Raw genomic sequence first — 144,179 nt, forward strand, 5'->3', positions numbered from 1 at the left:
GAGTAAGTCACTGCTTGGGGAGTACAGCACTATTAGCCGTACCACACTTACCGCTGCCTTTTGCATGGTTTCCCCTAAAGGCACCCTAGGATAGCCACTGGAAACTTGCAGTTGTTGATGCTGTGTTTAGTATGACAACGAGGCTTCTGTAGAGGTAGTCTTTACGCTGCAATGAAATTGTGAGTGACAAAAAGTTGCTGTATATGAGTTCCAAGAGGTGTTCCCCATGAAAGGCATGTTGATCAGATGTTGCTGGACTTCTGGCTTAAACCCAGAGGCACAGAGCCAAGCATGCCTGTGGATTAAGACACTGGAATTTAAGCCCCTGTCGGCAGTGTCTACTGCATCAAGAGCACACCTGATGGTGATGTAGGGAGATTGTTTGCGCTTCAGCTACAATCTCCTGTGCCCTTTGCTAGTATTGGTCGGGGAGATATTGGATTAGGTTGCACATTTTATCCCACTGGGCACATTCATATCTTGCAAAAAAACCTATGGAGTTGACGATACACCAGAGAGGCGCTGATTGTGACGCAACCCCTTTGCCCGCCGCATCAATCCTATTACACTTTTTTCCAGGAGACAGGGCATTTCTTATACTTTGCACATTTACCAGTTTATGGGAGGTGTGCACCACCAAAGAGTCTCATTGTGGCTGGCCTCTAATATAGGGAGAGTCAGAGGATTAGGGAAAGTACTTTTTGTCACCCCTCAAGGTGATAACTCTGGCCTTAATAGGATCTTTACAGACCTGTTGCGTAGGCATAAGCATTCCATTAAGCATAGTCCAATTATGTGGTACGCTGGGTGTGGGAGAAAATTTCCACTAGGAAGTCGTCCTCTTCTGTAATAGTGTACACGTCCACCTTGTGGAATAGTGTGTAGGTGGTACCGTCAGGAGAGGGAGGTTCGGCATAGTAGAGGTTGGGCAGTTGTCTCCTGGAGGGACAACTCTATAATCATCCCATGGGTCATTACACGACTCATGGTTATGGTGGAGGCTTTGCAGTAATTTTCCCCATCGGGGGGTGAATAAACATTCTTCGTTGTTGAGTACGGCTCCTCCTGAAGGTGTTGAAGGATGGACAGCTGGCTGGGTGCCAAAGCTTGTTTCAGCCTCAAGGCTGTTTTCGGTGTTGAGCATTGTCGCAGTTCCGAGGTGTCTAGCAGAGTTGACATAGAACACCCAGAGGTAGTCAATGGAGCAGTCGGCTCCAAAGCCTTATATTGGTACTGGCCATGGCTAGGAGATAGTGCCTGCCTGGAAGGCAGTGTGCTAGATTGTGGGCTGGGCACCCAGCCGCAGAGGGGCGACGAGTGGATTGATGTGAACTTCTACTCAGAACTCTACATCTGGTGCTGCCCGGCATGATCTTGGATCTCAGAGTCTGAGGCCAAATCGGGTTCAGATCTATTAGACATCTCCCTCTCCTTCTGAGTCTTCCTCGTCTGCATCATCCTGAAGATACGGATCAGATGGAGGGAGCCTGAAAGAATGTAACAAAGGCTGGCATACCGAAGGATTGTTCGAAAGCAACAGGGAGTATGGACCTGCAGAGGCCCTGACAAAGAGCACCACGTGACATTGACACAGACCAGACAAAGCACCTCCGATCCAGATGGCGGAAGAACACAATCTAACTATGGAGCAGATGCCCATGCGTATCTCCAGTCATCTGAGCAGTCGGCATTCCTTTTGGTTCAAAAGACTTCTTCCAAGAAAAACATGATGTACACGTCCAAACCCAACACTAGATGGAGGGAGTATGCAGAGCATGTGTATCTACACATGCCACGAACATATATACATACACACACACACACGGACACACATTTTTATTACAAAGGTCTTGTTGAGCAAAGAATTTATACAAAACATTTCAAAAATAGTTCATCCACTTTGAGTCCTCCATGGCAGGTTTCAAGCAGATCCGTCAAGTGGCGGTCAAGAACAAGGAGAAGAGGTCTCAAAAGTGCTGTTTCCCATTTTAATACACAAGGAAGTTTTGCTCTTCAATAAAGAAAAACATCTGGAATGGAAATGCACCAAATTTGGCACAAAGTAGCAACTTTACTCATGGAAGTCCCTTTTTTGGTCTGGTGTAAATCCGTTCAGTAACTTGAGAAACTAATTTAAAGTGGGTCTTGAGCGGGGCATGAAGTGGTCATATTTTAACAAAAAGCTGTGGCTATCTGCACCATCAAGAACCACAGAACCAAAGTAAAAAAAAAAATATTAAAATACTATTGACTATTTCGGATACGAAAGGAGATGATTGGCTGTCCTCAATGAGAGAAACTGTTTATGGTGGCAGGTTCCAAAGTCCATTAAAATGTGTGAAAGTGCACATAAGGAGGAAGGGTGAACTCACCCTGACCCCAGGCCCATGTAGGCCCAAAGGGACACTTCTGAATGTAAACACCAAGTGTGGCCCTACAGTGTGGATTTAAGGATACGAAAAGTAGAAGGGTCTGGCTGCAGACCAGACCCTGCGGCATGGATAATGTTACATACCCAGTAAGCATCTGTTCTTGGCATGTAGAGCTGTAGATTCACATGCTTTGCATACTCCTGCTATCTAGTGCTAGGTCCGGATGTTTGCAAATTGTTTTTCTTCAAAGAAGTCTTTCCAGTCACAATGTAGGTGACTCCTCCTTTCGGTTATACTAAGCATGGGCATCGACTCGATTGTTTTCCAGCAGAGGGTGAGAATGGAGTTAGTAAAGGTAGAATAGATATGACCATGCGTATGTATGTAAAGTAAGAAAACTGCAATAGGTATAGGTACCTGGGGAGGGAGGTGGGTGGGTGCATGTGAATCTACATCTCTTTATGCCAAGAGCAGATGCTTACTGGGTAAGTAACATCCGTTCAAGGCATGTGAACTGTAGATTACATGCTTTGCATAGACTATACAGCAGTAAACTCCCAAAGTGGTGGCTAACCTGTAGCTGTTGCAGTTGTTTGAAAAAGTGTTTTAAGTACTGCCTGGCCTACATTAGCTTGCTGCCTTGATAACACATCTACACAATAGTGTTTGGTGAATGTGTGCGGTGTAGACCATGTTGCTACCAAACAGATGCCCAAGTGCGCTGGATATGCACAGATGTGGGTCCCAGGCACACTGTGCCACTAGATTCAAGCTATCCTGGCTGATGAGGGGTGAAACCCCTAAACCGGTCCTAGGATGCTCGTTTCCGGTCTAGGGAGGACCTGGCATGGCTGTTCGGGCTGGACTGTTCCCATGAGGCACAGGGTCAAGACTGATTTGCATATGGCCAGGTCTAAACTGGAGTGGCATGGTGAGCAAAAGAATGATGGATTTAACCCAGATCTCTTGACTGGGGGTGAATGTTTTGATTTGATCTGCATTCCGTCCATCAATTGTGCCTTTTGCCTTACAGATGTCAGCAAGGGGAAAATTCCCTAATAAGGCCATAGTATCACCTATTTTGCAGGTGGAATGCGCTCTAGGGGGTATTGTCAAGGTTCTTCTCGCTTTCACATAACATGCTTGGATACATTTCATGATCCATCTTGCAAGGCCCGATTTAGACATGGGATTGCCTTTGTGTGATGGCAAAAAAGCAACCAAGAGCTGTTATGTCTTATGAAAATCTTTTGTTCTTTCCACATAATATAGTAGAGCTCTTCTAACATCTAGTGTGTGTAGAGCTCTTTCTGCTACAGAATCAGGTTGAGGAAAGAACACAGATAACTCAACTGATTGATGTGAAATGCAGAAACCACTTTAGGAAGAAATTTGGGATTGGTTCAAAGAACCACTTTGTCTTTCTGAAGTTGAAAGAAAGGCTCTTTTATAGCTAGTGCCAGGATTTTACCAACTCTCTAAGGAAGTGATTGCAATAAGAAAAGCAACCTTCCACAAGAGAAATTGTAGTTGACACTTGTGTATAGGTTCAAAAGGTGGACCCATTAGCCTCATAAGGACTATGTCCAAGTTCCATACTGGTGCAGATGGAGCTTTTGGTGGTATTACTCTTTTGAATCCTTCCATAAAAGCTTTAACCCCTTGCATGCTCATGGGAAGGCCCATGCTCCCACACCACCTGTCACCATTACAGCCTTGCTGCCCCACTAATCTGCCCCCATATGGGGGGGGGGGGCAAAAAGCCCACTAGACACCAGGGATTTTTTTTTAGAAATTAAAAATAAGGGTGGGGGCTGCCCAAAACTGGCATGCCCATGCCCCCACCCCCGCAATTATTACAGTCTTTCTGCCCCCCCCCCCTTGGGGGTAGATGGGGCAGTAGCCCCCAATCTGCCCACCCCAGGGGGCAGAAAACCTACTAAATGCCAGGGATTTTATTTTGCACAATTTCTTTTTAGGGTGGGGGCTGCCCAAAATGGGCACGCCAATGCCCCCACCACCATTACAGCCTTTCTGCCCCCCCCCCGGGCGCAGATGGGGGCAGTAGTCCCCAATCTGACCCCCCAGAGGGGCAGAATGCCCACTATCCACCAGTGATTTTTTTTTTGCACAATTGTTTTTAGGGTGTGGGCTGCCATGACATGTCACCTCAATACGTTTTGGGCCCTTGCCTGTCGCGGGTACTTGTGCCTCCCACACGTGAGAGGCATCGTTTTTATTGGGCGACCCGGGGGAACACTGGGTGGTAGGAAATTTGTGTCAGCCCGGTGATGCCACATCTTTCCCACCCAAAAATGTGTGGAAAAAGTGATTTTTACAGCTAAAATTGAGGTTTGCAGGGGATTCTGGGTAAGTAAACGTTGGGGGATCCACGCAAGCCATACCTCCCTAGATTCCCCTGGGTGTCTAGTTTTCATATATGTGTGGATTTGGTAGGTTTCCCAAGGTGCCGGCAGAGCTAGGGTACAAAAACTACAGGTACGCACTTTGCCACAAAAGGGTCATTTTTCACTGTGAAATTGAGCTGTGTCCACGTTGTGTTTTGTGCCGTTTCCTGTCGCGGGCAAAAGGCCGACCCACACAAGTGAGGTACCATTTTTCTCGGAAGACTTTGGGGAACGTGGGGTGGTTGGAAATTTGTGGATCCATGCAGATTCCAGAACTTTCCACCACAGAAATGTGGGGAAAATGTGGGTTTTCTTAACAATTTTTTAGGTTTGCAAGGGATTCTGGGTAACATTACCTGGTGGGAGGCAGTCAAGTCCCCCCATCCTGGATTCCCCGGGGTGTCTAGTTTTCAAAAATGTATAGGTTTGCTAGTTTTCCCTAGGCGCCGGCAGAGCTATGGTTCAAAACCTACAGCTAGACACTTTGCCAAAAAAGGGTAATTTTTTACTGCGAAATTGAGGTGTGTCCGCGTAGCGTTTTGAGCCGTTTCCTGTCGTGGGTACTAGGCCGACCCACACAAGTCCTCGGAAGACTTTGGGGAACGCGGGGTGGGTGGAAATCTGTGGATCCACGCGGATTCCAGAACTTTCCACCACAGAAATGTGGGGAAAATGTGTTTTGTCAATTGTTTGCAAGGGATTCTGGGTAACAGAACCTGGTGGGAGGCAGTCAAGTCACCACATTCTGGATTACCCTTGGCGTCTAGTTTTAAAAAATGCATAGGTTTGTTAGGTTTCCCTAGGTGCCGGCAGATCTATGGTTCAAAAACTACAGCTAGGCGCTTTGCCAAAAATGGGTCATTTTTCACTGCGAAATTAGAGGTGTGACACGTTGCATTTTGCGCCGTTTCCTGTTGCGGGCACTAGGCCGACCCACACAAGTGTGGGATCATTTTTATCAGGAGACTAGGCCAATTCAAATTTGTAATTTAACTATCATTACCTATTGACTTTCGATGCATTTCTGCCTTCCAAATGTAAGACATTGTGTAAAAAATAAGTCATTTTGAAAAATGACCGATAATTCTCATGCTAGTATGAGTATTACCAATTTCGAAAATGTGCAAATATCTACTGTTTCTAAACTCTATAATTTGTTCCCATTTTAGAAATACATAGGTGTCTTTCATACCGATTTTTCCATGTATACATTTTCCCCCAATAATTGATATATACCCGGTACATAATAAAAAGCCATTGCAAATTGCTGCTCAGTTTTTGACTCTGGGTTCGTCGGGTTCTTGGTGAACCTACAAGTCCTATATATCCCCACAACCAGAAAGGTCCAGCAGATGTAACAGTATATTGTTTTCAAAGAGCTGTCATAATTAGAAATTACAAGTGAAAACGCTGACACAAAAGGCTGTTTTTTTCAACTAATTTTCAATTTTTCCTATATTTAACTGTTAGTTTCTATAAACAAACATTGATGGATGACCCCTTGCTGAATTCAGAATTTTGTCTACTTTTCTAAAATGTATAGCTTTCCAGGATCCATTATTGCTTTCATACCCATTTCTCCCATTAACTGGAAGGAGGTTGAAAGCACAAAAATAGCAAAAATAGGCTGTCCCAGAAAAATGCCATAACTGTGTAAAAAGGTTTTCTGACAAAAGTCTGTCATTCCCTAAAAGCTGGGAAAATGGTGATTTCAGCCCCACAAACCCTTTTTTGATACCATTTGCAGGGAAAAACCGAGACGCTTTCATTTGCAGCCCTTTTTTCCAATTTTTCCCCAAAAATACTAATTTTAGCAGTATTTTGGCTAATTTCTGGGACCCCTCCAGGGGAATCCACAAACTCTGGGTACCATTACAATCCCCATGATGTTGGGAGAAAAGGACGCAAATTTGGCTATGTGGTCAAAACGTTACAGGGGCCTAAGCGCACACTACTCCAAATAGCCAAAAAAAGGCTCAGCACAGGGGGGGGAAAAGGCCTAGCAGCGAAGGGGTTAATCACTGGCACTCTGACTTGAGAGAAGTTATGTCTGTTTTGTAAGTAAAAAAACAATACTAAACCTTGAGGATTTATTCAACTTATATTAAATATTTAAATAGTCACCTTAGTGAACTTCATTTTAGGGAACTCAGAAAAGGAAGAAAGTTTCAAAATGACCACAATTGATTTTTCATATTGATATTATCCAAAATATATATTGTTTAACTGTTTGATAAATTTCAATAATTTCATACAAAAAAAGTAAAGGAACAATCAGTTTAACATTTCATGACTGGCAACGCAAAACTACTGTCTCACTTAAGATCACGTAAGCAGTAGTCAACGACACTTTTTTTATCCACAAATATGAACCATATACAATTGGTCATATATCGAAATCAATTGATCCAGACAGTTGTAATTTTTTGATAGCGTCAAACGGTAATTATTTGCATCAAAGAAGTGTCGTAGCGTCGACGTTTCGGTCTCTTAATTGAAGCATTAATCACCGAGACCATCCTCAGGACCAAAGTTGCACCATGAATTCCTTCTTTAATACGAAACCATTCAGTCTGATTTATCAACTTTATAGCGTTCTTCTACGAAGGAAGCAAAAAAAGCAGCAACTCTTGTCTGCGTCTCTTTATTCTCTTTCTTCTTACTCTAACACCTTGACTTCCACGTGCCAAACTCGCCAAAAAATCCGAGCAGCTTTGTAAGTATGCAGCTACTGCTGCTAAATGCAAATCAATGGATGTGTAGGCTAATCCAGATTGCTGTAAGTGTAAGAGATAACAGTTGAGGTTTTGCACTGAAGCATCAAGTGGATTGATAGTTATTGTTACAGTATATAACAAATCGTTTCCACTTTGCTGCATAACATGCCCTAGTAGTAGGTTTCCTAGCCTCCATTAGGACATTCAAACAGTCTGGTGGAAATTGTAAATAACCAAACTCTGACTTCAGGAGCCAAATCGCTAGGTTGAGTTCCTTGGGATTTGGATGCCTGGTTTCTCAATGGCTCTGAGTGAGGAGACTGGAGTTAAAATGCAGCTTTTGGTGTGGAACTACTGAGAGCTCTAGCAGGGTGGTGACCCAAGGTTGACGTGCCCATGTGGGAGCTATAAGAATGAGTTTGAGAGACGATTGTCTGAGCTTCTGAACTACCAATGGAATGAGTGGGAGAGGCGGAAAAGCGTAGGCAAATATCCCTGACCAGTTCATCCATAGGGCATTGCCTTTGGAGAGCGGGTGTAGAAACCTGGAGGCGAAGCTTGGGCATTTTGCGTTTTGAGCTGTGGTGAACAGGTCTGTGAGAGGAAATCCCCATTCCTGAAAGTTGGGAAGAAGAATCTGGGGATAAAGTTTCCACTCGTGGATTCGCTGTCTCTGTCAGCCATTTGATGGTTTACTCCTGGAAGATGTTCGGCTAGATCAAGTTTGTCATGTTTGGCTTGTGCTAGGTGTGACAGTTGAGTGCCCCCCCCCTGTTTTTGTATATAGTACATAGCTGTCATGTTGTCTGCGGGGACTAAGACCGTTTTGCCTATTAGGTGAGTTTGAAAGGCTTTGAGAGCTAGAAACACTGCTAGTAGCTCTATGTGATTTATATGGAGGCTCTTGTACATTAGACTCCATAATCCTAGAATTGTGTGACTTTGTAGGTAAGCACCCCAACCAGTGAGCGACGCGTTTGCTGTTAGCACGGTCTGTGGAACAGGGTCAAGAATGGGGCGCCCTTTGGATACATTTTGTGGATTCCACCACTGCAGAGAGAAATGAGTGCCGCCATCTACCAACACTAGATCGGTCAACTGGCCCTGTGACTGGTTCAACTGACTTGCTAAGCATTCTTGAAGGGGGTGCATGTGAAGTCTTGCGTGGGGAACAATTATAATGCAAGACGCAATCATCCCTAGCAGTTGCATGAATACTTTGGCTAGTAATGATTGGTTGGGCTGACATTGAGTGAGAAAGGACTGAATACTGTGAATCCTGGCTGTATTGGGAGAGGCTAGAGCTTTCTGAGCGTCTATCGTGGCTTCCAGATAAGTTTGTGTGTTGGAAGTCTGTAGATGAGACTTCAATGCATTTACTGTAAACCCTAGTAGGTAAGGTAAGTGAATAGTGGTTTGAGTGTGCTGGAGACACATTTAGTAAGTGCTGGCTTTGATGAGCCAGTTGTCCAGGTATGGGAAGACATGGGATGTGTTGTCTTCTCAGATGTGCTGCGACAACTGCCAGACATTTGGTAAATACCCTGGGAGCAGTGGTGACTCCAAACGGTAGTACTTTGAATTGGTAATGATGACCCGCTATCATGAATCTGAGGTATTTGCGATGAGCGGGATTAATTGGAATGTGGAAATATGCATATTTTAAGTGCAGAGTAGACAAAAAAGGGCCCTGCTGTAGAAGTGGGAGCACTTGTTGAAGTGTCACCATGTGGAAATGCTCTGAAAGTATGTAGAGGTTTAGTTCTGAGGTCTAGAATAGGTCTCAAGGAGCCATCCTTTTTGGGGATGAGAAAGTACAGGGAGTACACACCTGTCCCTTAGTTGTAACTGCACAGGTTCTATGGCTACTTTGGACAGGAGAGACTGGATTTCTTGCTGAAGTAGATGTAAATGTTCTGGTGACATTTTGTGAGTACATAGTGGAATGTTTGGAGGATTGTTGGTAAGCTCCAGGCAATAACCATGTTGGATAATTCCCAACACCCCATTTCTCTGTGGTGATAGATTGCCAGATGGGGAGGAATTGTAGAAGACGCCCTCCGACAGGTGTTAAATGATGGGGGGGGGGGGGGGGGGGGGGAAGTGTAGGCAAGTCACTGCTCGTTGAGCAGGGGGAATTACATAGGAGCTTCCCTTCCTGGACTAAATCCTGGGCTTTTGCTTTGTGCTCATCTGGGAGGTGTTGTAGCAATTGCTGCATTTCGTCCCAGTCTGCCCCATCATATCTGGCTAGCAGGGCCTGGGTGTTGGCAATGCACCAATGATTTGCTGCATGGGCAGCTACTCATTTACTGGAGGCATCTAATAGTTTTGACTCTGTTGGGAGGGGGGAGCATCCCCTGTAGTCAGTGAATTAGCCAGTTTACCGGCATTAGAGACCACCAAGTAGTCTAGTGGTAACTGTCTTTTAATAAAAATTGGATCTGAGGGAGCACGCTTATGTTTATCAGTTCTGGGGGTGAGAATGCGAGCACGCACTGGATCTTTAAAATATCATCGGCATGTCTCATCATACCTTTAAGCATAGGTAGAGTGTGGCTAGCCCTTTGTGTGCTACTGAGCGTTTCATATAGAAAACCTTCCTCAGAGATTCCTTGTGCAACTGTACCCCATGATATTCTGCAGTTCTAGCAAGTAATTCCAGATATCTTATATTGTAGTCATGAGGGGTAAGCTTTGCAGGGTAAAGATCTGGGTTGTTATCTGTAGGTGAATCCTTGTTATAATCCTTCTATAGGTCTATTAGTAAAATATTGTCCCCCCTGCCCCATCTCCATCATTATCATCATCAGTTGTGATGGAGTTAGTTGGTGTGATCAGTAAATGCTGTAAAAGTGGAGAAGTTGGTGTAGGGAAACGCGGTGGAGGAGGGGAGGGATTAGTACCTACATTCTTCCTCTTCAAAGGATATGGTAAAGGGTGTCCTCTGACTCAGGTTTGTGTTTCGGAGATGATTTAGTAAGAAAACGTCCTGTATCTAGATTTATATAAAGTTCCTTTTATTTTGGGTCTGATTTGGGTGTTGAGGTGTCAAAAATCGGATCCTGAAGCTTTGGAGGAACAGTTATAGGTTTCGGCCTGGAGGATTTCAGTGCTGGGGTAAAATAACTTTTTGGTGCGGAAGGAGGCTTCATTTTTGGGGTCAATGATTTTGGCTCCGGAGCGGTTTTCCGCTTCGAGCCTGAAGGTTTCGGCTGGGTGCCAGACTTTGGCAGACTCGATCAGAAGGCTTAGCGACGTGTTTCCGTGCCGAGCCGGAGGGCGGGGCGTCAAAAATCTTGACGTGCCGACTGTGGCCCGGAGGCGGGGGTGGCACTAAAGCCTTTGGTTTCAGCTGAGTTGGAGTTTGGGTCAAGGGGCATTCGGTACTCTTAGGATGTTGACCTTGTGGCAAGTCTTCTTCCATCTGAGTCAGATTCTGGAATGGAGGAAATTTCTTCTTGTTCTTCCGTGGCGCCTTGTGCGTCGAATTCGTGCTCGGATCATTCACCGAAGATGTCCGGCATGTATTCGATGTTTTGACTCTGCATTTCGCAACTTCGAACCCGACGATCACAAAGAGTTTGCTTTGATCGGAATGACCGGCATGCGTCGCAGTTCTGTTCGGTGTGCTCTGGAGACATTCAAAAGTTGCACAATTCATGCGAGTCGGGAGTGCGGATACTTGGTGTGGCACCGAGAGCAGAATTTAAATGGAGTCTGTTCCATTGACTGCGAAGTGGACTGATGCGGTTCGGCCGGACGGCCTTCCCGAAGATCTTCGATAGAAATAGAGGTTTTCCCCGACGGATACGATACCCGAAGTGGAATACGCGTTTGAGACAATATCAACGCCGGTACAGTGGATTGCGCACCGAGGGTAACCAGAAGAAATGGTTTCGAAGCAGAGGGCAGCAATACATGCCCGAACCCAATGGCTGAACAAACAATATAACAATGGAGTCGATGCCCATGCGCACTATCACCGAAGAAAAAGAAGAAGAAAAACAACTTGCAAACATCCGGACCCAACCCTAGATGGCAGGAGTATGCAAAGCATGTGATCTACAGGTCACATGCCTCGAACATTCTGTTACTCCTGCTTTGCTTAGCTGGGGCTGGCTGCACACAAAGGGATGGATGCTGGGCCTAGCCAGAGGCCATGCACAAGCAGGGGTTCCACACCTGTGGAGGAGTGGGTACAGGGTACCAGGCCCTGTGCCAAATTCTACTGCATGAATGTAGATAAACAAAGCTTCAAAAACACTATATAGAAATAAAAGCCACTCAAATCTGCATTTACTTGGCAGCTTTACTTGTGGTGCACTCTGAATGAGACATTTCTGAAGCAGCTCTGTTAACTTTCAAACCAAACTTTTCTGGAATGTTTTTATATTTAACTGTACGAAGTTTCTTTAAAATCAAGCAATTATGTAAAACAGATTAAATTAACCTACCAACAATCTAGAGAATGTTCAAATGCGGCACTAATCAAAAATCTGCATCACTTGATCCAGGTGCTATACAGGTCATAGATGGATTTTTAAAGTCAAGGCGCTGAGTGATTCAGGACACGCAAAATTAGAGCCTTATGGTCTGCTATGACATCTCATGTAAGCGATAAATACATGCTTCAGCAGTATTGGCCTGAGCAGAAGGCATGCTACACAGGGATTAGAAAAGTTCGCCTATGAGAGCTGAATGGGTTAATCGAAAATAAGATGGTTCCTGGAAATCTTACAGGAATCAAGTTGATGCCACCTGTACAAGGCACTCGTGTGGCTCTAGGAATCCGATCCCTTGTTTAACTGACAGACGTACAGTCACTGAATATCACGTGGCCTTCTGTAATGTCGGTTTTAACAGACATTCAGTCACATTAGTAGCTGCGGGAGGATGGAGAAACTGCCACACCCTTATTAAGGTCACAGCCCTCTGCCTTACTTTGCTCCGCTACTAACTCTCCAGAGGATGGAGGACGAGCTGGAGCAGTTTCACTGCGTAGAGGGTGAGGCAGGGAATGTTAGAGAGCCGAGGAAGGTAAACAGTCTTCTCCTTTACCCCCATTCCAAAATAGGCCCTGCCTCTCCCTCTGCACTGGATACTCCACAGCTTCAGTAGAGTAGTCAAGACACTGGCACACTGATTACAGCATGCCAGTCACAACACCAACACATATAGATTTTAAAATGATGTATGGCAGTTTTTGCTCACTTCACAGTACTAAATAGAGCAAAGTGTATGGGTAGTGAAGGCTTGGATGTTAGTCCAACTAGTGACATGATGTATGGCAGTTTTTGCTCACTTCACAGTACTAAATAGAGCAAAGTGTTTGGGTAGCGAAGGCTGGGATGTTAGTCCAACTAGTGACAGAGTAAATCCCCACCCAGTGTCTTTAAATCATTGTCGCTTTTCATGGTGGCCAATTATTGATAACCCTACCTCTCTATACAATTACTGTTCATATCCTTCAAGGATTCTGCTGCATGTAGCTAGTAGTAGGACATGTACAAAACTGTTAACATGGACACTGCGATTTCCCGAATGACCCGCCTGAGCCCAAAGGCCGCAACTATGTGTTGGGCTTCACAACTCACCTGGGGACAGTTCTGTGTGATGGCCTTAGCTTCAAGATTGCCACATGGTCTGGAATATCAGTGCCAGAACTGGATGTGTTATGGTACAATGGTAAAACCAAAATCTAGCAAAATCCCAACACAAATGTATGTCCGCTTCTTCATAATAGCAGAGTGACATGTCACGTTCAACACACTGTCAGTCCTGTGTTTTTTTAGCCAGCAGCACTTTGCATACTGGAATTCTGCAAGTCTCATAATACAAAGTGCTTTAGGACAGCTTTTTAAAATGTATATGACCATGTTCCATTTGGATTATATACATTCCAATAAAAGCGTTGAGAACAAAAAAAACAACAAAAAATTGCACAAACAAAATCAAAGGTTAACTGTTTTGTAGTTCTTTAATATCATCAATACATTGTTGCACAAATCAAAACCAATGACATCACATAATGCACAGAAGCACAAACAATGAGGATACAAATCTGTGGAATGCTTCCTTCCCCAGCCCAATACGTGTGCAGGAAGGAGTATGCCGGGAAAGAACATCCAATCATAAACAATGATCTACTCCACGTTCACCATGAGCTTTGGTCCACCCTCCAAAAAAACGGAACATTTGAACATAATTCCTTTACAGACAACATGGCTTCTCATAGTAGGTTTAAAATATTGCAAGTTTAGTGATTTGATGTGCATTTATTTCAGTGGACGAGGGGTGCCTGCTTGAGCGAGATGAGGACCGAGCGCATTCGGGATACATCCTTGGACTGCTTACTAGATTTGGGGTTAAAGTCACAGAGCCGAGCAACGCGTTCCCACTCAGTACCTGGAGTGGTTTCTTCAACTTCGCTCACAAAAGCTTCTTCGGCCGCCCTAAAAACCAACACATCACAAAGTTGATGTTATTTTTTTTCTTCATACAGATGAAATGCATACAAATTTAGTTATTAACTGGGAAAGAACAAGACCACATGCATGCAACTTATTGTTCAAAAGTCATAATTTAAAGTGTTTTATTGCAAGAAAAGACCATTGGACCAAGGTACACTTAAGTCTATACAGATCAAATTCCTTCTTGTGAATCGAGAGTCTGACGAAAGCTAAATAATGTAAAAAGCAAAGTAGGTTGTCCTTAAAAAGTTTGTTGCCTTAAGTAGCAGCTCCTCAGCTTAGCACCGATTTCACACAGACCAAGAAGAAAAAGTTCGAACTTTTCTATTACTCTTACATTTGAAGCACATTTCACACATCATACAAGATCTGAAGAGCACTCCAGGAAATTTAGCATAGTCTTAAATTTCCCGGGAACATTCCACTGTGCAGCATTTATGGAAGTAGATTTCTCACCAGGTCCCTACAACACTGGCAATTTCCAAATTTGTAAGTGCACCTTGTGAAAGCATACATACTCAGATTCTATCAACGAGCGAAAGGATTTTTCATTTTCAAATGGCATTTATTTTGCACACAAGTTCAGATACAGCAGTGGGAAATGCAGCCAGAGACCCATCTAGCAACAGCTGCCTTAGCCGCTGCTTGACCAACAGATCACTCCATCCAAAATTAACAGTTAACATGAAGAATGCAGAACCCTACTTCTATACAAATACATTTTTTTACATATGCCAGACATCTCATAAGCCAATAATGTGTGCAGGATTGGAAAGCACATTGAAAGGAAGATCTCATTTAAACGGAACTCGATCAAAACCTTGGAAATAAAAGTGGCATGAGCCCTCAGAATGGTTATGCGTTCATGGGACACGGTGGATGGCAGAGACAAACATACAGCCTTAAGTTCAATCATGTGCTCAGTCAAGATTACGACAACAAAGAAGGTCAAGGTCATTTTTATGAGAGAGAAGCTTAAAATTGCAGGTGGCCTTGCGTTAAAAAGGTTTACCCATCAATCTTGCCAGGACCAGGGTAAGAGCCCAGGGGACCACAGGCTGCCTAACTATGGGAAGTAGGTAGATCAAGGCCGCAGAGGTCTTGTGACCTCATCAGTACCCAAGAAATATTACCTATATCCTGTTTTGGTAATGTACAAGGGGTGCTTAATCCGCTATGTAGTTATCCATTTGCACGCCAGATTCAGCTGGCTGTTGGGAAAAGGACATGAGATCGTTCACCAAGCAAATAAGTGGGTTAAAATTCTTTGGCAATCGCCAAAAAGAGGTATTTTAGCCACTTGCTACTCTACTGTACTCTTGTCGTGTACTTCATGGCAGCTGCCAGGACATCCAGGTTCTCCAAGTAGGAGCAAAGAGAAAAAAGAACAGTTCAAGGACCAGACATTCTAGATCAGCAGTGCATGGGAGAAATGAACAACAATCTCCCTCTACATGGACAGGAGTGAGAGAATATTCTGAAAACAGATCAAGAATCATATTTAGCAGCCAAGCTGGTACAACCAAAATGAAAGAGCACCTGGTGCCATGCCTGAATTTCATCAGTACTAGCAGAATTAGAGTAGAAAGATGAAAGAAGTTTATTCTTTAATGAAACATGAGGCCAACAGGGGACCAATACCTATTTTTGATGTGTACAGGTAATAATGACTGAGCAGACCTTAAAGACAGAATTGAGAACTTCATGCGGAACGTGGGGGCACCAGCTGAGGCAGTCTGCTTTCTGGTTTTCGAGCCCAGTGATGAGGGAAAGCAAAATGAAATATACCCTGAAGATGGCCCATTCCAGAGTACAAGCACAGCCATTGTTATTTTAGCATTTAGAAGACAGTGGTAATTCCAGTCCAGGTCATCACAACTCAGAAAAAAATTGCCTACTATAGGTCTAGCACATTTATGTGAAAGGACAAATCCAGTCTCTCCACAAGGTACTGATTGACGGATATACTCAATGGAGCCCCGCCATTAGAATGCAAGTAGGGACTCACCACCTCAGAGTTGGAAAAAAAGGATGGTTCAACTGGGACTGGCTTTCAGGCAACTGATCGCAGTGTTGTGCCAGTTTGAGTTTCAGAGAATGTGTGCGGAGCTTGGTATGTGGTAACAATCCATAACTGTTGCCTAGGAAAGGTCCATGGTCTAACTGATGATCAATAACCTTTCTGGAGAATAAAGGCCCTTGCAAGCCCCAAGTAAAGGGTCCACATGAACTGAATCCCCTGAGGGTGTCAGTGAGCCTTTTTTGAAGTTCACATAGAACTAAAGATCGAAAAAAGGGCCCGGGCCAGGCAGGAATTCTGACAACCCCACAGATAATGCTCTGATAAGGGAATAGTTCAGGTAGGGGCAGCAACGGACTTTCTGAAGCTGCTGAAAGGTATTAACTCTCACCAGGATATTGGTAAAGAACCAGGAAATCATGTTCTATCCAGCACCTAGAAGTGCTGGTTTGAAACTCTGAAGCAGAGGTACTTTTCTTTGTTCATGCACAAAGGGTATGTTGAATGAAGCACCATGCCTGATCACAAAAGACAGCAGGTTATTGTTCTGGGTACCTGCCAGCAGCAACTGTATTCATTCTGTGGTGAACTGCAACTTTGCCTTTTGGCTTTTCTCCCACAGTTGAGAAAGCAGGTGTTATTCCTACTAGCTCTATCCTGTCCCGGCAACATATCAGATGCCCCCTGATGACTAGAGTTTGGTAAGTCATTTACCATTAATTCACAATATAAAACATCAAGGTAGAAAAAGATCTCATTAATTAAATGTAACTCCAAAAGTAGTTTGGAAGAGAGGGTGGGAGTTCCAAACACCACATGGTCCTGTAAAATGTAGTGTCTTACACCCCGAGGGTGTGTAACTGACCAGCTATTTATATTGAGATAAACAAATAAGTCACCTTTAGGGTCCCAGTTCAATCTTGTTGACAAACTTGGGTTTGAATGAGGTTTAACCAACAAGCTAGGACAACCTTTAAAACATACTGTTGCTGGGTCACCTCATGTGGGAGGTATAATTCAATTAGAATGGCATTTTATTGCTTAACTGGATAACAAAAACAAGTGTATCAATATCAAATTTAATGCCCATATGTATGGACTAGTTCTTAAGCTTCCAGTTTACAATTTGTGTTCTACACACAGTGGTATTCTACTGTGCAGCCTGTGTGGAATGCAGGACAGTTGAAGGCTGATAGGTGGATATGTGGGCAGGCCAGGTTCCTTCAATAAACGTTTAGTATTACTTGTCGATTAAGATAAAAAAACAACACTACAGATTAATGAAAAGTTGCTTTGTGATGTGGTTTCGAAGTATGAAGCCAGTGTACAATTGCAAACTTGAAATCAGAAAGAAACTAGGTATCTGAACTAAAGGAGTGGGATTATTTACAGTGACCATCTGAAATTAATTTAAGAATGAGCTCAGGTTACGGGATTTTTGGCAGTAGAATACTACGCATGTTGCCTGTTGTGCTCGAGCCATCACACACCACTGTGCATAAAGTGCGAGTCAGCAAAGAGCCTGGAGTGTGTCAGTCGCCAAGTGAACAGCAGTTAGCGAGGACAGAACACACAGACAAAATACACTCTGGGCCAAGTGATCAAGGGTGAAGGATGAGACCAGGCGTAGTCGCCATTTTGTAATGGTGGTCAAGCTATCATCTGTGTTCAGAAGCAATAGGTCCACTGTGTTCAATTCGACACTTTGAGGCTAGTGTAAATAGGGTTACAAATTGGATTATTGCGCTCACCAGCCGTGGGAATGAGGTGGATTTGAAGATGAAAGTTCTGCTGCTCATACTGTTTTTTCAGTGTGGTGAAGAACAGATTATAGACTAGTCCAGACTGGTCTGGTGAAGAGTGGGCTCAGAGCTATTTGTTATATTAAAGAGTGAACAAAGCATCATCCTTAACCATCCCCAAGTATTCTTAACAAAACCCGGAGAACCATCCATGAGGTAGCCAGAGTGGATAAATACATTTTGATTTACATTCAAACAGATGAGAACAACTTGCTCTCAGTAAAGAGGAAACATTGTTTTGCCTTGGTAGGCCGATAAGTAGGAGAACTACAAGCAGTTTCCTAAGAAGAGTAGAGCTAGAGATAAAAAATATGTTCTACAGTGCTATTACAGACGTGGACAACAACCTTGCAACAAAAGTGTGCAAAGGATTAACTAGTTTTTCCACAGGGAACAGAAAAGGAATCATCTTTTTGATGACAAAGTTTCCACTTAAAAAAAATTAGCTGCTCTTTGTAAATGTGCTACATTGCACAAGTTCATAAGAGATCAAGTGGTAATGCATGCATATAATAAAGTCATAGAATAAAGACTATAGATAAACGAGGACTTAAAATGTGGCTACTTTTCACAAGCCAGAAAAGTTGGGGAGTTGTGCTAACATGATTAAATAAGAAATCAGTGAGTTGGATAGTGAAGTGGTAGGGAAAGGATATTTTAAAAACAAGGAAAATAGCACTTAGTGAAAGTGTTGGGTGGCAAAAGAAGGTAACCGTGGTAAGGATCCCCGATGTCATATGTGGGACAATAACCATTGGGCCTAGAGTAATCATGTCCAGCATCGAAACTAAGGTGGGAGAATTGTGTTGTAATAGGCCATTTTCTAAAGCATGCAAAAGGAAGGAATCTACCATTAAGCATATAGACGCATAAGTGAAACCAACTTCTAGTGATGAAGAGCCTACTAAAAGTAACGTTTTAACGTTAAAGGACAATATTAGTCTGCATAGTCACAAGCAGTGTAGGGAAAAAAACAAAAACCTTTTGCTATACAAAAATCGGGGGTGTAGGCTTCCAAGTAGCAGCAGATTCTACTTCACCATACATCACTGTGGTGAGGGAGGCTTGAAAAAGGGAAAGTGTAGGGAAAATGGGTGGTAAAGTCTTTGAGTACGACAACCCGGAAGGGAACAGCGCTACCTAATAAAATGTTAAAATATAGGAACCTAGTGCTCAGATTCAACAATATAAAACAGTAGGCAAACTGTTTGCCGCTAAGACCATCTGTGTTGGGTTGTTTCGAAAAGCGGACTCTACATATAGTTTTAGAACCAAAGAATACTGAGCAGGTTATTATAGTCGATGAGGGGGAGACAATATGTAGTAGCATGTTGAAGAAAGTTTTGATGAAGTTTAAAGGTAACAATGGTCAATTAAATTGTTTGGGGTACAGAATTATACTAAATGATAATGCTTGCTTTGAAATTCACAAGGTATTCAAATTTTACGGTAGGAAGAAGCACAAAAAGAGCTGGAAAAAACGGTCTTTATTTCAATAAACATGCAATGGCATCAGATTGTTTATCCCATTTGGTAACTGCACCGTGGGCCAATAGGATAATAAGGTTGTTAGGATTTCTGCAATCCTAATATTATGGGGGATAGGTTTTCTTTTCTGAATATTGGGGAAATGATGGCCATTGTTAAGAGGGCAAGTTGGTTTTCACAGTGGAACTATCGACCACCACATTCCGTTAGAGAAAGAAAGACAAATACGCAAAGCCTTCATCACTGCAGATGAGCATTTCCAATTTAAGTGAATGCTATTTGGGTTGACATCCATGGTGCCTATAAAGTTTAAGTGTTCAATAGTTTGAGAAGAGAAAAGAGAATAAAAAAAAAATCAGTATCATATTATTTAAAGGAAAGAGAGAGGGCCCAATTGGGGGTTGGAAAAGGTTTAGGTAATTGTAGAAAAGCATGGATTAGTACCTGACTGTGCTGAAGATAAATTTTGTAAAAATAAGTTATTTATTTGGGGCATGAAATAATTCGTAAAAGGGTAAAACCAAAAATCCAGTAAGGTCGTTGTACTTAAATTTTCCAGCACCTCGAAGTATAGTTAGGTAATTCTGTGTGTTAACCAAATTTTTATGCAAAATATCAATCTACATTTGGCAACAAAACATTTCACCTGAGGCAGACATTGAAAATTAAGGTTAAATTAAAATGGTCAGAGCAATACCAGAGTGCTCATATTAAATAGATGATTGTGGGAGGAGGGGGGAGAGGGGGGGATGGGGCGAGGGTAAAACAATTTACCTTTTAATGCAACCACAAAACACTGACTTAACTTTTGACCACATAGGATATGCTAATGGCAATCCTAGAATTGGAAGGCTGCATCTGCATGTCCAAAATTATGCGTACAAAGTTATTTGTCTGGAGAAAGAACAATGTGATAGCCGATTTCTTATCGGGGTTAGAAACATCAATGGATGAAAGTAGGATTGCCTCTTGGAATTACTGTCTTGTAGTGATAGCGGGTTACCAGCTATTAAGAAGCAGAAATGGTTATGTGAATTGGTGCTCGAGGGTGATAGATTACATGGTTCAGGGTTGGCATAAAAAGGAAGCGGTAGAGGTTGAGTTAATTCTGTTCTGAGAGGTCTGAGCTAGCAGTGCATGACAAGATTATGAAAAGGGGATAAAAAATTAATACCCCTAGCATTCTACAAGAGAAATTTATTTTACAGTTCCACAACGGCCACTTAGGTATTGTTAAAACTAAACAAGGTGAGATAGACATTTACTTATGGATCGAATGTGTATTACAATAATTTATTGTGCTGGAGTGTATCACATGCATGGTTGCCGATAGAATTCTAAAAAACTTAACTAAATGTAGCTGCCTCTAATGTGTGAATATGAGAGGTGAGATGACTGGAATAGTGTCGAACAAGTTACTTACCTTCGGTAACGCCTTATTTGGTATAGACTATCTAGCGGCAGATTGCTTACCTTGGAATTCTCTCCCAGCGTCAGCCTGGATCCGGAATTATTTTAGTGAGCAGTACCTCTGTGTGCCAGTAGGTGGCGTGGTCTTTTTGCAACTTTCCACGCAAGGAGCGCAGACCCACAAAGAACACTGACCATTGGCGAGGAAAACTAGGACACTGAAAGGATGATAGCCCTGTCCCTACAAATCCGTTCGCAGAGCAGGGAGGAATGGTGGGTAGGTAAAGCATCTGCAGCTAGATAGTGTCTACCAGATAAGTTGTTACCGAAGGTAAGTAATTTGTTCATCTGAAAGAGACTTCTAGCCATAGATCCCTTACCTTAGAAAAGATACCCAAGGAATACCATCCCAGGAGGAGGGTCTGCTGACAAATTTCATGCGAGGAAGTCCTGCAGGACCGAACGGGCAAAATGCTCATCTCCAAGGACCGGACAGTCCAGACAGTAGCTTTGTGAACGTGTGCAAGGAGGCAGATGTCCAGTACTAGAAATGCGTGTGCTAATGCAGTGGACGCAGCCTTTGTGGATCTGCATGTTCACTCCCCTAGAGCAAAGGTTGCTTCTTAGCCAATGCGTAAAACATCTTGATACAAGCACAATCCATCTAGAGATGGTTCGCTTCTGCACAGCCTGTCCTTTCTTCACTTCAACATACCCCACGAAGAGTGGGTCATTCACCACGAACTCATGTACAGTCAAGGTAGAACGACCGTCGCTCTTTTTGGGTCCAGCTGGTGATGTCGCTCCTCTTCCTTGGAGGCATGTGGAGGGCCTAAAACGTAGGAGTGATGGATTGGCCTATGTGAAATGGAGTGAACACTTTAAGTACAAAGGAAGCTCTCGTACAAAGCACCAGTTTGTCTGGGTAGACGAAGTAGGGTGGTTTGGATGATAAAGCCTGAAGCTCACTGACCCTCCGAGCAGATATAGCCATGGGAAAGGCCATGTTGATAGTAAGTGGGCAATTGTGCAACGGCTCACAAAGAGCGCACATAAGAAAATTGAGGACAAGCTTAAGGTCCCACTGAGCCATAATCAAAGGGGAAGGTGGAAAGAAATATTGCAAACCTTTCAAGAACCTATTAACAATATGGGATTAGAAGAGGATTGGCTGGTCAGGCAACCGAAAAGGCAGAAATAGCAGAAAGATAGCCCTTTAGAGTGCCCAGAGCAGAGCAATGCTGGGCAAGATAAAGGATAAAAACAAGAACCTGAGAAAGGGGGGCAGAAAGGGTATCGATCTGTCCTTCTGTACACCATGCCGCAAATTTTCTATGATGGCAGGCATAGCCAGTCTTGGTGAAAGGACGCCTGGCTGCCAAGATAATGTTACAGACTTCAGGAGGAAGGTAGAAAGCTGGCAACTGTCAGCACTTAATCGACGCAAGAAGGCGAAGAGTTGACAGGTTTGGGTGGAGGACCCTCCCCTGCTGCTACAACAGAAGATCCTCTCGAAGGGGCAGCCTGATGGAAGGACCGATGACCATGCTCAACAGCTCAGGATAGCAAACTCTTTGTGCCCAGTCCAGAGCCACAAGGATGACTTGAGCCTGGTCATTCCTGATCTTCTTGGGAACTCTGAGCAAGAGTGGCATGTGTGGAAAGGCGTACAGGAGGCTTGAGCTTCACTAAAAACAAAAAGTATCTCTAATCAAGAGCCACCTTGGAAACTCCAGCAAGCAGAACTGCTGACAATACACGTTCTTGGCAGTGGCGAACAGATTTAACCAAGGTTCTCTCTCACTGCTGAAAGAGACCTTGCACCACCTCTGGAAGGAGACACCGTCCGTCATCCGCGAGGCCTCTTCGGCTGAGTTTGTCATCCTTTTTTGTGCTTGGACATTTCTGTATCTGAGAGAAGGTTGCACCCATGAGGCTTGCTATTTTTGTGAGTGACGTTATACTACTTCTATTGTCAACAACATACCTCTGAACAGTAACCCACGCAGGTAGAGAAGTTTAAAAAGCAGTTGGGTTTCTGGAGGCTCTGCACTCCGAGAGCCCACCAAATGCTGAACCCCCAGAGAGATGTCCGGACGTTCCAGCCAGGTCCAGAGATGAAGAGCTTCGGGACAAAGGATCCACAACCCCACCCGAACTATCTGTTGCAGTACCACATGGTGGTGGTGGTGTCTGAACACCTGCACTAGCCTTCTATTGCTTTCAATGCCAATCGGATCGCTTAGAGCTCCAACAGGCTGAAGTGGAGCCAATATTCTGCCTGCAGCCAGAGTCTTCTGATCTCCACCTCTCCCAGATGGCCGACCCATTCCAGGAACAGCTCATCTGTCACTACTGTCAGATCTGGTTGGGGAAGGGAGATGTGTCTGCTGCTAACCCAATCACGGTCCATAAGCCACCACTACAGGTCTTTCCCAGTTCGCTCCGATATCCGGACCATGTCGGAGAGATTCCCCTGATGCTGCGCCCACTGGAACTTCAGGTCCCATTGCAGAGCCTGCATATGCCAGCGGGCATGTTTTACCAGCAGGATGCTGGAGGCTATGAGGTCAGCAGCCTCAGAGTCAGTCTCACCACAATCCAGGATAGAGGCTGAAACATCAGTATCATAGTCGGAATATCCTGGACTCACCGTTCGGGAGGATAAGCTCTGATGAAAGACTATCTCAGAGGGAGTCGGGTGTTACTTCGGCATGTTGATAGTGAACCCCAGGAAGTGCAGCAGGCAGTCCGTAGTCTGGAGGTGGGAGATGACAGTCTAGAGCGAGCCCACCTTCAAAAAGTGGGTTTTTAGATAGGGGAAGACTGGCACCCTTGATCTCTGCAGAGGAGTATGGCAAACTAAAAAGCACGTGACCCGTACAGTATTACCAGTGGACATGCAGAACAAGGATATTACAGTATGCGTCCTGCAAGTCTAACGCTATCATCCAGTCTACCGGATCAAAGGCAGGCAGTACCTGAACTAGTGTGGGCATTTTGAACTGAACCTTCTTGAGCAAGAAATTGAGAGGGCGCGGGGTTAGGATAGGAAGAAAGCATCCGTTCTTCTCGGCCACCGGAAAATAGCTTGAATAACAACCACTACCTAGTTCTGGGGGGCACTCTCTTTATGGGTCCCTTGGCGAAGAGAGCCGTCACTTCCTGGCAGAGAAGAGATGGGTCCTCCTTTGTCAGCCTGTCACAAATTGGTGGCATGGGGATCAGGGTAGTCAAGAAGCGGAGGGAGTTGCCTCTTTGGATGATCTGCAAAACCCACCAGTACAATGTTATGGACCGCCAGTGGGACTGGTGATGGCAAATCCTGCAGCACACAGGGTATCAAGATGGCAGATTAGGAGGAATTAGAGGCTGTACTGAACTGACTGCTGGTTGCCTGTCGGTACCACGCTCTCAGCCACAGAGTCTGAGAAGAGTGCAGTGGCTTGGGTGGGGTGGGGGGGGGGGGGGGGGGGGGGGGATTATAGACTAAGCTGGAAACCGGTTTCGTAGCCATTAGAGGCAGATTGGGAGAGGTGTGGGGCCATGGAAAGGCCCAAGGAACCACCCATTGCCCTGCTCTCCTTACAGCGCTCCAGTGCTGAATCCGCCTCGTCTCCGAAGAGGGCATGTTCATAAGCAATGCTTGAACATCCCCAAAAAAGTCAGTCGTCCTCAACCAGGGATAGTGTTATAAAGCCACTGTCAATTAAACTACTCTGCCCAGTGAGCAGGTTGTGTCTTGTCCACATCATATTATGAACTTAGCTGAGTCCCTCCCGTCGCCAACAGCCTGGGAGAGTAAGGCCTGGACCTCGTTCAGGGCTGTTGGCAGAACCTGGGCAACTGTATCACACCGAGCATGTGATTCGCAGCTCAAATCCACGCTGTCTTTATGGACTGCAGTGCCAGGCTTGTGGAAGAAAACATCTTCTGTAGGGTATCTTAGCCTCTTGAATTCCCGACCTGGTGGTGAGGTTCGGATAATGCCAGGATTTAAGTGGGGAACGGAGACTTGCAACACCAAGCTTTCTGAGGTGGGGTATTGTGTGAGGAAGTGTGGGTCCCTAGGAGCAGGGTGGTGACCCTGGTCAATCGCCCTGTTCACAGGAGCCGCTGAGCTGTGCTTAAACCAAGTACAAGCAGGGCGTCAGTAAGAGTCTCATTGAAAGGGAGAAGCCGTTCTGATGGGGACTGTCCTGGCTAAAGCACTTCTGTCAAGACATTTGTCTTGACTCCCACCAAGGGCAAGCTGAGGTCCAGGACCTCAGCCGCCCTTGTCACCACCATTGTGAAGGGCACTCACTCCTATTTAGCCACTGTAGGGGTTGAAGGCATGCCAGTATCTGAAGGGTCCAGCCCACTGGCTTCACCTATATCCTCACACCAGTCCAAGGTGTCATAAGGCTGGCATTCCTCAAGGTCCAGTGGGATCGCCCATTCCTCCCAGAGTCCTAGCTCATAAGAATAGGGCTCAGGATCTGGCCTGAAAGACATGGCTCCAAATGGCGCTGGAGTCAGACGATGCCCCTCCGGTTCAGGTATTAAAATGGAGACTATGTCACTGGTGGCACTGCCCATGAAAGGTGGAGGTGGCACAACTAGCACTGGTCCAGATCCAGGAAAGGATCCTAGGAGCCTGGTCGGAGCTACCGGGCCTGATATAGAAGGGGCCCCTGACAAACCCCCGGGGTCTGAAGGCGCACTAGAGGTAACGGGTCACCTAAATATGAGGTGCATGACCTCACAGTATTCTCTTAGCTAATCATGGGTCGCTTCAGCTCCCGGATACTCAGGGAGGCTCGTAGACGGCTCAGGCGCTGGCTCAACCACAGAGCCAGGCCTTGAATGTGGACGCTCCCTCGTCTCGTCGCCAATGGACGTGGAGAAGTCGAAGATCTCTTCGACGACTACTTCTTATGCTGGTGTGACTTACTTGAGTGGCCCAACGACTTTGAATGCTAAGAGGATCCTGGGCTCCTTAACTGCTCCCAGGACCTTCCTCTTGACCGGGACCACTATTACCGTAGCGTCACACGTCGAACCACCAAGAGCTCGAGGGATCTCTTCCTCGAGGCCTTCAGTTTCATGGTTCGGCAATCAGCGCAGGCCTTAGGGTCATGGTCAAGGCACTCGGGGAATACAAAGTGAAATCCGTCACCTATCTCTGACAGGCGCTGCAGGGCTTTTAGGCAGCCTTCCTTGATGACATCCTGCCACACCAGGAGGAAAACCCTCAAAAAGACTTTGAAAAAAGTTTCATTAAAAAAGGACTAATTTTCTCTGGATCTGCACTGACCGGCATGGAAAGAAAAGAACCAACATCAGCGCGTTTGGGTGGTGCCTATATAGGCACCCTGTGCACGTCACTTTTGGTGTGGACACCGCCATGAGGAGCGGTACGATGCCACCTACTGGCATGCAGGGGTACTGCCCACAAAAACATTTACGGACCCAGTTTGATGCCTGGGGATAAACCTACGGTAAGGATCTGTGGCTAGAAATCTATCAGATGCTATTGACATTATGAGTAGACCGGGGCATAATTTCAATTACAATAGAGTAATCGGGAGTAAATTCGGTAATTCCACATTAGTCTTTGACACAGTATTACTGATTGCGCGATTATCCCTGCTTGTGTAATTAAAAGTAATTAGGGACACAATCCTACCTCAAGAGTACATTTAGCAAGCACCAGGAGCCACCCGAACTTGCTTTTTGTGTTCTGCTGCATTTTGCACAATTCTTTACTGCTAAGTCTATCCTCGTGTCCATGTTGAACTGAAGGGTGCATTTTGAATTAAGAAAATTGTGCTAAAATGGAGTAAGTTGGGGGAAAATCCTACCTTTAGAGCACATTTAGCGGGTGCGAGCAGATATTTTAGCTCGCAATTCATTCGCTGCTGCATTTAGCACAATTTATCTCCATTTTGGACACAGGAGGTATTTGTGTGCTAGGAAATAGCGTTAAACGCAGAATTACTCTAGCAGAATTTCATGGAATCTTGCGAATTCTTATCTAATTCCGCACGATACACCCATCTCCAATTATGCCCCTACATGGCCAGTGGTGCAAATAGTAAACAAAGCTCATACAGATGTTCTTTTGAATTTTTGGGACAATTTCTTTCTGAGTGAAGGAGTACCTACACTTGTACCCCGTGACAATGAAGTATAGTTCCCATCCCATAAGGACAAGATGATTTTGGACAGAGTTGGGATTAAACACTGGATTACATCATTGTACAATCCCAGTGGGAACTAAAAGGTTGAAAGACTCAGCAGAGGTGTGAAAGGTGCCATCCAGGTAGCAATTGCTGGAAACACTAATTGGGAGTTAAACGTTATGGTCATTTCGTACAACTACCAATAATACCACAACACTCACTGCTTTTGAAATCCTAAAAGGGAGGAGTCCGTGGTCAATGTGTAATCCAGTGTGCTTAGTAAAGTCCGTAGGAAAGCAGTGATCTCCAGAGATGCAGAATATTATTAAGAAGATCCTGGTTGGGTACAAAGAAGATCTTAATTTCTTGAAAGGTACAAGAAAGGTAGCGTTACATGAGGGAAAATAGGTAAAAGTGAGGAGGACAGACAAGGTACCTAAAGGTGAAAATAGGTTTTATGAATCTCAAGAGTTATATATAACTCAGTAAAGTGGAGCCAAGGGAATATGTGGCATTTAAGTCGAGTTACCTTTCTTAGCAAACCAGGTGTATTTAAGGAGAATACAGGTAGAATGTTTGATTATGAGAAAGATGTAAGGGACAAGTGAGTAAACCAAGATGGGAGTGGTGTTTGTGGTGAAGCATGTGCAGATCAGGTTTTGAAAGACTGATATACCATTAATTTAAGAGAGGAGGTGGTATGTTGAGGAAGTAGATTAAATATGTTATGAGATCAAAAAGCAATATCTAGAGAAATTTGCAAAGAATGGCTGGTGGTTTTAGATGAAGCATATTTATAAAGGTTTTGGGTCAATGAAGGAGGCTAGAGTTGGTAGAAGAGTCAGACTTCCAAACTGGTTGGAAGACTATCAATGTGAGTTCTAGTGTCATTGAACTCTGTGGATATTATCATGCTGAATTTGGTGAGATATCCTGCAAGCGGGAAGTTTCATTTTCATTTTTAGATTGAATTGATTGCTAATTGTATTTGCTAGTATGTGATTTAATTGCTATTGTCAGTTTATTTTTACAGTAATAATATCACTTTAATAGTTTTTGTGCATTTTAAGTCCACCATTATCCTTTATGTCTCTCATTATTCCACAGAATAGATTTCAGAGTATATTTTGTGAAATTGTTTGTAGTTATTGTTTATTCTTTGGGTCTGAAGATCTTTAAGGTTGTATTCTTGGGCTATTCTACCTTAAACCTTCACCACTAATGTTACTGTTCCACACATGCAGCAGGATCCTATTATGCACACTGTGTGGAATGTGGGATATTTGTAGGCAGGCAAGCGTCTGCAGGGGTAGCCATGGCTGCTTTAACTAAACTGAGTATTACCGGAGGTCTGATGATTTTTGAAGTACCAACGTGTTGATAGAAAGAGCAACACTGCACCATGACTTGAAGATACTAGATTAAGAGCATATCAAAATTAGTACAATACTGTTCTACTACATTGGGCAATAAATTAATTCTTTGACTGGCATCTAAAGTCCCAGTTTCTAGTTACCTATAACATCCTCTTGAGGTATGCATTTCAGGCAACTAACACAAAAAAATGAAATCTACAGCTTTTACTTGTGGAGGGTTCTTCCCGCTGAAATTTGATGTAGGTCCCTCTACATGGAATGGAATAGCATTTATAGAGCGCATGGCTACCCGGAGGCATCCCAGCGCTAGCACCAACAGTAGAGGGGAGGGGGGGAAACAGAAACTAAGGAAAGAGATAAGTTTTTATTTGTTTCCGAAAGGACATATGATATGGGGTGGTACGCAGATAGAAAGGCAGAGCATTACAGAGTTTAGAGGCATTGTAAGAAAAGAGCCTACCACCACTTCTGGATCTCTTAATCATAGGGACCTCAATCAGATACAAGCCATCTGACCTGAGTTTACGCTTGGCTTTGTATGGGCAAATCATAGTGGAAATTGATGACTGACCAAGTCCCTGCATTATTTTGTGCACTAAACATAGGGACTTGAATTTAATTTGTTCCTGAACAGGAAGCCAGTGGAGGGCTCGAAGGGCCGGTTCTGCTGACAGTATTAGGAACTCCGAATAGGAGTCTCGCTGCACTATTCTGTACAGATTGTAGTTTGATTTCTGAGAGGAGGCGCCCAAATACAGGGCGTTCCCATAATCTAACCTAGAAAGAATTAATGACTGAATCATTACTTCCTTAGCTATGGATGGGAGAAGAGGTAAGACCTTTTGGGCCATTCTAAGTAGGCCATAGCAGAGGGCTGCTGTTTTCCTAGCTTGCATTCTGAGGCTAAGGTCCTGGTCCAGTCATACCCCCAGACTCTTTATTTCTGATTTAGGAATAGGGGCTGGGCCCATACATGATGGCCATAGCTGGCTGGGATTGTAGTGAAGGGAGTTACCCAAAATCATAATCTCGTTTTTTTCTCCGTTGAGCCTAAGTTGGGAGTCATCCATCCAGTTTGAGATATTTTCAAGCAGGAGTGGATGGTGTGGAATTCTTGATTAGTTTGGGTAAGTCCGACCACTAGCTGGGTATCATCAGCATAAGTAATAATTCGGATTCTGTAGGGTTCTATTTTGGCTGCCAAGGGAGACATATACACGTTAAATAACGTCGGGCTAAGTGAGGAACCCTGAGGCACCCCGTTCGGCAGATGTATGGATTTGGAAACCATGTTATCATTGAAAACTTGGAAAGTCCTATCCTCCAAAAAGGAGGATAACCACTGAAGTGCTGTGCCTCTGATATCAATATTCCTGAGTCGCCAGATCAAAGTCAGGTGGTTCACCGTATCAAAGGTGGCGCTCAGGTCAAGGAGTACAATGGCTGCTGATCCTCCAGAGTCCAGGATACATGGCAAATTACAAATTAAACCAGATATTCCACCTGAATAACACTATTATTCTGCATGGCTGCTTTTTCACTGGTAAAGAAGCAGGGACAACGCAAGGGCCCCAACATAGCCCCTAGGAGGCTAAATCAAATTATTATATCTTAAGGCGAAGATACATCATAAATATGTGGGATTGTGTTCTGAGCTCAAGCCCTTTTAGAATCTCATTCTCTAATGCCACCAAAGCTAGAAAAAATGGTCAATCTCAGGAAATCCATAAGGTGAAATTTTGTACTACTGAACGTCATGGACCAATATGTAACATCCAAAGTACAGAACATTTCTAAACTTTTTAAACAGGTAAGGATACACAAGAGCTCAAGATGTTGAGAGTCATTCAACAGTCTCAGAACAGTGATATTAATCCTCATTCTTAATTTCAGAAGGTGAATTGCAGGAAAAGCCCTTTCATCTCAGGGGGTCTATATTTAGTTCATAATACCTGGGGTGAACACATATCCTTTTGAAGATTGTGATTAAACTGAGGTGGGTTAAGAATCGCACCGCAAGGCAGGGAAATGGAAAAGCACTTCCCAACCAATTATTCATCAGTTCCGTCTATGAAGGAGGTATTTAAACAGTATGGGGATAGCCAAGCAATTTCGACTTGGTGAATGATGACCACATTGAAATAAAATAGTGTGGAATTCAAAATAAAATTATTTAAATGGAAGAAGGATGTTCAGGTGAAAGGGTACAATGTGCTATTACACCAAATATTGCTAATACCAATGTTTACAAGACCAGTGGGTTTGGAGGAGACATTTTAACCCGTAGAGGACAGGAGATCCATGTGCTATTACGTATGCACCGTTATGTAATAGCTCTGGAACAGTCTCCTTTACTGACAAAAAGGTCTGAGACGAATTTATGGATAGAAATGGAATCTAGGAAGTTGATGTTTGACAGCTACTAATGATAATAAACTTAAAATGAATTACAAAATTGAAACCCAAACACTTTTTATGTAAATTAAGGGGCCTACACTGCACAAGTTATTGTAAGGCATTTCCCTACCCCGGTCTTCTCAAAAACCATAAATTAATTTATTCACAACTTGGAATTTGATCTTGGAAACAAAAACCAATTAACTGTGACCACCAGATAATCATAAACCTGAAATTCCAATCCTCATTCATATTTCATGCTACAATGAGATACTATAGTCCCTAGGTTAGTCCTGCACTCACACAATGTGCACCTATACAACATTGGTAAAAAGACACAAAAATAAAGCACCCTGCCTTTGTGCTTCGCACAACAGGTGAAAGCTAGAAATGCAAAACAATAGAGGTAAACTACTAGTGAATAATAGGCAAAAGGCTCTAATTTGGTATCTCAAAATATCTACTGCTGCACTATAGTTGCTAAACTGGTGATGAAATTGCTGTAGCTAGTACTACTGTGCGCTGTGAATGCTTACTGTTCTAAAGCTTCCTTCAAAAAACTGGACAAGAAGCCATGCATAAAGTTCAAAATGTTTATGCTGCAGTGCAGCATCCTAGCTGGCCAGGAAGGGCATTGAGAAGGCCAGTAAGAATTTGCCAAAAGACATGCACACCATTTCCTTCATACTAGATAATTTGATCAAGAACTTTATTACACATGTTTAAGCAGCAGTTAGCCACAGTTACTGAATCCAGAAGGTGGATAAACATATTGGTTGAAGCAGGTTAATCTAAAATTAAGCTCCAGTGGCAACAGCTACTGGAAAAATTTACAGCTATAGCAAATTTGGTACTTTTGAATAAAGTGTTGGTTCTCAATAAGACTGTCTTTATGAGCTGCCAAATACAGTTCTTTGTAAGAAAAAGCTTGAATTAGTACCCCAAATCATCTTGCTGTGGACACAGTGACAAAAAGCATTTCCCATGCCAAGAGGCCAAGGATGCAAGATGCCATAATCAATAATAGTCTTGCAGATTAATGCGGCAAGGACTGCAATAGAATACCTCTAGAGATCAGGATATATGGGTGAAAACAGAGCCTTTTCCAGCCTCTTAAGATAGGCAGTAATAGCTGAAAAATAATATTTGCAGCAGTCTGCAAGATTCCAGAGCTCTCTAGAAGCCATAAACGAAGCAAAAAGGCAAAAGCAATGTCATTTGCTCTTACAAAGTAGTGTAGTGGAAGTACTCCTAGTTGCACACAAAACTTCTAGTTCTGGCAAGTTTATTTTCTCCTAAACAAGGCTATCCAGGTCCCCGTCTGCAGGGAGACATGGAGAAACTAGTCCCAAATAGAACATGGCCACAGTTTTGTCCATCAGAATGTTGAGACAATGCCGTGTGAAAAGGAACAATTACTTTAATCACACAAATACTACTTTCAAATCCAGATATATCCACAGTGGTGGATACCGAAAGCAAGCGTTGCCTGCCATTGAGCTTTCATCATGATCTGGGTGGCTGAAAGAATTGACCTTTGGGAAGGTTGGATTGTTTAAGCTACCAGTGAAGGGAACTCACACTATTTGCTATGTACTTTGACTGTAGCTTCTGTATTTGGCCCCCAACATAGAGCTAAATGGTAAATCCTCAACCAGGAGTGAGTTATTGTTTCTCTCTCTATTTTATCTACTCTCTTGAGGAAGGGTAGGACATTCCAAGACATGTCAACTAGATCTCTATTAAAATGCAGTCTTTTGGCAAGGAACAAAATGGCTCTTCTTGAAGTTTATGACTAAGGCTTTCACAGGGTGTGGCGTATGAAGCATAGACTTTAGGAAGCTTCCTTCATTGTTCTTAGTGGCCCCCTGTCAAAGAAAGGTTGTAAGTACACATCCCACAGATGTACATAGGAACCCAGTACAGAAAACACCTCCATGAATACCCTTGTTCTTGTTACAGAGTTGAATCTGAATGTGCTGCAATGGTAGAGTTGCTCTATGCCTGACCACAGGTATTAATGATGCTGCGTTTTGATGGGCCTTTAAGCATCTTGAAGTTAGTCAGTGCTAGTCAGTCCCATTATTGGGGCTGTTGAATCAACCAAATAACTGGCCATGAAGTTAGAAGAGTTCAGTTACATTAGCCACTGAGTGGCATTATGGAAGCTCTGTTTCGCGGATAGACCCATGCTTTATAGAAGTGCTTTATAATTTATAAAGCACTTCTATATAATGATATTTTTTGCTGGTTCACTAAAATGTTTGCTTCTTTAGAAATCAATGACAAAAGCAAAGTAGTCAAATCTTTACCCTTGTCTAATGCTAATATGACGCTGAGGCACTGCAGTATGGTTTCTGATCATCACAAGTTGTTTATCTTTCTTTGGAAAAGTGTAGTGTCAAGAGCTCTGAATTATTTCTGGTTCAGACTGTTGTTGGCTCCATACTGTAATTCACTGGTTCCTAACAACCTGCTCTGAAACTAACTGGTCCACAGCATTAGCGCTTGCACATAGCTGACGGACCAGCTCAGAAAATAAGCCTGGGCTGTGCAGCTAAAAGGAAAAATTAAATCTAGAGGCTGCACTATTCTTTCACCGATTTAGGCAGTACCATACAGGAAGGTTTTCAGAATTAGATTTGGCACCGACTACAGGCAAAGGTATTAATATTAAGAGACCAACTACCCTGCTATGGAGAGCTGGAAATGACAACTCTCTCTCTCCTGCAAGATCACTTCACTGCCCATGCTCTGCAGTGGACATTCTACTTTATAAGCGATATAACATGACTAGTGTCCAATCAAATGCTAGTAAAGGAGATCAGCATAAGGGGAGGGGCCAAAGACATTCTTCTCTATACCGCTTTTTTAATGCCTTCATTTGTAATTGCATGGGATTAAGCATCGGCTAAAGCAGTCTCTAGGTCGACTTAAAAAGGTGATTTCTTTGAAGGCCCTGTTCTGGGATCTGCTTCTTAACTGAGAACATATGGAAATGCGCAGGGAGCTTGAGATGCATGAGCTGGATGTGGTGTGTGGGTGCATGAAGTTGTGAAGTTTGCACCGGACACCCACAGAAATGGTTTATAAAGTGATCACGTAATTTTTAATACTCAAGAACTGAATCCACCCAAGCTGGGCCAGTAATTAACTCACTGGAGAGTAGGGGATTAAGATGACCAGAAATAACTTGAATGAGATTTGCTTCAGTAAAAAGGATGTTGCTACTCTGCACTACATATTTTGCAATGGCCTTTCAGTTTCTTAGTATCTTCTTTTCCTAAAAAGTCACGTTCACACTTTGCATTTAACACATTTGCCATAAAGTGGGTTTATTTTTTTTTGTGCTCATTTCTGATAGCCGTTCATAGAGCTCACGCTGGTCTGTTCATGAATATGTGATCACAGGATTAACAGGCTCAATACAAATTAGCACAATCAGCAGTACAGAAACAGAAGCAAACTGTATTGAGGTACTTTTTCTGAGACTGAAAACCAACACACACATACATAAGGAGTAAGTGACATTGCTTTGCTTCAAAGGGTGGGAGACGACCACAATTTGTACTATAAAATGGGGCGCTTGGAAGTCACAGATCACAACATTAATGGCTTGTTTAGTACTTATTGAAGCCAGTTTAGTAAAACCTAATAAAATGCCTGTGCTATGGACTGTGTATTTTATTTTCTGATGGAGAAAGCTTATTCTTTTTTTGTACTCAATTTGATTTGGAGCTAAACATTTTTTTAGAAGATGAAATTTAATCAATCCATATACCTAGAAGAATCTCCTTTAATTCTTGTGTCAGCCAATTTGAGGGAGAGTTGTCGCGGGTAGGAAAACACCTTAAGCAAGCATGGAACTGAAATATTGTACTATTTAATCGGAAGAACAGCAGAAACGGGGAAAATGAAAGCAATGAGGATGGCTCTTGCATGAAGGGGTGTGGGGCACAGCTTGACAGACAGGATTATGATGAGCATTTGACAACGCCACTGGAGACAACAGGTCACTGCAACAACACTGCTATTAAATTCATGGGACAGACAGTGCAAGGGGGCAGTGAGAAGATTTTACTTAACTGTTCTAGGCTGTAGCAAGGATGATTTATGTTTGTGCTTAAAGGTGAGGAAGAAAAGAAACAAGGAAAGAGTTTAAGTCAGATACAGAAAATGAAAAATGAGCTTAATGCAGATGACAAGCTGAAAGCATGCACTAGTCGATCAGTCTACATTCAGGGAACATGCTGGCAAGATTTGTTGCAATGGTAGCACTACGTAGGCTTTCTGTTTGCAACTCTGCTCGATGTTGGGTGTCAGCATTGGGGTGCCCATAAACTGCCAAAAGGCATCACAATCTGCCTTGCCCATCAGCAGCCAAATTAAGCATTTCAAAATAAATAGCACAACATCGAAGAGACCAGTATTTACATTTTTTTAAAACCTCCACTCAATAAACCATTCCCCAAAAAGGCAAGAACTGTTCAAAAATGTTAGCTACCACATGGCAACCAGTTTTCTGCTCTCACCATACACTCAATTATTCTGCAAATGCTTCATCCGTGAAACAAAGCCTACGAAGGGGGAGGGGGAAATAAGTGACCAGAAAACAATGGAAAGCAATTGCATAAGTGTTACCTAGTAACTGCTGTCTTTGTAGTATTGGAAAACTGAGAAATTTGGTGTTATTCATATGAAAATGTGTTAAAAATTCTCTCTCTTTCAGTTTCAAATAAGAGAGCTACAACTCCTGAAGCTTACATCAAAGTTTTTCTTTTCCGCTTTAGGTCCTATGAATATGTCAATGTACATTTGAAAATCAAGTATGCTTCATTGCCCTGATTTCTGTGGCTTCACAGCAACTTTGTCAATTTCCTACACTTTTTTTTTGGGAAACACAAGAATATATTTTGTACTTCTCCTTTGCTGAATATTCAGGAGATAACAAAATTGCAGGATGATGATAAAAGAGCAGATCTGAGGTACAATTGTTGCAATTCTAATGTATGTTAAGTGCGCAAAACAATAAGTAAAGTAGAACTAATAGAAAAACACATCCAGCAAAATTAAAATAAACCCACGCCTCTTTCCTAACTGCACAATTAAAGCTGTGCCCAAAATCATCCACACTCCCTTCTCATCCAACACCCACAAGCCTAGAGGTTTGAAAATCAAGTGGTCCGTGAACCCAACAACCATGCTTCCTCTATATAGCTCAGAACTCCGTGTGATATTGCGGGGAGTGCTAGTAGCAGTCTTTCCTACTCATCCCTATATGTCCTTTTTAAGTTAGAGGTCTTCATGTCAACTTTGGTCAAAAGGGTGAAGACAATGTGTTAAATTCTGAATTCAACCAGTCTCACCTACTCTTCTTTGTTGGAAGTCAAAGATCCACTACAGTGCCTGAAAATGATGCCATTAGCAGATTAGCAGGCCTCATGACATCGGCATTGACCTACTGACATTTAGGACCCAGATATGCATAATTTTTCATTTAAAAAAAAAAAAAAGTGATGCTAAATTTTGAAAGCAATGTCTATTCAGGAGAGATTTGGATACCAACTTAGTTTACTAAAAGCAGATTTGTAACGACAAAATTAACATACAATGCATTTGAAGCCTGTTAGCAAATCAATCCAACATCGTTCTCTTGCAATTTATGAAAGACCAGAAGATATTGTGAGTCACATCATCTCATGCCAAACATTTGATTGACTAAGAAGTTGACCCAATTGCTGAAATGCTTCTAATAAAAGACACCCAAAGGAGTTCAGACTTGGGATATACTCCTTGAAGCAGAAACACCTGTTAACTTTGATCTGCATTTTCTCTATGTGCTACTAATGTAGACCAAGACTAATTAGAAGCCCCTGCTCCTTCTGCAGTACACAGAATGAATTTGATCCATAAATGTCTTGCTTCCTCAACAAGAATTGAAGAATATACCTTCTCTAGACAGTAAAAGGTCACCCTTTAATCGCATGGCATCCAAAGGTTTTGCTACATGGCAAGCAAACTACACCTGCTCAATAAAAACTCACCTGTTTGAAAAGTTGAGCAACCTTGTAACTTGTAATCTTTTTTGTAACATCCCAAAAATAGAAAAGAATACTATGAACTACTGCTACTAGAAAAATGCAGGGCTACGACAGAAGAGCAATCAATGAACAGAAGAATTATTAGTTTTGCAACATACACATAACCAATCAGGTCAGCGAAGGGTTGTTTGTAGAATGCTTCGTCGGCCACCCTAGACAGGAAGAGGTCCGAAAGGAGCGCAAGCAGGTAGGGAAAAAGAGAGAAAGTGTTGAAAAGAACAGAAAACATTTCCTGCAGGCTACAGAGATGGGATACTATTTTATTCCATGCAACAAATCAGACAGTTTTGGACTACGGCACTGAAATAAAACAGACAGTTAGAAAGATAAAAAAAATAAAGAACTGGTGATTTTTGTAAACATTTGAAAAGTGACTTTTGGTGCTCACTACTGTGCTTCCATCTGAGATATGGACATTTACAAACGACCTACCGTGTAATGCCTCTAAGCTGTGCCAACAGGTCTTCATGCTGGCCTAGTTTTACTGGTTTGAGAACTAAATTCCAAAGTGGAGGGCTCTACCTGAAACAGTACATAAGATGGAAATGCTCTATCTGCTCTTCACATTAACACTCACTGCCAAACTTTTTTTTGTTCTATGCTGGCCAACAGGCACGGTTTTGTAACTCTCCCCAAGCTTTCCAAGTTGAACACCTTTATGGTAGCATCATGACAGTGAACTCATCAACAATACTATTTAGCAGGCATCACCTTATTTAAGTGGACAAAGCTGAGTGTATAAAGAGGGTAAGGGACTAGTATAACCCACTGCTCCATGGTCAACAATACACTTACAACATGAACGTGCCAGTTGTATTATGGAACCATGCATGCAGTTACCTTGTGGTCAGTACAACTATTGCGACACTAACACGCATGACTTTACACGAATTTTCGCTGTAAACGCATATGCATGGCAAAAATGCAACAGCTAAGTATAACATACATACACATAGATATATATATATCTATCTCTCCACACACAAGGTTGCCCCAGTTGAGGGAGCCACCACGGAGGACCTTCAGACAACGAGGGCTCCAATCAGTTCAGCTCAACCACAGCCCTTTGCAGTACAATAAGTGGCTCAACACGTTTCGGGCCTGCGCCCTTGCTCACGAGCCTGAAAAAATGCAGATGGCAACCGTTAGTTCTCTCTGCTTTATTTTCAAATCTGTCCTGCCCGTGTGGGCGTGTATTGGCGCCTATTACGGCGTATGCAGTTTGATGCATTGTGGTATTTGCAGTCAGAAACGTGAGTATTACCCAAGTGGGTTGATGCCATTTGTCCGGATACAATTTCACTAAAATCCAAGGTGGGTGAAAGGAAAGTGGAAAGCTGAGCCTCAGGATTACATCTACCACTCGTTTGGAATACCTCCATTCCATGCTGACACTCAGCCTTTCCAAGTGTCACTGACCATGTCATGAGTGATGTAATATGTGACATAATCAGCAGTGCATTGCGGGGGCGCGAGTTATAGTTAGCTGAACTAACTATAACGGGCGAATTTCTATGGTTTTGTACGAGTGAAATGTCCAACTAACTAGAACTTTCCCTAAAACCTATGGTCTTTTCAGTGAATTTCAAAGGTTTTTTAAATGTAAATTTCTAACTATAACGTACCTGAAACCTATGGTCTTTTCGGTAAATATATATATATATATATACACACACATATTACCTACTGGCGGTCGCCAGTAGGTAGTTATAGTTAGGACCACGTTTCCATAGGAAAACCTCAACATTCTATTTTGAATAACTTTGGCGCCGGTTGACGAATCCTCGCGAATTTCTCAAAATAGGTGGGGCGCTACGCTCCGCTCCTACCCTGAAAGTCTCGGGGGGATCCGTCAAGCGGGGGCTGAGATAAAAGGGGGGTCCCAAAACGCGTTTTTCCCATGCATTTTTCCATAGGACCTTTAGAACGAGCTGCAGCCCGAACGGCTGAACAGAATTACTCAATTTGGCAGAGAGGTAGTCCCTAGGTCAAGGAAGTGCCTTTTGTAGGTTTGGTGTAAATCTGTTCAGTAGATTCTGAGAAAATAGCCTTTAAATCCAATATATATATCTGAGCCCGCTTACGGTACGCTTACCGTACGCTTACGGTAAGCGTACGGTGGCGTGCGCGAGCGCGATTCTGATTGGCTCTTAGATCTTAGTAAACATTCGAATCGGTCGAAACCAGGAAGCGGCGGCCGCCATTTTGTGTATTTCACTCTGAAAAAAAAGAGTGAAAACAAGGAAAGGGGGCAATGAGGAGAGTTACAGACCCACAAACATTTGTAAGGGGGTCAAAGAAGGACAGAAAAGTACAAAAAAAACATTTATTGATTTTAAAAAAAATCACGGGGTACGCGTACGGTAAGCTTACGGTAAGCGTACGGTAAAAAAAAATAAAAAAAAATAAATGAAAAGCAGATTTAAGAGTTTAGATATTAGGGAGCTCTAAAAAGAGCTGTTGTGTTTATGAAGTCATTTTTTAAGTGGTACCTACAAGTAAGTACCGATGCAGAGTCTAAGGTTCAAGAGGAAGACTCTGTTCCCTTCATCATTGAAGTGCACACCATCTCCTCTATAAATGTCTTGCATGTCATAACGCAAGTTGTTGTGGAAAATGGCACCCATACCATAGTCACGGAGGAAAGCAGAAACAGATTTGTTGACGTGCTTTCTTGCTTTGTCAATCTGTGGACAGAAATGATTGGACCAGTTCCATTTTTGCCTTTGGCATATGTTGGAAAACACAAAGGCAGTTTTAGGGAAAAGTGTAAACAGTTGTGCAAAGGTGTCCTTCATAAGCATTTCCAGACCTACCCCAGTCAAAGTGCCTAGGTCATTGCCACCACAGTGCACTATTATGAGGTCAGGGTGTTGGATTTGAATGAAGGATTTCACCAATGGCATCAATTGGTGCCACTTTAACCCTCTCTGACCAATCCATTTAATGTCTACATTTGGCAAAGCAAGGTCTCTCACCATACCTGTTTTCTCTGCAAACTTTTCACTCCAGAAGACATAGCTGTGCCCTACAATCCACACTGTGAACATCTTCAAAGGAGAACTGGATGCACTCAGGAGGTGTCTTTCAGTAGAATGGCAATATGAAAAGAAAGACAGTTTGGAAATGGAGGCATACATATTTTTTTCAAAACAAAAAGAACTGATTAGCTGTTTCATACCATTCTAGAATAAAAAATAGGCTGTATGTGTAAATTAATAGAAGCATGTTTTGTATTGGTAAAAAAAAATGTGTAACCAAAGAACAGTACTATGGATTTGCTGTTAGGTTTGAAAAGTCAAGCACTCTTGCTCTGTGGAATTGAAACATTGTTTTGCGAACTTCTGACCTAACTCAACACAGCAGTGTTCCATGAGCTGTTGCTATGGTAGCAGGGAGAAGTCAAGTTGGGGGAAGGGTACTAGGCAGAAGTCAAGTTGGGGGAAGGGTACTTTTGGAAAAGGGTTGGTTTTCAACCAATAGAAATGTGTAATTTCATTTGAAAAAAAGGGGGAAGCACTGAGATTTGAAACTTACAAGTATATGTGTGGAAAAATAGAGGGAAAGTTTGCCATTATCTGGTTCTGCTGAGAGGAGAGAGGTGAACACAACAGAGATCCTGGCTCTGATAATCTGCTGTTTGAGTGTCACATTTCTTTCACAACTAACTAATTTTAAAGGTGAGTTTACAGTTTGAGAGGGGATGTATGTGGTAACTTAAGAAAAGAATAATAGAAATGGAAATTGTTTTTGTTGTAGTTACACATGGTGGTTTCATAATGTGTCAGTCTGTAAAAGTGATTTTCACTTGCCCCGAAAAAAAAAAAAGAGCAGTAAGTGTGCTTTCAAATTGGCAAAGAAATTTCGTTTTGGGACTAATGTGAAAACATGACTCTGTGTGCAGAGAGGAATTATAGGCAGAGATTTAAAGCGTATTGCTCTGGTGATTTCACAGTTGCATTAGATGGAAAGGGGGAGCGAATTTTTGGGGGAAGAAGTAGAGTCTTAGCACACACCCATGTGCTTGCCATGTATAGTCATGCACAGTATTTACAAGCGAGTGGGGTTTTCAGGTTTCAGTCTGTAATGCAAATACATTCAGCATCACTAAGGCTGGTTGCCCTTGCTGGAGTGTAGGCAGTCACCGAGAATACACATGGTGGTGGTCTGAAAAAACAGTTTGGACATGTGCATTTAAATAAATCAAAAAAAGTGGTTTCATAATGTGTCAGTCTGTAAAAGTGATTTTCACTTGTAAAAAGTGATTTTCACTTGCGCCGATAAAAAAAAGAGCAGTAAGTGTGCTTTCAAATTGGCAAAGAAATTTCGTTTTGGGACTAATGTGAAAACATGACTCTGTGTGCAGAGAGGAATTATAGGCAGAGATTTATTGCGTATTGCTCTGGTGATTTCACAGTTGCATTAGATGGAAAGGGGGAGCCATTTTTTGGTGCAGAAGCAGACTCTTAGCACACACCCAGCTGCTTACCATGTGGAATCATGGACAGTATTCACAAGCGAGTGGGGTTTGAGGTTTCAGTCAGTAATGCAAATACATTCAGCATCACTAAGGCTGGTTGCCCTTGCTGGAGTGTAGGCAGTCACCCAGGTTACAAATGGTGCTGGTCTGAAAAATGTAAATATGTGTACTGTATTATAAAATGTTTTAAAAATATTAATACTTTTTTCTTTTTTTCCAGATAGATATAGAAAATTTTCGAAAACTACAAACATTTTTAAAACTATTTTTAAAAAAAACAAATGAATAAATATTTTTTCAGTAAGTATGGTAAGTCAATAATAATAATTGTAGTCTCTCAAGGACAATGTAATGTGATAAATGATTTTTAGTGTTTTAAAAAAAAAAGTACGCGCACCGTAAAAAAAAAATAAAAAAAAGTTTTTAAAAACATATGTAAAAAAAAGATGAAAGATAAGGTTGGCTCTTAAAACAACCGTTGTGTTCATGCAGGGACAGAGGAAAGGAAGCATGGGAAAATTATTCAAAGCGACAAATGTGCTGATCTATTTTGTTGTTCACTAGGGAAACACTGGTCTCCCTATGGCAAATTAGATCTTTACAAAATGTGCAATGAATATCAACCTTCCGAAATCGTGGGTTCATTTCCAGAGGGCCAGCAAAAGGAGATTCTCCCCCCACAGATGAAGGGCTCACCTGACCTGCAGAAGAAGGAGTCAGCCCTGCAGATGATGGTTCAGGCTGAGCTACTGTGGATGTACTGGCTCGTCTTTCTGAAGAGTTACCTCCAAAAAGATGACCATGTGTCCTTCTGTGTACATCCTGGAGGTGTCTCTTCATGGTGTGATTCCCAAAGGAATACTTCCTGTTAGGATTACCTCTAGAAAGTACACGCTTACACAGCTTACAAGTCACTAAGGGTGCATTTACCTTTTGCTGGCCTTCAGGAAAAGTAAAATAATCCCATACATAAGAGGGCTTTTGTTTCCTCGATCTCTGCCTCAAGACAGTGCTGCTAGTGCTAGCCTCACTCTCAGAAGAGCTCTGCTGTTCTGCCATCGTATCCCAAAGACAAACCAGCTCCTTCTCCCAAGGGATCACAAGCAGAAATGAGGGGAATGGGTGTGGTGTAGGAGAGTTCTAGAACTGAAAGTAGTTTCAACCAATCAAAAGTTGTGTTTCATGATCACATGACCTACCGTACGCTTACGGTACGCTTACGGTACGCTTACGGCAAAAGTGCGCATGCGCGTAAAAAAGACACGCGCTTGCGCGCATGCGCATAACAGTCACTCCCGGCACTTCCGCGTAACGTGCGCGTGTAGCGTACACGCGTACGCGTCCCACGCGGAGTACGCGCGGCTACGCAAATTGCGTAACTATACGCAAGCAGCGTAGGAAAATTACGGACGTTGCGTAAACCGTACGCTTACCGTGAGCTTACGGTACGCGTACTAAAAAAAATTAAAAAAAATAAAAAAAAAAAATTAGCATTTAAAAAACCTTGCAAATTCACTGAAAAAACCATGGGTTTCACACACGTTATAGTTAGGAATTAGCATTTAAAAAACCTCAGAAATTCAGTGAAAAAACCATAGGTTTCACACATGTTATAGTTAGCTGGACATTTTACTCGTAAAAAACCAATGAAATTGCCCCGTTATAGTTAGTTCAGCTAACTATAACTTGCGCGCCCGCAATGCACTGCTGATGACGTCACATATTACATCACTCATGACATGGTCAGTGACATCACTCATGACATCACTGATGACATCTCAAATGACATCACTGATGACATTATCCTTGTGATAGAGTGGTAGACCTCCTCTCACCCTAATATAACCTTTGACACACACATTCAAAAATAGAGACTAAAATTTTCAAAACAATGGACATACCAATACCAGTTACAACAACCTCTTCAGTAATTCTAAGATCCACATACACATCCACTCATTCACCAACAGTCCAATACAGTCACTCATACATGTACTCACTCATCATATGTACTCATACACCTATACATCCTGTTACACAATGCCACTCATGCATAGAGTTACTCACACACAGTCACTCGTGCTAATAAAGAATCAAACATACATTTACTTGCATATACAGTTATACACACACCACCATACTTACTTCTACGGAAACTTACACATACTTAGTCTTTTAAACAATCACTTATAGAAACACATACTTATTCATACAGGAACTCTTCCAATCTCTCACCCTTGCATATACTCACATATATACACCAATAGTCACATATACTAGTTTAAAACATATGTAGTTACTCATAAAGACACTATTGAGACAGTCATTCACTCACTAACACACCCATACACACACTCATCCACCCATGCAGTCCTGCACACATGCTGTCTTCAACACACACAAACAGTGAGTCACTCATTCATGCACCTATGCACTACGTAATACCCCCCACCGAACCATGCAGACACTCAGACTGATACTCAAAAAACCAACTAATAACCTATATAGTCACCCATGTAGCTACTCACCAACCCATGCAGCCACTTATACACAAAGTGAGAGACTGATACAGATATATACATATTTAAACATTACTCACTAAGCCATGTATTCCCTAAGATACACTTAATCAGTCAGTTAAACAATCAATTGTTCAAAAACAAATCATCCATTTAGACACTTATATACCCATTTATTCTTCCATCGACCTTGAGATATACATATATAAAACATATTTAATTTTCAGAAAAACACACATTCACTGGATGATGTCATCAGTGATGTCATCAGTGATGTCATTTGAGATGTCATCAGTGATGTCATGAGTGATGTCACTGACCATGTCATGAGTGATGTAATATGTGACGTCATCAGCAGTGCATTGCGGGCGCGCAAGTTATAGTTAGCTGAACTAACTATAACGGGGCAATTTCATTGGTTTTTTACGAGTAAAATGTCCAGCTCACTATAACATGTGTGAAACCTATGGTTTTTTCACTGAATTTCTAAGGTTTTTTAAATGCTAATTCCTAACTATAACGTGTGTGAAACCCATGGTTTTTTCAGTGAATATATATATATATATATATATATATATATATATATATATATATATATACACACACACACACCTGTTAAAAATATATGTATGTATATATGTGTATACATACGCACACAATTCAAATACCCATATCCACCTGAAAATTACCCTTGCCACTCAAAAGCTCATACCCACCCTATACCTTAAAATTACCCTCGATACCCCAAAACCTATACCCACCCTAAACCCTCCAAAATACCCTTGATACCCAAAAAGCAAGGTCCCTCCGCTCTGTAAAGCGGGCCATACTTGCGCATTTGCAGAACAGGATACGGATTTCCTCCCAGAACTTCGATAGCGCTGCTGGACTGTCTCTGGTGGTCCGGACTACAGCTTTACCTTTGACTGTGATGTTGGAACACACTGCCATGCTAATCTTAATCCTTCCCTTGCAGGGCCCACAGCCTTGGAGTTGGACCTACCCGTCTGTGACTCAATGTCACCTACAATGAGGGGCTGATTGGGTTGCTTAGTAGTGGTCACTTGCCTTGAATGAGTGATTAAGTTGAGCAGCCCTAGGCTACTGTGTTGGGACTTCTTTCCTGGTCTCCGCTCCCTCACTTAGGGGATTGAACTTAAGTTTGGGACCCTGTGCTTGATAGGAAAACTACCCACTTGCAGGGCACGGGAGCTATGTTGGGCCAACATAGGAGAGATTTCACCAACGCCGGCTTAGTGGACGCCTGCGATATCTCCACCTGGTGAGCAGGACTACTCTATCTACTCTAATGTCCATTTATCTTATTCCTGCATCAATGATGTGTTCCTTAAGCGCTTCTTGTTGTGTGGCCTTGAATCAGCAGGCTTATCAGACATGTCCATCTCCGATTAAGCAACATGTAGAACTGACTTGAGCCCTCTGGGTGGGCTCCTGCGTGCACCTTCCTGCTGGCAACTGGACAAACAGGAGACCTTTATGGCCTACTACCAGACACTCTACACTAGTGGGGTTGAAGATCAGGCCACTATACACTTGTACCTTCGGGACTGCCCTTGGCCGATCTTAGACCCACAGATAACCCAGTACCTGGATGCCCGCATTACAGAACCTAGAAAAGCTCTAGGGAGACTCTCAGTGAGAGAAACCCCAGACCCAGACAGCATGCCCAAACTAGACAAGGACCCTACTTTTTGCTCCTCCTATCGGCTCGTTGCATTATTGAACACAGACGCCAAGCTCTACACTAAGATGCTGGCCAATCAGTTAGAACTCCTACTGCCAGGCTTGAATGAGCCAGATCAGGTGGGTTTCATTCAACACCAGCAAGGACCATAAAATACCAGGTGCCTCGCACACTTGGTGGAAAAGGCTCACTTTCATAGCATCCCTGCCCTTCTTCTGTCCTTAGATGCCAAGAAGGCATTCGTCGACAGGTTGAGCTGGGCTTTCTTGAGAGCTGTTCTTATCAAGATAGGCAGGGTTCCGTCATGGTTAGCAAAATTATTGGCTCATGTGCCATGCCGACTGCTACCATCTGGGTGAATGGCCAACTTACCAAACCATTGAGCTCCAGCACGGCACCAAACAGGGTAGCCCCATGTTCTCTCTACTATTTGCCCCGGTTGTAGAACCGTTGGCAATCTGCTTTCGCCAGGCATGGGATGTTGCCGCCATATCATTTGGAGGGCGAGAACACAAGGTCCTGCTTTATGCAGATGATCTTTTGACACTGACTGAGCCAACGACTACTCTCCCAGCAGTGGTGCAGAACCTGCAGGAGTTTGAAGTAGACTCGGGCTACAAAATCAACAAGGACAAAATCAAAGACACTCAACCTGACCATCCCTCCACTACAACTCCCGCAATTGCAGGGACTGGCTCCCTTCCAATGGACGACCCATCACGTTCAATACCTGGGCCTTACTATTACTAGAATTTTGCAGACTTGGATCCGGGCTAAATGGCCACGCTGCCGCAGGGCCATATTGGAGGACATGTGCCGGTGGAAATCGCTGGATGTCTGTCTCCTGGGTTGTCGGGTAAATGTGGTCAAAATGAACACCCTTCCTTGGTGGCTCTATCTTTTTCAAGCACTTCCAATCCCATCTCTGTGGAGGATATTTGACAGATGCAACGGGATCTCCGATCCTTCATCTGGAAAGGGAACCAGCTGCGCATCTCCAATACTCTGCTTATGCTCCTCAGAAATTGAGGGAGTCTGGCTTGCTTCAACCTTCTAGATTACTACCGGGCAGCCCATTTACGTTTTATCTCGGAATGTGTTGTCGGGGAGAGCGTAAAACATTGGTTCCAATGGACCGGGAGGTTGCTTGCAGAACTCTCTGAGACTTGGCCTGGCTCCCCAAGTCCCATCATCCCCGTAGTGCGTACATGGCGACACCAACCAGGAAGGTACTCGAGGTACGAGAAAGGGCGGCAGTTGAGGGCAGCCTGACTAATTTCCAATCCCCAAACACCCCCATAGCCAAAAATCCAGACTTCACACCTGCACTCTGTGTAGGCTTCTTCCCTGATTGGGATAGGGGGAATGTTTAATACTGCAAGACCCCTTTCATGGTCAGACAATGAAATAGTTTGAACAATGCAGGGACAGATTTCTGACAGACTGACACCAAAAACATTTCCAACTTTGTTACTAGGCACCCCCCCATAAATGTACTACTGTCACTCTAAAGCCTACTCTTTATAATCATATGGTCTGCAGTTGTAAAAGGTAAAGGTAAACTATGTCAGTGATTTAGTACCTGTTTTTATTTCCCATTTTCTTATTCTTGCATTTCCCAATAGCGTTGGCTATAGCCACGATGTTGTCTTTTGGCATTTTGTGTGTGTAGCATATTACTTCTGTACAGTGCATACTTTGTAATGAAATGCCTTCAAGTGTTTATAACGGACCAAAACTGAGAGCTCTGGACTGGAGACCGTTTCTTACAATGTCAGTCAGTTGGTCTAAAAGGTGTATGAAACACATGACCATCCAATCCCTGGCGTTACTCCAGAGTGCACAGAGCAATGGTCACCTGTTACAGTTGCAATTGAGGAATTTGTGAGCAGGAAGTACACAGTCAGTTGGTTAGAGAATTAGTAAGCACTAGATCTATTCTATTCGTTTTTATATAGAGCATGGCTACCAGTAGGTATCCCAGTGCTGGCAACGCAACACACAATACATCACTGTGGTGGCAGGGAAAATTAGCTGTCAAACAGTTAACAAACTGCCATGTTTTTAAAAGTTTACAGAACCAGAATTCATCGTTAGCCAGTCTCATTGGGTGAGGAAGGGAGTTCCATAACTTGGCCGCATTATAGCCAACGGACCGCCCTGCATTTCTTTCTCTTCAAATGGATGGACCAGTGGCGAGTCGGGCATTGGTGGAACAGGGGACTATTTGGCATATACAGGGAGATCAGCGGTCTGAGAATGGAAGGGCCTTTAATCTGAGGTGCCCCACAAGTGATGCACGGGGTTTAAAATTTGACCCTCTGCTGGAAAAGTAGCCAATGAAGAGTGGCTAGGGCTGCTGGGCACAGTTGCGTCGGGGGACATTAAGCAGAGCTCGGGCTGCTGAGTTCTGCACCACTAGCAGTTTTTTTATAACAGCTTTTGGCGCTACCCGGTATAATGAATTCTCGCAGTCCAGGCAAGAGAGAATTAGTACCTGGACCACCAGCCTTCTGAAGAGGAGGGTGAGCAGGTGTAATATTTTGTGGAGCATTCTGAGAATGCCGTAGCAGAGTTGAGTGGCATGGTCTTCCAAACCTAATGCTTTGTCCAACCCTACACCTAGACTCTTAATACCGCATTGGGGGCAGGGGGTATGCCCAGGCAATCTGGCCAGCCTTTGTCCAGATGTGGATTAATGTTTCCTAGTACCATGAACCCGGTTTTCTCCCCGATTGAATTTAAGGCAGGATTCGGCCATCCAGCTTGCTATTTTTTTCCAAGCAAAGATCTCAGAGTGGGGGATTGGGGATCTCGTCCTTGGGAGAGGGATAACACCAACTGGGTGTCATCGGCATACAATACCATGGCTATACAGTATGACAGTACAATATCTGCTGCTAACAGACACATTGAACAGCGAACTCAGGGACAAGCCATGGAGTACTCCACACTTCAATGGAAAGATGTCTGATGAGCAGGATCTGTCAAAGACTTCAAAAGTCATGACCTTCAGCAAAAAGATGAGCCATTTAAGCGCCAGTCCCCTAACACGTGCATTATTGGTTGTTTTAATGAGGATGCCATGGTTTTACCAAGTCTAATGCTGCACTAAGGTCAAGGAGTACGATGGCTGTCGTACACCCTCAATGAAGCAGCATTCTTGACTCCTCTACTTCCGCCAAGAGGTCGGTTTCTGTGCTGTGTTTAGGGCAAAAACCAGTCTGGGTAGAATGTAGGACATTGTTTCTGAAAAATCCGAGGTGTGCCGATTTACATTTTCTCTACGACTTTACTGAAACCTGGGAGTTCCTAGATTGGTCTTTGTGACATATGGGGTCCAGGGTAGGTTTTTTTGGGAAGTGGTTTGACCATGGCATGTTTCCATGTCAGGGGCTCTATTCCTTTTGCAAGAGATAAGTTGTCCATTTCTTACATAGCCAGGATGGTGAGTTCAGCCACATAGAAAGAAAGTGCTGTGGGGCCGGATCAAGTGGAGAACCCGATTTGACTTTGCTAAATAACATTGTGACGGTATCAGGGGTGAGACTGGGAAAGTACACTAGAAATCTTTCCTCCACTGCTTGATTATTAGTGACTAAACTGAGGCTTGAGTCCCCGTCGGGTTTGCGAAATGCTAGATAAATGCATGTAATTATTTCTAAGTATCTCTCAAGGTCATTACAGCTTGTTGCCATACGTTCGGGAGTTGCGCTATTTGATGTGGGTTCCAGCAATGCTTTCACGATCAGAAACATCGCGGAATTGGAAGTGTGGTTGATCCTTGCTTCGTAGTGGACTGCTTGCACTTTTCAGAGTGGTATCTTCTCAAGGTTTCTTGATATTCTCGTTTACTTGATTCTCTATTGTCTTTACCGCATTTGCTTTCAGCTTTTTTAGACACCTTTTTTAGTGCCACGAGGTAGAGGGTTTACAAAGGGGTGGATTTGTCCTTGGTACGCCAAGTAAGAGTTTTTATAGGGATGACCAGGTCCAGTGAGTGACTTATCCACTGTATAATCTTGTCGTTCGCAGTCCGCGGGTCTGTGACTAAGTCAGGTCTAATATCCCTAAGGGTATGTTTCCATTTTTCGCTGTTCAATTTGGCCAGCTGTGGTCTCTCCTGGTGATTGGACTAGGGAGTGGGTTACCACTCAGGATGTTCAGGAAGAAGGGGGATCAAAAATGGTCTGACCACAATACCGGGCTAGGGTCCAGGATGTTCTGATGGGGACCATTAGAAAAAATGGAGTCCAGCAGGTGACCTCTCATGTTTGAGGCCATGAATGTTTGAGGCTGTGAATGTTTTGAGGCATTTGTAAAGCAGAGATTATTCAGAAACCCAGAGTCTAGCGGACCTGCAGAATCTACCAGGTGAATATTGAGGTCGCACAGTAAAGTTAAGTTTGGTTTACTGATTGCCCAACGGGCAATTATATCCGGAAGGTCCTGGGCAAAGTGGCTGTATGGGCCAGGGGACCTGCAAGCAGAGAAGGTAAATGTAGGGGCGCAGGGAGATGGCAAATGCCAAACTTTCGCAGTCTGTGAGAGGTTTGGGTTAAAGTAACAATTTAAGGCATCCTTGAAGATGATGGCAATCCCCTCACTTCTTATCTAATCTAGCTCTAAAACATATGTGATAGCCTGGAAGCAGGCTTTGAGTAATATCCAGTCCTGCTTCCGCATGGAACCAGGTTTCGGTCAGAAAGGCTGCGTTGGTTTTTTCCCCTCCAAAGAGGAACATTTTGAACTTCTGGGCAGGAAGGGATTTACCAATATCCAATCCCTTATACAATTAAGGTATCCTTAATATTTAGCAGATACTAGTGACGTGGTTGAGTAGGTCCGGGGTGGATGATGGCAAGCTGAGGGCATAGTCCCAAAACAGTGACATCATACATGATACAATTCCACCTTGATGGGTCGGAGTGGAACACTGCTTTCTCCTCTCCTTTCTGCCAGAGTGTGGTGGGACTGTCTAGCTGCTTGTTTTTGATCTATACAGTACAGGGGGTGGGCACAAAATGGGACTTTGTGATAAGTTTGGGATAGGGATGTAGTTTACATATTGTACCTGTGTCTGCATTGGGGGACGGAGCCCTCTGTGCAAATACACACTTGTGTTTTTTCTCCACAGTGAAACCATTTTTTCCTCTGGAGTTCGCAACATCTAGCTGGTGAAAGTACTTCATAAGGTCCGTTCATTTGCATTTATCCAGCTTGAAGACTGAGTTCAAGAGACCCAAAGGATACCAAAGAGCTCTGCGACTATGAATTTCTTGGTCAATAAAAATAGTCTCCAAAAGATCTATTAAGTTGTATAGTGTACATAGAATGTTCTGCTAGCTGTGTTATGTTACAAAATACTAGCAAACAGATTTATTTAGAGCGCGTAAAAGGGCAGGTGGTGCAGAAGACCTCATGACCAGATTAAGCACATATTTCTTTAATATTTTTTAGCAGATGTAATTTCAGCCAAAAGGGAAATTTCCACATCAAATAACCTTGATCTCATTTTTGTGTCTGCTCATGGACGGAACACTCTAATCCCTTCTCTTAAAGGGACAGATGTTCTATCAAGAGAAGTGTGTCTTTTTAAAGTCATACAAAACACTACCCATCTACGCGTCTTCAAGAACAGACATTAGAGGAGTATTATTGTTTGGCATGTAATAGCAGCTGTGACACAACCAGAGAGATCATGTATGCATTTACTAGGCAGGTGGCTGAACCACACACCTCTCTACTCCATTAAAAAATAGTGTTTGGCTTTCATGCAAGGAACTAAAAAGTACTACTGTCAAGTTAATAGCATATTGCTTCAAAAGGTTTCCTGGCTTTGTTCAGAATTTCCATACAGTGCTCTCAGCCTGGCAATGCCGCTTGCATTAAAAACTTCAGTAATCAAGCTCTCAGATTTAATGTGGATTAACTATGCTGTGTGGTGGTATCTTTCCCTTCCAAGAGAGGAGGTTGGATCTTAAGGTCTACCTCCTATCAGGGCCATGTCGAGGTGAGAGGCAGAGTTCAATAATTATTAGTTTAATATACAGTTTGGGATTCTCAGCTCCTTTTCTGTGCTGAAAGTCACACTGACATATAACGACAGGAAAGAGTGAAAAAGTGTAAAGAAGCATCCTCTCACTAAGATGGAAGTACTGCGTAAGCGACCTAAGACTTCTTTTATTTAATAGGCCTGGGGTGCTCAGCATTCTGTAACAATACAACCCAGTAGCTTCAATTTAATTCCTCTCAATGTGTTTTTCATCACTACATTATAGTTACAAAATGTTTCGTTAAAGTGTTTAACAGGCACACAAAATTATACAAATTAAGGGAAGATCAATCATGAGTTAACATCGTGGACAATCAGACAAGACTGAGGAAGTAGATGCTCTTCATAAAGGCTTCAAAAGGAGGAAAATAATAGAGATTAAATAATGGAGAGGGAGAAAGGTCCAGAGTGTAGCGCTTTGTGCTTTTTCAAACTACTTTCACTTAAATCTCCGCTTCCCCTTATTGGATTTTTATTATTTTGGTCTTATTTTACTTAACAAATTTTCTCTCGATTTTAAAATTGGTTGAGTAATGTTATTGTGTTTTGTGTAATTTGTTTGTTAATTGTATATGCACTGCTTAAATACTTTATTGATTCTTGTCCACCCAAAATAATAATCCACTTTCCTACTAAGACCTTTCCAGGTATTCTACAACAGGCCAGGATGAAATCATTGGAGTTAATGCTGCGCACATACTGAAAACGAAGGAATTACCAGGCAATATATTTGACAAGGTCAAAATAACTTAAGTCGGGAAAGTTATGTTAAACAATCCTAACTTGCATCATTGCCCACCTTCCTCATTTGGATTTGTTGACACTATCCCTTCACCCACCTTTCACTTACCCCAAACGTCTGCGAGGGGACCACGTGACAAGCCTAGACCATTAGAGCAAAGGATTAGACTCACCTTGTGCACAAAGTGCACAAAGAAATTCTTTCCCACACTAACAGCCAACAGGCATGGTAAACATATCACTCTGAACTGGGTTTTTCCAACCACTAAAACATACAACAATCCCACCCACTCTTGAATAAACTAATCAATCACTGAGACCTGGATAATTAGAGACATATTTGTAATCACGTTTTCCAGTATAGTCTTGAGAGGAGAGGGGATAAACTGTGTGAAACCGAGCAAATCCTCCTCACATGCAACATAGGCGTCCGATCCATCAGGAGAACGGAGACTGCATGTGACCATTAGAGAATACTTAATAGCAGATCCACTGTTTCCTTCCTAAACAAAGCCAGCAAGTGTTCATCAGGTCAGAGCAGCCTTCTTCAGCATGTAGCTTGCGGGCTACTAGTAGCTCTCCATACACCTGTATATAGCCCTCCTGTGTGCAGACCAGCTGTATACATTTGGAAATGTTGCTTAATTAATATATGCATGCCAAAGTTGAAAATGTGTATATGAGAGAAAAGTGTACCCATTTTCAGAACTCATAACCTTATGTTTGGGGAAAAAATGGTTGAAATGCCAAAATATCACTGAAGCTGATATTTGAGTAATAAATAATGCAGCACTGGAGAGAATCATTAATATTATTACCTTGATACCAGGAGCTTTGCAGCTATGGTTGTAACCTTCTACCCATTTAGAGGTATTTCAAATTGACGAAAACTGGTTTACACCACTGCTGGCAACCAGGTCTGATGTACTAAGGTGACCACTGCTGGCAATCTTGCATATGGTGGCCACTAGTCGCAGTTACAACATTAATAATATTGGAAGCTCTGGATTATTTTCTTTGACTTCAAGCAGGTCATTTTACATAAAATGCTGGAGACACCCCGGGTCAGAGCAATCCAAATGAAGTGTAATGCAGGGTGCCACAAGGATTTGGTCTTTAAACACCACTCGGTCAATGTAGTTTCTCTAGTTTATATAGCTTTATATCAAGTGCGCTTATTAACATATGCCAGACACATTAACATTAAAATGGATTACAAATGAGGGAACCTGGTAAATATTACCAAATGTCCACATCATATATAGCTGAAAGAAAAACTGCCCACAACTAAATGTAGCAACAATTATGAAGCTCTTATTTGAAAGGTGGAAGCCTAAGAAGCTTCCTTCCAACTGTTCACAAGCCTTAGGACAACTTAGACACATCAGGTCTAGTATCTGGGCTCCAAATTAACACAAGGGTCAAGGGTGTCAATTTATAACTCAATAAAATACTTTTTTTTGCAAAATGACAATTAGGTAGCACTAGCTTGGTAATCTATAATGGTGCAGATAGAGAGATGCAAAATAGTATACACAAAGATCGCATATGAGCTCATCCTCAAACTGCTATAGCTACAGAGTACTGTTAACAGAACGTACCTAAGCCTATTCAAACAGGACCATAGAAAATAACCTAAGGCTCTCCACCCGCTCATTGTTATGTTAGGGATCAAAACACTGATGTACACAAAAGGTTTTCAGGAATAAAGGTTCTAATTACAAGGTAAAAGGGGCACCCTCACTGCAAAGTGTTTGGAAACCTGAAAGTGACAGCCTCATACCCGATTCAACAATGGTCCTTTAAGAGACAAAACAGACAGATCAGGGAAGGGCCAGGTCACAAACTTTGGAATATCCATCAGTTCAATGTTTAGGTAGAATCCAAGGACTTGGTTAAAAAAAAAAAAAAAACGGAAGAAAGATCGCTGTCCAGGCTAACGTTTAGTGATAGAGCTAGGAGCTACCAATATCGGATAAGCTCCCACACCTCACATCGAGTTGGGTTCTGGGGATCTTTTCCATCTTGGAGGCAGTGCATGTAGGCCAATAACTGGTTAAAAACCGTTTAGTACAAAAGAGGTTCCAAAGACCTTTATGTCGAAATGAACATTTCTATTGGATCTGGCATGCAAAGTTTATCGCGCAACTGGTGCGCCTCTTTTATATATGTGCTCTTCGGTGAGTGACAGACACTGCCTGTGTTCAGGTACCATACTCAACATTTAAAAGGATTATTCCCTGGAAGTCAAGTTGTTGGAGATGAAAAGCGTGATAAAGTGTCACATGCAATGGAAGCACATTTGCCTATAGCATTCCCACCATGTGAGACGCAGAGCAATCGAAACACTCAATTCCCATGCTATAAACTTAAAGCCTCCATGCTCTTTTCAAAGTATTTCTGGAACCTCAACCACAATGAGGCCTACAAAGGTAAGGAGAGAGTGTCCAGTGGTAAAGCGTATGCATCGAGGAACAGAGATCATTATGTCAACCGCACAATGGACAAATTCCTATTATTGTATTCAGCACCAGCGGCAATGACCAAGGAGGTGAGCCACAGCAGAGTTTCATGAAAGGGAACTCCATAGTCAGTTTAGTTTACAAATTAAAAAGCATCCACTACTTCATCAACAACTAAGAACCTCAGCTGAGGTTAGATGTATAAAGGGCTTTAGGGTGTCTGCCTCCTCTGGATCTCACACTTCCTCAAAATAATGCTGTGTGTTGAGTAACTCGTATCACACTGCCTACAAGGTATTTAAGGACGGGGGAAGTGGGCTGGTCCCTGGGACCATGGGGCCACAGAGTACTATGCAGGAAGAGTGATGGCTGAGTGCAGTGCACAGCCACAAAATAAGTGCATTTATTGGACACAAAGAAGGTGTCAGTTATGGGAAACTAGGGAAATAAAGAAGTGTGGAGGGCATTTCACAGAGGATATGCAGAGGTTGTAAAAACAGAATGCTGCCAGAAACCATATCAAGCAGAGGGAGAGAACAATAATAAGTAATCAACAGCAGTCAACATTCCACAAACCATGCACTTCTCCAATATGGGCAAAAAGAGCAGGAGTCTACCATCACAAACAATGAGAAAATTAACACTCATGTGGTATGCAGAGACCAATATAAAAGTCAGTTGAGCAAGGCCATCAGACAATTGCCAATTCTCCCAGGAGAGACCCCCCCCCCCCCCCCCCACCCACCACCAAAAAAGGACGAGAAAGTAGCAAAGATGACCTGGACCAAAGATGCAAAGGCATGATCCCATAGACTAAATCAATTTACGCCACAGAAATTTCCACAACTTTTATTTTTAGCTTAAAGTTCACAAAAGTTAATGACCTAAAAGGTGCAATACAGAGTGAGCTGTTTACACCACAGATCATTTCATGAATCCAGTCAAACATTATCTTTGGAAAAGTGTAATCTAAATCTCCAGATAGAGGTTTATGGTGGTGGATAAAAAACAAGCTCACTTTTATCCCTGGTCTTCCATTTCACTGCATTTCCTTCTTTAAACGACAGCCCAGGTACAGTGGGGAAAAATGAAATAACTAATGCATATAAAATTAAACAATTACCTGTTGTTTACTTTAGTTTTCTGAAGTAGCTCATCCTGCCTCGCATACCATTCTTCCAACTCCTTGGTGGCTTTCTCTTTCCATTCAGACTCCTGTTTCTTAGAGTTTGCATCTACGGATTGAACAATACAGTCATAATAAATCGAGTCTGTCGCAGTTTGGCAATTCAGACAGGCTTAATGGCAAGTGGGTTTTATATTGAAGAATTACATGTTCAAAGGCACCACTTAAATCAGATTCCGTTTCAAAGCTATTTCATTGCCATGCTCTTTCAACGAACAAGTACAGAACTGTACTCTGATCTAAGTGTGGCCCTCATTCTGTAAAGTGATTAGAAAATAACTTTTTATCACCAGTACACTGCAATGGATTCAAATATGGTCTAATTGGCTCTTAGCTCATTTCCAATAATAACTATGTTGGCTAAACGAATGATCAGATTAGTCTTCTACTGCTGTGACTGAGCTTCCCTGCTTCCTTGTTTCCATTTAAAGCTCAGTGCCCTAATTATTTGTCTATGAATACACCGCTCAACATTATTTTATTTCACTTCTGATCTTCTTTGAAGCAAAGGTTTTATTAAGAATACATATGATCATGAAGTATGTTTGTGCTGTCGTCTACTTAAAGCACGTTAAACACTCCTCCTGTGCAGTAGACAGTTTTGCTGTGGACATAATTCGGTCTACATTTAGCCACTGACGACTCTCAAAGAGCAGAAGTCTATGAGCACATAAGAACTTTGAGGCCTACTTGGTTGGGATGACCAACCTGCATTCTTCTACTTGCTCCTGCCAGGATGACAAATTAAATTAATAAAAAAATACAAGAATCCAGGTTAATAAATAGAGCCTCTAAAATTCAGACAGTACCACAAAAAAGTGAATAGCATGATACTAGAAATGTACTCAAATGAAATTGTGAACCTAGTTTACAGGACAACATTCTGTAGCAGTTAAATTTCGTACAGAATACAAACACAAAGTTCTCGTGTATCCAAAAGTATCATTAGTACTGTACATGTAGTTCCATTTATTTTGTGTGCTGCTGTCATCTGAAGTGGCTGAACTTAATCCTCAGAAGGAAAGTACGGCCACATATGGAATATGTTGACTAATTACAAAAGATGCGAGCTGTTCAAGTCAATCAAATTAACCTTGTCTGTTGAAGGATCGAGTACAATTGCAAGATTACAATCCAAAACTATGTGGATTTTCCTAAACTGGTGCTTTTTTCCCCCTAATATTTACATGGTACTGACATTCATAGACAGTATAGCGGAAATATTAAATATTCCAGTGGCGGCTGGTGATCTTTGAAAGTGAGTAGTGTGACAGGGCAGGAGTTCACCCCATTTTTTAAACAATTTGCCACACTCATTCTAGCTCTCTAGTTACTCTCTTCATTCTCACTCTAACTCACAGTCTCACTTACTCATTCGCACACTCTTTTACTCACTCACAAATGTACTCATACTTACTGATTCGCATTCTCACTTAGTAATTGCCTTACAAACACTCACTTGCTCTGGGTCCTGGCATAACTGCACCTGCTGCACCATTTAGGTGTACAACGACGCACTTCCACTTTGTCTCACAACCTCCAATCAATCACTCGTTCTAACACACTCGCAATCACTCACACATTCAAATTCTCACTCACTTACTGTCATTGACTCTCAAAACACTGACACACTTCCATTTAACCGCATTTGCCCTCAATCACTCACAAAGACCCACACAAACACAAACATATGTACAGAAAAATATATTTTTTGTCAACGTGGAGGCTCCATAGCAGTAGCAGAATAGGAATGGGGTGCTGGGCACTGGAACCAGCAAGCCATGATTCTTAAAAAGGAGCCAGGCAGAGCAGCAAAGGCAGGTTTGAAAAAGGGGGAAGACCTACCTCAATCCCTTTCCCAGTATGATAAGACTGGAACCACAGCCCTATAAGAAGCTAGGATAGTGCTGGGGATCCTGCCCCTGCTGCACTGTGTGACTTTTGATTGGCTTCAGAGATGGACTGAACGGGCCCAAATAACCACATTTTAACTATGCTGTATTGCCTGATGCATGAGCAGTATGTCTGCTGAATAAAAAAGATGGTGGGTGTGTGAGTGGAATCTAAGTTGAACCATGCTCCTCAGTCATGCGCAATCAAGACATCCAGCTATAGAGTGTTGTATTTTAACAGCACTCCACAGCTGGATCATTCCTCAGCCCCCTACTTCTCCTGCTGTGATCTGGAACCTGGAGATAAGGCAGAGATTGATGACCAGCACACCACAAGTGTACAGTCTTAGATGATGTCGCTCTCTGGATCTCCCTCTTTAGTAGTCCTTAAAGCAAGATAAAAGCTCTTTGGAGAAGGGCTGGATTTCTCCAAGGCCTTTTGAAAACGCAGTTCCTGTATCTTGCCTTCTCTCTAGGAGGCCATGCAGCCTGATTTTTTTCTCGGTCCTTGAGAGTTCTTGAAAACGTCTGACAGTGCGTACACATCTCTCTCGGTGGTGATTTTGAGGTAAGCAAACAATATAGAGCGAATATCTGTCTGAGTGTCCTTTTTTCCACAGGAAGGGCACGTCACAAAAAGTGAAGGAATTTGCGACAGGCAAATAATTTATTTTCCATCAGAAAAAGATGAAACTGCACTCTAGGTGGTGAAAAACGTCAAATAACTATTAAAGTAAAGGTTTTGGAAAGGTTTTCCAATATTTTCAAGCCAAAATAAAAGGCAGAGCTCAGTGCCCCAGTGTCCTGTCCCCAGGAGTCGGAAAAATGAACTGGAAAATGATGATTTGTAATTATTAAATGGGAACCAAAAGTGTATAAAGGATTCTGAAGATTAGTCCAGACTGGACTCTGACAGCTCGCTTAACAAAGTCCTGACTAGCAAATGGTGCAGGAAGAGGGTCAACAGAGGGCTCAAGAGCAAAACTCCTTGTGACAACCCAGTGGCATGGGCAGGGTAAGTAGGAATCTGCAATCAGGCAAGAGAGAAAAGTCTTTTAATGGTTACTCTGGTTTGACACTATGAAGCGGAGGCATTGCCTATGTTCCTTCATGACTAGTAGATCAAGTTAGCGTTCTGCAGTTCACTGGAAACAGCCAGTCATTACACTAAAAAAATAAACCTGGGACACAAAGTAGGCTACCTTGAACTTCTGCAATGGAAAGAAATGATTGGTTTCAAAGAGATCCAGAACGGAACATTGATATAGACCCTTGTTCCTTGCCGGGGAATAGTGGATGCAGTTTGATTGCTCTTAAAAGGAAAATCACTTGACCTACTGTAGAAGTAACTGGTGTTGAATGAAGCTAGGGTTTCTGGAAGGAGCCATTAGTAGAAGCTGTAAACCATAGCCCTCTAGTTACTGGGGTACAAGTAGAAATATTGGATGAACTGCACCTTCTGATATAGAAAGTGGAAGATTAAACCGCTCATGTGGAGTAAGTGGCCCTTTTTAGCATCTTTCAAGGCCTGGTATGCAGGCTTGGTTTTCCCATGAAATATCTGAGCTGGCAGGTTAAGCCATGTTAGGAATAGGAAGATGCAAACACAGCAGTTGATGGACAGAATGCAGAACAATATCATACATTCACCCCAGTACAGAGATCTGGGCCTAAATCCATCGTTTTTTGCTCACCATGCCATTCCAGTTTGAACCCAGCCATATGCAAATCAGTCTTGACCCTGTGCCTCATGGGAACAGTCCAGCCCGAACTGCCAAGCCAGGTCCTGGGGGTGAATGTTTTGCCAATGTGCAACATTCCGTCCATCATCTTGTGTGCTTTGCTGTTCGCCCTATGTGGGAAGGGTATGCCCAGACGTGGGTCCCGTGCTCACTACTCCACTGGAGTCAAGCTATCCTGGCTGAAGAGGGGTGAAACCCCGAATCCGGTCCTAGGATGCTTGATTCCGGTCCAGGGAAGACATGGCATGGCAGTTCGGGCTGGACTGTTCCCATGAGGCACAGGGTCAAGACTGATTTGCATATAGCCATGTCTGAACTGGGGTGGCGTGGTGAGCAAAATAACAATGGATTAAACCCAGATCTGTGACTGGGGGTGAATGTTTTGCCAATGTGCAACATTCCGTCCATCATCTTGTGTGGTTTTTTTTTAGGAATAGGAAGATGCCAGACATTTGGGGTGAAAAACACCCTTGGAAGACTTAAAATACCTTGATCGTTAGAAAGAGGACTGTGGTTTGACTAGTATTACCTAAATAGCAGCAATAATTACCTCACTGCTCTGAAGCCTTTAGCCAACCTTTCAGGCATAGAGATAGACCCGTGTTTATAGCTCACACGCATCCAAGAGTCCTCAAGATATAAGGAGTTTTTCTTAGTTGTTTCTATGCCTAGGTTGAGACGAAACCTATGCTCCTCCTGGACATGCATTATGTTGAGACATTTATACATCGCTTACTACTCCATAAGAGACATCGAAGTGCTAACAAACATGGGTAGCATGCTACACCTAGCAGGTGTGTGGTTGAAGAACGCTCTTTTAGTTTTAAGCCAATGTGAAAAGCGTTTTCATAGTGCATGCGAGTGACTAGAGGAGCTTTTATCCAGTCCTGGGATAAAGCACTTACTGTTGTGATGGATAAGAGGGGTTAAGAGATATAGGCACAGTTTGGGGCTTGTAGAAGTAATGGCTCTGCAGGTTCGATTGTTAATTTGATGATGATTGTGGCAAGAGATCACCCATGCTGAGATCTTATGGATCCGAGAGAAGCGGTAGTGTAGTAAAGGATTCACAAGACAGTGTTTCACCAGGATTGAATGGGTTTTTGTCATCCTATGTAAGGTTGTTATAGTAAGTTGTCAACAACTAGTTGACAACTTCTACTCAGAATATTTTGGTAGTATGGAACTGCAGGTGAGAACTGAACTGGGTTGGAATCCTCTAGTGGGCAGCAGCGTTTAGTTAATCTCTTCATATAGAGCATGCCTGTACCGAGTGGATAGTCATAGTGGACTGGTTGACTACATCCTGTAATGTGTAGGACATTGAGATTGCATAGTTCAAAGTGGCGAGTTGTTAGCTACTCAATAGTTGCAGGAGGACTAGGTGCCTTAGTATCAGACAGTTTACCTTAATCTGGCATCACATCGTCTTCCAGTGTTGAATCCCACAAGCCATGAACAGACAGGCAGCAGAGTCATGTTCTGACCGTTTGACAGGACCAATAATCTAGGGGGTTATTGAGATATTGAACAGAAGAGGGAAGATGAACGCTGTGGGAGCACAGTGAAGGGCATGAGGAGCTGATTTGAAAGGTGGCAGGCATACAAAACCGTTTGTCTTTACAGAAGAAAGCAGTCCAATTAAGGGCAGGGCTGCACATGTCAAGATGTTGCAATCTGAGTACTACGGTATGGTGATGGACCATGTCGAAAGCAGTCCGAAGCAAAAGTAAAGTAGCCCTGCCATTCTAGTCAACAGTCAATTTTAGGTTGTCAGAGCTGAGGAAGGTTTTGTGCTCCTGCCAGGTTGAAATCCACACTGTTGATCCAACAATAGACTGCTTTCTTCAATGAAGTTGGATAGAGAGAGCTCTTTCAGTTTTCCCAGGAATGTGCCGTTGGAAACTGGCCTGTAGTTTGCTGGATTGGCTTGGCCAAGAGTCTTTGATTTGAGAAGTGGTCTAACATAGGAAGTTTTTTGTTCATTTGGGAAGCATCTTTGTTGTAAGGATGAATTTATCGAGGTTCCTGGATCAGCTTTCCTCCAGGATATGTTTGAAAACATTTTGGGGGCGGAGCATGATGATGAACCCACAGGACTGCTTGCCTTAACAAGGTTAAATAACCGTTCCACAATGAGTGACAAGAGATGGCAGATTGACTGTGTTCGTCTTGATGGAGGGCTCGTGTAGAAGAGGGATGTTGGCTGTTTTTCACTTGAGACGGTCCATTAGCTTTCCAATTTTTTAGATAACCTCTATCCGAGTAATTAGCCCATCATAAACCCTGGAGTGATGACCTCTGGCCTGCATAAGCAAAAATTAGTTATATCAGAGTGTAATCATTATGTTATGTTACAGAAATTTATAAAGCGCACATATACCCGGAGGTGTCTTGGCGCTAGACCCAACAGTGACCCGCTACAACCTTGCCCCTAGTGCTGAAAGAGTCAGGTTTTTAGTTGCTTTCTAAAAATGGTCAAGGAACTGGCATTCCTGAGAAAAAAGGGAAGGGAATTCCACAGTTTAGATGCTCCGTGATAAAAACTGCGTCCACCCCAGCAGGCTTTATGAATCCTCGGAACAGCCAGTATTCGTGCTCCCGTGGACCGAAGCGGTCTGGTGGGTTGATACCATGTGAAATGATCCTGCAAAAAAGAAGGACCAATGCGATGCAAGGCTTTAAAAGCGATGCACAAGGCTTTAAAATCAATACGCTGGGAGATGGGAAGCCAGTGAAGATTGCGGATTTCGTCAGAGACTGAGCAGTGTTTAGGGATATCCAATATGAGACGAGCTGCTGAGTTCTGAATCATCTGGAGTTTACGCAAGTGCTGCTTCTGAGCGTTAAGGAATAAACCATTGCAGTAGTCCAGCCTAGATGAAATAAGGCAAGAGACTACTGTTCTCTTGGTGTTATCAGGGATGTAAGGGAAAATTTTCCTAATTTTTTTAATGAGGAGATGCGAAGCCGACACTACAGCATTTGTGTGGTGATGGAAAGTAAGTTTATCATCCATGAGCACACCCAAGTTCTTTGCCTTAACCACCGGATTGGGTAGGGAGCCCAACTCAACGGGCCACCACAGATCATTCCAGGGAGGCTGTACACTGCCGAAGATCAAGACTTCCGTTTTACTGGAGTTAAGCTTCAGGCAGTGTGCTGTCATCCATTTATTAATTGCACTCATGCAACATCTGAACTGCGAGGCCGGAGATTGTTGGAATTTAGAAGCTGCCACCACAATCTGGGTGTCGTCAGCATAGGTGGTCAGGCTGAAACCGAATTCCCGAATAAGGGGCGCTAGTTCAGAAACGTATATATTGAACAGTGTGGGGCTTAAAGAGCTACCCTGAGGAACACCACATGGAAGAGTGTAAGGATTTGAATTAAAGCCATCCATGGATACAGTGGACCTACGATCAGTGAGAAAGGAGGCTATAAGTGCTCGTGCTGTCTCTCCTATTCCTAGCCCCTCCAGACATCTTTGCAGGAGGAGATGATCCACCGTGTCAAAAGCCGCAGAGAGATCGAGGAGCACCAGAGCTGCTGCACCTCCTCCGTCCATAACTGCTCTGATCTCCTCAGAGGCTTTGATCAATGCCAGCTCCGTACTAGGGTCCTTGCGAAAGCCAAATTGAGTATGATCCAGCAAACCGTTTGCATTAATGAATAGTGACAATTGATTGTTCATTATTTTGTCCACAATCTTTGCTGGCAGAGGCAGTCTAGCAATGGGCCGATAGTAGGGTTGGCCGCGTCGAGTGTGTTTTTTTTTTTTTTTTTAAGAGAGGCAGAATAGATGTCTCCTTCCAGCTAATCGGGAAAACACCGGAGGAGAACATCTAAAATATCGGTGAGGTATGGGCTCACCAGATTTGCCAGTTCTTGAAGGAACCTCGGGGGGCAGGGGTCTGACGGTGAGCCCGATTTAGCTTGAAGAACATGATTTCTCACTGTGTCTATCGAGATCGGGGAGAACACAAATGGTAAGTGATTGTTGATACCTGGACTGCTTGGGCGTGATAATGGGCTAGAATCGGAGACCTCTCTGAATGCTTGGAAGATGTCTAAGACCTTGGATTTAAAAACATCAGCATCATCATTACAAAATTTCTGGTTGACCTTCCTGCCTGAGTTGTTGGGTATAGATAGATTAATCACTGCAAACAGTTCCTTGAAGGAATTAGCAGCTGAGTCAATCTGAGAGGTGAAATATCTTTGAAGATATGAAGAACAAACCCACAAACACAGCCGGTTGTAACAGCCCCTGGATGTAAAATACGGCATGTCACCTCCCTAGGTTGTCCCAGGGCGTGCAAAAAGCTGCTAGTGTATTTTAGTATTGGTAAAGGTCGGGATGTAAGGACCGGGGCCCTGGGCACAGACTGGACGCAGACGGGCCTGCCTTAGGCGCGCCTTTGGCGCGCCAGCGGCACGCCCGCTGCGCGTCCGCCCCATCTATGCTTTTAAACCCTTCCGGTGGGCGCCGGTAGCGCGATCACACCGGGAGCGGAAGGGAGGCTGCGATGATGTGTGTTGCGGGGTCCGCCCTCCGCTCAATCGGCACAGCAGCCGTGACGGAACGGGGCGGCCCCAACACCAGCGGCAATGAGCAACACAGAAGCAAATGACCAGTAAGTAAGTGAAGGCTAAAACGAAGATTAAACGAGGTTAAAATGTGCAATATAAAATGCTGTAAATGGCCCCAAACGACAACAGTTCCCACAAAATTCTAGTTAAGTGCAAATGGCAAAGTACTATGCAAAATAGCATTCGAATAGCAGCGTTATCCAACAAAGTATCTGCCAGAATGGCAAAATAGCGTTAAGAGGAACGCGGTACGTGCAGGGCAAAGTTGTGTCCTAGGGCCCTAGGACGTTCTCTTAAGCAGTGGAGTAGTTGGTCTGTCCTGCAGTAGTGGAGGAGACAAATTCAGGAGTGCATGCCTCAAGAAACCTAAAGGGTTTGTTGGAACCCAGCACAATTCCAGACTTGGTACGAAGTGCTCATTACGGATGGCGTAATGGGAGATAGCCACAAAAGTGCACACATTCACTTGGATTGTGTACTGAAATGCTTCACTTTGTATAGAACTCTTCGGGTTCCATTATACCAGTGCCTGGATGGATGTATGGATACAAAAAGAACATACTCCTACAAGAAATGGGTCATCGAGATGATTCAACTGGTGTCTTAGCTGTGCCCGAAGGTTCTTCGAGGGCAGAAGAAGCAGCAGGTCTAGCAGAGGAAGTAAGGGTGAAACGCAAGGTCTGGATGTCAGTTATATGGGGAGGAGAGTGAGAGAGACCCAATGCGAGATGTTTAGTAGGGACAGAGCACTCGTGCTTCCTGTGCTGTCCCCGTTCGTAAAGGGCCTAGGGTTGAGAAACAAACTGCACAATCTGCCATGTTTGACCTCCCCCAAAATCTGCTATATCACTGCTCTAGCTTGGAGCTACCTCCCAGCAAGAATTCTCCTGGCAAACATCTGAAGAAAAAGGAAAATGTAACTTACCCTGTAAGCATCTGTTTATGGCATGTATTGCCATAGATTCACATGCTGTGCATACTCCTGCCATCTAGTGTTGGGCCTGGATGTGTGCAACCTGTTTTTCCTCTAAAAAGTCTTTCGAGTGGAGGGGGCAGAATCCTATTAGCATAGCATGTCTGAATGCATTCAACGATCCACCTGACAATGTCTGACTTGGATAGAGCCATCCCTTCATTGGGTTTGGAGAAAGCAACAGCTGTTGTGTCTTCCTAAATGGCATGGTTCTGTCCACATACTACATGAAGGCTTGTATTACATTCAAAGCATGGAGAGCCCGTTCCACAAATGAAATCTGGTTGTGGGAGAAAGACAGGAAGTTCAATGGACTGGTTAAGGTGGAAGCAGGAGACCACCTTAGGGAGAAATTTGGGGCTGGTGCAGAGGTCAATCTATGCCTTAAGGAATTGAAATTAAGGTTCTTCCAGGGTTAATGCCTAAAGCTCACTGACACGCCTGAGTGAAACGATAGCAACCAGAAATGCCACCTTCCAAGAGAGGAACTGAAGGGGGCAGTAAGTCAAATCAAAGAACTTTATTTGGTAAGTAACAATAGGACTATAAAAGGACACAAAAAAACAGAATAACAGTTCTGCAGACTAAAAACCCATCAAAGGTTAATAATGAAAATGAAATGCAGATAAAACTACTTTAAAATGTCATCAATGGTCCTATAACACAGAATAAATAACACCAGCAGAATAGGCCAGAGCTAAACATGCTAGTGGTGACTGCCACCAGTTATCCTATAAACCTTAATGCTTTCCTTATTTTTATTACACAAACAAGGAAGGACCAAGTAGCAAACGTTAGTCTTTATAATATGCATTTCCATTAGGTATTGGTACGTTATTTTGTATGTGTGCAGACCTTCAGTTAAAAGGAGGGACATGGGTACTTTTTTCTACCTTCAAGATAGAATTTACAGAAGATAGTTAAATGCAGTGCGGACTGGGGTGTTACATTATCACAGGGGCATTTGAAATCAGTGTGTGCTCATTTGGTGCCCGTTGGAAATGCTACAAAGTGAGGAAAGGTGGAAAAACAAAATCTTGTCAGTAAGAACCTGTCATGTAAGTTGTGGACTCAACCCAAGTAGTTCTGAAGTCTTTGATGGGTAAGGTAGGATGAGTATAGCGCAACTGTCGGTGGAGTCTCCTCTCCAAGTTTAGTTGTTTGCCTGAATTTTGCCCTGGTCATTTGCTACAGAACATTTTTGAGGAACGGTGCTATGTACCCAGGGGTCTTCAACAAATGCAGATCATTATCTCCAATAATTAGCAGGGACCTCTTGATCTCAGAGAGCCGCAGTACCTTATACACTAGGTCTAACGACATACAATTCCGAATTATGTCATGGCTTAGTTTGGTGACACTTTTAGATCAGAATGAATGCCAAAGCAACAGAAGTCTCGCTGCTATGGTCACCGCTTTAGGCTGTAGGCCAAGTTCACTATAGATGATGGTACTGGAAGTTGAATTTGGGACCGATATCAACCTTCTCAGGAATTTGTCTTATTTTTTGCAAGATATTATCCTCCACTGGGCCCCATATTCCAGCCCCGTATGTTGCAGCAGAGACTGTTTGGCACTACATCATTTTAACATATCTGGTATACCCTCGCACCAAATCTACCAATTGCCTTGTCATTCCTGACCATGTTAACTGCACACAATTTCCTGTGTGTTTTCCATTCCCCATTTTTTGAGAGCCTTTGGCCCAAGTAGCTAAAGTGTTTCACGTTTGCAATCTTTTCTCCCCTTAGGTGAAAGGGGTAAAATCTCCTCTTTTAGCTATTGCATGACATAATGAAGGTTTTGCCCTGTTTTATCTTCAGATCGATGCCTTCCATGAAATTACTAAATGAGTTAATACTTGTATGCTGTCTGGAGTTAGTGCAAGAAGGACGGCATGTTCAGCATACAAGAAATCAATCTTGCTGCTACTTTGGGCAAATCTGTGCTAAGTGATTGAATTCAATCATCAATGCCACGGATGTAAATTGAGGAAAGAAAAGGGGCCAGGACACACACCTGTCTTACAACCCCCCCCCCCTCCCCCCAGGTATGTTAAAGGAGTTTGTGACCTCCCCTTGTTTTCCAACCCGTATCTTCGCTGTAAGGTTTCCATACAAATGGACGAGTAGTACAACAATGTCTTTCTGGCCCCCACGGCAGACATACAGCTCTATAGTTTGTTGTGGTTCACCCGGTCAAACGCACTACTTAGGTACATGAAACTCATATACAAGTTACAAGACCTGGCATATAGGCGTTTACCTATTAAAAGATTTAAATTAAGGCACTGTTCCTAAATCCCTTCTAAAACCATACTGTGCACCGGAAAGGATGTTATTGACATCGGCCCATTCCTCTAATCTTTCCAATCATTTTCTGCCCAATAATTTTGCTGAGGAATCCAGCAGTGAGATATGACTATAGCATTTGGGGTCCTATTATGAGCCTTTTTTAAATATAGGAATTATTATGGACCTAGACCAGGTAGATAGCACACACCCATTCCCGGCCGCGCTGCAACCTTGTGTATTCAGGGGTACCCATGTGTGTAGAAGGTGCTTGTATACATCACTTTTCCCTGCACCGATTTAGCTAGTGCTCTCTGGACTTCCTCTGTATTGAATGTAATTTCAAAAAAAGCGGTACTAGTCCTCCAGATTTAACACATGGGAGGGTGCCAAGATTTAGGTGAAATGGGGGTAGTAGTGGAAGGGCTTAAAAGGAGAGACCATAAGTCTTGTGAGTACAATGTTGAGATTCCATGCTGGTGCCGGTGGGACCTGGGAAAGAATGATCCTGTTGAGATGCCATGAAAGCGGTAATGACTAGAATCCTGAAAATAGAAATGTGGTGTCTATTCTGCAGATAGGCAGCCACGGCGGCTAGGTGTAGCCATTTGGAGTTGTAGGCTAGACCAGAAACCTGAAAGTGGGGTAAGTAGCAGACCATGTCCTGTGATCAATATCCTTTGAGTGACAGTAGTACACAACGTTCACTTGGCTCCATCGCAGGCCCAGGTGGTAGGCCAGTGAGCTTCCTTGAGAATGCCCATGCATTCAGGTAGAAGATAAAGGTACCCAAATTATATGACCTCAGGATCCAGATCGCAAGGTTGACAGACCTGGGGTCTGGGTGCTTGATTTCTCCATGGTTTTGCGTGAAGTCCCGGCGTGTTGGGGAGCCCCTCGTGCAGAACCAGAGGGAGTCGTGATCCTGGGCTGGCAGTTCCATGTGGAAGCCACCAGTATGAGAGTGAGGGACGTCTGCCGAAACCTCTGAACCACAAACGGAAGGAAAGGGAGAGGCAGAAAGGCATAGGCAAATATTCCCCACCAGTTCATCCATAATGCATTGCCACTAGACTGTGGGTGTAGAAACCTGGAGGTGGAGTTTGGGTATTCAGCGTTTTCTGCTGTTGCGAACAGATCTATTTGTGGGAAATCCCATCCTTGGAAGTAGTGGAGATGGGACTTGTGGATGGAATTCTCAATGGTGAACTAGTTACTGCATCCTGCTGAGGTGGTCAGCAAAATCGTTGTCCATCCCCACTAGCAAATGGATTTTGTGGCAGAGAGTCCACTGCCAAATGCTCTGGGATAGCTGCGAAAGTAGCAACAACCATTTCTGAAGATAATATAAGGCTGTCATATTATTTGTCCGGACACAAACAACCTTGCCTATCAGGTGAGGTAGGAAAGTCTTCAACGCTTTGAACCGCTGACCACAAACCAGAGAGATCTGGGTTGAGCCGGATGAATTGGTATGTGAAAATAGTCGTTCAGTCCGAATGCAGTCATGAGGTCACCTTGCGGGTGAAGCGGAATGAAATCATGGAGAGTAACCATATGGAAGTCCTCTGGAAGAAATGGATTCATTTAGGGGCCTGAGGTCCAGAAAGAATCTGAGGGACCTGTCTTTTTGGGGTATTAAAAAGTGTAGCAAGAACACTTCCTTGCCCTGATGATGGTATGGGACAGGTTATATAGCCCCTTTGAGAAGGAGTGCTTAAACCTCTTCTCTGAGAAGCCTTTGGTGCTCTGGGAGAGTGTGTTTGCAAGGTGGAATGGTGGCAGGCATGACTGTGAGCTCCAGACAATAACTATATTGGATAATAAAGGTGACGGTCTGCCATGTGGGGAAAAAAGCATTGGTGGTGCACCCGATCACTGTCGTGTAGTCGGAGGGAAGGGAACAGAGGCGACTAAGGGTTTGGGTGTGGTTGCCAGCAGAGTTTTTGCCTCTGTAGGATCCTCTAAAGTAACCCCCTCTGGCGAGGGTCAAGGTGATTCAGTACCCACACGCTGAGAATGGGTGAGATGGATACCACAAATCAACCCACTTAAATGATCACAATATCATAGGAGTTACCTTATTTAATTGAGGATGTTTCTATGTTATTGAAGAAAAAGAACAAGGCTATATTATACACAGAGTCCCTGTGGCACAATGGACGTTTGTGCACCTGCTATGCCGCCATACCCCTCAGGGCAGAGTATTAATGAGGGGACAGCAGAAGCTAACACGGCCGACACTTTTAAATATGAATCATGGTGGTGCTAAATGAGCACTGAAGCAATCTCAAGAGGGAGTTCCCTCATTTGCATGGTGGCGTCACCCAATGAAAGTGAGAGAATCTTTTGCATTTGTGCCTGCACCATACTGCATATGCAGGGCTGTGCTCAGCACACACTTAAGAGTATGCTGCAGTTCAGAGCAGGACAGTGCGTTCTATCTGCAATTCGGCCACTGGTGAGATGAAATACATAAATACACCTTATTTAAATGGTTTCACATTTGACTGTGGCAAAAGTCAATTCATTTTAAATTGAAAGACACAGAAAACACTAATGCAGGCACACAGTGTGTTAATCCATAACTGATTTTGAGCCATTATATTCACTAAATTAGTACTTGTCCCACCCTCCAAGGTTTTCTAAATGGAGGCCCACATCTATTCAGCATGTAAGCAGGTCACCTACCAAGAGCTTCTAAACGTTCCTTCTGTTCCTCCCGCCATTTGCGAATACTTTCTGGCTCAGACTGCAAACGATCAGCATGGGAAATAGCAGAGTAGCCATCTGTTGGACCATTAGTTTCCTGGAAACAAAACCAAAAAAGGATTTGCCTTTAGAAAAGAAAGCAGACCTGTAGTGCATGGCTCTACTTTGAGAGCTTTCACTGTTAAGGCTCAAGAAATCAGCCCCTAAGCTGAATGGTGGTAATACACATAATATCTAATCAAACATATCTTACTAAAGGTAAATATTAAAAATCGGACAAAACAATTAAGAAATGTAAGGTAAACTGTATAACACGAAGCATTTCTGGCAAAGGCAAAAGGTACTAAAAACTAAAATGCCTTCTTTGCTCTGGATAGCTATTTGTTGTGATGTTGTTACACTTGATCCCAAAGCATCCTTCCTTCTCACAAACACCACGAGCTGAGCCTAGTGGTTGCAACTTTGTACTTCAGACTTAAGGCAAGAAGATTGGGGACAACCAGTTGACTTAATTTAGTTTACTGTACAAAGAGTGACGTCTACAGAACTAATGGTCAAAAGTTCCAGTTAACATTACAGATATCACATAAATCTGCTTATAAAATAACAGTTTTTGTGCTCATCAGATGTGCCTTAAATGAGAACATATGTGAAGTGTAGGGGGAGTGGGTTACCTCCTCTTCGCACATTTTTCCCTTATTGGATGTAGTAGGGAGAAGAAACCTATTTAAAGCTCGTAAGAGCCATGTTCTAGATGAAGGCTTTTTTCCAGGTTATTGTGATGGCACTGCTGCGACCCATTGGTGGCTCAGTCTGGCTGTCACTGGCTAGGGTGTGACAGATTCTCACTAAGGCCTTCAAATTTTATAAAAAAATATCCTCTAGTGGAAGGGAGGAGTGAGCAGCTGAGTCTGGCAGGACAGAGTTTTATTCACATATGGTACGCTTTAAAGAAGCCAGGCAGTGCCTTTTAGCCTGTAGATTATAATGAGCGATGCAGGCCAATCCTGCAGATGGCAGTGGGCTGCGGAGATGCCAGGTTTTGACAGTAGGACTGTCAAAAAATCAATTCTAGGCACAACCTTGTGCTGAATCAGACATCAAGACGCCTTTTCAGAAAAAGCACATTGATAAATCAGCAAACAAGCATTTACAATGCAACGGTCTCGGCATTGTTAAAGTTAGAGCTATTGGCATTGCTCATGACAGTATTTTTGTTTATGTTTTTGTTTTTAAAACATTTAAAGAAACGGCATTGTTATTTAAAATGTGAATAGCTTAATCACTCTCAAATTAGTATGGACACTCCCTTGAACTAAAAATGTGCAGAAAGAGCCCATTTTGGAACTGCCCAAGACCCGAATGTGTATTTGTCCGAAGACATATGGTTTGGATTTGGTAGCAAACATTTGAACCTTTTTATATTTTAGATGATTCCCTGAAATCTGAGGCACACTTCAGAGCGCAAAATTCAGTTATTTTGAAAAAAGATTGGTATAACAGAATCTAGACACTCAGATGAGCACGCCATATGGTTAATGATGCCTTCTGAAAAAATCTAAATTGTAATTTTTGAAAGAACAAAGCAATGCTCATCAAGATCCTAACCACCCACCAGAGTAATTAAGTCACTAGATTGGCATCTTTTATGGACATCAAAGGTTAATGCTTTGTCCAGAGCTCTCAGAGGGTGAGATGCGTCCACAGGTGACTGTCACAATCTGCATTTTAATGCTGTCGCTTTACCCAGCAGAGCTTCGCCCAAGGACATAAGAGCGCTTTACAATGAACACAGGCCACCTCACCCTTTGTTTTCGGTACAGGGAGATTTGCCTGGATTCATAGCCCATGACACGACTGGAATCTGTTCGCCCTGTTCCGTGGGTCGGAGCTGTGGCTCTTGCCCACGTCACCTACAGCGAAAGCTCGGCTCGTTTTGGGCTTGAGGTTCCAATAGGACCTCCTGCTGAGCCAGGGCAAGCTATCAGGCTCGAGCCTGGCTGGAGCTTTCAGCGGCTCGTCCACTTCTACAACAAAGTGTTGGCACGTGACAGCGTCGAGAATCTCTGGGTCGTACTTTGCAAAAAAAACAAAGATGACACATTTTATTAGAATACGCCTTCAAACCCTAAGCTGTCCCGGAAGTATGCCGCAGAACACCGAGAGCGTTGTCGGGCAGCCCTCCCCCTTGCTGGTGGCTGCGCAAGAGAACACAATGCGTCAGGGATGCTGCTGTTACTATGCAGACCAGTGCCGACCTGTGTTTTTGTATATAGATTAGGCGGAAGTGAGAGATGCGATGCCTGAATTTGGAGCTGCGACCTTGTCTCCTGGGGTGAGGCATGTGAGAATCACCCACTCACACTGCAGGAAACGGGGTTCTGACACAAACAGTGAGGTGTCTCTACTGAAAGACGAGAGAGCTGGATCTGAGGCAGTCTTGCGTGACTGTGAAGGCTTGAAATGCCTCGCTGGGACAACATGGCATGCCAGTGCTTTGGAAAGGCCTCAAGAGCAGGAGGGAGTTAGTCCCCCTCCATCCAGGCATTCCCGGCTGCCCCTGTGCTTTGGGGCGCTGCGGTGCTGTTCTAACATTAGCTCCCTGGCAGCACTACGGTTTCTTTCATGTGGGCCCGTGGCTCTCTGGAAGCCTCCCTCTGTGTCTGCTCTGCCCATTGACCCCCTTGGCTCTCCGTAGGCCCAGGGTGGGCCGCTTCATGTCACACCCCGTCTAGGCTGGATGCCGAGTCCAACTCCTCTGGCAGGCAGGTCCAGGAATCCTTATCTCGAGGGCTCCAAAAAAAAATTGTTTCTTGGTACCATGTGAGGATAATTGTGTTCGTGCCCCTCCCTGAGCCCCCACCACCTCCAAACAAGGAATGAAGTGAGTGTTAAAGCGCGCGTACTCGAGCTCCGAAGAGTTCATTGCAAAGTCGGGGCTGCAGAGGATGTCTCGCCGCTCTCCCTCTCAAGGCCCCCGGGCACATCGTTTTCAGAGCACTTTGCTGAAGTAAAGCAGGCTCTTTAGAAGCTCGAGCCATCACACACAGTGCGCTCTTTTACTGTTTTCTTTCAAGAGGCACAAGAAGCGATGCCATTGGTAAAAAGAAGCACACCACTGCCTTTCTCCGAGGCGAAGCAGAAATGCCTCGGAGAAACGCAGTGGCGTTTTCGGATTCGAGGGCGTGTTTTGCTTTACTCTCCTCTTGCCATTGGCTGGAGGAGATAATTAGAAAAGTAACGAAAAAACACGCCCCCGAATCCGAAAAGGACGGGGCCTGTTCGGAGTGACAAAGCGTCTTCTCCAATGGCTGGCCAGCATTCAAGAGGCCAGCCAATGGAGAAGAGGGGAGAAGAGGGGCGGGTTCAAGCCCCTCTTCTCCAAAACATTAAATCTCCGACTTCCGGTTCTGCCTTCGGCAGACCGACGGTCCTCGACCTAAAAAACGAGTCTGCTACTAGAAAATGAAAAGGCAAAGTTCCCACGGGTCTTTGTAAGGATTGCTTCTTCTGAGAAACTAAGCTTTCATTTTTTTAATTCTTTGTATCTGGGTTATAAAGTGGTTTAAACATTTCTAATGGCAGAGATGACGTTCACCATCAAATCAGATTTAAGCATCAGATGCTGGAGATCGTACCATGCCCTCAAGAGGGAACTAGGCAACAGTGATTATGCAGGCTTCAAGAAGGTGTCGACTATGCGCCATCTCCTAAGATGCTGCAAATAAATATTCTCTTTAAAAAGAGGAACTGTTGCCAGCCAACCAGATAAGCAGAGCACTGCCCGGCGTATTCCTCACAAACAAGCAAATACATAAAAACAGAAAACATAGGCAGTTAAGGATACCAGAATGCCAACCTCCCCCCCCCCCCTCCCCCCAATCTTCCGCCTTCCTTACCAATTCCCTAAAATGTGAGGTCATGTATGTGCTGCAGAAAATACACTATTACCACTGCCTGAAGAAGGGCTTAAGTTGAAAATGCATTGCATTGTTTCAAGAGGTATAGAAAAAGGTAGCTCAAGGGTAACCAATGGTTTCCAGCTTTCTCTGTTACAAATTCACATACTAATTACTTATTTTACATTTGTATTTGGTGCAGATTCACCAGTCAGCATTAGTGTGCTTTAAGACGAAAAACTGTTTAAGAATTGTAGACCGAGAAGGAACAGTTTTTCGTTGCCCAAGGAGTGAGTTTTCCAACTTCTACTGAAGGAGACAGCAGGACTGTGAACACAGGCAGAACACCAGGGCAATACAATTGATGTTTCACCTTGGGTGACCAGAATACCACATGCTCAGGGTCAGAGAAATTCAGATGGCCTACAGAGCAAGTGGGGAAAACAAGCCATCCAAACTTACAAAGTACAGTGTATTCCTTCTGAAATGTCGCTCTGCCCTCTCCACATATAGGAGTCACGGTAAGATCAACAGCAAGAAAATTGGCCAAGACACTGAATTTGAGTGGCCAAATGACAACAAATAGAGAGATGCTGACAGGGCCCATGTCTAAATGCTCATTACTCCCTCTGAAAATGATGAAGGCTTCTCTCTGGTTTGGCGTTTGCAACTTGGGAACATTTTGTATACGTCTAAGGAAATGAATGAATGTCTTCTGAGTAAGGGCATGCTGGAATAATACCCTACAGTGCAAAAAACAGAACACCAACTCCTTAGAACTTTCTTAAGCTTCCAACCCTGCATATATTGATGGCTGTCCTGGGACCAACAAATGCAGATGTTACGGATTTGTAAATATTTCACAATGTTTATCACTCAATCACAAGCTCTCAATAGATGAGCAACATAGGGCAAAACTAGGTACTTCAAAGCAAGCCCTAATCTTATGACTGTATGGGCAACTTGAACCAGAGTTCAGTGTTGGCATACACCGGGGAGAATCTGAAAGGCCAAGCAACCATCTGACAGGTGGATCTTTAACCCAAACCATCAATCTGTCCTAAATTAATCAACCAGCGCCTTGAATACAAGTCCATTAACATTTCTTTTAAGTGCAACAAACACAGTCTGTCGCCTTTAAGTGTTCTAGGAAAATAAGGAATTGTGCACAGGAAGGTTTAATTCTAGGGACCACAAATACTATTTCTGCAGTTAGGATTACATGTAAAACGACAGACTGGATCCACATTCTTTAAAGCCTTTTACTGATGGCCTAAGTGGTGTGCCAGGAACAAAGGGGAAGGCAGAGAAGAAGCCAATACTCTTGTACTTGGTAGAGAGAAAGTTTGATGGATGACCAGGCTTCCACCCTAGGGGAAAAAATTACATTGCGGTTGGAGAATTCCTCATGCGTGTTGGGGGCACTCGTGTGCAACAAGGTTTGATTTTTAAATGAAAAAAGATGTGTGAGATTTGAAGTCAGGCTATTGAGGCTTCAGGGTATTGGTAGTCACAGACCAAGAGATGAAAAAATGTAGGCAGAGTCATAGGAGTAAAGAAAACTGTGCTCTCAGGAGCTTGTGATTGTATCCTTGCAAAATCTTCCATCCTCTTTGTGGAATAAAGAGGGCTGATCGGAGATCTTCACAAGGATTAGGTGGGATAGAGCCAGGGTATGATTCACCCTTTTTGTCGGGGCTTATGAATGTCCTATAGCCGTGCAAAATGCTTGAGTCCCCAGCATCAGTGCAAAGGAAGGGGTAATACTGAAGGAGATTAAGACCATGTTTAAGAAAGCAGATTCCCAGAGGACTATGGCTGGTGTCATGAAAACTATCCAAGTTTCCTGATCTAATAATCTTTCCCTTCAATTTTCACAAAATCAAGTGTGTCTTAACTCTAGGTTTATGGTCTTTATCAATTAACTTGTTACACCTGAATTTTGCATAGCCCACAAACCTGATAAAATGACCATCCTTGCTCCTTATAAACTCTTGAACCACAGCTGCATGTACAGCAATGCAGATGCGGAGTCATAGAGGCTAGTTTTCTGGAATACATGTCCCAATCTACCATTTAGGAGGATCTGCAAAACAAATGATGCTCGTTATCTACTTTCTCCCTAAAAGTGCACAGGCAGCAACCTTGTTACGGGAAATGTATTTGGTCTCTGAGAAACAGCAGATATTAATGTCCACTACAGTGCTTAGTTGCACCACAGCTTGCACCGCCCATTGCCTTTGTCAGCATTTCTGGTGACAGAAACAACACAACTACAAACATCACACTCCAAGTGTGACCATTCAGACTATTCGAGGCCCCGAATAATATAAGAATGGCTTAGGTGGCAGGTATTAGTTTTTAATGTATAATGAATCAATAAACTGTTATTCTGCTCTTCTCTAAAAGAAACAAACAGCGCCACCATGTGGTAGCTGTCATAAGTGCTGGTGTCGACAATTAAGTGACTGTGCTGACCAATGGAAACCACTGGTTCCTAATAAGCACTGGTTCACTATGATCTTTCATGTAACGTTTAATTGCAGCAGTTAACCACATCCCACTAGGGCTTCCTAAAACAGACTGTTTTAGCTCACTTTACCCCACGCCTTTGCCACCATCCTCTTATACTATTTGTCCTTTATTCTCGATGCATCTGGTTAGTCAGGCATCCCAGAAAATATTTGAGAACATGTGTTTCAAGTGTATAATTAATTTTTAGTGCAGTAGTTAAACATTATTAAAATGTGAATACTGAAGGAACCGGACCAGTGATACATAGTACATAACAAATTAAAAGAAAACTGGTTGGCAAAAATGTTATAAAATGCATCGCTGAGTGCTTCAAAATTACAATAAATTTCACTACTTAGGTGTTCTGCCTAACAATCCCCTTATTTATTACTACAAATCAAACTTCATCTGATGGGATGTAATAAACATGGTACAATAAATCTAAATCCTTCAATATGCTTTCATTTGTCTTCAGTTCACTACTCATGTCCCACTCAAGAAAGCAGAGCGCGTAAAGTTCAAATGACCAGAATCTGTGTGATGGGAAGCCTTGCTATAAATGAACAAACATATTGCCGGCAGTTTGCGGTCCTTGTTCAAAACCACCTTCTGCAAATACATATGATTTTTTAAAAAGACAAAAGGATTAACATTAACAGATCGTAAAGCCATTCACCCTCTCCAAAGAAGGGTGAAAGCAAATTCTACAAGGAGCAGGCTGACAATAGTCCTATGTGCAGGAGGTCGCCTGTAGGACATTTGCTGGTCTGTGACACGGGTAGGAGTACTATCTAATACAGTATACTTAAGGAGAAGTTTTTTTCCCACCTTCCAAAAATGTGTTTTAAATATGGATATTACTCCTTATTTCTCTTGATTCAAGCTTGTGAATATATAAAAGATCCAATACTGGAGAAGAAAAGTTCACTTTCCCGTAACAGCATCAACGCAATAAGTCGGAGATTATTATGCGGCTCTCCCACCGCTCCTTTCTTTGGAGGCTCGCCATTTATTCTCTAATCAATTGTGTATTAAATCTGAGCAACGATGGCTTTTAGGTGGAGTGGAGTCATCTGCCCTATGGTGCATGAATAGAGCCTTTAACAGGATCAATCATGAAAGATAGGAAGGGAAGATGAATCCAGCTAGCAATTGTAGAGCCTTTAACTGGATCAATCATGAAAGATAGGAAGGGAAGATGAATCCAGCTAGCAATTGTTACCCGCTTGTAGGATGTTCCATCCTAGGAAGTTAATTTAGGGTGCACATGTTTGAATGAAAAGTGTTTTGAGGTACATAGGGAGTCGCGAAAGGTTGCCTTATCGAACTCTCTTTTCAACAGTCAAGCTAATGCTGGGTAAGACAACTTGAAGCACACAAATCTAGATTCACTGGAAGTGGTGAAAAATATTCTCCGTTATTAAAGAATGAGGACAATACAATTTGGATTTCCGGCGCTGTAAATGGATTTAAGCACACCGTTCTTTAAGGACCAAAGAATAAATCAAAGAGATTACTGAAAATCGCCAGATTGTGGAGTCTCTATCCTCATTTTGCTTTATGTCGATGAAGTTAAATCCCCATAGTACCTTAACATATGATTAGAACTGGAGACTCCTATTTTTATGAATAAACTGGGGGAAAATTTTATTTGGGAATCTTTGGCACAATGCAAAACGTGTGCCCCCCACAGATAATACCATATGCACTGCTTGAGGAAATAAAATTAATTAGAACAGCTTTACTATAATATAACATGAAGAAATAGTTTCCAAACAAATATGCAGTGGAAAATCTGACGAATAAATAAAGAAGAAAGTGTCAAAGCGAAAACATTTACCAGAGAAGCATAATCAAAATAGATCTTTTTACTCTTAAGAATTCAAAAATAATTATCACATTAGGTGAAAAGAAGCTCACTAAGGCAATGAAGCCCCTTTTAAACAGAGTGGTCTATATTATTTCAGGACTAATTACCTGGTAGAAGTCCCCATTCATAAATCCGTCAATGGCATCTGTAAGAAGAAGAAAAAATGTTAGCTCCCAGAAGCTCGTATAAACATAGCAGCATCAAACAAGCTATGCTCTATTCCGATCTTGGGGATAACAATACACCCCCCAAAGGGCTATAAGCAGCAATACTCATTAAAAACACAATAAATACAATTGCAAAACTAATTATTCAAATGCATTTCTTGTGTCTTCCCTTTTAAGTGTGCGAAGCCTTCATATAATGACACTCTGAAGTCCTGGAATGTCCTGGGTGATAATTATTATTTTTTTTAATCAGTGGTTCGAATAGCTTTCTATCCTGATCTTTAATGGCTCAAGACTCGAGTGCATCTGTGTCCGGCAGCCCACGGCAATATCAGCAACATGCATGACTGGCTATCCATGGCTGCAACGTGCATTGGATATGAATGAGTCAGTTGTTTTGAATGGAGAAAGCTCTATATATGTAACTGTTAGCTACATGGATAATCTTGTCAAGCAAATTACAAGGAACCAAAGCCAAAAACACACATTTTTATTCATCCAGGCCCGGTTAAGGGCTGCTAAGAGACAGGCCAGGAAGCCAGTCAGGAGAGGGCACCATCTATGAGAAGGGATGGCAGCAAAATTAAAGGATGTGGGCCATTGGGAAACGTCATATGAAACACTTGTAAACCCTTTCTACCTCCCTTAAGTCCAAAAGTGCCAGAAGCACTGCTGTGTTGGCTTGGTTCTTTTGCCATACCACACCGCAGACTGGTCAATGAACAGACATGCAATTCAACACGGAATGATGGGTATGCAATGACTGAAGTAGTACGTTGAGGTGGGTCGTTATTTTACTGTTCAAATAATTTCCTGCTCAAGTGCTGCATTTATTTTTTTGTCTTTTGCAGCATACTCACTAAAAGACTGCCAGGCAATATAATTGCTAATTGATTCACAGTGTATTCCTTGCTAGACCAAATGAAGATGCAACTTATCACAAAACTATAAACCTATACGTACTTAAAAGGTGACTTGTTCCCGTACTTTATTCTAAATTTGTATTCTCCTTAACAATCTTTAACAAGAGATCCTGGATAGGCAGGCTTGCAGTCTTCCCACACACAGTACACACCTGCCAGGTTTCTCATCACATAAAAAAAAAATATTTGACATTCCAAAACAATAAATTCAGTCTAGTAACAACTAATCTTCCTTTGTGCCAAGATCAACACCCAGCCAAGTTTAAACGAAAGGCATTATCTAAGACAGTCTGAGGACTTCAGTAATAAAAGTTCTGATGTGGAAGAGAACTTACAAAAGTCTGTGCGCGGTGTCACACTAGAACAATCAATTTATTGAGTTTATGCACTCCCTTCAATTTTCGATCGGCATGAGATGTAAAATGACAATCTGAATCTGGGCACAAGTTCTCAGAAGCAATATTAATGAAATACATCCATAACTATTAAACAAATTCCCACAATACCAACGTGGCAAAATGCAGCAAGATAAAATTTGTCCCCAGCTGTCCCAAGATAAATGTTTTATTCAAAATAGCCATTGTCATAGTCCTGATTTAATAATAAAATAGGAGGCAGATGGTGCTCTACTCACACATCACTAATGTACTAGCTATTATAGTTAGAGTACAACCTAAACTAGTCCTGATCTATTTGTGAGGCTACAACCATGCAGTGAAAAGAGCAAAGGCACTATTAAACCAATCGGATCACTGAGGTCTACAACTCAACACGCAAGCCACTTAAAATCTCACGAGAAGAGACTAAAACAGAGACTCAGAAAAATATGCAAAGAATGATTTAATTGGCATAAAGACTTATTATTCAATCAACAATAACCCAGCAGTGTCCTCTGTTACAGATGAGTTCCACTCGATTCCAACCTATCCTGCTTCACACTAATGAGCCCGAACAAGGTACTAGAAAGGGCCACTAAAATCAAAGGATGTGTCCTACCAGTGACAATGTTTTTAAGAAAATGTTTCACCATAATACTGGAAGAGGTCTTCTTCCAGCATGGGAGACTAATCAAACCTCTACTAGCAAGCTATTATCCCTTTTCTTAAGAAGCCATCAAATGACACCCTAGGATCTGGTGGGAGGTCTGATTCAACTCTTACCAAAACACAATAGATCTGTGAATTGACCAACTCTGAAGCAACAGGAATGCAACATATGGAGCGCTTTGTGGATTTATGTATATACATTTAGAAAGGCTATTGGTAAATTATTCAAATGCTATGTTTGTAATGTACTCCCATTTCTTTGTTGCCATCATAAATAACCACGCAAATAGGCAATTGTAGATATAAAATAAATTACGCCTGCTTTATAATAAAGTTCAACCCACTGAATACAGTTTCACACAAGTGCTAGATATTTGTTAATATCGCGGAGGCGTTTTTAATTATACGGTTAAACAAAATGACTTCAAACTGCTTAAAATGTAATTGCATCATATCCTCAGTGAGAGGTTTACTGCTTCACAGTTAATATTTTACATCTCCAAGTCATAAAACCCAAAATAACTGTATGAATAACAGGATTAAATATAATCATCTCAAAAGGGATAATTAAGCGCTTCAGCTGCAAATTATATTTTTGTAATCTTGCACTGATTTGGAACCCCTGGGAAAGGAGGAATGCCCAATAAGGAACAAAGACACAGGGTAACTACCAACTAAGAAGAACGGTGGAAACTGATGAAGGCACTCACTGGAAACAGAAACAAATGTACACCACTGGGGAGGTCACTCTAAAGACAAACTAGATTTCTCTCTGCGATCGAATTTATGCAACTCGATAGAAGGTTCTCTGCCCTCGTTAGCGCTACATCGCTATAAAAATTGTAAAATATTCACAGTACAAATATAACCGAGCACATGCCTCACAAATGCATTTTTCCATAAAGTAAGTGACTTCAGAAAACGACAAATCTGAAAAAAGCCGATCACGTGACCCAAAATGTGCACTGTTACCAAACGTGGTGCTCTGAATAACCGTGTCCCGTTTGTGCCCAACAAACGCAAATACACTGGCCATTAGGTTAGATTCCAACCACTGACATACAATAGTAGACACACAGACCCCTAATTCATTTAACAATGTTACACATGGAGAAAAAACACGTTTTAAAACAACTGCCCGTACCAAGCTACAACTTAAAATGTTACTGATAAGGTAATGCGGGGGAGAGGGGGAGGGGCTGGCAGCAACGGACACTGGCTCCACTAGCTTATATTATAATGAAACCTATTGTGGATTGCTGTTTTGCCGTACATCGAGTAACTGCCTGCTGAAGCAATAATAGATATTCATTTAACGACTGTTAAACGTACATAAGGTCAAAAAAACATAAAAAGGGCAACCTCCAAAAATAAGCCGCGTGCTGATCATGCAAAGTTGGAGTGCCCGACTTTATCTGTTGCTCAGGCGAGGTCGTTGGTCTGTTCTCGGCTGCAGATATATCTAGCCCAGTAATCCCCCGGATAAACCCGACGACGCCAGCATCCAAGCCCAGGCACGGGGTTTGTTATCTGCTGCTTTCAGCCGGGTGGATACAGAGTTCACACATCGCCGCTCTCAGCAGAGCAGATAGGAGGCTCGAGCCTCATTTCATTAGAATGTACAAGTTCACAGAAAAGGAAGGAAGCGCCGCCTCTCAAAACAGGAAGTACTATTTCACATCACTAGCAAGCACGCTGATGGCGGTGAATTCTGAACCATTCAAACGGGCTATAGAAGAATGAACAGGTAATAGAAGCGTTTCAGAAAGGATCGACACCGATGGAATGAGATCCCAGTGAACAAACGTTGCAGTGCAATGTAATCGTATTTAAATAGTGCTTCATAACCTTGAACACTGACTTAGCGCATTTGTGGAGGAATTGACCGCTCTGACCCAACTCTGAGGTGAATCTGTACTCCCGTCCTTCAGTGGGTTTCTGGTTCAAACAACTGGACACTCTCCTTAAAGAGCCGATACTGAATTGAGGCCGCCATAGGGTTTCTCTGGAAGTCCTTAAGCACCCACCTGGGCGAGGGGGCCTCTGATTTCGAGCTGTATTACCTAGCAGTCCAGTTACAATGGATCACTCAGTGGCTTGCTGGTGCGCATCAGGAAGAGCTGGGCCCGGCGGGACTGGACGACCAATTAGGGTATACCGATAGCAAAACTGCTCAGCAGGAAGGTGGAGATATCGCAGCCTGGTGGCCTTTTGACAGTGGCAATGAAATATTGGAGGAGGTGCCTGCGAAGGACCACAGGGACTCACCTTTACGCACCGGCACCATCATTAGTAGGATTCCCACACAGAGACAGGCTTTCTATTTTCAAGGACGGGCAATCTGCTGCTTGGCCAGACGCCGGGTTAGTAACAGTGGGGAATTGCTACCAGGTGGATACATTGTTTCCATTGGACGAGTTTGTGGTGCAATACGACTTACCCTCAGGCCATTTCTTAACATATGAAGCCCTGACGCGCATCTTTGGAGACCTATGGTCCAGAAGCCGCGAGGAACTGGAGACACATGCAGTCTTACAGCTCCTGCTGCCTATGGGTTCGGCTAGACACCGAGTGAAATGGCTTTACAGGGCTATGTCGGGCATGGTTCGAAAAACCGCTGGTGACCATCAGGGGCAGGCGGAAAGCACTGCGGAGGCATGAACTTACAGAATCAGATTGGAGCAAAGCCCTGGTGTATCCCAAAAGGGTTTCTCAAAACATGAGGTTAAAGTACACACAATTGTATTATGTCCGTATGACATACCTGACCCCCCCCCCACCCCACACACTCCAGGTAATTTATGGAGGAGAACCTCGGAGATGCCCGAGAAGTGCTTTCCCGGACACAGACTTTGGGCATATGACCCAGACCTGTCCCCACTTGTAACCCTATTGGGAAGCAGTGGTGAGGACTCTTCAGGCTGCACCATTGATTGCACCTTGGAAGCCTGCATGTTGGGACTGTTGCCCAGACCTCAGAAACAAAAGATGAGCTCTAGATCTGTGGTCTTAGCACTGGTACTGACCAAGAGGCATACAGCACTGAAGAGGAAAGCTGCAGCTACCCCATGATTCGACCTATGGGTGAGACAGGTTTCGTCCCAGGCCAGAGCACACGGGAGAGAGCCCTTAGTAAGTGTGAGAAGATGGCCTGGCATATGCTGGTCCTTAGTTATAGTGGCCACCTTGCACCAGTCCAATTCGACTCTTATGGTAGATAGGTTTAAGACAACCTTTTAAAGAAAGCGATCCTAGTGGTAGCTGTGGAGAGCAGCCTTCAGGCTAAGTCTCTGAGGAATGTAAAGCAGCCTGTTTTACCTTATAATCTCTTGAATTACCAAATGAAAAGGACACCACACAGGTATATATATCAAATATATATGTATTTATTCTTAGATACACTCTACTAATCTCTTTATGAGATTAGAACCCAGATACACATTCAAATGTCAACACTTCTCAATAAATTAAGCACAAATATGGCTGTAGCCCTAGGGGCGTACCAGACCATATACTAAAAAAATGGGTTAACAAACTCGACTTGCAAAATGAAAAGGCCTAGGGTCTTGGGAATCGCTGGGGCTTCACTTCTGCAGTGTTAGCAGGTAAGTAATCAGCCCACGGGAGACACGTGCAGTGTCTAAACACAGCCGTGGGTTTCCTATTGGTTTCAATGGCGTAAGTCGCGGTTTGTATTTTAAAGTTTTAGGGCACTTCGGAGAAGTCAACAAGCAAGCCACTTACAGGGTAAGTATTTCGAGGGCCAACACGCACTTGGGCACCGGAGTGCACAAGTTACCTGTTATAACCTGTTGTTGTTGTTGGTGCATCTTCCTTTACCTCACCCAGGGAAGCCGGGTGCATAGGTGTCTTTTGGTGTCGGGTCGCGATGCTGTTTTCAATGGAGATCACTGAAGACTTGCTGCGTGTGACGACTGGAGAGGTGTCCGCTGGAATCCAAAGGGATTGAAGTTGAAGAGGACCTGAAAATTGAGGGGACAGTGTTCAAAGTCACTTGCCAGTGACCGGTGGCCAGCAGGATGGATGACCACTGATGTCGCGTCGCTTCAGGCCGTCGATGGTGATTTGTCTCTTTGCTCATGAGGTCCAGGAGAGATCGACTATGACCAGCAGCTGGATTCGGAGGGTCCCACGACGTCTGCAGCTGATGACGTTGTCGGCAACCGGATTGGAGCCAACAAACCTTCGCAACTGCAAGTCTCGTGTGGAGTGAAGATTGACGATGATGCAGACCAGCAAGGTCTGATGGACTTACCCAGCGAGGGTAAGTGAGGGCAGGCCCGGACCAACCAGGAGAGCCCTTGAAGTCGATGAGAAAGTCTTTGGGTGAGTAACTAGCCAACGGGCAAGCAACCGCGAAGACGCCTTTGCAGGAAAAGTTCCACAGGAGCCCACGGTCACTCGGGACGGGGTAGGCCGCTGATTTTCGGTACCAGACCTGCTAGGGACTTGGACTACAGATGGTCCAAAGCACAAGTTCGTAGAACGTTGTTTAGGGTTTGCACTCGAAATCAGCATGGTTCCCTGGTATTGCTGTTCCTCATCACTCGCGGGGTCCAGATGCCACAGCTTCACTGGGGACTCAAAATGGCCGTCGAGAGGTCAGGAAATCCGCTTCAGGGGACGCAGGGACTTCGGCAGGAGCGGTGAAGTTTGAAACCGTTGATCAAAGTTACTGGTGCCTGCCAAGCAGGGGTCACTCCTTGACTCCAAGGGAGATTCTTCAGTCATCCAGAGATAGTGGAACGTCGAAAGGCCAGGATTCTTCTTTGTAGAGCGTCGTCCAGGGTTAATCTGAATTGCATTGGCAATGCTTGGTATCTTATAGTGAAGATAGGGGAGGGACTAGCTCTATGACCACTCCTCTAGGAGGGTCAGGGTAGTGGGCGGTTACACCCACTTCCCTTTGTCCAGTTTCGCGCCAGAGCAAGGGTAGGTTGCCCCTGAACCGGTTTGAGCTGGCATATGCACAGAGGAGCCTACTGCTCCCCCAGTGCAGGACTTCAAAGCACTCTGAGAGTGCACCCACCCAGCTCCAATACACTAAATCCTGACTGGGAGGTGGTGACACCTCCCTGTGACAGGATACCTTTTGTTGGGCTTCCTCCACTGTGAGTTTCGGTCAGCAGCAGGAGGGCAGCCCAGTGTCTGTGCTGGTGGCATCCATTTTGTGATGCCAGGGCTCTAGATGATTCTACCGTTTAGTACTGTGGGTACATGTCGTCCCCTCTAGAAGGGTGGGATCATACTCCCACACCAGTTACTAGTGTGGGTGTATGATTCCAAGTTGTTTGACACCAAACACAACATTTTTTGATGCAGTCATTCCAAAGTTAGCATTTACTGCGAGGTTATACTGCACTTAAGAGTATATGGTTTAACCGCATCCACAAACAGTAGCGGAGAATAGACTCTGCCAGCTGCAGAGGGGTCCTGCTCATGCAGAAGCACCCCCTCACATAGTAAACCAAGCACCCTGCCCTCAGGAGTGTTAGGGCCTGCAAGAGGGGTGACTGATAGGTTTATATGTGTGTGTGTATGGTGAGATATAGAAACCTGTACCTCAGTGAGGAGTGCTAACACTACCTCACACAGGCTGCAGTAGCAGGCCTGTGGTGTCAGATTGTGAATGCTTCCCAGGGGTGGCATAATACATGCTGCAGCCCCTGGTAGGCCTGTGAAGTACCAATGCCCTAGGTACCTAAGGTACCATATACTAGGGGCTCATAAGGTACCACAGTATCCAATCACTAGTGCATCTAATATGCACACCAAGATATTTTAGAGAGATCAGTGAGACTGGGGCCCCGATTAGCAGGGACCCAGCCAGACTATAGTCAGAAACCAGTGTATACATCAGAAAAAAGTGGGGGCAACATAAGTGCAGATCCTACTCTCCTACAGTAAGGATGTACGAGGAATCCGGCGATAAGCAATTGTAGGACTGTGGTCCAAGATACTAAAGGCTTGGGAGCACCCAGGGGAGAGTACAGGTATTCAGGAAGAGGCCCAGGGTGCTTAGCCAGGGGCGACAGAGAACGAAAATGCTAAGGACACTGAGGTGGTGGAAGCTGAGGAGGAGGCAGATGCACACTGAGGGGATGCGACGGACTGTGCTATCTCACGGTTGTGCATTTTGTCCCAAGTTACAGAAATTGAACTCACATCTAGGTCTGGAACTTGCACCCCCCATCCGCCGCCTCTCCTTCTGCTGGCCAGTGGTTTGGGTTGGGACATGGCAGACTGGCTCCTCCCTCCCCCATGGCTGATGATAAACAACCACCCAGGAGGGGTTAGTTTGTGGACTCCTGACCTTAACATACTGGTCCTAACGATGACCCCCGAGAAAGAATGTTTTGGCTAGTTTATAGATTTTAATGTACTAACCAATATAGACTCCCTAGTTGATGTTCTATTGCACAGTATTATGGGCTGCACCTAAATTTGGGTGTACCTCTAATGTATGTGGGTGCACTGACAGGAAAACATGTTTCGCTAGATGGTGTAGTGAGAGACCTAGGACGCTGTGATAAGACAGGCATTGTGTGTTGTGTCGGGGATGGCTGTTGATAACCAGCTCAAATGCTATCACTCTAATTTGGGTACTTGATACTACTCATGGTATGTACGGGAATGGGCTGGCTGAGTCAGCGGGTATCATAAGTTTCAGTATTGCCTTTTAATCGCCGACGTGCAGCAATGTTCCTTTTATGATGTCTAATGAAAGGTTGCATTTCTGTATCCATGACTCGTTGCTTCAAAATGATCAATACGCATATGTTAAGGAGGGTGGGAGCACACTGCCTCACAACCCAGCACTCAATTTTGCCCTATGCATCATGGTAAAGGCAGTGCATGATAAGGGCATCGAGTTGTAAGGATTGTTAATTTAAAACAAACGATTGGATTAGGCAAAGAAAAGCATTGACTGAAAAGAAGAATCAGGGTGGTCAGTTCCTTGCAAAATTCATAGGGTTACAAGGAAACACTTCTGAATTGCAAGGAGGAGACATTTAGGATGATCGGAATTTGACTAAATGTCGTCCTGCAGAAGTGGGGGATTTATGTGCAGACAAGTGAATAGATGCTATAGGAGGACAATAAAAGAAGCAAAAGGAATGTGGGATAATGAAAAGTGGAAAGATCTCCTTGATGCTTGCAGGTGCAGGAATAGCAAGCAATTCTGGGACACATACAAATGGGACGGGGGGGGTTATCAGAACGCCCCCAGAATAATGTGGCCAAGGACGCGTGGGTTGATCACTTCAAACCGCAGTATGCAGCCCCCAGTGATGAAGTAAATTCTGGTGCTACTTACTTTCATGTGTATTATGAAGAAGCAATATTTCTTTTAAAAGATGTGGAACAGGCTTTAGACAAAGTGATTAAGGGCAAAGCTCCCGGTATGGATGGAATCCCTGCGGATGTGTTTATTGGCGATAGACACCCATGGTGCAGGTATATCATGCGCCTTGCAAATGCAATCGCCCAGGGCGCTGATATCCCCGATTCGTGGAAGGGTGCAGAAATAGTCCCTGTATTTAAAAAGGGGGACAAGTCTATTGCGGCCAACTATAGACCAATTAGCTTAATAGACTCAATTCAGAAGATTGTGGCCCGCTTATTCCTACACAAGATTTTATTATGGTCTGAAGAGCAGGATATTCTAAGCCCTGTGCAAGCAGGCTTCCGCAGGCGGATAAGCACAATTGACCAAATCTTCCGCTTCGTCATCTTATATTGGAAGACGGTAATTTTGGGTAAGGGCGCACTATACGTGGTATTCGTGGACCTAAAAGCGGCATTTGATTTGGTCCCACGAATTAAACTTTGGGAAGTTATGCGGGAGATGGGACTTGCACCAGAACTTCTTTCTGTAGTCATTCGCTTGCATGAGGGTAATGTAGCTCGGGTCCGCTGGGGGGGGATGTAGGTGAGGTAACGGAAGACTTCCCTGTTGGCAGGGGTGTGTCTTGGCGCCAACCCTGTTCTCGCTCTTTGTCAACGGGGTGGTCGACTTTCTCTCGCAGACCCCCACTGATGCACCTGTCCTGGCTGGATCACGCGTTCCAATCCTCATGTTTGCGGATGACACACTGATTATTTCCAAGACCCAAGTGGTCTACAGAAGGCACTTGGACGCTTTGAAGAGTTCTGCAAAATGAGGGGATTGATAGTCAACACTGAAAAAACTAAGTTTATGTCTTTTAACGCACACAAATCTTTTAGGGGGAAAATCCTTATGAATGATCTGCCCTTGGAGGAGGTAACCTCCTTCACATATTTGGGTATTACAATACAGAAGGATATGCGTTGGGATTCCCAATTGGATCGAGCGGTATTATCACATAAACAAAAATCAGGTGCTCTCTTAACCAGATTTAAAAGCTCACACACAAAACCAATTTCACCAGTCCTTGAAGTATATGGGACAATGGTATTGAGTACTTGCTTATATGGGTCGGAGCTCTGGGGCTTTAGTAATTTGAATAAACTGACGACGCTTGAAAATGCATTTTTACGTAAAATTACAAGCCTCCCTGCTAGCACACCGCTGCGCCCTTTGTTAGATCTTGGGATAAAACCACTAGTCCACCTTGTGAAGCTTCGTCCACTACTTTATTGGCGCCGGCTCTGGTGCACGGACGAACTTGTACACTACAGGAGTGGCTTCAGTGACATTAAAATCCGATTTATCACATAACATGCATTGGTTGCGTAGTATTAAGTCCCTCTTGGGTAGCATTGGTTTGATTGAATTATGGAATGACCCATCAAATGCTATTTTCCCTTCAAAGGATAAGCTGAAAGCTATATACTGGGAATGGGTTTTTATGATAGAAACTACGCAAGGACTCTCCACTCAACTAACAGGTCGCTTTCTCGATCTAAAAGTTAGTTCACTGCTTGAGAGGTACTGGGATATAATAGAGAGGCCTTCTGACCGAAAGTTGTATTTTCAGCTACAGGTGGGTACCCTACCGGTCGCAGAATTCACCGCTGGCTGGTGGGGTCCCCAAAACAAAAGTGACAAGTGCTATCGATGTACAGAGGAACGCGAATCTGTAGAACACTTGTTATTTTTCTGCCCAATGTATACGCTACCCCGGAAAACCTGGATAAAACCAGTCTGTAAATTATTGGGTATCAGAAACTACCGCACAGCCCTTCGCATTTTGAGCACTGACACTGCTCCTCTTATCTGTATAGCAGTGGCTAAGTTCCTAGGGTGGGCCTGGGGCATACGGACTAAAGCCTTGAGATACGATGGCAATTTGTAGTAACAGTAATTTTAATAACGTGTTATTTTATTTTGTGAACATTCGCATGAGTTTTAGATTGTATAAGGAATTTAATTCTAGTTTTAAATTTTTTTAGGTAATTTATATGTTATTTGTGTTATGATTGTAATGTGCTTTTATGACTCAACTGTCGAATAAAGCTTGATTGATTGAATAGATGCATCGAGTTGTTGACCAGTGATTGTATGTTTATTTTGTTATCGGATAGTAATGATCATCTGTGCAGTTCATATATTAACTCATTCATCCATTACCAATGCTTTAGTTAATTATTTTATAATGAAAAGTTCTATGCTATGTTTAAGAACTTAGGGGCAGATTTAGAAGCCCCTTCCGCCACTTTTGCGTCGCTTTTCCCCATGTTAAAAGTGACGCAAAAGTGGCGCAAGGGGCTTGTAAATCTGCCCCTTAATGTTTACAATTTGTGATCTGGAAGGGTGGGGAGAGAATGTTAAGGGTGGAGGATTCAGAATGAGGAGCAGGAGTGCTGTTGGACATTTGCCGAGCCGCTGGAATAAACTCACCTTTAAGTGGGAGCTTTTGTGCTTGTGGATTTAATACCCTACACAAACCTGATATGAGAGTAAAGACATCACATGTGTATATGCACTATTCTTTTCACAAGCCAAATCAGCCTCGTTTACATAACCCCAAACCAACCGTCCAGCAATTAAAATTAGCCATCTCTTTGGTTTTAATTCCTATTTTAAAAATACTCATTTTTTACGTTGTTACACTTCTCGAACAAAATGTTTTCATAAAACAAGCTCAACAAGAATTTCAAAAAGCTGGTGAAAAAACAGTTTAAACACACAAAAAAGCTTGCTGATAAGAATATAGTACAAAATGTTTGCAACGTCCAAATGATGGAGAAGGATGAAATGGGGATTTCAAACCCTTAACTATATACATAATTAATCTGGCATTATTCGATGCCCCAAGATCGAGTGTGTGCATGAATACACATGCAAATACGAGATTATACACAGAAGTACGATTTTAAAACGCGGTTTCTTAGTTTTCAGATTCTCTCTGCGAGAGAAATACAGAGCATTATTTTCCAATCAACAAAACTTGTCAAGTAACAAGCTGCTCCGATCAGCCCACACACCAAGCCCACACAGACACTGAATGTAATGTGGTAAGAGCATGCTGCAAAGATGAAACTGAAGCGACCGCTGTCTCCCTGCTAACTGGAATCGGGAGGCAAGGCGAAGTGGGCGAGCACTGGAATTTTCTTGGAAATGCAACTAGAATTTTCCTGCGTCGACACATCTCACTATTAATCACCACATCCCACAATTACCGTCCACAAGACATACTTCAAGGTCCTTTTAAATAGAATGGGGTTATAGTTCAGTTAACAGCTCCGTGCGGGTTAAAGTCATGTGTTACAAGCTGGCAGGCAAGACTAAACACATCGATCAATCCCAACTATTGTCACTGAAGAAGGCCCAGATTATCAAAAAATAAGGCTAGATCCAATACGTATCACCAAGAAAATTACTATTTTCAACACCAACCCATCTCAAGAAGCAACATTTTTGTTTTAGGCACTTTGTTTGATTAAACTTTCTTTGGGAGTTTTATTACCAGTAACACGAGAGTCACATCTCAGCGCTCAAAATGCAAAAATGACAAAACAGAGGGTTATTCTGTCATAGTCAACATCATACCACAGGGACTTTAGGCTGGGAAGAGATTCGCTCTCCCTTACAGCTTTCAAATCCCTTCTGGTGCCCCAACAGTGACCAGGTTTTGTAAGGTGAGCTACATGAGGCCAGGGACACATTCAGATGACGGTCCTCCTGGTACAAATGCCTTCTCCGGGAGTCCGGTCAGTGCACAAGTGCTGCATGTGTCCAAAGCCAACCGGAGATTGAGGGGGGGTGTTGGCCATACAGGTGCGGTGATATCAACTTAGCTACGTTAGCGGAGTCTAGGAACTAGAGGATTAATGAGTGACTAAGTAACTGAAGTGGTGGTAGCGGTGGTGTGTGTTGCATTCTGTACTAATTAACAGGGGTAGATGATAGTCCGTTTAAATAAACCAAAGTGCAGAATTGTCAACTTAAGGCATGTAAAATCAGTACCTACATATGACATTTAAAAAGATACGAAATTAGGAAATTCAAGGACATAATGCAAAGACTGAACACATTTATGTACAGAAGGAAATTAAGTTGTGATCTCGTGAGTCTGTTCAGGGGATGGGGGCACAGGGCAAACAATGCCACTGGGACACATGCTGGTTGTGAGAATGTGCCTCCGACGTCCTGGTGTTCATTCTACTATGGCTATGCCGCCCCCCTCTGCTGCACTTGCCTTTTAAGGTCAGCAGTCATAGGCCTCCCAGAGAGGTCGCGTGGGAGGGCAAAGAATATGAACGTAGCAGCCTACCAACTGACAATTATTTACTGTGCAGTCCAGTGCCAGTCTTAATAAAAAGAAAAGTACTTTGATGTTACATCAAGAATAAAATATTACACACACTAAGGGGGGTTGAGGACAAGATTCTATGATCTCAACTGTGGGTTCAAGCTAAGTGCCCCAACACACTTAACGTCCTATCTCAGCTCCTATGGTGCTCCCAATATTTATGGTTCTACCTGGGATAACAGGCCACAGGCAACAAAAAGCAGAGGTGTTAATTAACTAAGCGACCACTGTGTTAAGCAAACTTGTAGGTCATTTAATTTGAACAGGAGCAAAAAGAGTTCACGGCAACAGTATTACTTAGCCAACAGTAGGTTAATCTTCACAGTTCAAGATACAGACTTCCCACTCCAGGCCCCTTCTTTGCTGCTCACAGGACAATCAGATCGGTGCAGCACTGGATGGCACACTTGCTGGCTTCTACTGGGGGAATCTTCAGGAGCAGGGTAGAATCGTGGAATAACTCCTCACTCAGGCAGCATCATCAAAGAGAACAGCAGGTCTGGTCCCTGGGTGCTTGTCTTCTGCAAAGTGCACCCATACCTTAGGGCATGTTCCCCGCTATGATGGCAATAAAAATATTGCAGGATACAGTGCGCATCAGACAGCTGCAACACGTCCCTTCGGATACGCTGTGGTGGTGCTAGACAGCATGCACTTGGTCTGGTTTTTAAGTTTCTTCATACAGTTTGCCACATGAACATCGCAGGGAGACTGGATGATCCAGTACATCTTGGGTTGGTGCTAGTTGTGGTCGCAAATATCAGTCAGCTTTAGGAGATGCGAGTTCACAGTTTAAAGTCCTGGAACTGGTTAGGGGTGGTTCCCTCTGAACTGGCATTTTAGTAGTAGTGCAGACACAGCCTTCATGCAACGCGATGGCTCTCACAGCCGGCAGTGATAATGCTGGGTCCAAGCTGGAGCATCCAAAACGCAGGCACAATGAAGTGTGAAGATTCTGCACCTTGTGGGCGATCATCAGTCTTCAAGAGCTAGCAATCAGGGACAAATCAAGAACTCTATAGCAATGTCTTCACTCTAAACAAAATCTGCTGATTCAGCACTTCTCCGGCACACAGTCCATCAAATGGCAGTGCTCGGGACAAATTAGTCAGCTATCCCCTGTTAAAAGGTTGCCATAAACCTTTTATGAGCAGCCCATGTCTGCATCCGCCCTCACTTCGGTTTCTGGATCTCCACCCAATAACCACTGCAATGGAGACAAATTTCCACTGCCTAGAAAAGTTGTATCCCATCCTCTATCTTGTACTATGCTAAACCGAGGGCAATTCTTAATGGATCCCACTGGTCTCAGCAGTTGGACTCTCGGCATACTCAGTCTTGCTACAATACGAGACACACACGCATCCATGCAGTGCTACGGTCTGCATCTTAAATCTCAACAGTAGTTTACATGATTGAGGCAGGCAGGCTGCCCACCACCCAGAAACAAAAAAAGTGTCTGGTGAGGAATATTAATCGGACCTTGAAAAATATACTAGCCCACTTGCTACTGCGAGTTAGATTTTATCAAGGCAAGCTATTTTTAGGGCCTACTAGTGCGGTCTAGTGAAAGACTCGAGCTGACAAAGAACAGGTGTTCTGTTCATTCAGAGAGTTAAGGAGCAGTAAAGATGCTTTTAATTCTTGTTTTTATGTTGTCACATTTGTTGTGCATTAGGTCAAATACTAGCTAATGTGTTCTTACACATTGTGGCTTATTTTATTATAATCCTGTAACTTCAGACAAAGAAAGAAAAGCAAAGTTAACTGTGACAACGGTGCTGGTGTACAGGCAGTGTGAAATGAAAGACTGTAGTATATGGGATTTTTCTAACACACAAGGTTTAAGTAGCTTGTAAATGAACAGGAAACATATTTCTTAACATATTTCAGCATTTAGGAAACCACTTTTATTTTTAATTCAGAAGTGTGGTGGAAACAAAGATAGGATCAAAAAAAATCAGAACACGTGGCGATTGTGCAAAATCTATATATTCGCTGAAACCAGATTTCCACACATCATTTGTATGCTAAATAGTTTTATCAGCAAAACCGCATGTCAGTGGCAATTTCAATGGAAACCCCACCCTGATGACAATGCTTTAGTGAACTAAGAGGCAAGTCAGGGGTCATGTGTACCCTTACGTGTGCTAGATTTTTATTATACACGGCACAAAGGTTTAGCCTACTCAAATCGACCAAAAGAGTTTTTGTACAGCAGACATGCTGAACTCACATATTTGAAGGTGCTCTCATATATAATAAAGAAAAAGGTGACTTGGCGAAATAGTTGACCAGGATCATACGATTTGAGACCAGTTTATGGGCCGAGAAGATTACAGTAAGGTCGAGTAGATTATTTAAATCACTAGACCTGCAGGTCAGGTAACATTTGTATGTTTTTTTGGAGGCCTGTTAAAAATCAATAAAAACAATACACTACCACCACTGCTTTATGTTAACAATCCAGGACGGGCACAGTTGTCGTATGTCATTATGAGGGAATCCTTGGGCAGCACATCTGGATCAAAGAACAGGTTGTTCTAGTTCAATGTACCATAGACAGGCCTAGGCCCTAGATACGCATGTTACCTGGGTAAACAGAAAGTCAAGCTATCAGTTTCACTTGCAGTCATGTCACTTAGGGGAGGGATATATGCCAATATACAGTACAGGGGACATTTCCGTCATAACAAATCCACTTCTCGAAATTAGCTTATATAAATTTGTACAGAATACAATAAGTTACCTAGGAGAGGGAGGTCAGGTAACACTAGCTAATCTAATGATAAAGTGTTAAAGGAATTTGAAAGCACTGCCAACAAGAGGGTTGTAGGAAATACCAAAACAGAAAAAAGAAAAATAATTGAGGGGTACCACCACAACCATTTTTTTTTTTATTCATAGGCATAGAGGGTAGTAAAATGGTGAATATAAAACCAAACCAGGAAGTCTTAGCACTAGGCCTGGGCATAGTTCGCTGAGTTTTGCTACGCAGAACTCTGCAAAGTTACAAAAAACCTCAGCGAAGTTCCGTGAGAGGCAGAGTGCAGTGTGAACTGCAGTTTGTGCTGGTATTCCTGCAGCTCGGGTAGAAATTCTACCAGAGCGGCAGCTCCCGCACTTACCATTCGTGATTGCGAACTTACAGTTTGCGAGCGGGGAAAAAAACTCCGCTGCACATTGCGAGGCGGAGTTTTCTGCACTCCACGGAGTGCAGAAAACTCTGCAAACTCAACGAACGGAGGGAAGTTCACCGTCCAGGCCTATTTAGCACCCTCTGATGTCAAGATGGAGCACCAGACAGATTGACAGTGATTACAAAGGAGAGCACTACAATTCAAACATTGAGACCGATGTTTAATGTTTAACAATGAGAGCAGATTGGTCAGTGCTCAGCTATTTTCTGACAGTAATGTGTTTTGACAGTCCTTGGAACAAAGGTGCCTGATAAAACTTTATCCTAAAGTGCTGAGTAGGCAATAATACATTAGCCCTTTGTCCTAGTTTCTCCTGACCCACGGATACCAAAGCTTAAGTGAGGGGCCCGGGAAGGCTAATCAGTAGGAATGAGAATAGGAGGTGGAGGTCTCCGGGAGTCATGAGCCCTAGCTGATGAGAATCAGCCTGAAAAGTCAGCCCCAAAAAAATACTTAAACACCCAAATTCCATTACCCAGAAGTAAACTAGGATTCCCACTTACAGAAGAATTATGTTTTTTAACCGTCAAAGGACTTGTCTGTGTACAAGTGTAAGAGTAAGCACACCTTACCAGACCTACTTCACAAAGAACAATCAGTGAGAGGCAGTGTCAAATGGTCACAGAAATTCCTATGGAAGGGCCCACCTAGCCTCCCTCAGGGGGAGCTCTAATTTCAGACTGCTAAAAATGTACAACAAATAGGAAAGACAACCGATGGCCACAGAATGTTGATTTGAGGAGTGATGGGTCAAAAACTCAAGCAGGAGTAGATTGTTGCAGAGCAGATCGTCAGACCATGACTCCCTCCGCTGATCAGAATGATAGTCTGCCATAGAAATGTTTGTTCTTACTATGGGGCTTTCTTGCCCTCCTTCACAGTGCACAGATGGGGCTGGGGTACTAGGCAAGGCGGTGGGAAAGAGTTCTGCACAGGCATTCAATGGTAGACCCTCAGTTACGTTTTTCTTAGAGACTGACTTGATAATTGTAGGAGAAGCCTTGAGCCTCTGTCACTTGGACAGCAGCAACGACCTGCTTGATGGCCTTTAAGACAGACACTTCTGGCACAAGTGAAGATATTTCACCTTGGGACACCAGACATATCAAGAGACTCAACACTTCTAGCTTGACCTCACCCCTGCTTCAAGAACTTCACAAACTCACTCTGAGACCACATGTCGTTAATGATCTGTTCAGTTGCCATCTAGGCAACTATATCCAATATGCCAAAATACCTGGCTAACAAACTCAAAACCTCAGGTGGCCAGTGGAGCACAATAGATCTTATTAATGCCAGATAAGAAAGATCTGGAGAAACATACTCACAAAGATCTAACTAGCGCAATCACATCTCCACTTTGGAAAGGAACTAAAACGCACAACTTCAAGAAACGCATCTAGTCTGAAATTGGTCACACTGCAAGCACCAGATGTGTTGTTGATTTAGTAACATGGCTAGGGTTGTGACCAGGTTAGCGGAAAAGGAGAGAAAGGGAAAAAGAGTTAGGATCTACCTCTCCCAGTCACTGTATTTAAGTTACGACCAGTCAGGGAAAAGCTTTCTTCCACTCAAGGAATATCAGGGAAATGCATTCTGTAAAAAACACCCTGGTTCCCTGGTATAGCCTCAAATCAAAGCTGTATTAGGTATTGTGTCATCATGACACATTGTAAAGATGGCCATTACTTTACTGTGAGAGTGGCATAAACTAAACTGTAATGGGTGGAGATTTCAGCAAGTGTGAAAATGACCCTAGAATTATAAGCCCTGTGATTTACAGGATATCGTATGTGGTAGTCAAGGTGATAATGGGCTGCAGTTTCTGGCAATTGCCAGAAAAAACCCAAAATTTTGAGTGAGTTTGTAACCACACTTTGGAGACGCAACTGTCATAGGGGGTCAGTATTTATTTATTATTGTCCTAACTTGTGAAGTAGCACTGTGCATCAATATACACTTCCACTATAACCGGAGATGATCTTCATACCCATACCATAGGAACCAAGAACAACAAGTCTAACACAACAGGATATAATATAGGCCTCATCCAGATAGCATATATGGCCCTGCTTCTAAACGTTCAACATCCCTTCAAGTTAAGTACTACACCCTTCAAGTTAAGTACTACACAAAAAAGCTAAGTACTAACCATACCAGTTAGTCAAGACAGGAGAATCAAACTGCCCCATCATCTTGTGCTGTGTGCCAACACTCCACCTGAAGAAAGCACCACTCAATCCAACATCCTTAAGTAACTATTAAGCCGCTGCTGGCATTCATACCCATTTCATTATTTTAAAAAAAGGGGGAAGCATTAATAACGTAGCACACCATAGAGCAAATACATTCTTGCCAGTCAGGTTCGGACCTAATCAGAAAAAGATCATTTTAAGGATTTAAATTGTGGCTCAAGCAACTTCAGGGCAGTCTGCATGCTCATCTTTCTCTTTACCTAGCAGCAGCCTCTAATACTATGGTGTATGACACCCTACCTGCTCACCTTATTGGGCCTCAGAGGGTCTAAACGTTTGTGAAAAAAGTATTTTCTAAATGACTGAAAATGAAGTATCAAGCTGTCAATTTCACTATAGAAAAATATAGTGCAGATTGTGCCCACATCCAGGGCTCCCTTTTCTTAATTACTACCATTGACATCTAAACCATTCACCTTTTAGGACTACTTGGGGGCTTGGGGCAGAAGATCTACTTTATGTCAACAATTCCAAATTATTCAAGTGTGGCAGCTGCCCAGAGAAGCAGGTCTCTCCTATTGCTCAAGAGATCCAGTTATGAACAAACAGATGGCAGAGAGTGGTGCAAAAGGGTCAAAATATAAATTGTAAGCTGGCATAGGCTCCTTAGAATGCTTTAAAAAAAGGTGTATGGGCTCTGGAGACACTACCAAGACCGAAACTGGGTAAGAAATGCCAAAATTAGACCCTAGGTTAGTGGAGCATTGACCTCAATAGAAAAACGTCTCACTTCAACAGAGGACGACAAGCAACTATTCTCTGACATATACAAATACCTAGCACATTCATCTCGAGCTTGAAGAAACCCGGCTGAGGAGATGGGAGATACAGCTAAAGAGGGGACTGTCAGGAGATACACTATAGGACACATATGACTAAGATGTGTGACACTGAGGGAGGAGACAAAAATTGTGACATGTTGGAATAACAAACCTGCAAGACTGGGATCAACACAGGACACATACCTGTTGGAGTGGATGTGGAAATATGGGCATTATACGCCATCCGCTCTGGCAATGCACAAAGCTAAATAAATACTGGGCAGGTTCCCTGCACGCATTACACACTATGCTCGAGACCTCCAACCCCAGATTCCCAGTTTGCACTATTCAGGGGCTACCCAAAAGTGAAATATTTCCATTGCACGCTAGAAGAGGTTAGCAAATGAAAATGGTGCTATGGGCGGTGAGACACATCATAACCACCCTATGGCAAGAAAGACCACAAGACCTTTGGGAGTGGCAACACAGACTTGGGTACATGCCGGGGATGGAAAAGATCTCCCCAGCGCCAGAGTAGGGAGGAGATGACCATGGCTAATTACAGGCACTATTTCTGACAGATATGGCTTCAGAGTTTACAAAGTTCACATGCTCAAGATATATCAGGGTACTAAATATACGCTCTTCCACCACACCAGACCGAGAAGTCACAGAGGTCAACACAGCGACATACATGACCTCAGCCAACTACATGGAGCTTGAGAGCCTGTCCCACTCCTGAAAGCAACGCAAAAGTGTCGGTTGACACTGAGTAGGTAAGATGTTGTTTCCTTGACAGCCTGAGGATGTCAGCGAGCATATGAATACTCTGGATTCAATCCTAAAATATTAATCTGGGCTCTAGGCTGGATTCTCTTCAACACACAATCTTAGGAAACCAGTGACTTGCACGGTGCGCTAAAGATCCTTAAGTGTTGAGGGGCATGGGGAGGGGGGGCAACAAAGACCTTCATCTAGGTGGGAACGTTCAGGTAATCAAAGAAGCATTTTTCAACTAAAACAACTATGCACAGAAACTTTAATCAGCATGATGACAAAACCCAAACTAGTATGTCTACACCATCTAGACTAGCCTACTAGAGAACCAACTCAGTCGCCTTCAGCTCTAAAATCTGCTAGGCCTTCTTGTACCTAGCAAAATAAAAGAAAACCTGCTACTGCCATTCCGAGAAAGCTCAAAAGGCTTCTAGTGAATGTACTGGAGTCAAACTCCTGTACAAGAGCCAACAATCTCGACTGATTGTACCATACCCAACAGATCTAGCAGGATAGCATTATAACCCATTTATAGTCACACAAAAAGATCCAAACCTTGTATGCATTTCCCAGAACTGCTTGGGAGAACTGTATCCTCCCAAGCAACCATGTAAGGTAATGAAAAGATCCCTGCATCCCGAACAGACCCTGCTTGCCATTCACCTCATACTGACTGACAGTGTTGGGATTTGTTGAAGGTGGTAAGAGGATTTGCTCTCTCCTACTTTCCATCATAGCCTCTCACCTTATCCTCAAAAAGGTCCTACTGTATCATTCCTTCAACTAATGGCCAGACACAAATGCAGTGCAGGTACTGCTCACAAATGCCATCAGAGCCTCCAACTACTCAATTAGTTCTGTGGGCAAAACAAAAAACATAACACTGACAATTTGCGCACCTGTGGAGGAATATGCCTTCACTGTGCCCAGGATAAAGTGAAAATAATATATTTTTTTAATTGTATGATGTAATAAGGTGCAGGATTCTGCACCTTCATGTTAACCACAGAAACCTTGACCACTGACCACCTAACTACTAAAAGTGACAAACAACGCTCATTTTAACTGCTGCAACTTTGTTTAGGGGTGGCTGCCTACCTATTGGAATGTAGTACCTTAGGAAAATAATTTTAGCAGGCACAGAATACACTTCATCTATTGTTGAGTGTACAGGACAATATACACAACGAAGGTCATCCTCACACAACAAAGTTTCAAGGAAGAAATGTATCAACCGAGGATTCCCTTGAATTGAACCAAAAACCTGTGCAGATTTTCTCATTAGATCAGTTTGTTTCTAGCCTCAATAATTGCAGGCATTCATAAAAAGGAGTAGTAGTGTATATATTTACATATGAGTTCCACAGACCATACGCACCTCTGGACACAAAGAATTTCAAGTAGCAATGGCCGACAATACTTCTGAATGGCAAAACTGTGCAGCCTTAAAGAATCCAGTCTACCAATATCCCACATAGAAGATGGAATGGTCGTGTTGTGATATGGAATTCAACTGTCTGAACGTGAGCAAAAAAACAGAAAAAAGGGGTGGGAGTGAGCTCTGGAGTTGGAGGAAGTAGACTGCTTACGCGAAATGGTGAAGACTATCAGCTTAATAATTCAACTAAACTGTGTTCCCAGCATGAACTCATTACCCCAAGTAACGGAGTCCCAAAATCAATGATTTATTAATGAAGCAATATGTAAAAGTTCTTCCAGGTGGAAACATCACAAGAACCGTACACTAAACAGAGAAGCCAGACCCGAGCCCACAAAGACCTCCTCTTAATTATTCTAAACTAAAGTTAGTGCTCAACATATCTTCTCCCCCAGCTGTATTCTAAAAGACTTACCGCTGACAAAAACAAAAAACAGCTTCAGATAACACAAAACGTTTCTTTGTTCTACAAGAAAGGCTACGCATTCAGTATAGTATAACACTATGTTTGAGTATCATTACGGGAAGTGATATTATTTACGGTGCTACAAAATGGCAAAACGGTGGCAGCAAATATTGTATAAAGAACAAGTTATCTTCGACCTAGAATTCTTATGAAGGGTATCGTACATTACCTATCCAAAGAGAATTGTTTTAAGCCAGGTTTAAGAATACCGAGGCTTGCCAGAAATTGCCCTGAAACATTGGGAACTCACCCAGCACACTGTGAACTGTAAAAGAATCAGCAATAAAAGGTTTACATCCAGTTTTCTTTTCTTGAACTGGAACACATTCAAGAGGCTACTGATCCTGAACTCCAATGTCTTCCTTTATCTCACATGACTCATTCATTTGAAGAACTTTCAGGCTTTAGGAGCCAATCCGTTCTTCTGTTGTTGGGACTCTTGTTAGGTCGAGACTAGGCAGCACGAATGTGGTGTCTTCAAGACATGCAGTATTCACTCTGTGAACTGACATCCCACCTCCTGCTTTCGATTTGCTTTTGTCAGTGCCATTCAAAATCCCTTGCTTTCAACTGGCTAATCAGCCCCCCCCCTCACTCCCCCCCCCGGATTGTGTGGCTTTGGGTGGCAAATTGTGCGGCCAAAAAAAGCAACATTTCTGCAGTGGGCAAACAATGTGCATGCCACAAAAATACTGAAGGCCTGTGCTCTGTCACTGCTGGTGACTGTCGTATGTCAGTTAGTATCCTCAGAATATCCAGCAGCACAGCGCCTCGAACTGGAGGATGTCTGATGCCAAAGAATACAGGTTACAATGTGAAACATATTTCTGTCATCAGGAAACCTGTGATCCTAGTCGTGGGCAGAGCGGCAGATGCATGGATTGAGGAGATATATAAGAGAGAAAGAGAGAGAGAGAGAGAAAGAAAGAGAAAGACATGGGGGATAGGGGTTAATTGAAGCCACCAATGGGAGTGGGGAGCAGTGGAGGGTGTGGTACAGGAGAGCCTTTCAAGGGCCTGTGGGAGCACACAATGCGTGAGGCGGGCTGCAGGCTAATCGCACAGGAGGCAGCAGCATAGAAACAAATATAGTAGAGAGGTACCCCCTGGTTTAATTTTAGGTCCAAGAGAAGGGGGGAAAAAGACAATCAAAACCTGTAAAGGACCTCTTGCAAAACCTATATTGCTTTTAACTATAGCCTTTGGCTTATACAAACCCCCAAGAGAAGCACATGTTCCTTCCTCAAGAAATTTTCTTTAGAAATGGCAAATGTTATTAAAAAAACTATTTAAAAAAATTTTTGTTTTACAAAAAGTGAAAAATCATTTATGTGCTAATTTCACAAATCACAGCATGAATGCTTGCAATTAATCCAACAAGGTTAAACATAAGTATACACAAATAGAATCAAATGCAGAATCAATCTGAATCACTGCCCTACCCCAACAGATTCATACAAACCAGCATACACACTCCATAACATACCAATCATTCACTCCGACATACTGCATACGATTAAAAAAAGTACAAATATGCTAACAAATGGAAACCAACAGTGTATGTAGACAAAAAGTCCTATCATTTGTTATATTGAAAAATACTGTATCATTTCATTGTTGAGTTTATATATCATAAATATCTCATTTCCTTTTTATCATGTATTTCACTGGTCGGATTCCAACACGTCAAAGGCCGACGTACGTTTCGGTGGAACATTCATTTTTTAAACCAGAGGTCCTTTACAGGTTTTGCTCAGCTGCAGCATAGAGCCAGTAAAGAGAGGGGGAACACCAAAGGTTTTTTTTTTTTTAAACATTTTGCTGGCACCTGGGGGGGTTGCTGTATTTTTACAAAAGTGGGAGGGTTGCTGTATTTTTACAAAAGTGCCAATTTTTCTGCAAATCGTGACATCCTAGGGGGTCTGGCTAATGCTTGCTGTGCTTCCCATCTTGTTCACAATTGTTAACTCCCTGGAGGACTTGTCCGCTTCCACTTGTGCCACCCACTTTTTGGGGGGGGGATTTACAACGGGCACTTCTGTGGGTGCATGTGCGGCCACACTGACAGCACGGCGCTTGCTTCATGGCCGCAGCGCTTCATGTAGCGCAGCGGCCATGAAGCGGGGGCTGTGTTGCTAAAAGAAAGACATGCAGCCGCTTCCTCCAAACTCCGACTTCAAAACAGGGCTTTAATACTTATTTTTATTGTGCTTCAGCATAATACTTAAACGGAAAGCACAATGCATTCCAAACGGGTACATACTTTTTTTTAATTAATAGAAAAATATTTTTTTAATGCTTTGTGAAGCATGTGTGCGTTTTGAAAAGTAAACAAATAGGTTTTTAATGCGCGCATACAAGCTTTCTGCATGGTTTTACAAACGCCTTGGTTCCTTGTGACGATTTATTTATACAGAGTTTATGTACTGCCCACACGTCAATGCGATCACTTCAAAGCATGAATTGTAACTATTAAAAGGGGGTTAGAGTCGAGCCTGGTGGAAGGGACGGTCCAACTAGAGACTCTAAACCAAAACGTTCAAGAGAGGGGTGGGGGCCAAGACCTTCACAATAGAGACGAGTAGAACAGCTCTAGGGAAGCAGGCTTTGTCGTAGACAGCTCTCTTCAAGCCAGAACAAGCATAGATCAGTTTGCCGTCCATCTGTCTGGTTGTTCCACTGACCCTCTGTACCTCACCTCTGGTGAGCTTCCTGTGTCTGAGTTGTGCAGGACTATGTAGTCTGCATGTTTATAGTGTGTGTGCTGGCTTCTGTGTGTTGATTTGTATGTGTGATTACCTGGCCCTCCGAAGCATCTCTTAATAGTCAGCCACGTATCCTGACTCTTACCAGTCTTAAATGCTCAGGTAAAGTTTGCACTAAATCTTTAAAATAAAAAAATGCAAGTGTTTTCGATGGATTTGGAAAAACTACCTTTCGTGTGGCTAAAGGAGCGTGTGCACACTTGTTATTGTTCTTAAGACAAATACAGAAAAGAAAATTGGCAGAAAAACCATTAAATTAAAAAAATAAAATGGCACACACTCCAAATTGTCTTTGGTCGTGCCAATATTTAAGATCACGCTCCTTCGGGCGCAGACAGGGAACAATCATAGCTTGCCTGCGGAAGGAAGTCTGAATCGTAGTTATGTGATTAGTATTTCTCTACTAAACAAATCAAGAGATCTCCTCTCTAAGCCAATAGTTGGCTATGGAGAAGGCAGTGATGTGCCCGAGCACGTTGTATGTTCACTATGCAGGGTACAACTTTATACGTCTGAACGCAAACGGGGATACGGCTTTTTTTTTTGTGCATGATTTTAGGGGGGAAAAGTTCTCGAGAAACAGCAGCTTTGCTCCAAAGGCAGTTTGCTGGTTTAAACACAGGATTACTGAAGGCCTTGTCAGATCTTAGCTTTGGGTGCTTTACCAGAGGAGGCAAACACTTTTCCTTAAATGCAAACTAGAGGATACAGCAGTTGGGAAAGGATGGGGTACATTGAATATAAGACAACACTGTCATTATGCCAATCTCTAGTAAATAAGTGCTCCCGTAACATGATTTTAAAGTTTATAAACATTTATAACGATGGCTAGGTATAATATCCTGAGGTGAAAAACAAATACAAATTCATTTAACTGCGTTCTCACTCAAAGTTGAATGCATCGATTTTATGCTATTTTAGAAATATTTCAACATGTACAGCACCACTAAATATTGGACTTGCTCAGGCGTATAAGTGTGACAGGACAGCAAGAAGCATATTTCTTTATCCATCTAGCCTTTCCTGAAATGTAGTCATCCCCATCTCTCTCATGGTTTCTCTACCCACACGCTTGTGCTGTCACTCGGTTGCTCCTCGTTTTCTGTCACTTCTCTCTGTTGCTCTCTCACATTCTACTCTCTTGCTTCTCCAAGTCTCTATTACTCTCTTCTCTCTATATTCTTTCTTACTGTCTCGCTCTCACCCTTTTCTCACTATTGTCTCTATCTGTTCACTGATCTTGCTCTCTTGCTTAGTCTCTTCCTTTTTTCTTTTCATCTCTTCTCTTTCCTCTTCCTATCTATTTCTCTCCCTTTTTCGTTTTCTCTTGCTTTTTCTCTTCATGCTTACCTCTTTCTCTGTTTCTTTCTCTTTCTTTTACTCTTTATGTCTCTTCTCTGTTCTTTTTCTTGCTCTTCTCTTTTTTTTTTACATTGGTCCAGCCTAACTAGAGGACCACGTTCATTGATACAAGTGTGGTGGGGAAGGACCGATGTATGTTTACAGGAATCTTAAGTTGACACTGATTGGTTGTATGCTTTACTAACTCACATATCAAACTTAACTGACTGACACTTATTGCTGGTGATGCTGTTGCTGGTTTGCAATGTTGTGCCTTAGTTGACACTTTTGTGATTGATTATTACACCTCAAAACAGCGTGCTTGATTGGTGTCTCTTTCTTCATAATCACGTATGAAAGCACTATCAGATATGCGAGCTCAGACTACCAGTTGTAGAAAAATAAAGCTTTAAATAAGTACTTCTCAATGCAGTGCAACAATGTGCCTATTAGTGTCAAAGTTTCCACGTTAAAGAACAGTAGATGTTGTACCACCCAGGATAATGTGTTACAATTTCCAATTACTTATAAAGGTCCCAAAGGCAAGACCTATTGGCTATGCAAAAGCTTGTTTTCCTCTTTCTATCCAATGTTCCTATATGAGGAAACTAAAGTGTACAAGGTTAGACACCTCCAGCAGGTTGTTGAATAGGTCTACACTTTGAACTTACAAACACATAGGAACGTTCAAGGTAATTCCTAAACTCCTCTCACTGCTTGACGATTTTAAAACGCAGAAGTATTTACGTGGATCATACTCGAGTAATGTCTTTATGTAAGCACGTTGATAGTTAACACTTTATAAATACCTCTGTTGGAAGCGGAAAGCCACACAATCTTTAGTCTAATGAGTATTGTAGTGCACTGAGTGTCCTCACATGAAACTCCCCAAAAATTTAAACCTCACTCCTTCCCTATAACTGCCACACTTTGGGCAGTAAGGTGCAAAGTTTTTCAAACAATTCTCAAACGAAACACCTATAGACCCTTAGCTGTAACAGGTCTACTGTTGGCAAACAGTAGAAAAAAAAAACTAAAAAAAAAACAGTAGCGCTTGAGGGGCGTCACATGTAGTATCCAAAACTCACCCCATGTCATTACGATCACTGTTTCCAATCCTGGGCTTTCGTGTGGCAACGGAATGCATAGCAGTCCGTGCTTCTTTCTAGAGATCAAATCAGGCTACGTTTAGGGGCTGCCCCAAAAAAGTATGAGCGAATCATGGTGTTGTGGATTAAACAATACGATGTTCTGGAGGAAGATTCAGCCTAAAGAGCTTGAACCTCTTCGTTGTACATATTTGGACGGTGTTTTTATTACACCAGATTTTATTGCAAGTTTTGCAACAGATCTACGGACTTTGTTGCCTTTGTCTGTAGTTGCTACCATAGAAATGTCAAATAAGGGGGCAGATTATCTAGGGCTGGCGATAGATTTATCGCCGCTTTAGCGCCCGTTTTCGGGCAAAAAGCGGCAATAATTCTATTCCATTATAAACAAGGACACGCTAATGCGTGTATCCTTCATTTATCTCCTGTTTCTGTCACCACTCACTACGCATCGATAATGGGATGCAAAGTAGGCATGGCTGACAGAAACAACATGGGAAATATTGCGAAGGCAGCTTCACGATATTAGCAAGGAGGGGTAGCGATGATAATAATCGTGCTACCTCTGGCCTAACGCAGGAATTTAACGTCTGCTAAATTCCTGTGTTAGGCATACCTAACATGGGAGGTGGATTATGGGGTTAAGGCCACAGGGCCTTATCACCAAGATCATCGCCATTTTGGGAGGGACATCGCTGATTTTAGGCGATGGTTGGCCATTTGCCGGCTATCGCTGGAATATTTAATCGCCATAGCGCTGAGCGTTGGTAATACAGCGCTAGCTTGGCGAGATATTCCAGCGATAGCTGGCGATAAAAAAAGCGTGCGAAGCAATAATTATCGCCAGCTCTAGATAATATGCCCCAAAGTGTTTTATTGAAAAAACAGACTAATTGAAGAAAAGGCAAATAAATGTTGGGGGAAACCTAGGACTGGAAACTTCTGTGTTGACTGTGTACGGAAGCCATTGAATTTCATGTGAATGCAGTTCCAGTTGCTGTGTAAAGTCACTAATGATAGTGCTCTGTGGAGGATGACGATGGCGTGGAAGGCAATTATTATAAAAGCCAAAATAGTGAAGAGATCACTAAAATGTTGGCGTGTTCCACATTTCCCTATAATATATTTAACTAGATGGGCGTTAAAAAAAAATAAAAAATAAAAATCGCTGAAGTTTTATTACGTAGGATTTCGGATGTCACTGGTGGCAGATAGAAGTGGAAGCTGGTGAGTGACTGAATCAAATGGATGTAGCAGTAGTAGAGTTTGGTGGTATCACAGGGGATGTTTCGGGGCACAATGCGGATCTAAGAAAGAAATAGTGCATTATATGCTAGTGACCACATGAAAGACAGATAGGGGGTGCATAATAGGCAAGTTTACAAAGGCTAAGGTGTGTTTGACTTCTGTGATGTGAGAGCAGGTCAGTGGATTGTAAGGGTTTGAAGCCAGTGGGGTCAGGAGGTCATTTGAAAAGACAGGATGTTCGGTCAGTGGATATAGGCAAATAGGTAGTATAGGGAAGGTGGATCAGTCATTGAATGCAAAGTGGTTTTAGGATATGGAGGAAGGGTGCGAAGATTGACATACCTCCACCGCTGGCAGACAGAGAGTCAGGCACCTGACCGCTCTCCAGGATGCTGAAGCCCTCGTCGTTCTCGATACCTGCTATCTCGCTTTCTTGCTGGGCGAGGAAAGCGGCAGCAGGATCCTCTTCGGGGACCCCGTTCCCCACCTCAAGTGGAGCCGAGCCGAACATGTCAAACTCCGCCATGGTGCTCTAGGCGAGAGGAGGGCTGGCTCTGGCGCGCGGGTGGGGAGCGGAGCCACACAGACAGGTCACCCCGAACGGAGAGCAGCGGAAACACGAGACTGCTCATCCGGCCCGAGCCATTAACATAGAAAATGGACATGCCTTGGTTGCTAGCTGCCACTGAAGATTGATCACAAAGCGGCCATCTTTCAAAGGAGTCCTGAAAAGTCTGCACAACGTTCCTGCAGAATTGTGTCTTAATATCTCTTAAAAGATACAACAAATTATTATTATTATTTTTATTGTAGGACACTAACGTGTTTGTATGACTGAGATAGTATTAGTTATGTGGAAACGGATGTTTTGTACAGAGCAAACGATTCATGAGAATGTTTTTATCTTACAGAACTATGTCTCATTACGAAACTGCATTTTTTTTTAAAAAACATTTCATTAAACAACTTTATTTTCCTGTAAATAATGTATTTTCCAACATGGTCGCTTCACTAGATGTCGGCGTGTCGCCTTCATTCGGACTCTACTTCAAGTACCTTTTCAATGTCTCCTACGCTCTTCTCGTTTGCTTGGTTCATTCATTTGGAATTGACATAGCTCGAGGAAAAAGCGTCGTGTGTACCCCTGGGAGACAGCTCTGACCAATCCTGATGTCGGAACGACATGGTTGATGTTTCTAATGGGAAAATATGAACATAGGTGGATCGGGTCTATAGGGGGTGGTATTAATCGTTATTATGGTATAAGCTTACAGACACGATCTCGGTGGGAGACTTCATATTTTTTAATGCCCCAAATGGCTTTGTTTTAGGTGTCTCCTGCCTTAAATCTCCTCCTCTTCAATGTAAGTCAATAGGAAAAAAAAAATCCCAGATTTTTTTCAAAATCTTCCTTTTACCAAGTTCAAAATGTTGGCATGTTTGGTATTAATACGTGTGGAAAACGAATATGATGACAGTAGCGAAAGCTTAGTGTTCAAATTACCAAGGATATGCTATCATGGTTGCCAGGTTTTCTGTATGCATAGGTGCAACATTGCTATTATGTTTGCAGGATGCCTATGTGTGACGGTTATCTGCCTCCCTGTGTCACCAACGCCACCAGAAAAATGGCGCCATGCAGAGATCCACAGTTAATTGTTTGGTAATGTAGTTTTGTATTGTATGATGACCACATCAAAATTAACATACCATAATGCAATGAAAAACGAAATGACTGCATGGACTACTTACATTTCAATATTCTGTGACCAAAAAGAGGTAGGGTTTTCTGGGGTATAATATAGTAAGTAGTAATAATGTGCCATCACTCAACATTAGACATGTGACCCAGCAAAGATTGCAAGAAATCATGCATGAGATTTTGAATGAGCCGTCAATATTGCATGCTTTGTACGCAAATGGTGTAACCGAGGAGAAGTCGCCAACAGACCGTCATTGCCGATACCAGAAAGGGGCAATGAAAAAAATATAATTTGAAGTAGAACTCCTACAATAAGAAAATAACAATGTCTTAATCAAGTTTTATGTATATGAATTATAAGCCCTTAAGCAGAGGGTTTGTTCGCTCGAAACACGTGGTAGCTGGCTGTTTGTATAAAGTTACAAAGAAAATGTGATTTGAATTTATCTTGAGATTAAATATCGGCAAAAGGAAGTTAAGGATTTCGAGTTAAGATGTAATTTATACCTCCTTTCATGGTGGATTCATCTTCAATATGAACAGTGAGGCTGGTCTTGGTGGTGACGGCGCCGGGCCATAGATCCTTAAACTCAACATTCTTTTGGTTTTCCAACCTTCAAGATTAGCCTGCAGTTTACAACCCACAAATATGAACAACCCAACCAACACACTACTCACTATATCCAGGTAAGCTTAGAAAGGCTGACCCGTGGTTAGATTAGGCATTATATAGTAATGTCAATTCACATATAATCCTTCTAGCCCACACTAATACAAATACGTAGCCCTAAGTGGTCGGTAGCCTACTATAAGTTAATCATCATATACACGACATACCTGCTACGGTTCTTGTCCATCACATTGTATTAGTAGCCAATAAACCAGCCATCTCCAAATGAAAAGGCATTGGATTACTGAAGAGATATGACACATACCGCTGGCCAACCTGAGGATTCTGTTCTAGTACATCACTGTAGGTCCCAACTAGCAACACAATGACTGCTTCTTTACATCTCACAATGACATTCAGAGTTAAGATAATAGTAACAAAGCCCATCCCAGTAGATCCGCCCACCATTTCTCTCTCTAACCATGCCTGCTCAAGATCAAAAACTTTAAACAAAATATCAGGTTAGACAACCCAGTGCAGTAACCAGCTAAGTAGACTATAATTAGGGCTCCTGGTTTTATGGTAATTATTTTTTTGACATTTCTGTCTGTATTTATCCATATTTATTTTTTGCAAATTGTATCTGTATTTATCCATAATTATTTTAGGTTTTGTGAAAGAAATGAAGCTTAAACCGGTATATGTCCACAGTTATTTAAAAGATAAATAAGCACTCATGCTTGATTGCCTGTGGGGTTTCTGTGATATGAAGACCTGCAGAACATAGATCAATTCCCTTATATGTGACCATGCAAATTTCATTATCAACCATGAGCATATCTACTGCTGTTTAAACCCCTTTACTCCACTTAATTTCCCTTTTAACCACCTTACCTATCAATCCACACAGCTATTGGCCTGGCAGTCATGGTAGAAAGTATTTAGAATCACTCAAAAAACAACCCAATTTCCATTTTTATCCATATTTAAAAATAAATACAGACAAGAAAATAAATGGTTTTCTGGCTTTATTTATCTGTAAAAATCAGTAAAAACGGAAAAAAGGGAGCCTTAACTATAATATACCACAAATGAGCCTGCAGAGCCCATGCATGATGAGAGGCTCTAGTTCAATTTTTAATAAACTCTGGGACTTGTAGTCCTGGGTTTATAACTGAAAAAAAACCAAGATTACAAGACCCAGGATTGAAGGAAAATACCTGGACTGGCGCAGGTAGCCATGCATGGACCTCGGAAATTTGGCTGGGCTGTTTCATGATCCTCCTCCCTTTGCTCTCCTCTTTCTCCACAATGTTCTACTCTTCAACCTTTTCAAATCACTATTTATAAAGGAAGTAACTATTATGCATGTTAGTAATGCTTCAGCGTCTACGCTTCACGTTTTTTGTGTGAATGCGAAAAGCTTAGTCTGTTGCCTGAGACTGATGTGCCCATTATGCCTACATGAGGAAAATAATCACATGAGGAAGATGCTTCTTTAACGTCGCTAACATTACATGGGTGGTTTTAAGGGCTGTTGTAGCTGGTTGGTGAGACAGTTATGGGAAGTCTGCCACTGACCTTTCAGGCCTTGAGAAATCTACATGCTCACTCGATATGGCGAGTCAGATTTTGTCAGGAAGAGCTATTTTTATGGCCTACTGGCCCGTTCTGGCAAGTTGGCAAAGAACAGGTGTTCTGTTTACTTAAAAAGTGAATGAGCAAAGACCTCTTGCTGCCCGTGGCGGTCCCTGTGTGCTCACCGCCTGTGACATGTGCAGGTAACAGTGGGGACGGGGTGTGTCCCCCCCTAAAACTTGTGCTGCCATGGGCGGACCACCGCCCCCCCTCCCTCCTTGCTACGCCACTGGCAATAAAGGTGCCTTTAAATTTTGTTTTTATCTCGTCACATTTGTTGTGCATTCAGAGACAGAAGTCAAATGTCAGCTTTTGTCTTCTTACAACATGCTGCTTATTTTTTCCTGGAGTTTGGTGTTTACTTTTCTTTCTCTGACTTATAAAGTTAGAGGATTATGTAAAGTGAACTGCCTGATAATCGTGCTGTAGAAAAAGTGGAGTGAAAGTCTGCAGGATGTCTGTGTTTTTCAGAAACACATTTATATAGCTTGTAAATGAATTGTACAAACATTTCAAATTATATTTCAGTAGTTATGAAAGCACATTTTTTGTAATTCATGTGTGATGCAAAAAAAAGATTTTAACGGGATGAAAACAAATCAGAGCACTTTATCTGGTAATGTGCAAATGATAAATATTTTTGCTGAATCTCAGTTTCCACAGATTGTGCTATATGCTATATATTAAACTATAGGTTTGTGGGAAAGTTTGTGGCCTCTCAATGGATAATGTGCTGTTTGTAAGCGACTGTGCGCTATCCTAAATTGCTTCAGTAATATATTTATTATGAGGGAGGTTTTAAACATGAAATAAGAAAATTACTGTCACCAACTTGCTGACAATGCTATGAGTGACTTAAAAGGCAGGTCAGGGATAATGTGTGCCCTACATGTGGGCTAGATTCTTATTACACAGGGAGCAAACATTTAGTCTATTAAATCAAACAAAAGAGTTTTTTGTATAATCAGAACTGCTGACCTTGCATATTTGAAGGTACTCTCATATGTGATAATCAGCACTACAAAGTCCGTGGCAACAGAGGTCTGTGAACTCAAGCAAATATCCAATGTCCAATGAAAGGGGCACCATAGACAATGGAACACGGGCTGTAGGCAGGTAAACCAGGCAGGCCTGAATGCTAGGGACCAATCATGATCCAGCTTTTGCTAAAGTATCAGTCCGAAGATCTGCTGCATCCTATCATGACAGTTGGAGCACATGTTCCTCCAGCTGGTCCATAGAGGATGCATCCATTGCGGAAGAGCATAAAAATGGATAGGATACCACAATTTAGCTACAGCAACAACATAAATATACCACACACACAGTGAAATTCAGATTAAATGAAACCCTGAATCGCCACAGACTGTATTAAAGTAGTTTACAAAGACAGAGCTGATTACACATTTTAATAAACTTGCTGACCTGCTTGCGCAGAGGAGCCAGAAAACTGTTGTAACATATCACCAAATTAAAATGGATGGTCAGTGTTCAACAATGACTGTGTTTCAGTGGACATTCTAGCCACCTACACCACGAAGGTTGCGCTAGCAGATGTGAGAGGCACTTCATGTAACAACACTAATGCATTCAGTCCACCTACGTTCTTGTTCTTGCCCAGCCAAGTTGGAATGGAAGTCCACAAGAAACCAGCTATCCTCCCGTGTGGAGACTGCAACAAAACATTGTGTTAGCATGTGAAAGGTGGGGAAACCAAGTAAATGTACGGAAATCCTACTCGCATACCACGGCAACTTTAAACACCAAGCATCAAACTAAGTGCCGTTGGAGTAGCACAAATAAAAGGCTTGATATCTTTCAGAACCATTTACAAATTGAGAGGCACACTGCGAGAAGGGACTAAAAAATAAGGAGCAATATCCATGCATCCGACTAGAACAGCCTGAGCTGGAGTGCTGACTAGGCCAGAACCCACCTCAGAGCCTAAGGGTAACCCCACTATTCCCTTGTTCTGTGTACCACCACTTGAAACTGTGCTAGGGGGACCAGTTGCCCCAGGGTCAGTGGTGGTAGGAGTAGAATCCTTGGCCCTTCTACAATTGGCATCTTTTGTCCAATGGGTTTTCTCCTTACATACGTGACACCAAAGTTTCCTTTTGCCTTTTCCCTTGTTGAATTGTGACTCTCCCCAGATGCAGGTTTTTGGGGCCCTGATGAAGACTTTTGGGGCCCGATTCACAGAACTAACTTAAGACAAAATCCTAAACTTACTACCATTTTGGTATTCACAGAAGGCACTTACTCATTTTGGTATTCACAGAAGGCACTTACTCATTTCGGTATTCACAGAAGTTAGGAGTCCTAAGTTTAGGACTCCTAAATGCCTTCTGTGAATACCGAAAGTCTAAAAATTAGGATTTTTCTCAGTTTAGTAGTAGTATAGTTAGGACTCCTAACTTTAGGACTCTTAAATGCCTTCTGTGAATACCGAAAGTCTTAAAATTAGGATTTTTCTCAATTTAGTAGTCCTAAGTTTAGGACTCCTAACTTTAGGACTCCTAAATGCCTTCTGTGAATACCGAAAGTCTTAAAATTAGGATTTTTCTCAATTTAGTAGTCCTAAGTTTAGGACTCCTAACTTTAGGACTCCTAAATGCCTTCTGTGAATACCGAAAGCCTTAAAATTAGGATTTTTCTCAGTTTAGTAGTTGTAAAGTTAGAAGTCCTAACCTTAGGACTCCTAAACTGAGAAAAATCCTAATTTTAAGGCTTTCGGTATTCACAGAAGGCATTTAGGAGTCCTAAAGTTAGGAGTCCTAAACTTAGGACTACTAAATTGAGAAAAATCCTAATTTTAAGACTTTCGGTATTCACAGAAGGCATTTAGGAGTCCTAAAGTTAGGAGTCCTAACTATACTACTACTAAACTGAGAGAAATCCTAATTTTAAGACTTTCGGTATTCACAGAAGGCATTTAGGAGTCCTAAAGTTAGGACTCCTAACTTCTGTGAATACCGAAATGAGTGAGTGCCTTCTGTGAATACCAAAATGAGTAAGTGCCTTCTGTGAATATCAAAATGGTAGTAAGTTTGGGATTTTGTCTTAAGTTAGTTCTGTGAATCGGGCCCATGATCTTTATTTTTGTCTTCACCCTTGTCTGAGTTCTTAGTGTCTGGTTCCTTTTGGTCACCACCATTGGTCTGAGTTTTCTGCTTCACCCTGGTTCTGACCCACTTCTCTGCCTTCTTTCCCAATTCTTGGGGAGAAGTCAGATCTGTGTCAACCAAGTATTGATGCAACAACTGGTTGTGGCAATTATTAAGGATCTGCTCCCTCATAATCAAGTTGTGCAATCCCTTGAAATCATTCACCTTGCTACCAAGTAACCAGCCTTCCAGAGCCTTAATGGCACAGTCAGCAAAGTCTACCCAGTCCTGAGTCTGTGTCTTCCGAGTATCTCTGAACTTAATACTGTACTGCTCAGTGGTTAAGCCAAACCCTTCAATGAGAGCACTCTTCCAGACTGAATAGTTGTCAACATACTCTTCTCTAACAGTGAGGAGCTTATCTCTACCTTTGTCAGCAAAGGAGAGCCACAAGATAGCTGCCCACTGCTCTTGAGGGACCTTCTGTACTTTACAGGCCCTCTCCAAAGCAGGTATCCATTTCTGGACGTCATCTCCTACATGGAAGGGAGGGACAATCTTGCTCAGGTTCCTATGATCAAAGATGTGTTCCCTAACCCTAGGGACACTATAGCTGCCACCATGGGACTCTAGTCCCAATTTCTTTCTAGCCTTCTGGACTACTCGGGATCTTTATCCAGGGCCAACTGCTGTTGCCTGAGCCTAAACGTAGCTTTCTCAAGCTCTAGAAGTTGGCACTCCCTGTCATAAGAGTTGTCCCTCCTGCTAGAAACAGAGGTCCCGATAGAATGTCTAGAATGATCTGACTCGGCAGAGGTAGACCAAGATCCCCTTGGTAAACTCTGTACTCTCCCTGGAGGAATAACGTGATGGTCCTCTTGACCCTCTTCTTCTTCTTCCTCCTGAGTATCTGAGTTGTTCAGGGGTGGATCATTTTGATCCTCCTGTCCAGGGTTTGAGTCCAGGTCATAGAAGGTGTCCCCTCCTGACCTATCTTCTTCCCCTGTCCCACCCACTCTGTCCTGCTCATCTGACCCAGGAGTCTTCCTAATGTCATGTAGCAGTAATGCATCAATGAGACATTGAATGTTGTCATTTCTCCCTGTCTTCAGCTTCCTAGATACACACATGCCTTTTGATTCAGTGAATGTAAAGCTGTTATATTTAGTAGTCAGGATGCCACCAGTGGCAGTCCCATTAGAAGGCATAACTAAGTGAGGTGTGGTGTAGGCACCTACCTAACCTAGTGGGAACTAAACTGTATTAGGTTGGAGAAAGAGTGTGCTAGACCCTTGACTTACCCAACCCCAAGTTCAGTAGAACTTACTATCTTAAGCTAGTATTATATGTTCCTAGATACTAGTGGTTTTTCAGTTAATCAATCCAAAGATGTATCTGGTAAAACAATGCAGGCTTGAATCCCAACCGCTGCATACCAATGTGAGAAGTTGGCCTGGTATATACAGTCCACTAATTAAAGTGGACACCCTGTACCAGTCCAAACAACCCTTATGGTGATTAGGTCAAAGATTACCATTATAGAAAGCTATCCTAGTGGTCGCTATGGAGAGCAGCCTTCGGGCTAAGTCTTGAAGGAATGTTAAGCAGCTTGATTTACCAGAATACAACCTTATAGTATTGGTTAAATGAAAGGGAAACCACACAGTAGTTATAAAAGATGTATTTATTATTTATAACACTCTCTAGTATCCTCTACATGAGGAAAGAACACAAATCAAATAATACAGTTGCAAAGAATCAAGCGTAAGTTGCACAATACACAGTGGGCTCCAGGGGAAAACCAAACCATATACTAAATAAGTGGTATATGTGAGAAAGTGGCTCTGTATATACTGTTCCCAAATAGGTACAGTGTGTACAGAGTCCACAGTCCCCAGAGGTTTGGCAGAGGCTAAAGTTAGATATAACCTTACACACTAAAGTGGTAGCTTGGTCAAGCAGTAAGGCAGTATCAGAGGACAGTGTAAAGCATTTGTTGCACACACTCAGTCAGCAAATGGTCTCACACACTCAATAACTGAACTCTAGGCCAATGGTTCATATACAAATATATGTCTGTTTTATTTTAGAACCAACAATTGGTATTAAAATATACTTTCTCAGAAGGAGATGCTTTAGTTAAATACTTTTACAATATGCAATTGACTTTTGTAGAGAGTTACAGGTTGTTGCAAGAGGCAACACAATTTCAAACACAATAATGCATTGAGCTCAATGGAAGATTTAAGTTATTTGCAATAGATTACTTTCAGGATTACTTTTGTAACTCCAGGACTGGATCCTAGATTCAGTCCTGGAACAGTTCTTAGAAACAAGTGATAAAAGTCAACTTAGTTACTGTTGTGATTTTTAGGCAATATTTTGCTATTTTAAAAGTTGACACTTTGAAGAAATTTCATAGAAAAACAGTCAATGATTCCCTATGGAAGAAAATTCAAGTTGCAGGTAAAGTATGTTCTCGTTACTTTTGTAATCCAGTACTGGGCTCCTAGACTCAGTACTGGGACCTCTATCTAAAACAGGTAATTAATTACGTTTTTACAGTTAGCACGATTTTTAAAGAATATTTAAAGTTTGCAAAAATCGACAGAAGAAATTTCACAGAAAAACAGTCAATGATTTCCTACGGAAGAAAACTGGGTTACTGGTAAGTACGGTTGTGAATATTTTTCAGGGTCAGTGCTGGGCACCAAGATCCAGCACTGAGATCTCTCCTAATAGCAGGTGAGTATTTTCGTCTTCGTTACTCGGCTGATTTTTGGTGAATATTTTAAGTTTTAGAAACTCCACACAGAAGAAATTTCAGAAGAAACCAGTCAATGTTACCCTATGGAGAAAATTGAGTTATCGGCTTTTGGGTAAGTACTCGACTGGCAGAGTTAAGGTTCTGGGCACAGACTCAGGGGTCTCCCAGGGTCAGGTAGGTACAGTTGTTACACCCTCAGCGGCGCAGGGGCAGCCGGGTGCAGAGTGAGTTAGGCCCAATATTATCCTATGGGAGGCAGGGGGGCCTTGGTTGGTGGCTGCTGACTAGCAGGCCACACAGCTGTGGGAGCTGGGCTCCTGGTCACTTGCTCAGGGCAAATGGGGAAGTAGATAGGTGTAGAGGTTACACTGCCAGGGCCACTCGGGCGGCTGGGTGCAGGGTGCTTTTGAGCCTTCGGGCGCTCAATTGATTTCAATGGGAAAGCTCCTGGTTGAAAAAAGGCTGAAAGCTCGGGGACGAAGATTCTTCAGGTGCCACCACCACTTTGAGAGATAAGTTAGGTAGTTGGAGGATAGCTAGGTACCCAGGAGTTGGGCACAGGGGGCCGCAGGGCGCCGGGTGCAGGGGTGCCTTTTGGTGTTGGGAAATCTTACCCTCTGTTGATCGCGGTTGGGGGGTACCTGGTTCTAAGGCTGCAGGCGTCGTCAGGAGCATCGAGGGAAGTCCATGGGTGCCGGACTCGGAGTCACAGTCGCGGGGGTCGTCCTCGTGGTCTTTGTTCACTCCGGCACAGGCCAGGCTTGGTGGGTGCAGAGTGTGCAGGGTTCGCGGTTCCGGGCTGATGCCAGGGATTAGAAACTGATTTTGAGCAGAGCCTCTGCTCATGGGAGTCCCAGGTGCTTAGAGCTAAAAGTTAGCCAGGTCCTCCGGGGTTTGTGAGGTTGCCGGCCACAAGAGGTGCCGGGATGTAGCAGGAGCAGGTTCGAGGGTCGACAGGCCGGTAGGGCTGGGGCCAAAGCAGTTGGTGTCTTCCTCTTCTTAGCAGCTGCACGGCAGGTCTTCTTTGTATTTTGGAATCTGGAATCTGAGGAAGGAAGGTTCAGGGTGCCCCTAAATTCTAGTTTTAGGGGCGTTACAGGTAGGTAAAGGGCAGGGACCAACGGGTCCCTGTCCTGGGGTGGGTACACCCTCTATTCTTCCACTCTCCTGTGGGAGGGGGGCAGTAGCCTAGTCCTGATTGGGCAGGACCTCCCATCTATAAGATGGCGAGCGCCCGGAGATGTGCTTCAACTCGACTCCCCCACCTGAGGGGTGGGCTTGGCAGGCTGGCACATCCCCTGTCGTTATTTGGGGTTTCCGGCCAGGCTTCCCGCCAGAGTGGGGGCTGTAAGTGGCCTGGGGAAGCTCACAGAGGCGGCATGCCTTTGAAGCTTCCCCCTGTCCATCCTGGGGGAGGAGACCTAACACCTCGCCCAGGATGTGCATTGTTGCAGGCCCAGGAGAGCAGGGGCTCTCCTACCCAGGGGTCCAGCAACATGTCTGCTGTGTGGCAGCCTAGGCAGCCTCCCAGACCAGACGTGGATTGTAAGTTAGGTTTCAGGGGGCATCTCTAAGATGCCCTCTGTGGTGCTTGGTACATTAAATCCCACACTGGCATCAGTGTGGGTTTAATGTGCTGAGAAGTTTGATACCAAACTTCTCAGTCGTCAGTGTTGCCATTATGGTGCTGTGGAGTTCGTGGTTGACGAGCTCTCAGCACCATGTACTCTTAAATGGCAGCACTGCACTTACAGTGCCCAGGAATGGACCTTTGTACTGTAAGGGCACAGGGCTCATTCTCCTGTGCCCACACCACTGGCATAGGGCACCCAGCTAGAGGGGTGGCTGATGTATTCCAGGGCAGTGTAGGTGATGGGAATGGCACACAGGGATGTGTGCCATGTCGACTCTTTGTTTTGTCTTGTACCCAGACACTCAGCCTGCAAGGGCAGTGTGTGTGTGTTAGGGTACAGGGCCTCTAAGGGTGGCACAATGAGTGCTGCAGCCCTTATAGGCCTTCCCTGGTCACAAGGCCCTGGGTACCTAGGGTACCATTTACCAGGGGCTGACATGTGGCCAGGGTTTGCCAATTTGGGTTTGAGGTTTTTAGGGAAGTAACATAGGCCCTGGGCACCTGATTGGCAGGAGTCCAGGGCACACTTAGTCAAAGTACGTTCAGCAATTCAGCTAAAAGTGGGGTCATACCATGCAAGAAAGATGGTACTTTCTCACAGTATAAGATCCATGACTCGGGACTAGACCTAGCCTAGAAGGTGTAGAATTTCTGGGACCGAAAGGAACCACTCAAGATGAGTAAGTAGGGACCCACGGAGGACGGGTGCAGAGTGAGAACACGGCCGCGGGCTCCGTACAATTCAATGGGAAAGTCGCAGTTGGAAATTTAGAAATTAAGGACCCTTCCCAGGAGATTACGAAGACAACCCTTGGAACTCAAGAGGTTGGAGAGCCACTCAACCCATGGATTCCTTTGTACCCGAGTTACCTATCCCAGATGAGCCAAGTGCATAGGCACGAAGAGGAGTCGGAAACCCTTGTCGTTCTCTATGGATGTCGACAAAGAAATCCTGCTGCTGGAAGTACGAAAAGTGTCCAGTGGAATCCAAACGTGGATTCTAGATGAGAAGAACCTGGAAACAGAGGGGACAGAGGCTCGGTCACTTCGGAGTGACCATAGACTCGGTAGACCAATGCCCACCGTTTTCGGGTTTCAGGGTTTGTCTCCCTTCTTCAGTCAGGCTAGCTTGAATCCAGTGGCACAGTGAGCAAGGGCCCCACGTCTGGGCATACCCATCCCACTGAAGGCGAATAGTGTTACAGCAAACAAATGATGCACAGAATGCTGACAATGCAAATATTCTCCCCCCCTCAAAAGATCTGGGTTAAATCCATTGATCTTTTGCCCACTACCCCACCCTAGTTTCGACCCAGACATTTGCAAATCAGAATTGACCCGGTGCCCCATGGGAACAGTCCAGACGGAACTGCCAGGCCAGGTCCTCCCTTGACCAGAAACAAGCATACTGGGACCGGTTTCAGGGTATGTCTCCCTTCTTCAGCCAGGCTAGCTTGCATCTAGTGGCACAGTGAGCAAGGGACCCATGTCTGGGCATACCCATCCCGCTTACTGTGAAAAGTGTTACAGCAAACAAATGATGGACGGAATGCTGACAATGCAATCATTCTCCCCAGTCAAAAGATCTGGGTTAAATCCATTGTTCTTTAACCCACTACGCCACCCTAGTTTAGACCCAGCCATATGCAAATCAGTCTTGACCCTGTGACCCATGGGAACAGTCCAGAGTCCAGACCGAACTGCCAGGCCAGGTCCTCCCTTGACCGGAAACAAGCATCCTGGGACCGGTTTCAGGGTATGTCACCCTTCTTCAGCCAGGCTAGCTTGAATCCAGTGGCACAGTGAGCAAGGGACCCACGTCTGGGCATACCCATCCCACTTAGGGCGAAAAGTGTAACAGCAAACAAATGATGGACAGAATGCTGACAATGCAAGCATTGTACCCCAGTCAAAAGATCTGGGTTAAATCCATCGTTCTTTTGCCCACTATGCCATCCCAGTTTGGACTCAGCCATATGCAAATCAGCCTTGACCCTGTGCCCCATGGGAACAGTCCAGACCGAACTGCCAGGCCAGGTCCTCCCTGGACCAGAAACAAGCATCCTCGGTCGGTTTCAGGGTATGTCTCCCTTCTTCAGCCAGGCTAGCTTGAATCCAGTGGCACTGTGAGCAAGGGACCCACGTCTGCGCATACCCTTCCCACTTAGGGCGAAAAGTGTTACAGTAAAAAAATTATGGACGGAATGCTGACAATGCAAACATTCTCCCCTAGTCAAAAGATCTGGGTTAAATCCATTGTTCTTTTGCCCACTACGCCATCCCAGTTGGGACTCAGCCATATGCAAATCAGTCTTTACCCTGTGCCCCATGGGAACAGTCCAGACCGACGTGCCAGGCCAGGTCGTCTCCGGACCGGAAACAAGCATCCTGGGACCGGTTGCAGGAAATGTCACCCTTCTTCAGCCAGGCTAGCTAGAATCCAGTGGCACAGTGAGCAAGGGACCCACGTCTGGGCATACCCATTCCACTTAGGGCGAATAGTGTTACAGCAAACAAATGATGGACGGAATGCTGACAATGCAAACATTCTCCCCTAGTCAAAAGATCTGGGTTAAATCCATTGTTCTTTTGCCCACTACGCCACCCCAGTTTGGACCCAGCCATATGCAAATCAGTCTTGACCCTGTGCCCCACGGGAACAGTCCAGAGTCAGACCAAACTGCCAGTCCAAGTCCTCCCTGGACCAGAAACAAGAATCCTGGTACTGGTTTCAGGGTATGTCACCCTTCTTCAGCCAGGCTAGCTTGAATCCAGTGGCACAGTGAGCAAGGGACCCACGTCAGGGCATAACCATCCCACTTAGGACGAAAAGTGTAACAGCAAACAAAAATGGACGGAATGCTGACAATGCAAACATTCGCCCCCAGTCAAAAGATCTGGGTTAAATCCACCGTTCTTTTGCCCACAACGCCACCCTAGTTTGGACCCAGCCATTTGCAAATCAGTCTTGACCCTGTGCCCCATGGGAACAGTCCAGAGTCCAGACCGAAGTGCCAGTCCAGGTCCTCCCAGGACTGGAAGTAAGCATCCTGGGACCGGTTTCAGGGTATGTCACCCTTCTTCAGCCAGGCTAGCTTGAATCTAGTGGCATAGTGAGCAAGGGACCCACGTCAGGGCATACCCATCCCACTTAGGACGAAAAGTGTTACAGCAAACAAATGTTGGACGGAATGCTGACAATGCAAACATTGTCTCCCAGTCAAAAGATGTGGGTTAAATCCATTGTTCTTTTGCCCACTTCGCCACCCCAGTTTGGACCCAGCCATATGCAAATCAATCTTGACGCTGTGCTCATGGGAACAGTCCAGCCCGAAGTGCCGGGCCAGGACCAGCCTGGACTGGAAACAAACATCTTTGGACCGGTTTCAGGGTATGTCACCCTTCTTCAGCCAGGCAAGCTTGAATTCAGTGAGCAAGGGACACATGTCTGGGCATACCTATCCAACTTAGTGCAAAAAGTGTTACAGGAACCAAATGATGGACGGAATGCTGACAATGCAAACATTCTCCCCCAGTCAAAAGATCTGGGTTAAATCCATTGTTCTTTTGCCCACTACGCCACCTCAGTTTCGACTTAGCCATATGCCAATCAGTATTGACCCTGTGCACCATGGGAACAGTCCAGACGGAACTGCCAGGCCAGGTCCTCCCTTGACCAGAAACAAGCATACTGGGACCGGTTTCAGGGTATGTCTCCCTTCTTCAGCCAGGCTAGCTTGAATCTAGTGGCACAGTGAGCAAGGGACCCATGTCTGGACATACCCATCCCGGTTAGGGTGAAAAGTGTTACAGCAAACAAATGATGGACGGAATGCTGACAATGCAATCATTCTCCCCCAATCAAAAGATCTGGGTTAAATCCATTGTTCTTTAACCCACTACGCTACCCCAGTTTAGACCCAGCCATATGCAAATCAGTCTTGACCCTGTGACCCATGAACACAGTTCAGAGTCCAGACCGAACTGCCAGGCCAGGTCCTCCCTGGACCAGAAACAAACATCCTGGGACCGGTTTCAGGGTATGTCACCGTTCTTCAGCCAGGCTAGCTTGAATCCAGTGGCACAGTGAGCTAGCGACCCACGTCTGGGCATACCCATCCCACTTAGGGCGAAAAGTGTAACAGCAAACAAATGATGGATGGAATGCTGACAATGCAAGCATTGCCCTCCAGTCAAAAGATCTGGGTTAAATCCATAGTTCTTTTGCCCACTACGCCACCCCAGTTTCGACCTAGCCATATGCAAATCAGTCTTTACCCGGTGACCCATGGGAACAGTCCAGAGTCCAGACCGAACTGCCAGGCCAGGTCCTCCCTGGACCGGAAACAAGCATCCTGGGACCGGTTTCAGGGTATGTCACCCTTCTTCAGCCAGGCTAGCTTGAATCCAGTGGCACAGTGAGCAAGGGACCCACGTCAGGGCATACCCATCCCACTTAGGACGAAAAGTGTTACAGCAAACAAATGTTGGACGGAATGCTGACAATGCAAACATTGACTCCCAGTCAAAAGATGTGGGTTAAATCCATTGTTCTTTTGCCCACTTCGCCACCCCAGTTTGGACCCAGCCATATGCAAATCAATCTTGACGCTGTGCTCATGGGAACAGTCCAGCCCGAAGTGCCGGGCCAGGACCAGCCTGGACTGGAAACAAGCATCTTTGGACCGGTTTCAGGGTATGTCACCCTTCTTCAGCCAGGCAAGCTTGAATTCAGTGAGCAAGGGACACATGTCTGGGCATACCTATCCAACTTAGTGCAAAAAGTGTTACAGGAACCAAATGATGGACGGAATGCTGACAATGCAAACATTCTCCCCCAGTCAAAAGATCTGGGTTAAATCCATTGTTCTTTTGCCCACTACGCCACCTCAGTTTCGACTTAGCCATATGCCAATCAGTATTGACCCTGTGCACCATGGGAACAGTCCAGACGGAACTGCCAGGCCAGGTCCTCCCTTGACCAGAAACAAGCATACTGGGACCGGTTTCAGGGTATGTCTCCCTTCTTCAGCCAGGCTAGCTTGAATCTAGTGGCACAGTGAGCAAGGGACCCATGTCTGGACATACCCATCCCGGTTAGGGTGAAAAGTGTTACAGCAAACAAATGATGGACGGAATGCTGACAATGCAATCATTCTCCCCCAGTCAAAAGATCTGGGTTAAATCCATTGTTCTTTAACCCACTACGCTACCCCAGTTTAGACCCAGCCATATGCAAATCAGTCTTGACCCTGTGACCCATGAACACAGTTCAGAGTCCAGACCGAACTGCCAGGCCAGGTCCTCCCTGGACCAGAAACAAACATCCTGGGACCGGTTTCAGGGTATGTCACCGTTCTTCAGCCAGGCTAGCTTGAATCCAGTGGCACAGTGAGCTAGCGACCCACGTCTGGGCATACCCATCCCACTTAGGGCGAAAAGTGTAACAGCAAACAAATGATGGATGGAATGCTGACAATGCAAGCATTGCCCTCCAGTCAAAAGATCTGGGTTAAATCCATAGTTCTTTTGCCCACTACGCCACCCCAGTTTCGACCTAGCCATATGCAAATCAGTCTTTACCCGGTGACCCATGGGAACAGTCCAGAGTCCAGACCGAACTGCCAGGCCAGGTCCTCCCTGGACCGGAAACAAGCATCCTGGGACCGGTTTCAGGGTATGTCACCCTTCTTCAGCCAGGCTAGCTTGAATCCAGTGGCACAGTGAGCAAGGGACCCACGTCTGGGCATACCCATCCCACTTAGGGCGAAAAGTGTTACAGCAAACAAATGATGGACAGAATGCTGACAATGCAAACATTCTCCCCCAGTCAAAAGATCTGGGTAAATCCATTGTTCTTTAACCCACTACGCCACCCTAGTTTAGACCCAGCCATATGCAAATCAGTCTTGACACTGTGACCCATGGGAACAGTCCAGAGTCCAGACCGAACTGCCAGGCCAGGTCCTCCCTTGACCGGAAACAAGCATCCTGGGACCGGTTTCAGGGTATGTCACCCTTCTTCAGCCAGGCTAGCTTGAATCCAGTGGCACAGTGAGCAAGGGACCCACGTCTGGGCATACCCATCCCACTTAGGGCGAAAAGTGTAACAGCAAACAAATGATGGACAGAATGCTGACAATGCAAGCATTGTACCCCAGTCAAAAGATCTGGGTTAAATCCATCGTTCTTTTGCCCACTATGCCATCCCAGTTTGGACTCAGCCATATGCAAATCAGCCTTGACCCTGTGCCCCATGGGAACAGTCCAGACCGAACTGCCAGGCCAGGTCCTCCCTGGACCAGAAACAAGCATCCTCGGTCGGTTTCAGGGTATGTCTCCCTTCTTCAGCCAGGCTAGCTTGAATCCAGTGGCACTGTGAGCAAGGGACCCACGTCTGCGCATACCCTTCCCACTTAGGGCGAAAAGTGTTACAGTAAAAAAATTATGGACGGAATGCTGACAATGCAAACATTCTCCCCTAGTCAAAAGATCTGGGTTAAATCCATTGTTCTTTTGCCCACTACGCCATCCCAGTTGGGACTCAGCCATATGCAAATCAGTCTTTACCCTGTGCCCCATGGGAACAGTCCAGACCGACGTGCCAGGCCAGGTCGTCTCCGGACCGGAAACAAGCATCCTGGGACCGGTTGCAGGAAATGTCACCCTTCTTCAGCCAGGCTAGCTAGAATCCAGTGGCACAGTGAGCAAGGGACCCACGTCTGGGCATACCCATTCCACTTAGGGCGAATAGTGTTACAGCAAACAAATGATGGACGGAATGCTGACAATGCAAACATTCTCCCCTAGTCAAAAGAACTGGGTTAAATCCATTGTTCTTTTGCCCACTACGCCACCCCAGTTTGGACCCAGCCATATGCAAATCAGTCTTGACCCTGTGCCCCACGGGAACAGTCCAGAGTCAGACCAAACTGCCAGTCCAAGTCCTCCCTGGACCAGAAACAAGAATCCTGGTACTGGTTTCAGGGTATGTCACCCTTCTTCAGCCAGGCTAGCTTGAATCCAGTGGCACAGTGAGCAAGGGACCCACGTCAGGGCATAACCATCCCACTTAGGACGAAAAGTGTAACAGCAAACAAAAATGGACGGAATGCTGAAAATGCAAACATTCGCCCCCAGTCAAAAGATCTGGGTTAAATCCACCGTTCTTTTGCCCACAACGCCACCCTAGTTTGGACCCAGCCATTTGCAAATCAGTCTTGACCCTGTGCCCCATGGGAACAGTCCAGAGTCCAGACCGAAGTGCCAGTCCAGGTCCTCCCAGGACTGGAAGTAAGCATCCTGGGACCGGTTTCAGGGTATGTCACCCTTCTTCAGCCAGGCTAGCTTGAATCTAGTGGCATAGTGAGCAAGGGACCCACGTCAGGGCATACCCATCCCACTTAGGACGAAAAGTGTTACAGCAAACGAATGTTGGACGGAATGCTGACAATGCAAACATTGTCTCCCAGTCAAAAGATGTGGGTTAAATCCATTGTTCTTTTGCCCACTTCGCCACCCCAGTTTGGACCCAGCCATATGCAAATCAATCTTGACGCTGTGCTCATGGGAACAGTCCAGCCCGAAGTGCCGGGCCAGGACCAGCCTGGACTGGAAACAAGCATCTTTGGACCGGTTTCAGGGTATGTCACCCTTCTTCAGCCAGGCAAGCTTGAATTCAGTGAGCAAGGGACACATGTCTGGGCATACCTATCCAACTTAGTGCAAAAAGTGTTACAGGAACCAAATGATGGACGGAATGCTGACAATGCAAACATTCTCCCCCAGTCAAAAGATCTGGGTTAAATCCATTGTTCTTTTGCCCACTACGCCACCTCAGTTTCGACTTAGCCATATGCCAATCAGTATTGACCCTGTGCACCATGGGAACAGTCCAGACGGAACTGCCAGGCCAGGTCCTCCCTTGACCAGAAACAAGCATACTGGGACCGGTTTCAGGGTATGTCTCCCTTCTTCAGCCAGGCTAGCTTGAATCTAGTGGCACAGTGAGCAAGGGACCCATGTCTGGACATACCCATCCCGGTTAGGGTGAAAAGTGTTACAGCAAACAAATGATGGACGGAATGCTGACAATGCAATCATTCTCCCCCAGTCAAAAGATCTGGGTTAAATCCATTGTTCTTTAACCCACTACGCTACCCCAGTTTAGACCCAGCCATATGCAAATCAGTCTTGACCCTGTGACCCATGGGAACAGTTCAGAGTCCAGACCGAACTGCCAGGCCAGGTCCTCCCTGGACCAGAAACAAACATCCTGGGACCGGTTTCAGGGTATGTCACCGTTCTTCAGCCAGGCTAGCTTGAATCCAGTGGCACAGTGAGCTAGCGACCCACGTCTGGGCATACCCATCCCACTTAGGGCGAAAAGTGTAACAGCAAACAAATGATGGATGGAATGCTGACAATGCAAGCATTGTCCTCCAGTCAAAAGATCTGGGTTAAATCCATAGTTCTTTTGCCCACTACGCCACCCCAGTTTCGACCTAGCCATATGCAAATCAGTCTTTACCCGGTGACCCATGGGAACAGTCCAGAGTCCAGACCGAACTGCCAGGCCAGGTCCTCCCTGGACCGGAAACAAGCATCCTGGGACCGGTTTCAGGGTATGTCACCCTTCTTCAGCCAGGCTAGCTTGAATCCAGTGGCACAGTGAGCAAGGGACCCACGTCTGGGCATACCCATCCCACTTAGGGCGAAAAGTGTTACAGCAAACAAATGATGGACAGAATGCTGACAATGCAAACATTCTCCCCCAGTCAAAAGATCTGGGTAAATCCATTGTTCTTTTACCCACTACGCCACCCCAGTTTGGACCCAGCCATATGCAAATCAGTCTTGACCCTTTGCCCCATGGGAACAGTCCAGACCGAACTGCCAGGCCAGGTCCTCCCTTGACCGGAAACAAGCATCCTGGGACCGGTTTCAGAGTATATCACCCTTCTTCAGCCAGGCTAGCTTGAATCCAGTGGCACAGTGAGTAAGGGACGCACGTCTTGGCATACCCTTACCACTTAGGGCAAAAAGTGTTACAGCAAACAAATGATGGATGGAATGCTAACAATGCAAACGTTCTCCCCCAGTCAAAAGATTTGGGTTAAATCCATCATCCTTATGCCACTACACCACCCCAGTTTGGACCCAGCTATATGCCAATCAGTCTTGACCCTGTGCCCCATAGGAACAGTCCAGAGTCGAGACCGAACTGCCAGACCAGGTCCTCCCTGGACCAGAAACAAGCATCCTGGGACTGGTTTCAGGGTATGTCACCCTTCTTCAGCCAGGCTAGCTTGAATCCAGTGGCACAGTGAGAAAGGGACACACGTCTGGGCATACCTATCCCACTTAGGGCGAAAGGTGTTACAGCAACCAAATGATGGACGGAATGCTGACAATGCAAACATTCTCCCCCAGTCAAAAGATCTGGGTTAAATCCATTGTTCTTTTGCCCATAAAGCCACCGCAGTTTGGACCCAGCCATATGCAAATCAGTCTTGACCCTGTGCCCCATGGGAACAATCCAGACCGAACTGCCAGGCCAGGTCCGCCCTGGACTGAAAACAAGCATCCTGGGACCGGTTTCAGGGTATGTGTCCCTTCTTCAGCCAGGCTAGCTTGAATCTAGTGGCACAGTGATCAAAGGACCCACGTCTGGGCATACCCTTCCCACTTAGGGCGAAAAGTGTTACAGCAAACAAATGATGGACGGAATGCTGACAATGCAAACATTCTCCCCCAGTCAAAAGATCTGGGTTAAATCCATCGTTCTTTTGCCCACTACGCAACCCCAGTTTGGACCCAGCCATATGTAAATCAGTCTTGACCCTGTGCCCCATGGGAACAGTCCAGTCCAGACTGACCTGCCAGGCCAGGTCCTCCCTGGACCAGCAACAAGCATCCTGGGACCGGTTTCAGGATATGTCACCCTTCTTTAGCCAGGCTAGTTTGAATCCAGTGAAACAGTGAGCAAGGGACCCACGTCTGGGCATTCTCATACCACTTAGGGCGAAAAGTGTTACTACAAACAAATGATGGACGGAATGCTGACAATGCAAACATTCTCCCCCAGTCAAAAGATCTGGGTTAAATCTATCGTTCTTTTGCCCACTACGCAACCCCAGTTTGGACCCAGCCATATGCATATCAGTCTTGACCCTGTGCCCCGTGGGAATAGTCCAGACCGAACTGCCAGGCCAGGTCCTCCCTGGACCGGAAACAAGCATCCTGGGATGGGTTTCAGGGTATGTCACCCTTCTTCAGCCAGGCTAGCTTGAACCTAGTGGCACAGTGAGCAAGAGACCCACGTCTGGGCATACCCTTCCCACTTAGGGCAAAAAGTGTTACAGCAACCAAATGATGGACAGAATGCTGACAATGCAAACATTCTCCATCAGTCAAAAGATCTGGGTTAAATCCATCGTCCTTATGCCACTACACCACCCCAGTTTGGACCCAGCTATATGCAAATCAGTCTTGACCCTGTGCCCCATAGGAACAGTCCAGAGTCCAGACCGAACTGCCATGCCAGGTCCTCCCTGGACCAGAAACAAGCATCCTAGGACTGGTTTCAGGGTATGTCACCCTTCTGCAGCCAGGCTAGCTTGAATCCAGTGGCACAGTGAGCAAGGGACCCACGTCTTGGCATACCCTTACCACTTAGGGCAAAAAGTGTTACAGCAAACAAATGATGGATGGAATGCTGACAATGCAAACATTCTCCCCCTGTCGAAAGATCTGGGTTAAATCCATTGTTCTATTGCCCACTACGCCACCCCAGTTTGGACCCAGCCATATGCAAATCAGTCTTGACCCTTTGCCCCATGGGAACAGTCCAGACCGAACTGCCAGGCCAGGTCCTCCCTTGACCGGAAACAAGCATCCTGGGACCGGTTTCAGAGTATATCACCCTTCTTCAGCCAGGCTAGCTTGAATCCAGTGGCACAGTGAGTAAGGGACGCACGTCTTGGCATACCCTTACCACTTAGGGCAAAAAGTGTTACAGCAAACAAATGATGGAAGGAATGCTGACAATGCAAACATTCTCCTCCAGTCAAAAGATCTGGGTTAAATCCATCGTTCTTTTGCTCACTACGCCACCCCAGTTTGGACCCATCCATATGCAAATCAGTCTTGACCCTGTGCCCCATGGGAATAGTCCAGACCGAACTGCGAGGCCAGGTCCTCCCTGGACCGGAAACAAGCATCCTGGGATGGGTTTACAGGGTATGTCACCCTTCTTCAGCCAGGCTAGCTTGAATCTAGTGGCACAGTGAGCAAGAGACCCACGTCTGGGCATACCCTTCCCACTTAGGGCACAAAGTGTTACAGCAACCAAATGATGGACGGAATGCTGACAATGCAAACATTCTCCCCCAGTCAAAAGATTTGGGTTAAATCCATCATCCTTATGCCACTACACCACCCCAGTTTGGACCCAGCTATATGCAAATCAGTCTTGACCCTGTTCCCCATAGGAACAGTCCAGAGTCCAGACCGAACTGCCAGACCAGGTCCTCCCTGGACCAGAAACAAGCATCCTGGGACTGGTTTCAGGGTATGTCACCCTTCTTCAGCCAGGCTAGCTTGAATCCAGTGGCACAGTGAGAAAGGGACACACGTCTGGGCATACCTATCCCACTTAGGGCGAAAGGTGTTACAGCAACCAAATGATGGACGGAATGCTGACAATGCAAACATTCTCCCCCAGTCAAAAGATCTGGGTTAAATCCATTGTTCTTTTGCCCATAAAGCCACCCAAGTTTGGACCCAGCCATATGCAAATCAGTCTTGACCCTGTGCCCCATGGGAACAATCAAGACCGAACTGCCAGGCCAGGTCCGCCCTGGACTGAAAACAAGCATCCTGGGACCGGTTTCAGGGTATGTCACCCTTATTCAGCCACCCTTCCCACTTAGCGCAAAAAGTGTTACAGCAAACAAATGATGGACGGAATGCAGACAATGCAAACATTCTCCCACAGTCAAAAGATCTGGGTTAAATCCATCGTCCTTTTGCCCACTACACCACCCCAGTTTGGACTCAGTCATATGTAAATCAGTATTGACCCTGTGCCCCATGGGAACAGTCCAGTCCAGACTGACCTGCCAGGCCAGGTCCTCCCTGGACTGAAAACAAGCATCCTGGGACCGGTTTCAGGGTATGTCACCCTTCTTCAGCCAGGCTACCTTGAATCCAGTGGCAAAGTGAGCAAGGGACCCACGACTGGGCATACCCATACTACTTAGGGCGAAAAGTGTTACAGCAAACAAATGATGGACGGAATGCTTATAATGCACACATTCTCCCCCATTCAAAAGATCTGGGTTAAATCCATCGTTCTTTTGCCCACTACGCCACCCCAGTTTGGACCCAGCCATATGCAAATCAGTCTTGACCCTTTGCCCCATGGGAACAGTCCAGACCGAACTGCCAGGCCAGGTCCTCCCTGGACCGGAAACAAGCATCCTGGGATGGGTTTCAGGGTATGTCACCCTTTTTCAGCCAGGCTAGCTTGAATCTAGTGGCACAGTGAGCAAGAGACCCACGTCTGGGCATACCCTTCCCACTTAGGGCAAAAAGTGTTACAGCAACCAAATGATGGACAGAATGCTGACAATGCAAACATTCTCCATCAGTCAAAAGATCTGGGTTAAATCCATCGTCCTTATGCCACTACACCACCCCAGTTTGGACCCAGCTATATGCAAATCAGTCTTGACCCTGTGCCTCATAGGAACAGTCCAGAGTCCAGACCGAACTGCCAGGCCAGGTCCTCCCTGGACCAGAAACAAGCATCCTAGGACTGGTTTCAGGGTATGTCACCCTTCTTCAGCCAGGCTAGCTTGAATCCAGTGGCACAGTGAGCAAGGGACCCACGTCTTGGCATACCCTTACCACTTAGGGCAAAAAGTGTTACAGCAAACAAATGATGGATGGAATGCTGACAATGCAAACATTCTCCCCCAGTCAAAAGATCTGGGTTAAATCCATTGTTCTATTGCCCACTACGCCACCCCAGTTTGGACCCAGCCATATGCAAATCAGTCTTGACCCTTTGCCCCATGGGAACAGTCCAGACCGAACTGCCAGGCCAGGTCCTCCCTTGACCGGAAACAAGCATCCTGGGACCGGTTTCAGAGTATATCACCCTTCTTCAGCCAGGCTAGCTTGAATCCAGTGGCACAGTGAGTAATGGACGCACGTCTTGGCATACCCTTACCACTTAGGGCAAAAAGTGTTACAGCAAACAAATGATGGATGGAATGCTAACAATGCAAACATTCTCCCCCAGTCAAAAGATCTCGGTTAATTCCATCGTTCTTTTGCCCACTACGCCACCCCAGTTTGGACCCCGCCATAATCAAATCAGTTTTCACCCTGTGCCCCATGGGAACAGTCCAGAGTCCAGAACGAACTGCCAGGCCAAGTCCTCCCTTGACCAGAAGCAAGCATCCTGGGACTGGTTTCAGGGTATGTCACCCTTCTTCAGCCAGGCTAGCTTGAATCCAGTGGCACATTGAGTAAGGGACCCATGTCTGGGCATACCCATCCCACTTAGGGCAAAAAGTGTTACAGCAAGCAAATGATGGACGGAATGCTGCCAATGCAAACATTCTCTCCAGTCAAAAGATTTGGGTTAAATCCACCTTTCTTTTGCCCACTACGCCAACCCAGTTTGGACCCAGCCATATGTAAATCAGTCTGGAACCTGTGCCCCATGGGAACAGTCCAGACTCTGGACCGGAAGAAGCATCCTGGGACCGGTTTCAGAGTATATCACACTTCTTCAGCCAGGGTAGCTTGAATCCAGTAGCACAGTGAGCAAGGGACCCACGCCTGGGCATACCCATCTCACTTAGGTCGAATAGTGTTATAGAAAACAAATGATGGACGAAATGCTAACAATGCAAACATTCTTCCCCAGTCAAAGGATCTCGGTTAATTCCATCGTTCTTTTGCCCACTACGCCACCCCAGTTTGGACCCAGCCATTTGCAAATCAGTCTTGACCCTGTGCCCCATGGGAACAGTCCAGACCGAACTGCCAGGCCTGGTCTGCCCTGGACCGGAAACAAGCATCCTGGGACCGGTTTCAGGGTATGTCACCCTTATTCAGCCAGGCTAGCTTGAATCGAATGGCACAGTGAGCAAGGGACCCACGTCTGGGCATACCCATCCAACTTAGGGCAAAAAGTGTTACAGCAAACAAATGATGGATGGAATGCTGACAATGCAAACATTCTCCTCCAGTCAAAAGATCTGGGTTAAATCCATTGTTCTTTTGCCCACTACGCCACCCCAGTTTGGACCCATCCATATGCAAATCAGTCTTGACCCTGTGCCCCATAGGAGGAATCCAGCCCGAACTGCCAGACCAGGTCCTTCCTGGACTGGAAACAAGCAACTTGGGACCGGTTTCAGGGTATGTCACCCTTCTTCAGCCAGGCTAGCTTGAATCCAGTGGCACAGTGAGCAAGGGACCCACGTCTGGGCATACCCATCCCACTTAGGCCGAAAAGTGTTACAGCAAACGAATGATGGACGCAATGCTTATAATGCACACATTCTCCCCCATTCAAAAGATCTGGGTTAAATCCATCGTTCTTTTGCCCACTATGCCACCCCAGTTTGGACCCAGCCATGTGCAAATCAGTCTTGATCCGGTGCCCCATGGGAACAGTCCAGACCGAACTGCCAGGTCAGGTTCTTCCTGGACCAGCAACAAGCATCCCTGGACCGGTTTCAGGATATGTCACCCTTCTTTAGCCAGGCTAGTGTGAATCCAGTGAAACAGTGAGCAAGGGACCCACGTCTGGGCATTCTCATCCCACTTAGGGCAAAAAGTGTTACTACAAACAAATGATGGACGGAATGCTGACAATGCAAACATTCTCCCCCAGTCAAAAGATCTGGGTTAAATCCATCGTTCTTTTGCTCACTACGCCACCCCAGTTTGGACCCAGCCATATGCAAATCAGTCTTGACCCTGTGCCCCATGGGAATAGTCCAGACCGAACTGCGAGGCCAGGTCCTCCCTGGACCGGAAACAAGCATCCTGGGATGGGTTTCAGGGTATGTCACCCTTCTTCATGCAGGCTAGCTTGAATCTAGTGGCACAGTGAGCAAGAGACCCACGTCTGGGCATACCCTTCCCACTTAGGGCACAAAGTGTTACAGCAACCAAATGATGGACGGAATGCTGACAATGCAAACATTCTCCCCCAGTCAAAAGATTTGGGTTAAATCCATCGTCCTTATGCCACTACACCACCCCAGTTTGGACCCAGCTATATGCAAATCAGTCTTGACCCTGTGCCCCATAGGAACAGTCCAGAGTCCAGACCGAACTGCCAGGCGAGGTCCTCCCTGGACCAGAAACAAGAATCCTGGGACTGGTTTCAGGGTATGTCACCCTACTTCAGCCAGGCTAGCTTGAATCCAGTGGCCCAGTGAGAAAGGGACCCACGTCTGGGCATACCTATCCCTCTTAGGGCGAAAGGTGTTACAGCAACCAAATGATGGACGGAATGCTGACAATGCAAACATTCTCCCCCAGTCAAAAGATCTGGGTTAAATTAATTGTTCTTTTGCCCATAAAACCACCCCAGTTTGGACCCAGCCATATGCAAATCAGTCTTGACCCTGTGCCCCATGGGAACACTCCAGACCAAACTGCCAGGCCAGGTCCACCCTGGACTGAAAACAAGCATCCTGGGACCGGTTTCAGGGTATGTCACCCTTCTTCAGCCAGGCTAGCTTGAATCTAGTGGTACAGTGAGCAAGGGACCCACGTCTGGGCATACCCTTCCCACTTAGGGCAAAAAGTGTTACAGCAAAAAAATGATGGACGGAATGCAGACAATGCAAACATTCTCCCACAGTCAAAACATCTGGGTTAAATCCATTGTCCTTTTGCCCACTACACCACCCCAGTTTGGACTCAGCCATATGTAAATCAGTCTTGACCCTGTGCCCCATGGGAACAGTCCAGTCCAGACTGACCTGCCAGGCCAGGTCCTCCCTGGACTGGAAACAAGCATCCTGGGACCGGTTTCAGGGTATGTCACCCTTCTTCATCCAGGCTACCTTGAATCCAGTGGCAAAGTGAGCAACGGACCCACGACTGGGCATACCCATACTACTTAGGGCAAAAAGTGTTACAGCAAACAAATGATGGACGGAATGCTGACAATGCAAACATTCTCCCCCAGTCAAAAGATCTGGGTTAAATCCATCGTTCTTTTGCCCACTACGCAACCCCAGTTTGGACCCAGCCATATGTAAATCAGTCTTGACCCTATGCCCCATGAGAATAGTCCAGACCGAACTGCCAGGCCAGGTCCTCCCTGGACCGGAAACAAGCATCCTGGGATGGGTTTCAGGGTATGTCACCCTTCTTCATCCAGGCTACCTTGAATCCAGTGGCAAAGTGAGCAACGGACACACGACTGGGCATACCTATACTACTTAGGGCGAAAAGTGTTACTACAAACAAATGATGGACGGAATGCTGACAATGCAAACATTCTCCCCCAGTCAAAATATCTGGGTTAAATCTATCGTTCTTTTGCCCACTACGCAACCCCAGTTTGGACCCAGCCATATGTAAATCAGTCTTGACCCTGTGCCCCATGGGAACAGTCCAGTCCAGACTGACCTGCCAGGCCAGGTCCTCCCTGGACCAGCAACAAGCATCCTGGGACCGGTTTCAGAATATGTCACCCTTCTTTAGCCAGGCTAGTTTGAATCCAGTGAAACAGTGAGCAAGGGACCCACATCTGGGCATTCTCATACCACTTAGGGCGAAAAGTGTTACTACAAACAAATGATGGACGGAATGCTGACAATGCAAACATTCTCCCCCAGTCAAAGGATCTGGGTTAAATCTATCGTTCTTTTGCGCACTACGCAACCCCAGTTTGGACCCAGCCATATGCAAATCAGTCTTGACCCTGTGCCCCATGGGAATAGTCCAGACCGAACTGCCAGGCCAGGTCCTCCCTGGACCGGAAACAAGCATCCTGGGATGGGTTTCAGGGTATGTCACCCTTCTTCAGCCAGGCTAGCTTGAATCTAGTGGCACAGTGAGCAAGAGACCCACGTCTGGGCATACCCTTCCCACTTAGGGCAAAAAGTGTTACAGCAACCAAATGATGGACAGAATGCTGACAATGCAAACATTCTCCATCAGTCAAAAGATCTGGGTTAAATCCATCGTCCTTATGCCACTACACCACCCCAGTTTGGACCCAGCTATATGCAAATCAGTCTTGACCCTGTGCCCCATAGGAACAGTCCAGAGTCCAGACCGAACTGCCAGGCCAGGTCCTCCCTGGACCAGAAGCAAGCATCCTAGGACTGGTTTCAGGGTATGTCACCCTTCTTCAGCCAGGCTAGCTTGAATCCAGTGGCACAGTGAGCAAGGGACCCACGTCTTGGCATACCCTTACCACTTAGGGCAAAAAGTGTTACAGCAAACAAATGATGGATGGAATGCTGACAATGCAAACATTCTCCCCCAGTCAAAAGATCTGGGTTAAATCCATTGTTCTATTGCCCACTACGCCACCCCAGTTTGGACCCAGCCATATGCAAATCAGTCTTGACCCTTTGCCCCATGGGAACAGTCCAGACCGAACTGCCAGGCCAGGTCCTCCCTTGACCGGAAACAAGCATCCTGGGACCGGTTTCAGAGTATATCACCCTTCTTCAGCCAGGCTAGCTTGAATCCAGTGGCACAGTGAGTAAGGGACGCACGTCTTGGCATACCCTTACCACTTAGGGCAAAAAGTGTTACAGCAAACAAATGATGGATGAAATGCTAACAATGCAAACATTCTCCCCCAGTCAAAAGATCTCGGTTAATTCCATCGTTCTTTTGCCCACTACGCCACCCCAGTTTGGACCCCGCCATAATCAAATCAGTTTTCACCCTGTGCCCCATGGGAACAGTCCAGAGTCCAGAACGAACTGCCAGGCCAAGTCCTCCCTTGACCAGAAGCAAGCATCCTGGGACTGGTTTCAGGGTATGTCACCCTTCTTCAGCCAGGCTAGCTTGAATCCAGTGGCACAGTGAGCAAGGGACCCATGTCTGGGCATACCCATCCCACTTAGGGCAAAAAGTGTTACAGCAAGCAAATGATGGCCGGAATGCTGACAATGCAAACATTCTCTCCAGTCAAAAGATTTGGGTTAAATCCACCTTTCTTTTGCCCACTACGCCAACCCAGTTTGGACCCAGCCATGTGTAAATCAGTCTGGAACCTGTGCCCCATGGGAACAGTCCAGACCGACCTGCCAGGCCAGGTCCTCCCTGGACCGGAAGAAGCATCCTGGGACCGGTTTCAGAGTATGTCACCCTTCTTCAGCCAGGGTAGCTTGAATCCAGTAGCACAGTGAGCAAGGGACCCACGCCTGGGCATACCCATCTCACTTAGGGCGAATAGTGTTATAGAAAACAAATGATGGACGGAATGCTAACAATGCAAACATTCTTCCCCAGTCAAAGGATCTCGGTTAATTCCATCGTTCTTTTGCCCACTACGCCACCCCAGTTTGGACCCAGCCATTTGCTAATCAGTCTTGACCCTGTGCCCCATGGGAACAGTTCAGACCGAACTGCCAGGCCTGGTCTGCCCTGGACCGGAAACAAGCATCCTGGGACTGGTTTCAGGGTATGTCACCCTTCTTCAGCCAGGCTAGCTTGAATCGAATGGCACAGTGAGCAAGAGACCCACGTCTGGGCATACCCATCCAACTTAGGGCAAAAAGTGTTACAGCAAACAAATGATGGATGGAATGCTGACAATGCAAACATTCTCCTCCAGTCAAAAGATCTGGGTTAAATCCATTGTTCTTTTGCCCACTACGCCACCCCAGTTTGGACCCATCCATATGCACATCAGTCTTGACCCTGTGCCCCATAGGAGGAATCCATCCCGAACTGCCAGACCAGGTCCTTCCTGGACTGGAAACAGGCAACCTGGGACCGGTTTCAGGGTATGTCACCCTTCTTCAGCCAGGCTAGCTTGAATCCAGTGGCACAGTGAGCAAGGGACCCACGTTTGGGCATACCCATCCCACTTAGGGCAAAAAGTGTTACAGCAACCAAATGATGGATGCAATGCAGACAATGCAAACATTCTCCCCCAGTCAAAAGATTTGGGTTAAATCCATTGTTCTTTTACCCACTTCACCACCCCAGTTTGGACCCAGCCATATGCAAATCTGTCTTGACCTTGTAACCAATAGGAGCAGTCCATACCGAACTGCCAGTCCAGGTCCACCCTGGACCGGAAACAACCATTCTGGGACCGGTTTCAGGGTATGTCACCCTTCTTCAGCCAGACTAGCTTGAGTCCAGAGGCACAGTGAGCAAGTGACCCACGTCTGGGCATACTCATCCCACTTAGGGCGAATAGTGTTACAGCAAACAAATGATGGACAGAATGTTTACAATGCAAACATTCTCCCCCAGTCAAAAGATCTGGATTAAATCCATTGTTCTTTTGCCCACTACGCCACCCTGGTTTGGACCCAGCCATATGCAAATCAGTCTTGACCCTGTGCACCATGGGAACAGTCCAGAGTCCAGACCGAACTGCCATACCAAGTCCTCCCTTGACCAGAAACAAGCATCCTGGGACTGGTTTCAGGGTATGTCACCCTTCTTCAGCCAGGCTACCTTGAATCCAGTGCCACAGTGAGCAAGGGACCCACGTCTGGGGATAGCCATCCCACTTAGGGCGAAAAGTGTAACAGCAAACAAATGATGGATGGAATGTTTACAATGCAAACATTGTCCCCCAGTCAAAAGATCTGGGTTAATTCCGTAGTTCTTTGCCCACTTCGCCAACCCAGTTTGGACCCAGGCATAGGCAAATCAATCTTGACCCTGTGCCCCATGGGAACAGTCCAGACCGAAGTGCCAGGCCAGGTCCTCCCAGGACCGGAAACAAGCATCGTGGGACCAGTTTCAGGGTATGTCACCCTTCTTCAGCCAGACTAGCTTGAATCCATTGGTACAGTGAGTAAGGGACCCACGTTTGGGAATACCCATCTCACTTAGGGCGAATAGTGTTACAGAAAACAAATGAAGGACAGAATGCTAACAATGCAAACATTCTTCTCCAGTCAAAAGATCTCGGTTAGATCCATCGTTCTTTTGCCCACTACGCCAACCCAGTTTGGACCCAGCCATAGGCAAATCAATCTTGACCCTGTGCCCCATGGGAACAGTCCAGACCGAAGTGCCCGGCCAGGTCCTCCCTGCGTCGGATACAAGCATCCTGGGACCGCTTTTAGGGAATGTCACCCTTCTTTAGCCGGGCTAGCTTGAATCCAGCGGCACAGTGAGCAAGAGACTCACATCTGGGCATACCCATCCCACTTAGGGCAAAAAGTGTTACAGCAAACAAATGATGGACGGAATGCTGACAATGTAAACTGTTGTAGGGATTCTGCGTATGCACAGAACTATGCGCAGGAAACCAGAACCTTAGAGAATTGTGGTGTACCAGAAACTCCCCTCAGAACTAAGAACCCCTTATCCGACTAGCTTAGTGTCACATTCGTTATCCGAGATTTAGCTCGGCGGTCCCAATGTATAGACAACCCAGAACAAGCGACTTAGTTATTCTCAGGAATGGTGGGAACCCGAAATACCCTTTTGCACATATATATTAGTCCACAACAGAATAACTAAGACACAGTAAAGTTTAAAGAATTTATTCATAAACCTCGAGTCCTGTTATACAATACTTTGGCTAACATAAGTAGACAAATGGTTAAGATCATTACCATTAACATTGTTACAATACCATAGAATATAAAAGGAGCGATCATATTATAATGACAGTGGAAAATAACCACCCTCCTTTCTCTAGTTACTAATAAAATATTATTAGACTATTAGAAGGTCTCATAGGCTTGCATAGGGGACCCCATACCGTATAGATCAGCTCAGGTGTATCACATCACAGGATCAGCTCAGTGTTCTCTGCTACAGCTCTTCTATCGAATGCCCTAACAATATGCTGCGCTGTGTTATTAAAGCCCTCGACTTTCTGGTATTTGCAGCTGCGTGCATGTTGTGACTAAACAGTGGTACGATCACCCTGAACATAATCAGCCGGCACCGTCTAGTGTCCTAGAACAGTTCTTTACTCGATGTACAGACCAAGGGCACTAGCAACTGTTAAGGATGTATAAATAACATTCACTTGAGACAAGAGCGAGTCTGCATTTCTCAAAGTAATAACATGTAACAACAGTGTCGGGTGCAAAGGCAGCGAAAGCAACAAGATGGTCCTCCAACAGCTAACGTGATTAAGCTAACTTAGCACTGTAAATAGGGAGTGGCCTAAAACCACGTGACATCCCCCTTTGATCGAACCACGGTATAACCAGGGGCGAATATTTTTACAGAACGCAGAGTTCAAGATCAATGATGCAGACTAAAGAGCTTGAAATGAGAGTTCAGAAAAATGAGAGGAAGAGAAAAAAATGTAAAAACACAATCCATCGTCCATAGAAGCCAACGATCGTTTGTGAAAAGATGGCAAAAAAAAAAACTTTATTCGACTCGCCATCAGGCAGTCAATGTAGGAAAGTATAAGCATCATACGCAGCTGCGGCTTCCAGTAGAAAATCATTTGAGTCATCCGCAAAATTGTCGGACATCCAGTTCAGCAAAGAAAAAGAACACACGTGTTCCACAGGGAAATGAGCATCAAGCACTCCACGTGGACAAGAAGCAGGCATCTCGATGTAACTTCGTGCCAGGAAGTCAACTGCTGCTTTCTCGATATCCCATAATCCGAGGACTCCATGCGCCGCACCCAAGGCCATAAACCCGACTCCAGAACAGTCAAACTCATGAACCACTAAGGGATACATCAGTCGATCAAAATCCAGGTCAGGTGACACCAAGTTTGACAGACACATATCCAGAGCCCATTGGAACGGACATTCGAGACAGTGAAAGGCTGTACACAAGTGAAAAACGGGAATCGGAAGGATAATCCATAAGCGACACTCAAGGTAGCCAGTGGCAGAGTTCCATAAGATTCCCACATCCGGCTACGCAGATGGAACATGCTGGATCCGTGGTCGAGTAGCGCAAGTCGTGCAGCCATAGCGTAGTGCGCAGACCAACAGGAGTATGCCAGCAATTAATGCGAGTATCAGAGGAAACCCTCCGAAGACCCCAGAAAAAATAGAATGAAAAATAGCTGGTATTACACCAAAGATAGACTGGAAAGACGTCACAAGGCCAGAGCCTACAATTTTAAAAAAGTGCACCAGACCAGTCGTAGAAGAAGCATTGAAGATAGTGTGTATTAGTGTGCCAAAATGTAGGGGGAGATCAGTATTCAAAAGCGCTTGAACTTCCGTGCGAGTGTTCGCAACTTGAAGGAGAAATGTTTCTCGTGACGAAGTCAACGCAACCTCCTTTTGAGACAAAAGAGCCCTTATTCTGCTCATCCTATTGAACTCTGCTTTCAAGGTTGGAATCGTCGGCCAGATGGATATATCCAGTCGGCCTTGCGGGGGTGGGAAAAGCACGTTATTACAGCAAACTACTCTTCGTGAAACTGAAACAATATAGGGAATTCCTGCTAACATCCCACAGCAAGCCTCACTATTTAGAAGCAGATAACTACCATTAGCAAGCAGCGTAAATGACGGCGTTATAACTGGCACAGGAATGCCCTTCAAAACGCAAGCTAAATTAGGGGCATTCATATTACACGATCCATGTAATTGGATATGTCTACATACTACAGAATGATCAGGAGCAGACGTACACTCCTCACCCTTCAAATAAACTTCTTTGCCGTCTCTCTCACAACGATATGTAAATGGGAGAGACCAGACTTCATGCAAGAAGGCAGAACCAAGTTTTTCAAATCTGCCTAAGGCATAATGTTTCATGCACGAACTAAACTTATACATAGAAATTGGTAAAGTTACCATTCCATGTACGAGCCACACTGCATAATCCGACTCAGCAACAGAAAAAGGCAAAGGTTCTAATTTTTCTATATGCAGTAGCGAATATGTAGCATCTTTCATAGACATGAATTGTTGTTTTGCTGACAGATTAAATGGGCGGAATAAAGACGAAATATTCATGTAATCCCATGGTACTTTCCCCGCCTTTAACGTCTGCAAAGTCCAAGCAAATTGCATAATCGATCGCAATTGATTTTGACCATGATATAAAACCGACACATCGTCTTGGACAATATCTACAACAGATGAAACAATGTTATCTAATGTATATATTCTTGAAGATAAGGTATTAATACTATTATCTATTACTGCCAACACTTTTTCCATATTGGCTTGGTCAATAGCACGGAGTCTGGAGGCAGCCTCAATCTGGGACAACTTCCATACTTCGTTGTAAACAGCATACACCCATCTTTTGGATCTTCCCAATGCTGGACCTTTAACAAAATCATTCAAATCAACTTTTTCATGTAAACGTGACAAGTGAATTTTAACAGAATCTAATGTGGAATGTTGCAACTATGACTGGCACAATTTACCTACCGAGTAAGTAGTGACAGTGTGTGAGGACAGAAAACGTGGGTCTACTCTATCCTGTATGTACCCGGGAATTAACCCCAAAAATCTACGTTGACAGGTATCCGAACTTTTCTGCCATATTAACCAACCTGCAGGGTCTAATGCACTAATATTGAAGGTGGAATTAGAAACTAAAGACTGCAACATAGTAAGGGACTGATCTGTGTGATTTTCCCAACCAGGATAAGCTCTCAGATCCGGGATCGAGGGGGAATTTAATTTTTTAGAGATAGCCAATCCAAAACAGGTTGTCTGAAAAATAGTAGAATTTAAAAATAACATGTGGTTTGGGATGAGGCAGGCACGATGTAAAGCTTCTGTACCTTGTACTTGCCAAGATTTAGTTCCCCAGACCGACTTGAGATCAATAGTATGTTTCCAAACGTCATACCCTCCAATTGCCAAATCGTCCATAAAGGACTTGGAAAACAATAATCTAGTGTGGGTCAAACGCACCTTTGAAACAGGTTCGTCCTTAAGCTTAAAATAAAAAGAAGCATTATTGGATACACTGAAATCTGAAAAATATGAAAACTTTCCTACCATTGTTTTTGAACTACCAACCTTCGGGGCAGGGCAATGTTCCCACTGCGTAAAATTGACTAAACTACGAAATGTGGTTGCCCTATGAAGAAAATGTGTGCCATAATGTTGATAACAAAACTGTTCTGCATAGTTTTCATTACTCAAATACAAATCCTCAGTATCAAATGCGGCATAGTATTTTAAATCAGAAAACAGTGTCTCTATAGCTTTAACATCCCAATCGTCAGATCGAATGTCTTGCTTAACCACATCACCCATAGAAACACGATATACAGATGGCACATTTATCACTTCCGTGGGCCCATGAATTTGAAATTTAACTGTATCCCATGCTATTCCATCATGAACAGGCCAGGCGGTGATGTTCACAAAGGTCTGGTCCCTCTTCATGATGTGCGACGATGAATGTGGGGCCAAAGTTCCATTAATTAATCTAATTGTAGAACGTTCATTCAGGTAGTGTCCATTTATCAACCTAAAAAACACTACCACAAAACCAATGGACATGAATAAAAAAATGCAAATGAGCACCAGCCAGATGTAAATCCAGGGGGGAACCAAAAATTGTCTCTTGAACCAGGCAAAAAATTTAGAAAATTTGGAAGGGGCAGTGGAAGTCAATGATTCAGTTCCAAAGGAAGAATTAGACTGGACAATGTCAGTTGAATGCAAAAGGGGCAATGGGACATTAGTAGGATATGAATATTCAGCATCATCAGGTAAAGCACCATCCGCAGGTGAAACAGCAGAATCAGAAAGTACTTGCATTTCAATGGCAACCTCAGGTACTACGTCAGATGGTCGCACCACAACAGCACTGCGCATCATTGAAGGGCAAGAAACTGAAGGTGTCAGACTATGGAGTATCGGCCACCCTGTGTAGCTTGACATTGTCAACCGAAATGTACCTGTTGTCTCTGTGACCAGGAAGTGGAGGCAAA

The 144,179-nt window shown here is 44.2% G+C and overlaps 1 protein-coding gene across 3 annotated transcripts; it reads right to left on the reverse strand.

The window, feature by feature from the left end:
- Positions 1 to 13,458: 13,458 nt before the first annotated feature.
- On the reverse strand, positions 13,459 to 108,268 carry CLTA (clathrin light chain A). 3 transcript variants are annotated; one of them, XM_085641107.1, is made up of 7 exons: positions 107,966 to 108,262; positions 78,473 to 78,510; positions 70,062 to 70,179; positions 55,817 to 55,928; positions 36,830 to 36,883; positions 34,717 to 34,752; positions 13,459 to 13,952 (listed from the first exon to the last, which is right to left on the reverse strand). In XM_085641107.1, exons 1-7 carry the CDS (start codon positions 108,147 to 108,149, stop codon positions 13,781 to 13,783), a joined length of 714 nt encoding a protein of 237 aa, XP_085497233.1. In that variant the 5' UTR covers positions 108,150 to 108,262; the 3' UTR covers positions 13,459 to 13,780. The 3 variants fall into 3 exon arrangements, with proteins under 3 accessions (XP_085497233.1, XP_085497234.1, XP_085497235.1); XM_085641108.1 differs by lacking the exon at positions 34,717 to 34,752; XM_085641109.1 differs by lacking the exons at positions 34,717 to 34,752; positions 36,830 to 36,883 and having other exon boundaries at positions 107,966 to 108,268.
- Positions 108,269 to 144,179: the final 35,911 nt, after the last annotated feature.

This window comes from Triturus cristatus, chromosome 2_2 (assembly GCF_964204655.1).
Source record: "Triturus cristatus chromosome 2_2, aTriCri1.1, whole genome shotgun sequence".
Classification (NCBI taxonomy): Eukaryota; Metazoa; Chordata; class Amphibia; order Caudata; family Salamandridae; genus Triturus; species Triturus cristatus.

Bases quoted from the DNA above. Each gene is read 5' to 3' on its own strand.
- CLTA (XM_085641107.1), bottom strand. From the start codon at position 108,149: ATGGCGGAGTTTGACATGTTCGGCTCGGCTCCACTTGAGGTGGGGAAC. The intron at 36,884-55,816 runs GTAATTGTTTAA...CTTCCTGTCTAG, and splicing joins AAAACTAAAGTAAACAACAG to GGTGGCCGACGAAGCATTCT. The intron at 13,953-34,716 runs GTTAAGTAAAAT...GTTGGTTTTTAG, and splicing joins CCTTGCTACAGCCTAGAACA to GGCGGCCGAAGAAGCTTTTG.